This window comes from Canis lupus, chromosome 6 (genome assembly GCF_048164855.1).
Source record: "Canis lupus baileyi chromosome 6, mCanLup2.hap1, whole genome shotgun sequence".
NCBI lineage: Eukaryota > Metazoa > Chordata > Mammalia > Carnivora > Canidae > Canis > Canis lupus.
In genome coordinates this window covers 53,326,334-53,470,512 of record NC_132843.1, presented here as the reverse complement: position 1 = coordinate 53,470,512, position 144,179 = coordinate 53,326,334, and the positions used below count along the sequence as shown (strand labels likewise).

The window sequence follows — 144,179 nt, the reverse complement described above, 5'->3', positions numbered from 1 at the left end:
TTCAGCTTTATTGAGGTATAATTGACAAATAAAATTGTAAGGTACTTAAAGTATACAACATAAAGATTTGTTTTATATATACATGGTGAAAGGAATTCCACCATTAAGTCACTTAACACGTCCATTACTTCACATATTTACTTTTGTGTATGTGTGTGTGAAAACAGAAGTTCTACTCTTAGAAAATTTCAATTAAACAACATAGTATTATCGACTCTAGTCACCATATTATACATTATTAGATCCTCAGACTTGATTAATCTTAAAATTCAAAGTTTGTACCCTTTAACCAGGCTCTCCCTGTATTTCCCACCCCTAGCCCCTAGCAACAACTATTCTACTCTATTTTTATGAGTTCAAGTTTGTTTTTTTAGATTCCACATATAAATGATACCAACCAGTATTTGTCTTTACCTGTCTGGTTTATTTCACTTAGCATAGTTTCATCCATGGAACTATATCACTTAGTTTCGTCCACGCTGCTGCAAATGGCAGCACTTCCTTTTTAAAGGCTGAATATTTTTCCATGTGTACATATACATACCACATTTTCTTTATTCATTCATCTATTGACAGATACTTACGTTGTTTCTATACCTTGGCTATTATGAATAATGCTGCAATAAACATGAGAGTACAGATATCTCTTCCAGATAGTGATTTCATTTCTTTTGGACCTGTATCCTGAAGTGGGACTGCTGGATCATATGGTATTTCTATTTTTACTTTCCTGAGAAACCTCCCTACTGCTTTCCACAGTGGCTGCACCAATTTATTTATTTTTTAAAAGATTTTATTTATTTATTTATTCATGAGAGACACAGAGAGAGAGAGATAGAGAGAGGCAGAGACACAGGAGGAGGGAGAAGCAAGCTCCATGCAGGCAGCCCAACGTGGGACTCGATCCCGGGTCTCCAGAATCATGCCCTGGGCTGAAGGTGGTGCTAAACCATTGAACCACCCAGGCTTCCCTGGCTGCACCAATTTATATTCCCACCAGCAGTGCATGAGCATTTCTTTTATCTAGGTCCTCACTAGCATTTATTATCTCTTGTCCTTTGATAATAGACATCCTACCAGGTATGAGGTGATATCTCACTATAATTTTGATTTGCATTTGCAGTACCTTTTCATGTACCCGTTGGCCATTTGTATGTCTTCTATTCAGGTCCTTTGTCCATTTTTAAATTGGGCTATTTGTGGGGTTTTTTGCTATTAGATTGTAGGAATTCCATGTATGTTTTGGATATTAACCCCTTATTGGATATGAGGTTTGCAAATATTTTCTTCCATCCTATAGGTTGCCTTTTCATTTTGTTGGTAATTTCTTTTGTTGTGCAGAAATTTTGAAATTTGATGTAGTCTAACTTGTTTATTTTGCTTTTGTTGCCTTGGCTTTTGGTGTCAAATCCAAAAACTCATTTCCAAGTTGAATGATAAGGAGATTATTTCCTCTATTTATTTCTAGGAATCTTATGGTTTCAGGTCTTAATATTCAAGTCTTTAAACCATTTTGATTTTTGTGTATGGTATGATAGTGGAATACAGTTTTATTCTTTTGCATGTGGCTATTCAGTTTTCCCAACATCATTTATTGAAGAAACTATTCTTTCTCTCTTGTATATTCTTAGCTCCTTTGTCAAAAATTAGTTGATCATATATGCATGGATTTATTTCTGTTCCATTGATCTATGTGTCTGTTTCTTTTTTTAAACTTTGATTTATTTTTTAAATATGTGTCTATTTCTATGCCAATACCAAATTATGTTATCTTTCATTCTATTAATGCAATGTGTCACATTTATTGATTGCAAATGTTAAACCATCCTTGCACCCCTAGAATAAATCCCACTTGATCATGGTGTATGATCCTTTCACTGAATCCAGTTCACTAATATTTTGTTGAGGATCTTTGATCTATATTCATGAGGGGTATTGGCTTATAATTTTTTTTATCTTGAAAATGTCCTTGCCTGGTTTTGGTGTCAGGGTAGTAGTGAACTTACGAGTTTGGAAGTGTTCCTTCTATGTTTTGGGGCAGGGAGGAATTTGAGAAAGATTGATGCTGATTCTTCTTTAAATGGTAGAATTCATCATGATACCATCAGGTCCTGGACTTTTTGCTGGGAAGTTTTTCATTCCTGATTTAATCTCCTCTATAGTTAGTCCATTCAAGTTTCCTGTTTCCTCATGATTCGGGTTCCTCAAATTTCCAGGAATTTATCCATTTCTTCTTGGTTATCTAACTTGCTGGTGTATAACTGTTCATAGTAGTCTCTCATGACCCTTTGTATTTGTGTGGTATCACTTGTAATATCCCTTGTCTACTCTTTCATTTCTAATTTTATTGATTTGCATCTTCTCTCTTTTCTTAGCTTAGCTGACAGCTTGTCAATTCTGATTAGGTTTTTAAAAATTGATTCTTACTGTCATTGATCTCTTCTACTGTCTTTTTAGTCTCTATTTCATTTGTTTCCACTCTGACCTTTGTTATTTCCTTCTTTCTACTAAATTTGACCTTCTTTATAAATTTTTCACTTAAGTCTATTTTGTCTGATATAAGTATATCTGGTATAAGTATAGCTACCCCTGCTTTTTTTTAATTTTTATTTACATGGAATATCTTTTTCCATCCCTTCACTTTCAGTCTTTATGTTTCCTCAAAGCTGAAGTGACTTTTTGTAGGCAGCATAAAGTTGAGTCTTTTTTTTTTCTTTTGTTTTTTTAAATCTATTCAAGCACTCTAGGGCTTAGATTGGAATATTTGGTCCATTTACAATTAAATTAATTATTGATAAATACCGATTTACTTTTGCCACTTAATTATTTTCTGACTTTTTTTTAAAAATAATTCTTTGTTCATTTGTTTCTCTCTTGCTTTCTTCCTTTGTAATTTGATGATTTTCTGTAGTGTATGCTTTGATTCCTCTCTCTGTTTTGTATGTCTACTATATATTTTTTGATTTGTGGTTACAATGAAGCCTTACATAAAACATTTTATACAGCCTATTTAAAATTGATAATAACCTCAAATGTATACAAAAGCTCTATAGTTTTACACCACCACCAATATTTTATATTTTATGTTTTGATGTCATAGTTTACATTGTTTTACACTGTATATCCCTTATTGTAGCTATAATTATTTTTAATAACTAATACTAGAGTTTAGTAATACTAGTGTTTAATAATACTAGAGTTATAAGTTATTTATCGGTCTACAATGTTAGAGTATTTTGAGTTTAACTATATATTTATTTTTACTGTATTTATATTTATTTTTAACTATATATTTATTTTATTATTTTATGCTTTCAATGTTTTTATATTGTTAATTAATATCCTTTGTTTCAGCTTGAAAAACTCTCTTTAACACTTCTTGTAAGGCCAGTCTAGTAGCAGCAATGTTTTTCCTCAGATTTTATCTATAGAACTCTTCATCCCTCCAATTCTAAACTGCTTTGCCAAGTAGTTGACAGTTTTTTTCTTTAACCTTTTTTTCAACATTTGTTTTTATTTAAGTTCGATTTGCCGACATATAGTATAACACACAGTGCTCACCTATCAAGTGCCCTCCTCAGTGCCCGTCATCCAGTTACCACAACACCCCACCACCTCTCCTTCCACAACTCTTTGTTTGTCTCCCAGAGGTAGGAGTCTCTCATGGTTTGTCTCCCTCTTTAATTTTTCCCACTCAGTTCCCCTCCTTTCCCTTATCTTCCCTTTCACTATTTCTTATATTCCACATATGAGTGAAACTATATGATGATTGTCCTTCTCTGATTGACTTATTTCATTCAACATAATACCCTCCAGTTCCATCCACGTCGAAGCAAATGGTGCATTTTCATCCTTTCTGATGGCTGAGTAATATTCCATTATACATATAATATTCCATTATATTTATACACACACACACATATCACATTTTCTTTATCCATTCATTTATTGAAGGACATCATAGCTCCTTCCACAGTTTGGCAATTGTGGACATTGTTCCTATGAACATTGGAATGCAGGTGTCCCAGCATTTCACTATATCTTTCAGCAGTTTGAAACTTCCATCCCACTCTTCTGACCTGCAAAGCTTCTGCTGAAAAATCTGCAGAACATATTAGTGGTTCCCTCATATGTACCAAATTGCTTTTTTCTTGCTTTTTTAAAGATTTTCTCCTTGTCTTTAAGTTTTGACAATAATCACAGCATATTTTAGTGTGAGTCTCTTTGAATCAATCTTATATAATATTCTTTGTACTTCCTAGATCTGGGTGTATATTTTTTCCCCTCAAGTTAGGGAAATTTTATGCTACTCCCCAGTTTTTTTTTAAAAGATTGTATTTATTTATTCATGAGAGACACACACACAGAGAGAGAGGCAGATGGAGAAGCAGGCTCCATGCAGGGAGCCCCATGGCGGGGCCTAGATCCTGGGTTTCCAGAATCATGCCCTGGGCTGAAGGTGGCACTAAACCACTGAGCCCCACCCCCAGGGCTGCCCTACTCCCCATTTCTTGAAACTCTTTCTTATATTCTTTGACACAGAATCTCCCAGTTTTGCTTTCATCTTGTTGTCGTGAACTTCCTTTTATCTACTCTAGAGAGTTCTTTTCTAAATCTGAATCCTTGCTCATTCTGATCATGTTCTCTTCCTTTAATTGCTTCACTTTTCATCGCTATGCTAATGATTCTTAGTTTTCTAAGCCAAGATCTCTTAACCCAAATTTCAAATTATGTACCTAACTGCCTACTTGAACATTTCTATTTTATCTTCCAAAGACACCTCAAACTCATGAATCCGAACTAAATTCATTAATTCAGTACTTTCTAAGCTTTCATCTTTTGCAATCTTATTCATCCTTTGCAATCTTATTCATCCTCCTAAGCACTGCTATCAGTGATTTATTACCAACCATATAATTAGCCAAGTCCAAAACTTGGTGATCGATCATTCCTGCTTCTTTCGCCTCTCTACTCCTTGGTCTCCTGATGATTCCACTTTTTTGGTATCTGCTAATTCAGTCCACTGATTACAATTACTATTGCTATTACCTTAGTTCACGTCTTTATCATTTCTCACCTGGATTATATCACAACATTCTATCACCTACAAAAATTTTCTCCTTCCAATCTATTCATCCTGTAGTCCAAGTAAATGTTCTAAAATATAACTAAAGCTCAACCCTCACCACTTAAAATTTAATGACTCAATATGTTCTCAGGGTAAGGTCTATACTCCTTAGCATGGCTTACACAGTCAATAACTTAACCTTTCTCTAATTCAATATTTTATCTCACTACTCTTTCATGTTATATTCTACATTCTAGTCATGCCAAAATGTACGCAATTACTATAAAAATTCCAGGACTTTGTTCATGTGTCCCACCATCTTCTCACATCGTTCACTCCCTATGACCTTTTAGGATTCATCTTAGATCTTCCTTCATCCCTGAAGGCCTTTCTGATCCCCTACTGCCTTAAGAATGAATTAGGGGCACTTCCCTTTGATTCCATTGTACCTGCTTCTTATCCCTTTCATAGAGATTTTTATACTGTAATTGTAATATGATTACTGGTTTTTATCATCTATTAGGTGGTGAGTTTATTTTTATTTTTATTTTTTTGATGGTGAGGTTTTTTTTTTGAGAGAGGAGACATCTGCATCAGCTTATCACTAGCACTTGCACAGAACCTGGAATATGATAAACACTCAGTGAATAACTGCTAAACAAGTAATTACATGCAGACATATACAAATGAATGACTTATATTTAAACGTTTATTCCCAAGTTGTTAAGCTATCAACTGATATTTCCCTCCATTTATTAAAAAATACATAAACGTCATTCTCAGGTGTGTATGACCCATAAAATGCACATGTTAATAAAATTCAAAGTTAACTTTATTATTTTAGCTCAAAAGGTTTTCAAGTTCCTTGAAGTAGAAGAGACATATTCTTTCCAAAGTAAAGTGGAACTTTGTTAAGTTCTACTTTGTAGATGATAATAATAAGTAATACTTATTGAATACTAACCTGTGTCAGTGTTCTTCATAATTTACATGTAATAAATTATTGAATCCTCACAACCCAATAAAATTGTTACTATCCCATTTTATAGGTGATCTGAGCCATAGTTAGATTTAATAACTTCCACAAAGTTATACAGCTAATAAGCAGAGCCAGGTTTAGAAAGCTTTTGTATATGAATTATCTTGCCACTCTTTGATTTATCTTCCAATCATTGCTTTTCTTTTTTTTTTAAGATTTTATTTATTTATTCATAGACACAGAGAGAGAGAGGCAGAGACACAAGCAGAGGGAGAAGCAGGCTCCGCGCAGGGAGCCCTATGTGGGACTCGATCCCCGGTCTCCAGGATCACACCCCAGGCTGCAGGCGGCGCCAAACCGCTGCGCCACCGGGGCTGCCCTCTTCCAATCATTGTTATATTAACATATGTAAATGTGGATCTATTCCACCTAGACTCTTCACAATCAACTCAGAATTCATTTCAGCCTTTGAAACCAAAAGCATGAATGCTAATGTCTATTACTATTACAAAGTAGAGTAATGCCTCCACCTGTGCACATTCTTTTCCATAAATTTGAGCATGCATGTATATAGCACTGAATTTCCTTCATAAGTCTCAGGATTGGCCATATAATTTGCAGGGACCAGTGCAAAATGAAAGTGCAGGACTCCCTGTTTTAAAATTACTAAGAATTTTAAGGTGTTGACAGCAGAGCATTAAACCAAGCATAGGACTTTTCTAAGTACAAGGCCCTTTGCAACTGCATAGGAAACTCACCTATGAAGCCAGCCTTGCTAACTCTCCTTCCTAAGAGGCAATGGGCAACTGGTCTCTTATCTATACTTGACAATCACTTGACAGCAATATTGCTTAGCTTTTCTGTATGTAGGACTAAAAATTCTATCCTCAATTTTAAAACAACACCTTTAAGTTGTTTAAGATATTAGGGACACTTGGCTGGTTCGGTTGGTAGAGCATGTGACTCTTGATCTTGGGATCCAGCCCCATGTTAGGTGTAGAGATTACTAAAAAATAAATAAACTTTAAAATAATATTCCTTGTTACCATTATCACATCACAGAACTTTTATAATCAAATTGGGAATCTAGTACATATAAAGTATCACTGCATTTTACCTAGTAAAATACCTTCTTCACAACTCTGTATGATAGAAATAAGGGCTCCTATTTTATAGATAAATAAAGAGATGGAGAGAGAATAACTTCTATAAGATCACTTATGAAAAAAAATCACTTATGAATAAATTTCAGGAGCTACTAGTTAAGCCTAGAACCACCTGCATCCACAGCCTTCAGTTTTTCCATTATATCATGCTATTTTTTTTTTTTTTTGTGGTGATGGAAAAAACGCAAAGTCATGAACTAAAGAGTTGGATTGTGAGACATTTAGTTTTTGCCCTAAGCAAATAAAACCTTACTCTTATTTTTTCTGTATGTTTCCCCTGTTTATCCCAGATCCTTTAACCATAGGCATGTGTGAACAAGACAATATATGATTTTTAAAAAGAACAAGGCTATCTTCTGAGCTTTGGTGAGATCCCTACTGGGAGTGCTGTCATGGTCACTCTCAAATATCAGGGGCAGATGCAGTCTATTAGGAATTACAAGGCCAGCTGTTGTTTTATATCATTAGACTTTTGAAACCAACTGGGAAAAATCTCCTTCTGCCAAGAGGCAAGTCTCCAGGCTCTGCAACAAATATCAATTCCAATTTGGTTGAAGTTGTACAGGGTTGGTTTTGGGTTTTGGGTTTTGTTTTTGTTTTTTGTTTTTTTCCAGTTTCTCATGGTTCCAAAAGTGATTCTCTGTGCATTGGTTGGAGCTTAACCTGAAGTATGTCATATTTTCCATCTAGATTGAAGAAGATGTGCATTTATTCTTGCTTTCTAAAACAGAGTTGGGGCACACATTTTCCATCTCGATTGAAGATGTGCATTTATTTATGCCTGCTAAACCAGAGCTGAGGCGTAATGCTTGTTGGGACTTTGAGCTTAGAACTGCACATAATTTGTAGAATCAATCATCTTACCTTAGACAATGGAAAAAGGATTATAATTTGTTTTTCTCTCTTGTGAACAGTTACATTGTCCAGTCAATTATTAGCCATCCAGAAATTCACAAGTGGTTCTCCTTGGCAAAATCTGATTTTGGGTTTGACAGCAATCCTGATGATTTCATAGCATTTTAGAATCATGAAGTGTTAACATTGGAAAGGACTTTGGAGATCACATAATCCAAATACCTCATTTTACAGATGAGGACATTGATGTTCAAAGATGTTTCAAGGTGGCTAAAGTCATAAAGCTAGCATATGAGCTGGTCCTGGAAATCAGAACTTCTGATCCCAGTTTAGTTCTCTTTCCATTACTCTATGGCTGCCTCCTTTTACTTAATTGACATGTCAAATTTCATTTGCTCTTATTCTGCCAGCAGTTTCCAATTCCATAGGGAAGCATTTTGAATTAGGAACATTGAAACAAATCAAGTTTTATTGAGCATATATTTATTAATATTTAAAAAAATATTTAACACAGCATTCAGCATAGCGCCTTATACATATGAAGCCTTCATATATATTTATTCAGTCAACAAATATATATTGAGCACAAAAAAATGGATATTTATGAAGATGGAATTCATTGTTCATTTCTACTAAGATAAATAAGAGATGACTCTTGCCCTAAAGGAGCTTACAGTCCAGTGGGACATATATATGAACAATTAAGAATTGTTTAATTAATAATTATAAGCAAAAATATATTCAATGATAAAGGCACATTAAAGCACTATAGAAAGATGAGCTTTTATAAAAAGCCTTATTGAGTAGATAGCATACAGAATCAAATAATGTTATCAATAGAATCCAATGTGAGGAATAGCATTATAATAGTATTATAGGCTGAGAAAAAAGTATGGACGAAGGCACAGAAGCTTGAAAAGTGACGTGATATTCTGAAATCATAGAAAGGGATAGGTTGCATAGCTCATGAGCAGGATATGGAGGTAGAAGGACAATTACTTCAGCTCTTGGTGGCTATTGAACAATAAGCACAGGAACGCAGATGTTCTCATGTAAACAATGGGTAATACTACCACGAAGGAATTAAGATGATCCAATATGTATATTTGAGGATAGTGTATATGTTGTAGGGAAACCAAGAGAAGAGAGATAATTAGTAAATAATTACAAATTTGACTCTACTCAGTGTAAATTAGATAATCCCACTGATTGTGTTTGATTATATCACTTTCTCATTTAAGATCCTAAAATAGCTCCCATTGGTAATCTTTAAAACCTAAAATCTTCAGCTCTTCACCAGATTCCTATCCCACATCATGAACAAAAACAAATGTAATAAAATCCTGTTTGTACATTGGTGCATTGTTTTACAAGATACATTGTCCCATTTGATCCTCATAATTGTAGATAGGAAGAGGTTAATATTTTCATTTTATAGATGATAAAATAAAGGCTCGGAAAGACTAACATCAACTTTCTGAGGGCCTATTTTGCAAATTATTCTAATCCTCTACTTCTCTAAGCTTACACATCTAGTAAATGGCAATGACTTCCCCAGTCCTTGACTTCTCTTCTCCAATGATATTGTCCTCCCTGACCTCAGCCACCTCCTTCCATGGTCATTCCCCAGACTTTGTCACTACCATTACCTGCAATATCTCCATCATTTTTCATTCTTATCCTATTTTTTCCACTTACTCTCATTGTCAATCCAACCTCAGTAATCTTTCAACCTCAGTACAATTACTGACCCTACCCTTTTCTCACTGGATCTCATTCCTTTAATGTCTCTTCCCTTCCTTTACATAGCATATATTTATAGCTAAGCAATAGAATCTCTCCATTATGTACATCCTTAATAACCTTGCCTTTCTCACTGTGTCAAAGCCACAGCCCATCAGCCAAATTATTCCATCAATTCCATGCCTGCACTCATACAGCTAAACATGGCTGGAAAACACAAGCCACTTTGTCTGCTCTGACTTTAAGTCCATAACCACAAACCTCATGTGGGCCTTAACACTATCAGAAAATGATAGTATCCATACCTAGACCATCTACTGAGGTACTGTTGTAGATGCCTATCTAACACTCTCAGTTGATGAACCTGTGTCTGCTTTACTGAGAAAACTGAAGCAAACAAAAGAGAAAGTTTAGACTCCCATCATTACATCAACTTAACCTATCAGCATATGCAGGCACATACTTTGTCTTCCAGCCTGTTTCTAAACATAAACTCTCTCCTTGCTCCTACATAAGCCATGCTATCCATGAGCACAGAGTAGACTCCATCCCCTCTCATTTGCCTAAGGACATTAATCTAGAAGTTCTCCACTCTCACTCCTAAAACATCAATTTTCCCATTTGTACAGGACAATTCCAATCAGCATAAAAATACTTCATTATTTCTTCCATCTTAAAACCAAAAACAAAAATATTGCTTCATCTATCAACACTAGTACCATTCCTTTGCTTCCCTCTGCAGCACGGTGTTGTCTATATGCAGTGCTTCTGATTTCTCTCACATCTGAAATTCTTTTTAATCAAGCTATTACTTCTTCCTATTAAAAACAAGGTCACTAATGGTTTCCCCATTACTAAGCCCAGTGGCCAGTTCTCAGGCTTCATCTTCCTTGTATCATCAACAATATTTGACACTATTGATAACTTTTTCCACAACATTAACTTTTCTGTAATTTTTCCTTTCAACGTCTTTTGTTGATTTCTTCTAGTTTCTCTATCTCAATGTTGCAGAGCTCTAGAGTTCAGTCCTTTGTCTTTTTGCCTTTAACTACAGTCATTTTTTTTTTTGGTGATCTTACCCAAATGCAACTTGTATGCCAATGACTCCCACATTTATATCTTCAGCCCAGATTTCTCCCCTAGACTGCAGGTTTGTGTGTCTACTCACTCAATCTGACATCCTTACTTGAATGTCTACTAAGTTATCATGAATTCAACATGTTACAAACTAAACTCTTGATTTTCTTTGCTGCTCTCCCCAAATCTGTTTCCACTAAAGCATTATATGTCTCTATTAATGGAAATCCCATCCCGCCATTTGTACAGGCCAAAACATTTGAACCATTCTTGACTTGTCTCTTCTTCCCACATCCTATATCTAATCCATCAGTAATTCTGTTTGTCTCTATCTTCAAAAATCTATCCGGAATCAAACCACTACTTATTATGTCTCCAACTACCATTTTAGTCTGAGGCACCATGATCCCTAGGCTGGATTATTGCAGTTGCCTTTTAAAAGATCTCCCTATTTCTGTTCTTGACCCTCAATTAAATATCCAAATGGCTTTCAACTGGGTGGCAATTTTGTGCCCTCACAAGGGATATTTAGTAATATCTGCAGACCATTTCTGATAGTCACAACAGGGTAGAGATAGGGCTTCTCTAAACTCTATAAATGCACAGGACAGGTGCCCACAACAAAGAATCATCTGACTGGAAATGTCAGTGCTGAGGCTGTAAAACCCTTGTTTATCCTTATCACAGCTGTTAGAGTGATCCTTTTTAAAAATAAAATTAAATCTGGGCAATTCTCTGTTAAAAACTTCAAAATTTCTCCATGTTGCTAAAGTAAAACTATAGTTTCTACAATAGCCCGTGGGGCCCTATATGATCTGGCCCCTGATGTCATCTTCTAGCAACCTCCATCATGCTTATTCTGGTCTGGAGGCACTGCCTCCTAGCTGCTCCTCAAACATGCTGGTTATGCTGCGACTCGCCTCTGCTTCAATCATTCACTCTGGCAGGATGTACTTCCCCCAAGTATTTCACTAAGTTCTCCATCTCTTCCAAATTTCATCTACTCTTACTAGTTAGCATTACAACATGCTTCCTCCCCTGCCATTTCTGACTCTCCTTACTCTGTTTTATATTTTCCATAACAATTATTACTTTGTAACATACTATAAAAGTTACTTTCTTATGTATGTTGTGTACTATCTGTCTCTGGAACGTAAACTCCAGCAGTATATCCAACAATCTAGTAGTATGCTTGCATATAAGAAGCACTCAATATTTTTTGATTGAAGAAAGGTTGCTTGAAGGCAAAAAGCCAAACAAGAGAAAGATGGGTTATGTCAGCCTAAGTAAATAGATCCAGTCATTTTCAAAACAAATCTAAAAGGAAGACATTCTCAGCCCTATTCTTCAGGTAAGCAAGAAATCTGTGACTCACCCAAAGTCATGCAGCTAGTAAATATGGAGCAGGCTCCAAACCCTGGTCTACTTGACTCCAAACCCTTTGTTCTTTAAACAGTTAAACAGTGTTAAACTGCACCTCAATAATCAGTATGAGATTAAGATGGGTAGAGGGGGAAATCTTTTTTTTTTTAATTTTTATTTATTTATGATAGGCACACAGTGAGAGAAAGAGAGGCAGAGACACAGGCAGAGGGAGAAGCAGGCTCCATGCAACGGGAGCCCGACGTGGGATTCGATCCTGGATCTCCAGGATCGCGCCCTGGGCCAAAGGCAGGCGCCAAACCGCTGCGCCACCCAGGGATCCCAAGGGGGAAACCTTATATGACTTTTACCCCTCAAAAAACTGAGCATCATAAATGTGCAGAAAAAAAAGAACAAGTTAATAAGGTTGCCAAAATTCTTATCTGAAAGAATCAAGGCAATGAGAGTAGAAGAAAAAGAATGAGAGGGAAGGTAGTATTCTCAGAGAATCGCAGAGCTGGCAGGAACCTAGAGGTTGAACAGTCCTCATTCAATAGTGAGAATGCTAAAGTCCAAGGGGCAGGACAATTTAATCCAGTTCAAAAATAGCTCTGACATGGCAAACATCAGAATGGAAACTTGGACATCCTGCCCTTTTATCTCCTTCATGTTTCTGTAGAAAGTAGAGCTGCTCTTCAAAATTAAATTGGCCACTGTGAGAAAACACAATAAAAATTTGAATAAATTGATTTAATTTAAGGACAAAGGAAGTAACTACTCAGATTAAGAATCATAAACTATTTTTAACAGATTATTTTCAAATTCAGATGGTAACAAAAACTAAGTTTAAAGGTGTTGTTAAATATTGATACTTCAAAACCAAAAAATTATTGATCCTTCAGTGGTCTTTTTTAGTCAGCACAAAATTGCTAATGTGTATTGCTAATATATATATAAACGCAATCTATAAAAATGTATTTTTATTTTTATTTTTTATTTTTTTATAAAAACATATTTTTAATATATAACTATGCTTTCTATTGTAACCAAAAACTGTTTTCTCTCTTAAATTCCAAAACATTTCTACAAACTGTGATCTACCTCTCTAATCTAGCAGATAAACATTTATTTATGTGTGTACATGTATTAGGTATGTAGAAGTACTTATGTATCCCTTGTCTCTAGCATGCCAGGAATATGTACTCATTTCCCAGATTATGATACTGCCCCACCCATGTATATTTATAGCCATCAGAGCTGTGTGGAGGATGGGTGGGTCCCCCAAGCCACAGCATTAAGCAGCTTTCCAGAGCACCAGATACTCCTCATCTCAGCGCCTGCATATCTCTGGCATTAGGGATTCCATTCTGGCTGAGTGACAAACAGCCATGACAGCTACAAAATGGAAGTAGAAGAGGGTAAAAACTGGATTCCAGAAGGCCTTATCCTGAGGTCAAGTCTCTTGGGTTAAACTATAATAAACGACTAAAGTTTCTCTTCAATTCATTTTCTACTTAGTAAATCAGAAAATGCTGTCTTTTTCTTATATATGCTAATGTGCCATAAAAAGTCACATTTATGCTACATCCTAGGTTTTCCAAAAAGCTTTTATACTGGCTCTTTTGGTATCCATCTGCCTGCTGCTAAATTATCTTGCATAGATCTTTTGTCACCAGTAGACAATAGGATATTATAGAGCAGGATCTCTTTCTAATTAATCTTGTGTCCCTGATAATAGTAATAGGAACAATAACTACTTTTTAATTTTTATTTTAATTTCACCATAGTTAGCATACAGTGTTATATTAGTTTCAGGTACACGATATAGTGAGTGATTCAACACTTCCATACAATACCCAGTGTTCATCATGATAAGGGTTCTCTTAATCCCACCACCTATTTCATCCATCCTCCCTCCATCTCCACTCTTGACCATCAGTTTGTTCTCTATGGTTAAGTGTCTGTTTTTTGGTTTGTCTCTTTTTTTCTTTGTTCATTTGTTTTGCTTCTTAAATTCCACATATTAGTGAGATCGTATGATATTTGCCTTCCTCTGATGGACTTACTTCACTTGGCATTATACCCTCTATATCCCTTCACGTTGTTGCCAATGGCAAATTTTGTTCTTTTTTATCACTGAGTAATATTCCGTGTGTGTGTGTGTGTGTGTGTGTGTGTATACATCACATCTTCTTTATCCATTCATCTATAGATAGGTACTTCCTCCACTCAGTAGGTTGCCTTTTAGTTTTGTGGATTGTTTCCTTCGCTCTGCGGAAGCTTTTTATTTTGATGTAGTCCCAATGTTTATTTTTCCTTTTGTTTCTCTTGCCTCAGGAGACACATCTAGAAAAATATTGCTATGGCTGATATCAGAGAAATTACTGTCTCTGCTTTCCTCTAATATTTTTATGATTTCAGGTCTCACATTTAGATCTTTAATCCATTTTGAGTTTATACTTTTGTGTATGCTGTGAGAAAGTGGTCCAGTTTTATTCTTTTGCATGTAGCTGTCCAGTTTTCCCAACACCATTTGTTGAAGAGGCTGTCTTTTCCCCATTGTATATTCTTGCCAAAGATTAATTGGCTGTGTCATCATGGGTTTATTTCTGGGTTCTCTCTTCTGTTCTATTGACCAATGTTATTTTGTGCCAGTACCATACTGTTTTGATTACTACAGCTCTAAAGTATATCCTGATATCTGGGAGTGTGATACCTACAGATTTGTTCTTCTTTTTTAAAAAGATTAATTTATTTATTTTAGAGAGAAAGCCTACATGAACTGAGGAAAGTATAGAGAGAGTGGGAGAGAGACAGAGAGAAGCTGACTCCCTGAACATAAAGGGGTGGGGTTCTATCCGACATCCCTGAGATCATGACCTGAGCCAAAATAAAGAGATAGATGTTTAACTGACTGAGCCACCCAGGCACACCCCTCCAGCTTTATTCTTCTTCCAAGATTGCTTTGGCTTCTGAAGGTCTTTTGCGGTTCTATACACATGTTAACATTATTTGTTCTAGTTCTGTTCATGTTGTTGGTATTTTGATAGGGATTGCATTAAATCAGTAGATTCTTTGGGTAGTATGAACACTTTAACAATATGGGTTCTTCCAATACATGAGCATGGCATATCTTTCCATTTGTTTGTGTTGTCTTCAATTTCTTTCATCAATGCTTTATACTTTTTAAAAAAGATTTTATTTATTTATTCATGAGAGACACACACCGGGAGGCAGAGACATAGGCAGAAGGAGAAGCAGGCTTCATGCAGGGAGCCCCATGTGGGACTCTATCCCAGGACTCCAGGATCATGCCCTGAGCTGAAAGCAGGCCCTTAACCACTGAGCCACCCAGGCATCCCAAAGTTTTATACTTTTGAGGGCACAGATCTTTAACTTCCTTGGTTAAGTTTATTCCTAGGTATTTTATTATTTTTGGTGCAATTATAAGTGGGATTGTTTTTTTAATTTCTCTTTTTGCTGCTTCATTATTAGTGCATAGAAATGCAATGGATTTCTGTGTATTGATTTTGTATCCTGCAACCTTGAATTTATTTATCAGTTCTAGTTGTTTTTTGGTGGAGTCTTAAGGGTTTTCTAAATATAGTATCATGTCATCTGCAAATAGTGAAAGTTTTACTTTTTCCTTACCAATTTGGAAGACTTTTATTATTTTTGTTGTCTAATTGCCATGGCTAGGACTTCCAGTACTCTGTTGAATAAAAGTGATCAGAGTGGACATCCTAGTCTTATTCCCAACCTTTGGGGAAAAGCTCTTAATTTTTCCCTATGGAGTATGATGTTCACTGTGGGTTTTTCATAAATGGCCTTTATTATGGGGAGGTATGTTATCTCTAAACCTACTCTGCTGAGGGCTTTTATTATGAATGGATTTTGTACTTTGCAAAATGCTTTTTCTGCATCTATTGAGATGATCATATGGTTTTTATCATTTCTCTTATTGATGTGATGTATCTTGTTGATTGATTTGCAAATACTGTACCACCCTAGTATCCCTGGAATAAATACATGCTGCGTGATCATGGTGAAGGATTTTTTAATGTATTGTTGCATTTGGTTTGCTAATATTTTGTTGAGGATTTTTGCATCTCTGTTTATCAGAGATATTGACCTATAGTTTTTTGGGTTTTTTTTTTTGTTTTGTTTTTTGTTTTGTTTTTTGGTAATATCTTTATCTGGTTTTGTATCAGGGTAATGTTGGTTTCATAGATTGAATCTGGAAGCTTTCCTTCCTCTTCTATTTTTTGGAATAGTTTGAGTAGAATAGATATTAACTCTTCTTTAAATGTTTGATAGAGTGGATCCCTGGGTGGCTCAGTGGTTTAGCACCTGCCTTCAGCCCAGGGCTGATCCTGGAGCCCTGGGATCGAGTCCCGCATCAGGCTCCCTCTGTTTGTGTCTCTGCCTCTCTCTCTTTCTCTGTCTCGCTCATAAATAAATAAATAAAATATTTTAAAAAATAAAAAATAAATAAATGTTTCATAGAATTCACCTGTGAAGTTGTCTGGTCCAGGAATTTTGTTTTTTAGGACCTTTTTTGATTACTGATTCATTTTCATTGCTGGTTATCAGTGTGTTCAAATTTTCTATTTCTTCCTGATTGAGTTACGAGAGGTTATATTTTTCTAGGAATTTACTCATTTCTTGTAGGTTGTCCAATTTGTCAATATATACCTTTTCATAATATTCTTTTTACAATACTTTGTATTTCTGTGGTGTCAGTTATTATTTCTCATCTTCCATTTCTGATTTTATTTGAGTCCTCTCTCTCTTTCTCTGGCTCTTTAGGTTTAAGGTTAGGTGGTTTATTTGAGATTTTTCTTGCTTCCTGAGGTAAGCCTGTATTGCTCTAATACCCCTTTTAGAACAGCTTTTGCTACATCCCAAAGATTTTGGACCATTGTGTTTTCATTTGCACTTATCTCCATGTATGTTTTTATTTTCTCTTTGTCTTGTAGCATATTATTTAGCCTTCATGTATTTTTGTTTTTCCCAGATTTTTTCTCATGAATAATTCTTAATATGAGTACAATACTTCATAATTTTAAAAGAATGTTCACATATGCTATTTCATCTTATTTTCACAAGTTGTTAAGTATATGTATTAGAAACTTAAGTCTAAAGACCTTTAGAGGATTTACTTGATATCATAAAACTAATAAGCTGTGACTCTGGATCTAAAACATATAACTTTTATTCTTCGTAATGTTAAAAAATAATATAATAAGATTTTGAAAGTCCATGAAATCTAGTGATTACAAAGTCACTGGAGGTATTCAGGAGTGTAGTTTCTGTAGCATGGTGGATAATAAAGCAGTTTTGGAAGTTTGTATATGTCTTCAGAAACAGGTGGAAAAAGAAATTAATTTGAGAATTTTGATAGTAAAATGGAAAGATAGGAAATCAGGTTGATGGAGTTACAGGTGAAGATAATGTTTTAAGTAATAAATCTACAAGCATATTGGTATATGTAGTAAGAGGACAGCACAAAAACAAGGGTTAGAAAAATTACATAAACACAGTATAAGGAGATTCTTCCTGAAGTGCTTTAATGAGAGAAGAGCAAATGAAAGAACAAAAAGGATATAAAAAGAGAAAATTTTATCTTAATACTTCTCTTTAAATCACATTTTTGAAAAAATACTGCAGTCACAGATTTCAAAATGAAAAATATATGCAGATGTTCTGCAGATGTATCTTCTATTCATTCAACAAATGTTAAGTATCTGCTCTATACGAGGCACTTGAACTCCACTTCCTGGTAATGACTCTCTGAAGTAGTTATTTTGATCCCCACTTTTCTGATAGGGAAACTGAGTCTAATAAGTACGTGATTTTCCTAAGATAATCCAGCTAAACCTGGGACAAAGGACGTGGCTTACAGGAGCTCTTTCTAGCACATTAGCCTGCCCTTCAGAGGATTTACCACCTATTGGGCCAGCAAGACAGGTAAAGTGGGCAATTACTGAACATACTGGAGACTATGAGGCTCCCATCTACCTAGGGACTATCAGAGGAGGCTTCATAAAATATAAGTTTATATTGTTTCTTTGAAATATTTAAGAAGCTGTTTCGGATACTCAATAAGTTTTCTATTTTTAACTGCGCTTGCTTTGGGAAAATTTTCACAAGGCCTTGGAGAAAGGTGCTGCAGGAAGGAAACTGGTTTTAGACACTCTGTCCTCTTGTGCAGTTCTTTCTGGAGCCACCATGTGGTATTGTTGTGCAATTAAAATAGCTGTATCCTTCAGAAACCTGGCTGTCCATTGACCAGTTCTAATCTAAGAAGTACCTTCTTTGAATCTTACCTGTCAATTACATAATTCTGCTATCCTTCTACTGACATAGGGCTTTATAAATGTCTGTGTTCTCAAGTTTCTCTAGAAGCTGAGGAAAATGGCTGACCAAATATATTTGTTCAGAAAAAGTCACTAGGGAACATGTACCCATATTATTGCTTCAAAAAAGAACAATTCTATATTTGCTGGCTGATCACCTTTTATCACAGCATCACACAGGATAGTAGTACTTGGCCTACACTCCATCAGAGAGACCCCATGGCCAGCGTGTGGGATAGCACCACTCAGACACACTCGCTTGAGCTGGTTCTTTGATGCTCTACAGCTCTTTCATCATGAAAGCCACATAAAAGCACATGAAAAATTAGGTCTCATGTTATAAACCCCCTAAGGGAAAGCTATCACTGGGGGAGGGCAGTGCACACTGCTGGACTTTGTGGAAGGAGCACACCGAGCTTTGGAATTTGCATCAGAAATCCTGAAATCTCCTCGGAAACCTCTGGAAAAGATTGAATCTCAAACTTCCCATCTTTGCCTGAAAGATTATCCTGTTTCTACCCTCACAATCACCATCATTGCTATTTATTAAGCTCTTATTGACTTTATTTTGTTGTCACATCTGGACACCCTAAAGCACAATTGCTCAGACACCACCTAAGATTGTTTTGGAAGAGAAACAATACCTCAAATCAAGTGAAAAGGTGCACTTAAGGCAAATAACAATGCAACCCTACTACTTTTGTATTCCTGATGAGTTTTCAAAGTGTTTTCTCATGTATCATCTCATTCATTTTCACAGCTACTCTGTAAGGCAGGTATTGAGGTTTAATGATTTTCCTCAAATCGCCAAATGAGAAAGGTGAGGTAGAACTCAGGTTTCTGATTCTCAGTACATTGTGTATCCACTGTTCCTTAGCTACCCTGGCTAAGTAGCAGAATACAACAAACGTGTGCTCAGTAAATGGAGTTTGGGATAAAAGGCAAGGAAAAGGCATAACAAAGGGCAGGAAATTGAAGAAACAAAGGACTTCCATGAAGTAAGTGAGATTTCAATAATCAAAATGTAGTACATGCTTTGAATTCCCTTTTGGCAGAATTCTCATAAAATAGCTTGGTAGGCGGCAGGAAAGTTGATTCCATGGCTTAAAAAAAATCTCATCAGCTAGTGTTTGTCGTGATGTCTTTCATTTGAAAATGTGCTTTGCACATGTGAGTGCCTAAAAATGCTACTTTCTAATGACAATGAGGACTGATGGACTGGAATCACCTTTGGCACCGAACTTGTCAGCTTTCACAAGAGCAGCATGTGATGAGGAATGCTGCATCCCATTACCAGCCTGCTGAGCGTTTGAGTCTGTAATAGTAACTTTTAGAACTCACTGTGGTGGGGGTACAAGGACTGATAACACAAGGCCATATACACATAATGCCAATCATTCCGATGAAAACTGAAAAATTCAGTCAATCATCTGCGGATTTATCCACATGGCACCAAACATCTGGATGACTGAGTGTTTCCAGTTTTCACCAGGTTAGTGCCCTGTAGAGCTTACACTGACTCGCAGAGACTGGTAATGCTCCAAGATAAATGAACTCTTAGGTAGCATGGCACATTTGGGCCACAAGAGTATCTCTCATTCATTTATTCCCTGAGTAAATACATTTGTAAGAGGGAGAACTATGTGTCACTAATCAGTTTGGGTTCAAGGGACCAAGCATATACAAACCACTTATGGTCTAACAGGGAAAAAGTGTTTATAATGCAAGGTAATAAAGTCTATCTTAGAGACATAAACAGAATGCCAAGGGAATGCAAAGCAGAAATGAACCAACTCTACCTAAAAGAATTTGCCACGCTTCAAGAATGAGATGACACTTGAACAAGAATTTATCATATTTCAGCAGAGTAGGCATGGCTGCTCCAGATGAAAAAGGCAGATAATAACATATATAAAGACAAAAAGATACTTAAAAACACTTTTTAGGGAAAATGACAAATTAGGAAGGGGGTAGAACATAAGGTATATTGACTTCTTGAGGTCCTGTGCATTAGAGGTCCAGACTTCAGTCTACCTCCAACTACACACCTTTTATGAACCAAGAAGTCCATGGGTAAGACTACATGCTCACCTAGAGCCCATGTCCACCCTCTCTATGCCATCCGACCATTATCCTTTGTAGACCACAGTCTGCTTTTCCAGGGTCCAAAATCCCTTGTCTAAATGGCCCCCAAACCTACAGAAGAACTTACAAGGGTCTTTCCCCAAAAATCTATCCTTCCAAAGGCAGAACATGCTATTGATGCAACACTCCTACACTGAGATGAGGCCAAAGTGTAGCTGTTGGTGAGCATGTGGACAAGATTGGATGCACGTGCTAGAGTCCACGTGGTTTATATGAAATCCCTCACACTGTGGCTGGAGCTGGATGTAGAAAGGGAGCAGATTGCAACCTGGGGCTAGAATCTAGCTACTCCCACCCCTCCACATTTAAGAATGGGACTCACAAGAATCCAGGAAATGTAATTTAGAAGCTAGCCTGCCAGATTGTTATAAAGGTAGGATACTCAATGTAGGATAGTACAACATGTATTATTTAACAGTCTGTTACATTGCTTTATAACTTTTAAATATCTAAATGCATACAAAGTGAGCCTCCATTGATACTCTTGACCTGTGTTTTATAAATTTTAGAGGCAAGTCTGTATTTAGGGAAACTAGTCAGAGCAGAAACTGGAGAGAAACACCGGGTCTAGACTATGACAGGATCGGCATAGACATTCCTAAAAATAGATTTGTGAGATGTCAAAAAATGGTTCAAACCTTTCCCTTTCACATCTTTCCCAGCTGCTCCTGCCCTCAGAGATGCCTTTCTTTTCAAAAATACTATTGTGATTATTATCAACAACATAGAGTTTAGCTCTCATTCATAGATTATTGAATTGGTTAATGAATATCATCTTAATTCCCCTACCTGACTATAAACTCTAATGCAAGATAATAAATATCTAACATTTCTTTTTTATCTTCCATGGATGTCTGCATACTTGTAGGGTGGTGGTTTTTCTAGTAACTACTTAATGATTCATTGCAAAAAATTGTTGATGAGAAGCAAATTTCAGGGTCACAACTGAGCCATGTTCTGATGCCAAGTCTTTCATATTCCTCTATCCCTTTGGGACTGGCTATATGATTTGCAATACGCAGCGTAAAACAAAAATGTGGAGTTTCTTATTTAAAAATTAAGAATTCCGAGAAGGTGACAGCACAGCATTAAGCCCAGGGCCTTTCTGAACGTGGGGTCCTGTGTAACAGCACAGGTAGGTTACCTTCACTGATTTAAGATAAGATGCTTTTCTCCAGGATTTGTCAGTAAACTCAGTGAAAATAGTCTTTATAACTCTTTCCCAAAGTGTGGCTCAGTGGTAGACAAACTGATTTTAGATGGTACACAGATGGACATTTGTTTAATGTAATGAGTATGTACCAATGTGTTATGATATATGTAATAGTTATGCAAATATGCTTTAGGGAAATACAATTTGCACATCAATCAATAACTTCATGTTTATTATTGTTTGGGACAAGGCTACATTAAAAAATGGATCGAATTAAAGAAAAATATTAAGTAAATAAGAGTACGGATGGTATGCAGATGTTGTAGAAAGGATAAAATGGTGTTTACGTGAGGGAAGTTTGGAAGCAGTGGAAAAACTGGAGGGTCAAGGTGTCCTAAGCCCTTAACTATTTGGGTAGCATTCTTGGGCCACATATGACCTCTGATTTTCCGTTCTGACTGATCCCTTTTTTGCATTTTCCCATTCACCTGGTGCAAGATTTTCCAGTACTGAAAAAGAAAGTCCACTGAATCTAGAGCCTGGCTGGAGGCAGTCCCCAGAAATTACCAGGATCTCAGAGTCCATCAGCCATTCACCATTTCCTTTCCTGACCCTATTTTGCAGATGGAGAAGACTCTTTACTAGGGGCAGAAAATGTGGAACTAGCCACAGAATTTCCAGTCAGCTTTCCACCCATTTTTGCTCTTCCCCGTTTTATACATAAGCATGCAAAATTCTAACAAAGATCATTGGAGACAATTGCCCAAATTTATACCTTTTATTTATCTAAAATGCTTTTAAAAATACAAAGTGAAATTCCTAATTTTATTTGATCTTATCAACATTCCAGTAAAGTATTAGTATATCTGTATTGCCAAGTGGCTTGCCCTGGACTGCCTGGAGGGCAAGTCTTTGCAAGAGGGCTTATATCCAGCTCTCCCAAATTCATAACATTTTCACCATTCTTTGCTAGGGCACTGAACACCAGAGCCCTAAGATTCCTTTCTAGAATGAGATTTCTTCCTAAGTTTATCCAAGGCTAGTATTCTAAATTCCCAACAGGTATTAATCTTAGGGATTTGGGAACAAGAAATCAGAATTCCTGAGAATTCCCAATGGCATAAGTTATTCTTAAAATACTTTCAACATTCTGTAGACTCTTCACATATTGTGGATATCAAAAAAGTGTTTAATAAATATGTTTATTATTGATTATTAATTTATCAATGTTTATTGTTAACAAATAAGAGATATTAAGTTTGGTAGTACCAGAAAGAACTATAGTCTATAGCAAATATTCAAACAGTAGGAAACACCAGAAAAAATTATTAGGTACTATTTTAATGATGTAACCCTTAGCTCTTCTAACAAGGACAACAGCAGTACAAAGAATCACATGTCAGTATTATCAGTTTAAGGACTTATTTCACCATTTCACCTCTAAGACTTGTTATTTCTAGAAACACTATTCATAGAATAGTGTTGTATAAAGTATTCCACATGATTTAACTTGCTGATATTTATTTTATTTATAGGAATGAGTGTCTGTTAGCAGCACGTGGTGCCACAACCCTACTGATGCTGTGGTAGCAGCCACAAGCAAGACTGATCAGTACAAGGCTCCCATCCTGGTACTGAGGATGCTGCCTCTACACTTCCCCCTCCACACATCCCCATTTCCTGAGATTCCTTTGACTCTGCCACTCCTCTGTGTTGCTTATTAAGTTTAGTTCTCTCAGGAGATAATACTTTCCATTTTCCTGATTTCTCAGCCAATTTTCCTTGGGATGCATCTAGAAAAGACTATAAACGTAAAAGATACACCGGGAGAAATTTCCATGTGGAACAGTACCTGTGAGAATCAGGGATCCAGAATAACAAGCATTTGGGCAGAGCACTGAGTCAAATGATTTGTGCTCTAAGAGAAGGGCAACAATTAAGTAGGGTTTTTAAAAGTACTTCCTGTTTTTAAATAACAAACCCTTTAAGCCTCATATTAGATAATGAGGGTTCTACATGGGCTTAAAATCCACTGTCTTCCCAGGAAGAGCTATTATTTAGGAGTTAATTGCTAGTTGCTTGTTCAGTCTTTCTGTGGCCGTCAGATTATTGCTGAGTGGGGGCCTCATAAACAAGAAGCTTCCTAGCCTGCCCTCTCCAGACCAAATGGACATGTGTTTCCCATTTCAACATTTCATTGCCCCAACTGAAAACAAATCAGCTGTGTCTTTGGGATCTGAAGGGGAGAAGGTTGGGATTTATTCCTGGACAAGCCTGAGGAAAACATTACCCTAATGGATGAAATATGTTTGTACTAAAGACTTCTTAGAAGTGTTGAACTGATTTTTCCCAACTTGATCTCCTTTTCCTTGAAAAGAGAAAAAAATGCAAGAAAGGCCGTCAGTATTATCCTAGAGCTTTGTCCTTAAAGGAGGAGTAATGGATAAATACTTGCTTTGGTTTAGATAAGAAGCAGAAGGAGTAGTCACTGTCTTTAGAGATTATTCACACACCTTTGACAATGTGGTCTAGAGGTCCTTTTCTCTCTTGGCCATACACAGCAATAGAAACCCACTTCCTGTTTTCTAAAGCCAAATTCCTCCTTTGGTTCAGTCTTTCCCAAGGAGGCTCTCCCTGATTTCTCAATACTCAATGTGGTCAGCAAGAAAATTGGTTCTGGAAAAAATATTTGACTTTCTGTGTAGAAAATAATGGTCTTCTTAAGACTGCAAGCCCACTGTGGAGGAATTTTGGCTTATTTTGTGTTTTGTACCCTGATGGAGCACAGGAAATCGGAAAATAGGTTATTTTCCTTGGAAAACCTGGAGTATGTTTGGTTTAGCAATTGAGCAACTTTTAGAGTTCAAACTGGCCAGCACAATGTGGAGCCATTCTCAAAACGGTATGTCAGGGTCTGAAGCATAATTAGTGAAATTCATCAACACTCATGGCTTTATTCTGAGATCTGTGTGATGAGGCTGCCCAGCCAGCAAAATATGTTAGTTTCTTTTTCTTTTCTGAGTTTCATTTTGCCATAAAAGGCTTGGAAACTCAAAGAAACTTGAGAGCTGGCATGCCCTCTGGTGTACCCAAAGAACAGCTAGCTAACTAGAAGCTGGCACCTTGCTTGTTTTGGTGCCACGCCACTCAAATAGTGGAAATAGGTCAGAGTAGTGTAAAAATATATTTAAAAATTATCCTCATGTAGATATCTAATTCAAACTTAAAATGAAATGTAGAAATCACTTACAACAATAAATATCACTCAAATTGGTAAGCCTCCATCTGGAGATAGTATAAAAGCACACTTCTTGTTTGGGGCTTGCTCCTAGAACCAACCTGACTGTCTCTTAGCAGAGAAAATTTTAGCAGAATAAATAGGGATCAGTCTATGGTTTTACCTAAATTGACTTCTGGCTTTCATATTCCATTGTATGATGTCTATCTTTTTGAATTTTAATGTTTGTAAGCAAGACACTAGATTTTCTTTGTAATTGTCGTTCTGTGATACAAAATGAGACCTTATTTGACAAGATGATTTGTATTCCTGTGAAATGTAAGCATATTATCTCATACTGAAAAAAATATTATTCAGTTTGTATTTGGTACCAGCATTATTGCCTTCCAATAATAGATTATACTTAAATTTCAGGAAATTTCAATGTGTACATACAGATATTTTATTTATCAAGAGAAGTATAGAGGACAGGAGAGCCCCGTCCGGGAGAAGCAGGAGCTGCACCGACCTTCCCGGGCGGAAAGGGGCTCGCGGGGAGTTGGAGCAGGACCCAGGAGGGCGGGGATGCCCTCGGGCTCCCGGAGACACTAACAGACACCTGCGCCCCGGGAGAGTGCGCCGAGCTCCCTAAGGGCTGCAGCGCGCACGGCGGGACCCGGCGGGACCCGGAGCAGCTCGGGGGGGGGCTCGGGCGGCGGCTCCCCGGAGGGGGCTGCGGGGCGGGAGCAGCTCGGAGGGGCTCGGGCAGAGGAAGAGGCTCCATCCGGAGGGGGCCGCGCGGTTCCAGGAGCAGCTCGGGGTACTCGGGGGCGGCTCCGCGGAGGGGGTTGCGCGGCCCGGGAGCGTGAATCCAACAGCGCAGGCTCCGGAGCACAGGGCGCCGGGACATAGCCCAGGATCCGGCCTCCTCCGGGACAGGCAGAGGCCGGGAGGGCCCAGGACAGCGAGGACGCTCCTGCCCCAGCTGAGCAGATCAGCAGCCCCGCCCCGGAGCCTCCAGGCCCTGCAGACGGAGTTCCTGCCGGAGCTGAATCCAGGGCTCCAGAGCTGCCCCGCCACTGGGGCTGTTCCTCCTGCGGCCTCACGGGGTAAACAACCCCCACTGAGCCCTGCACCAGGCAGGGGCACAGCAGCTCCCACAACTGCTAACACCTGAAAACCAGCACAACAGGCCCCTCCCCCAGAAGACCAGCTAGACGGACAAGATCCAGGGGAAGTCAGGGGACTTAAAGTACACAGAATCAGAAGATACTCCCCCGTGGTTCTTTTTTTTTTTTTTTTTTTTGCTTTTTGATTTGTTTCCTTCCCCCACCCCCTTTTTTCTCCTTTCTTTTTCTTTCTCTTTTTCTTCTTTTTTTTTTTTCGTTTTTTTTCTTTTTTTCTCTTTTTTTCTTCTTCCCTTTTTTTTCTCTTTCTCTTTTCTTTCCTTCTTTCTCTCCTCTCGTTTTCTCTCTTTCCCAATACAACTTGCTTTTGGCCACTCTGCACTGAGCAAAATGACTAGAAGGAAAACCTCACCTCAAAAGAAAGAATCAGAAACAGTCCTCTCTCCCACAGAGTTACAAAATCGGGATTACAATTCACTGTCAGAAAGCCAATTCAGAAGCACTATTATACAGCTACTGGTGGCTCTAGAAAAAAGTATAAAGGACTCAAGAGACTTCATGACTGCAGAATTTAGAGCTAATCAGGCAGAAATTAAAAATCAATTGAATGAGATGCAATCCAAACTAGAAGTCCTAACGACGAGGGTTAACGAGGTGGAAGAACGAGTGAGTGACATAGAAGACAAGTTGATAGCAAAGAGGGAAACTGAGGAAAAAAGAGACAAACAATTAAAAGACCATGAAGATAGATTAAGGGAAATAAACGACAGCCTGAGGAAGAAAAACCTACGTTTAATTGGGGTTCCCGAGGGCGCCATAAGGGACAGAGGGCCAGAATATGTATTTGAACAAATTCTAGCTGAAAACTTTCCTAATCTGGGAAGGGAAACAGGCATTCAGATCCAGGAAATAGAGAGATCCCCCCCCTAAAATCAATAAAAACCGTTCAACACCTCGACATTTAATAGTTAAGCTTGCAAATTCCAAAGATAAAGAGAAGATCCTTAAAGCAGCAAGAGACAAGAAATCCCTGACTTTTATGGGGAGGAGTATTAGGGTAACAGCAGACCTCTCCACAGAGACCTGGCAGGCCACAAAGGGCTGGCAGGATATATTCAGGGTCCTAAATGAGAAGAACATGCAACCAAGAATACTTTATCCAGCAAGGCTCTCATTCAAAATGGAAGGAGAGATAAAGAGCTTCCAAGACAGGCAGCAACTAAAAGAATATGTGACCTCCAAACCAGCTCTGCAAGAAATTTTAAGGGGGACTCTTAAAATTCCCCTTTAAGAAGAAGTTTAGTGGAACAGTCCACAAAAACAAGGACTGAATAGATATCATGATGACACTAAACTCATATCTCTCAATAGTAACTCTGAATGTGAACGGGCTTAATGACCCCATCAAAAGGCGCAGGGTTTCAGACTGGATAAAAAAGCAGGACCCATCTATTTTCTGTCTACAAGAGACTCATTTTAGACAGAAGGGACACCTACAGCCTGAAAATAAAAGGTTGGAGAACCATTTACCATTCGAATGGTCCTCAAAAGAAAGCAGGGGTAGCCATCCTTATATCAGATAAACTAAAATTTACCCCAAAGACTGTAGTGAGAGATGAAGAGGGACACTATATCATACTTAAAGGATCTATTCAACAAGAGGACTTAACAATCCTCAATATATATGCCCCGAATGTGGGAGCTGCCAAATATATAAATCAATTATTAACCAAAGTGAAGAAATACTTAGATAATAATACACTTATACTTGGTGACTTCAATCTAGCTCTTTCTATACTCGATAGGTCTTCTAAGCACAACATCTCCAAAGAAACGAGAGCTTTAAATGATACACTGGACCAGATGGATTTCACAGATATCTACAGAACTTTACATCCAAACTCAACTGAATACACATTCTTCTCAAGCGCACATGGAACTTTCTCCAGAATAGACCACATATTGGGTCACAAATCGGGTCTGAACCGATACCAAAAGATTGGGATTGTCCCCTGCATATTCTCAGACCATAATGCCTTGAAATTAGAACTAAATCACAACAAGAAGTTTGGAAGGACCTCAAACACGTGGAGGTTAAGGACCATCCTGCTAAAAGATAAAAGGGTCAACCAGGAAATTAAGGAAGAATTAAAAAGGTTCATGGACACTAATGAGAATGAAGATACAACTGTTCAAAATCTTTGGGATGCAGCAAAAGCAGTCCTAAGGGGGAAATACATCGCAATACAAGCATCCATTCAAAAACTGGAAAGAACTCAAATACAAAAGCTAACCTTACACATAAAGGAGCTAGAGAAAAACCAGCAAATAGATCCTACACCCAGGAGAAGACGAGAGTTAATAAAGATTCGAGCAGAACTCAATGAAATCGAGACCAGAAGAACTGTGGAACAGATCAACAGAACCAGGAGTTGGTTCTTTGAAAGAATTAATAAGATAGATAAACCATTAGCCAGCCTTATTAAAAAGAAGAGAGAGAAGACTCAAATTAATAAAATCATGAATGAGAAAGGAGAGATCACTACCAACACCAAGGAAATACAAACGATTTTAAAAAACATATTATGAACAGCTATACGCCAATAAATTAGGCAATCTAGAAGAAATGGACGCATTCCTGGAAAGCCACAAACTACCAAAACTGGAACAGGAAGAAACAGAAAACCTGAACAGGCCAATAACCAGGGAGAAAATTGAAGCAGTCATCAAAAACCTCCCAAGACACAAGAGTCCAGGGCCAGATGGCTTCCCAGGGGAATTTTATCAAACGTTTAAAGAAGAAACCATACCTATTCTCCTAAAGCTGTTTGGAAAGATAGAAAGAGATGGAGTACTTCCAAATTCGTTCTATGAGGCCTGCATCACCTTAATTCCAAAACCAGACAAAGACCCAACCAAAAAGGAGAATTACAGACCAATATCCCTGATGAACATGGACGCAAAAATTCTCAACAGGATACTGGCCAATAGGATCCAACATTACATTAAGAAAATTATTCACCATGACCAAGTAGGATTTATCCCTGGGACACAAGGCTGGTTCAACACCCGTAAAACAATGAATGTGATTCATCATATCAGCAAGAGAAAAACCAAGAACCATATGATCCTCTCATTGGATGCAGAGAAAGCATTTGACAAAATACAGCATCCATTCCTGATCAAAACTCTTCAGAGTGAAGGGATAGAGGGAACATTCCTCGACATCTTAAAAGCCATCTATGAAAAGCCCACAGCAGATATCATTCTCAATGGGGAAGCACTGGGAGCCTTTCCCCTAAGATCAGGAACAAGACAGGGATGTCCACTCTCACCACTGCTGTTCAACATAGTACTGGAAGTCCTAGCCTCAGCAATCAGACAACAAAAAGACATTAAAGGCATTCAAATTGGCAAAGAAGAAGTCAAACTCTCCCTCTTCGCCGATGACATGATACTCTACATAGAAAACCCAAAAGTCTCCACCCCAAGATTGCTAGAACTCATACAGCAATTCGGTAGCGTGGCAGGATACAAAATCAATGCCCAGAAGTCAGTGGCATTTCTATACACTAACAATGAGACTGAAGAAAGAGAAATTAAGGAGTCAATCCCATTTACAATTGCACCCAAAAGCATAAGATACCTAGGAATAAACCTAACCAAAGATGTAAAGGATCTATACCCTCAAAACTATAGAACACTTCTGAAAGAAATTGAGGAAGACACAAAGAGATGGAAAAATATTCCATGCTCATGGATTGGCAGAATTAATATTGTGAAAATGTCAATGTTACCCAGGGCAATATACACGTTTAATGCAATCCCTATCAAAATACCATGGACTTTCTTCAGAGAGTTAGAACAAATTATTTTAAGATTTGTGTGGAATCAGAAAAGACCCCGAATAGCCAGGGGAATTTTAAAAAAGAAAACCATATCTGGGGGCATCACAATGCCAGATTTCAGGTTGTACTACAAAGCTGTGGTCATCAAGACAGTGTGGTACTGGCACAAAAACAGACACATAGATCAGTGGAACAGAATAGAGAATCCAGAAGTGGACCCTGAACTTTATGGGCAACTAATATTCGATAAAGGAGGAAAGACTATCCATTGGAAGAAAGACAGTCTCTTCAATAAATGGTGCTGGGAAAATTGGACATCCACATGCAGAAGAATGAAACTAGACCACTCTCTTGCACCATACACAAAGATAAACTCAAAATGGATGAAAGATCTAAATGTGAGACAAGATTCCATCAAAATCCTAGAGAAGAACACAGGCAACACCCTTTTTGAACTCGGCCATAGTAACTTCTTGCAAGATACATCCACGAAGGCAAAAGAAACAAAAGCAAAAATGAACTATTGGGACTTCATCAAGGTAAGAAGCTTTTGCACAGCAAAGGATACAGTCAACAAAACTCAGAGACAACCTACAGAATGGGAGAAGGTATTTGCAAATGACATATCAGATAAAGGGCTAGTTTCCAAGATCTATAAAGAACTTATTAAACTCAACACCAAAGAAACAAACAATCCAATCATGAAATGGGCAAAAGACATGAACAGAAATCTCAGAGGAAGACATAGACATGGCCAACATGCACATGAGAAAATGCTCTGCATCACTTGCCATCAGGGAAATACAAATCAAAACCACAATGAGATACCACCTCACACCAGTGAGAATGGGGAAAATTAACAAGGCAGGAAACAACAAATGTTGGAGAGGATGTGGAGAAAAGGGAACCCTCATACACTGTTGGTGGGAATGTGAACTGGTGCAGCCACTCTGGAAAACTGTGTGGAGGTTCCTCAAACAGTTAAAAATATACCTGCCCTACGACCCAGCAATTGCACTGTTGGGGATTTACCCCAAAGATACAAATGCAATGAAACGCCGGGACACCTGCACCCCGATGTTTATAGCAGCAATGGCCACGATAGCCAAACTGTGGAAGGAGCCTCGGTGTCCAACGAAAGATGAATGGATAAAGAAGATGTGGTTTATGTATACAATGGAATATTACTCAGCTATTAGAAATGACAAATACCCACCATTTGCTTCAACGTGGATGGAACTGGAGGGTATTATGCTGAGTGAAGTAAGTCAGTTGGAGAAGGACAAACATTATATGTTCTCATTCATTTGGGGAATATAAATAATAGTGAAAGGGAATAGAAGGGAAGGGAGAAGAAATGTGTGGGAAATATCAGAAAGGGAGACAGAACGTAAAGACTGCTAACTCTGGGAAATGAACTAGGGGTGGTAGAAGGGGAGGAGGGCGGGGGGTGGGAGTGAATGGGTGACGGGCACTGGGGGTTATTCTGTATGTTAGTAAATTGAACACCAATAAAAAATAAAAAAAAAGAGAAGTATAAATATAATAATAAAGATTGTAATAACAATTATCATTGCTTATTTGCAGATCCTAATTCTTTAGGTCTTGAGGGTAACCCTGAACATATAATATTTTCTGAAGTAATAGCAGGAAGTTTGTTTTGAGTATGGATGCTCAATCAATTAATCAACATGCACCAAAAGTTTGTTTGTTACTTTTCAGCTCAGGCCATTGATCAACTGTTCTTAGATCCCATTTCCTACAACTCAAACCCTTCATCACAGAATTATTCAAGAAGCTTCTGTTTCTGCTACTACATACTTTATTAGTGTCTCCAGCTTTTTCTTAGAATTCTTGTAGAATTCTACAACCATACTACTTTTTAAGTCAACTTTATTGAAGCAAGGTTTACATACAAGAAAATATGCATATTTTATGTGTGTGGCTGGATGAGCTTCAACAAATGTGTGCGATCATGTAGCCATCATCTCAGTCAACATAGAACAGTTCCATCGCCTCAGGAAAGAACCTTTATAGGGATGCCTGGATGGCTCAGTAGTTGAGTGTCTGCTTTTGGCTCAGGGCATGATCCCAGGGTCCTGGGATCAAGTCCTGCATCAGGCACCCCGCAGGGAGCCTGCTTCTCCCTCTGGCCTGTGTCTCTGCCTCTCTCTGTGTCTCTCATGAATAAATAAATAAAAAATCTTAAAAAAAAAAAAAAAGGAAAGAAACTTCATAGCCTTTATAGTCAATCCTTCCAATGCCAGCCCCAGGGAACTGAGCTTATACTCCTACAGATTGGATTTGTCTTTTCTAGAATCTCATGTAATGGAAGCAAACATATATACTCTTTTATCTATATCTTCTTATACTCAACATGTTTTTAAGGTTCATCCATGTTATTGCATGAATCAATAGTCTGTCTTTCCCCTGCCGAGTAGTATTTGATTTTATGAATATGCCACACATGTTTATTCATTCACCTATTGTGAGCTTTTGAGTTGTTTCCATCTGGGGCTATTATGAGTCAAATGGCCATAAATATTTGTGTATAGTTTTTTTTTTATACACAAATGTTTTCATTTCTCTTGGATAAATATCTAGGAATGGAATTTCTTGGTCATAGAGTACTGCATTTTCAGCTTGATAAGAAACTAACACACTGTTCTACAAAATGATTATATCATTTTTCATGTCCACAAGCAATGTATAAGATTTCCAGTTGCTCCATATCCTCAGCAACAGTTGATACTGACAATCTCTTTAATTTTAGCCATTCTAGGGAGTGTGTAGTGATAATTAGACTAGTGAAAGATATTCCTTTCCATAGATTTTGTTCCTTTGGATTTAGGAGCCCACTGACTTATTATCTAAAATATATATAAAAAGAGGACCACTGAGAAATAGATTCTGTGATTCAAATGCATTAGCTTTCTTTCAAGGTTTGTGTCATTTGAAGTTTTGACAAGGCATAAAATTTTTTACCTTTGTACAAGTAACTGACTAAAATATTAAGCAAAAGTGGACATACTACCAAGTTCTGAGGTAAGCTAATAAAGGAAGATAACCTTTGGATATGGTTATTCAGCCAGTCGAAAATCATATCCAACTGTACTATATCATGTTCTATCTCAGATTTCTCTGTTTGTTGTTGTTGTTGTTGTTGAGAAATGAGAAACTTACTCAAAAATCCTTTTGGATATCTCCAACTTTCCGGCTATCAGTTTGAGGATAAAGCCATCAATTAGAAGAGTACAGAATCCCTGCCATAATAAGTTTCTTATATTTAAAAGGTCTCCAAACAGGAAAGTGAACAAGTACTTAGAATATCCTAATCCACCAGTTTACTAATCCTACAAATTTATTTATTTTACTTTTTAAATTTTTAAAAAATTTTTTGTTTATTTTTTTATTGGAGTTTGATTTGCCAACATATAGTATAACACCCAGTGCTCATGCCATCAAGTGTCCCCCTCAGTGCCCTTCACCCAGTCACCCAATCCCCCCGCCCAGCTCCCCTTTTACTACCCCCTGTTCATTTCCCAGAGTTAGGAGTCTCTCATACTTTGTCACCCTCTCCGATTTTTCCTACTCATTTTCTCTCCTTTCCCCTCCAATCCTTTCACTATTTTTTAATATTCCCTGTATGGGTGAAACCATATAATGATTGTCCTTCTCCGATTGACTTACTTCACTCAGCATAATACCCTGCAGTTCTAACTACATGGAACCAAATGGTGGGTATTCATCGTTTCTAATGGCTGAGTGATATTGCATTGTGTATATATATATATATATATATATATATATATATATATATACACATATACCACATCTTCTTTATCCATTCATCTTTCGATGGACACTGAGGCTCCTTCCATAGTTTGGCCACTATGGACATTGCTGCTATAAACATTGGGGTGCAGGTATCTTGGCTTTTCACTGCATCTGTATCTTTGGGGTAAATCCCCAGTAGTAGAGGAATATTGAAAAAGAAAACCAGAGCCGGGGGGCATCACAATGCTGGATTTCAAGTTGTACTACAAAACTGTGATCATCAAGGCAGTGTGGTACTGGCACAAAAACAGACACATAGATTAATGGAACAGAATAGAGAACCCAGAAATGAGCCCTTAACTCTATGGCCAACTAATATTCAACAAAGCAGGAAAGACTATCGACTGGAAAAAAGACAATCTCTTCAATAAATGGTGCTGGGAAAATTGGACAGCCACATGCAGAAGAATGAAACTAGACCATTCTCTTACACCATACACAAAGATAAACTCAAAATGGATGAAAGATCTAAATGTGAGACAAGAATTCATCAAAATCCTAGAGGAGAACACAGGCAACACCCTTTTTGAACGTGGCCACAGCAACTTCTTGCAAGATAATCCTACCAATTTAAAGGAACATAAGCAATACATCCTATCCTCTTGTGGGCAAGTTCACTTTATTCTTTTTCTCAAAAAAGCATTGATTCAGTAGTTTTCTGGAACTCAAAGTAAAACAAAAGAATAAATTTTAGCTGGGGGTTTGGATTGACTGAAAGACCAAACACAGACATTACTTCAGTAAATCAAGTTAGGTTTACTTTTTGAAAGGATCCTTAAGGAGGTTAGTGCTGTCAGAATACATAGCGTGTTTTCCAGGACAGATGGATGGGCAAATTTCTACACCCTAAGATCCTGCACAGTTACAGATGATAACATCTTAATAAATGAGGGTCATATCAGCCTTCATGAAGCTCAGCTGCTCTGCTGCCTTAGTCTGCATAGGCCAGAGCAGGCCTGAGCATAGGCTAGCCCGAATACATGCCTGAGATCATCAAACTTATTATTATTTTTTTCATCAAACTTATTATTATACAATATATTATTACTAGGTACAGTTTCACATAGTCCATTTAGACATCTCCCTCAGCCTCCATTGGTCAACATGAGTTCAGTCCAGGTATGTTCCAGAACTCAATACAATGGAAAAAAAGGGTGATTTGCTGACATCTCCAAGAGCCAGACCAACAGGATCTTAGATTGCCTGTAGGGTTTTATCTCCTATACACATATAGGTATAATATCTGTTATCTCCTTTCCTTAAAACTTTGAAATATCTTCCTGAACTTACGCTTCTGTAATAACTTCTGCTGTCTATGGCTTTCATACATGGCTTGCGATGTTTCCCCACCATATTTTTTTTTTTTTTGGTTAATGATATTGTATTTAATCAATTTCTAGTAAATAAACAAAAAGGTGGTCCATATAATGAGTTCTTTGATATTTAAAAAATATATTATCAATATTCATAAAGATCAAGCTTGTTAACTATCATGTTAACTCTTTATGAGCTTTCTAGTTTTTAACTTTATCATTTACTGAGGGAAGTATGTTAAAATTGTCATTGTGGATTTTTAAATTTCTTTTTGTAGTTCTGTCATTTTATATTCCATAAATTTTAAGGCTATATCATTAAATATTGTTAAGTGTTATTTAAAACTGTTATGACTTCATGTTGAATTGTTCCTTTTATCATTGTGTAATGATCCTCCCTATTCCTAATGGAGTCTTTGCCTTAATGTCTATGTTATCTCTTATTTATACGGAAAGACCAAGTTTCTTTGGTCTAATATTCATTCAATTTATATTCTCTTCAAAACATCCTTTTGTTTTATGCATCTTCTGTCAATAGCATATATTTGTAGGATGTTCAGTCCCATCCGACCACTAGCAATTTATTTGGTGTTGAGGTGAGATGGGGAAGGAGGCACATTCTTTCCCTTGTAGGGCAGAGCCTAGTTAGGAACCCAGTGATAGAAACAGCAGGTCATGTGAGAACCAGCCCAGACTTCATATTTTTGATGTTTGGAAAAGGACATTCTGCAATCATTCTTAGCCCTCCATGGTGACTGCTTTTTCCTTCACTGATCCAAAAACAGTTAATTCCAAAAAGACTCTTTGAAGTCTTCTCACATGGAGCCAATAATGGAGAGGTTGAGAGACAGGAGAAATAAGGAAATGCCATCCAGGCTGAGAGAAGTTCTCTAGCAGACTGGCATCAAACACCTCATCCCTGATGAAAAGTAAAACTGAAGTAAAACACAGGGCTTTGTCTTCACTCAAAAATTAACTCTGTGCCCTACTGCTTTGTGTCTGAGTTCTTTTGTGTTACCAAAGAGAAAAGAACAATTCATTGAAACTCCTCAATCAGGGACGCCTGGGTGGCTCAGCAGTTGAGCGTCTGCCTTTGGCTCAGGGAGTGATCACGGAGTGCCAGAATTGAGTCCCACATTGGGCTTACTGCATGGAGCCTGCTTCTTCCTCTGCCTGGGTCTCTGCCTCTCTCTCTCTCTTAGTCTCTGTCTCAAAACAAATAAACAAATAAAATCTTAAAAAAAAAAAAAAAGGAAAGAAACTCCTCAATCATTGTTCTGTAGAATTTCCACTGAGGTAGAAGAAAGGGCTTCTAAACTTTTGGTGCCATTTTTGTATTCAAGGCAAAAAAATCCAAAAAACAAAAACAAAACACACACAAACACACCTCAATTTTTAAAAAGTCTTTAAATTTCAGTTAGTTAGCATACAGTGTAATATTAATTTCAGATGTACAATACAAAGATTCAACACTTGCTTACATCACTCTGTGCTCATCACAAGCACACTCCTTAATCTCCATCACCTATCTAGCCCATCTCAACCCTCTCACTCACCTCCCCTCTGATAACCATCAGTTTGTTCTCTATAATTAAGAGTCTGGTTTTTGTTTGTCTCTCTCTCTTTTTTACCCTTTTGTGCATTTGTTTTGTTTCTTAAATTCCAATATAAGTGAAATCATAGGGTAATTGTCTTTTTCTGACTGACTTATTTCACTTAGCATAATACTCTCCAGCTCTATCCATGTCGATGCAAATGGCAAGATTTCATTCTTTTTTATGGCTGAGTAATATTCCATTGTATATACTTATACAGTGAAATATTTTATGTGTATATATGCATATATGTGTATATGTGTGTGCATGTATACATACCATATCTTTTTTATCCATTCATCAATTGATGGATACCTGGGCTGTTTCCATAATTTGACTGTTGTAGATAATGTTTCTATAAATATCAGGGTACATGTATCCCTTTGAATTAGTATTTTGTATTCTTTGAGTGTAATTGCTGGATTGTAGGGTAGTTCTATTTTTAAATTTTTTAGGGAACCTATATACTGTTTTCAAGAGTGGCTGCACCAGTTTTCATTCCCATTAACAGTGCAAGAGTGTTTCCCACTCTCCACAGCCTTACCTGTTGTTTCATGTATTGTTGATTTTAGCCACTTTGACAGGTGTAAGGTGATATCTCATTGTAGTTTTCATTTGCGTTGCCTGATGATGAGTGATGCTGAGCATCTTTTCATGTGTCTGTTGGCTATCTATATGTCTTCTTTGGAGAAATGTCTATTCATGTCTTCTGTCCACTTTTTTTTTCTGTCCACTTTTTTAATTGGATTATTTGTTTCTTGGATGTTGAGTTCTATAAGCTCTTTATATATTTTGTATACTAATCCTTTATCAGATATGTCATTTGCAAATATCTTCACTCATTCTGTAGGTTGCCTTTTAGTTTTATTGTTTCCTTCACTGTGCAGAAGCTTTTTATTTTGATATAGTCCCGATTGTTTATTTTTTATTTTGTTTCTCTTACCTCAGGAGACATATCTAGAAAGAAGTTGCTGCAGCCAATGTCAAAGTCGTTACTGCCTGTAAAGACACGTCAATTTTAAGAGTAGCTAGGCAACAGGAAAAACAGCTTGTGTATACTTTTAGGAAGAGAGAGGCAGTCACACACATTCTACATGTTCCCTCTTTTCCTTTCTGCATTTTTCCTCCTTCTCTTGCTGCCACACTTCCCTCATCTTTCTGTTTTAATCCCATGGGCTTCCTGACCAACACCCCAGGACTTTTTTCACTATATCTGAGTTGTTCCTTGATAGTATATAAGGAAAAGGAAATCCACAACATGATTCAAGTAGGATGTTAATGCTTTATGTATGTTGTCTTATTTAATCCCCCCACCAATCTATGGGTTAGGTTATTGTTTTACAAAAGAAGAAAAAATACACATAAGGCATAAGCAACTTCCTGAGATTAGGCTGCAAATAAGTTACTAAGCAGGGACTGGAAACAAGGTCCATGCTTGTCTCATTACATCATGTTATCCCCTTAAATTCCCTTCCATATAGTTCTTGTCAGTTTGCTATTCTGCACTAGGACTCTCATACCTCACACACATACTATTCTTCCTCCATCACATGTATCAAAACTATGTCTTATTCTTTCAAGATCATGCAGAATGATAATAGCTAATAATAACTTCAAGGCATGGGTTACCTCATACAGCTCAGATAACGGAAGTCTCCTGGAAACCTGTACTCTGAAGGTACAAATTAGATATAATAGTAAACTGAGGGAGATATTTTTGGTAGAAATCTTTCAGAGACATTGATACTTCTAGGCCTAGAAGCTTGATTGAGTGAATTAAGTTATATGCAAGATTCTTTTTTTTTTTTTTGTCTTCTAAAAAATGTATTATAACATCTTTCCTCTCCACTTGGCTACAACAAAATCTAGGATTACACAAGCACACCCACCTCAGTCTTCCATCTCCCTCCCTAACCCCCACCCCCAGCTGAGGTGGTAAGATATATATGCACATTCTTTTCTTCCCACATTTAACAAATTCTGAAATATAATATGCATAGAAAAGTACAGAGATCAATATCATGAGAATACTGTACTTACCACATAGTTTTGTCAAACTTTAGTACTTGTCATATTTGCTTCTCCTATTTTTTTAAGGAATTAGATATTTTAGATGTGTTTGAAGGACCCAGGGTGCCCTTTCCAATCCTCTCCCCTATATCCTTACTCAGAAGTTACTTTTTCTGAAATTATTATTCTGAAATTTTCATTCCTATGCATCTTTTTATATTTTTACCACATACATTCATTTTTACAAACAATAAATATTTTAGAGTGCATTTTTAAGCTTCATATAAATAGTGTCATACAGCCTTCTAGAACTTATTTATTTCCCCTCAAAGTTATGTTTCTGAGAGGTATCCAAGTGGATATGTATAGCCATGGTTCATTCATTCATTTTTTATTTCTGAATATATTCTGTTATGTGAATATATCACAATTTATTTACTTGCCCATTGATGGACATTTTGTTTCCAATATTTTGTTATGATAAACTATTCTGCTATGAACATTTTTGTTCATGTCTTCCTGTGCACTTGTGTGAGTTTCTCTAGCAGTCCAGTTTTGTTAGCCTGAATTTACCTCTTCTTAACTGAATGACACTAAGCAATAAATATATGACTCTAAGAAATTGTTTTCAGATGCCTTCAATTTGTAGATGATCTGGCTATCTTCCTTTCAGGAATGCTGCCTTTTTTTTCTTTATAACTAGAATAACATCTTGAGAGATCTTTTCCAGGAAGTCCAGAGTGTTAGGCATTAATTTACTGAAAGTGTTGTTTAGTGTATTAATTTACTATAACATTCAATTACTTTATTAGGGAGAATCCAAAAGATGCAAGATCCACAATATGGATATCCATATAATATCTAGCTTGGGAGAATTAGAATATGTGGTCATTGAGAGCTATAAATCTATAATATACAACAATTAGCTTGAAATGTAGATAGTATAGAAGAAAGGAAGGATGGAAGAAAGGAAGGAAGGAAGAAAGGAAAGAAGGAAGGAGGTGCATTAGTCAGGCTGAGCTAGGTTGCACAATAAATAGACCTTGTATAGTGGTTAAACATAATAGAACTTTATTTCTCTGTCATACAATAACACTCCAAGATGATTCCTGGTCAGCAAGAGTTGTAGTTTGCTTCCTGCAGTCATTTTTCATAGTTCAAGGTTGCCTGCTGCTTTACCATTTTTTAAATATGGCCTCCAAAGTTGAAATATCCTGGGGACTGAGTGCTACATTGTGCCTAGAACTAGAGATGGAAGAAAGAGGAATTGTGTTGTTGCCCAAGTGGTGCCTGATATAGGCAGGCACCCTCCTCTGGATGCTCTGTAACCCTCTACCTGCAGGACACAGCGTCTGGGTCATGGGCATCAACAAAACAAATCAGGACAATAGAGTCCTCTCCCAGGATGTTTGTAACAGGAGCTTGTTCCTCTGATCTTTTTTTCTAAAGTGAGATAGTGGAGGTATGCATCAATCAGTAACCACTTTCCCTGCTACCTGGAGAAAACTTGCCTGCAGAGATGAGAGGCAGACAGAGAGTTCTTGTGATGTCAAGTCTCAGTTCTATAGTTCTAGTGTCTGTGATTTTCAGAACCACTCTAATTCTTCTAGAATTAGAAGAATTCGAATTCTTTTCATTCTTTGACCTACCCCCTATCCACATAAAAAATCCCCTAATTAAACCATTTCAGCCTAATTTAAGTTGAGTTTCTGCCACTTGCAACTGAAATGTACCTGACAGTGTAGAAACTAATAGGTAAACATAAAGCATTGCTTCTTATAGACCTTGAAATCTAGAACCAGATGACCTGAGGTACTTTGTAGAACAGGGAGGATCTCTACCCAACGCCAAATGTCCAAGACTCCCAAGGGTCAGACAATAACAAACTCTGGAAAATATAAGATTTCCCCCTTTTCAAGTGGTATTGGGAGTTTGAGACACAGTGCTTAAAAGAAGCTAGAGAAATGACTAGGAATCTTAGCCCCTCCTCAAACTTCTCTGCTTTCCTTTCTCCCCTCAAGCCTGATGCAAAGTTTCCAAGCCCCATCCACTGTAAAGCACCTTACTGAGATGCTGCTGAGGAGAGGCGACAGGTTAACTTTGTTCAAAACTCTTCTGTGAGCATGTCCCAAGGGAGAAGACTAACTAAAACCTTTAAACCAAGGCCTTAGGGGTGAGCAGAGCTCTCAGCCCTGTTTCTATAAGAAAAAAACAAAACAAAACAAAAACAAAGTAGGGCCAGGATGGATCCACATTCAAGAATTATGTCTCAATAAGATTTCTGGCATGGATTTCTGTCTAATGGGATCTCCAGAAAGAAAGCCAAGTCAGATCTTAAAAGAGTTATATGGTGCTCATCCACTGGGCAGTGCCTGGGCAGGAGTACAAATGAAAGTCCACATGTTTATGTCCATACATTTCTGTTATAAATCAAGCTAACTATTCAACAAATTATATTCTACACTCTTATCTTATTGAATGTACTTTCATAATGACCTAGAAATTCAAGTTTACATGTAGAACTCTCAAACTTTTGGAGTTCCTTTCCAGCATATGGCAGTGTGGGAATGGTCAGACCCTGGAACCCCAGCCTGTGGCCTGCCTACTTCCCTTTTCACATCAGCCTATCCTGGCACCAAAAGTAGGTCAACATACGCAAAGGTGGCAACTGCATTGTGTATATCCAAGATCCATCTACATACCCTGATCCCCACAAACAGTGGTCTCAGGAAGAGAGGCCCATGGGGGCTTTGAAAATGGGCTCCAGATTATTGGGACAGGGAATTCTAAATCCCAAGTGTCTGAAAGATGGCCTACAATGAGGAGTGCAGGTTCCAGGTGAACACATCCTTTGGCCCTGCAAACTTGTTATCCAGAGGAGGACATAGTCAGAAGAGTTCTAGAGGGCTCCAGGGCAGGGTGTATGGACCTTGTCAGGTCTAGGAGCCTCATGCCAGGGTCTAGCATCCTGGGAGCTGTTCTAACTCCAGCAAAGCAACTTCTTTGGGTTCAGGGGGCAATCCTAGTGGGTTTTAAATAAAAGCCCTTGTGGGATACCTGGGTGGCTCAATAGCTGAGTGTCTGCCTTCGGCTCAGGGTGTGATCCCAGGACCTGGGATTGAGTTCCGCATTGGGCTCCCTATGGGGAGCCTGCTTCTCCCTCTGCCTATGTCTCTGCCTCTCTGTGTGTGTCTCTCGTGAATAAATAAATAAATCTTAAAAAATAAAAAATAAAAGCCGTTGTAATTTGAACCAGTTGGTGGGTCTCTGTCACCTGAAGCTGAAAGAATCCTCTTTAATAAACTTTCAATGCTGAAGTGTCTCAAACAAGTGGTCTATAAGCCACTGCTTCCATTTCCATTTTTTAAAGCACTCATTCTTACCATGACTTGTCAAAGTGTACCTTCTTCCTCCAGTACTGTAGTAAACTGTACTTGAAAAAAATCACACATCCAATGGCCTTTCCTACACCCCCAATTAAGCTGTCTACTCTACAGCATTGAGTATATTAAAAATTCCCTTCTCCTTGAAAACTCCTCTTCGCTTAACTCTGGGATAATAAAGAAGCTGATCTTCCTCCCTGGGCTGAAACTACAGTTGACCCTCTAAACAACATGGAGTTAGACACACCGCCCCCGGTGCAGTCAAAAATCCATGTAAAACTTTCAAATCCCCCAAAACGTGACCAGAGCCTTATCAATGACATAAGAAGTCTATTGAGACAAATTTTGCATATGTATTATATGCTGTATCTTTACAATAAAGTAAGCTAGAAAAAGGAAAATGTTATTAAGAAAATCATAAGGGGGTGCTAGGGTGGCTTAGTTGATTAAGCATCTGCTTTCAGCTCAGGTCCTGATCTCAGGGGCCTGAGATTGAGCCCTGTGTTGGGCTCCCTGCTCAGCAGGCAGTTTGGGTCTCCTTCTGCCTCTGCCACCTCCTTCCCGCTGCTTGTGCTCTCCCTCTTTCAAATAAATAAAGTCTTTTAAAAAAAAGAAAGAATAAGGAAGAGAAAATATTTTTACAGTACAGTACTGTACTGTAAAAAAATCCACATATTAGTAAACCTGCACAGTTCAAGGGTCAACTACACATCCAATGGAAGCACAATGATGCCCTCTCCTCTTGAGGAACTCATTCATCCTTGTTCCTCAAGGTAGGAACACCTTATCACCTCCCTATAGATGAGTCCCAAAGTTCTATCTCTGATCTCAACCTTGGTTTCAAGCTGAGATTTCATATTTTGACTTACATTTCGGTTTTCAAATTCAGTAACACTAAATAACTAAACTGCAATAATTGTCTTTTGTCACTGGGTCTCCCTGTTTCTGTTTATTTCTGTCAGTTTTGTCTGTGATTCATTCTCCTAGTTCCCAGATTTCAAACCAGGATTATCTAAGACTCATTCTCTTTTTCCTGCCATAAAGTCCTATTGATTCTTTCTTTATGAGATGTTTCCTATTCAACCTTTGCTTTTTGTCCCTCTTCTAACTGTTCTGCTTGTAGTTCCCGTTCTGCTCTGGCTTACCTTCCTTCTTTTACCACAATAATCCTGCTAAAGTAGTATTTTTTGCATGACCTTTTTTTTTTTTTTTTTTTTTTCCTGCTCAATGACTTTCAATGGATTTCTCTGGCCTGAGCAAAATTCCAAACTCCTATGTCCTGACACACCATACTCTGCAAGATGAAGGCTCAATTTCAATTTCCAGTGTTTTCTTCCACATGGCTTCAAAATAAACTCTCCAACCCATCTGGGCCTATATTGCTATGGTCCCTGAACACAAATTCTGCCTTCATCCCTTCTCTGCTCTCCGACTTGAAAGGCCAGCACCTCCTCTTCTCCCAGTCCTAGCTGGACTTCTCCTAGTCCAGTTCTTCTGTGAAACCTCTCCCACTTCAGCTCCATGTTTCTTTCTTCCTCTCTGGTCTCTCATCTACCTTATTTGTTTGACACATTCATTCATTGTCTTGAGCTGTTGCATACATTGGTTCATCATAGAGTTCTCTTATAAATCAGATCTTAATCTGTATGAAAACAGAATCCATATCTCCCAGTTTGGTTTTCTATTTCCTCCCCTATTACCATACACCCAGCACTAAATACAATAGGTACGTAAATTTAACTCTCTTTTTTATTCTAAAATAAAGTTCTGTGCTTTATATTTGGTCTATTTTGCCATATATAGCTGGTATTGTGGATGTTAAAGATGTGGGTAAAAAAATAACTAAATTCTCATAAAAGTTCCACTTTATGTGTACCCATTATACCAATAAATGCCCCCTCTACCTCCTACCATTGTCTTTGCTTTTGAGGCATGGATTACTTTCCTTTTTAGAAAATACTATCCCACTCCAATAAAAGTTCTATTCACAAATCCCTCTTACTTTCACTCTTTTTTGCATGTACCCTTAGGTCCTAGCAGATCTATTTTTGAAGTTCAAAGAGAAAAGAATCAGCAGACTCAAATGTGTATAACAAAAGACCGCATAGTAGTATCCTTCTTTTTATTGAAAAGGAATCATTTCTATTCTAACGCAAACAATGTATATTTTACATCATAAAGCAAGATATAATTTACATATTACATTTCTTATGAGATCTTTATACCCTAAGTGTCATTCCCTTTTTTATTCAATTACCTCTTCTGGTTTGACTTAACCTGCAAGTATCCTACAAATCAGCATCTTATTTGGGGAGGGATTGGGGTGACAGACAGTTTGCATGTATTCATCTGCATCTGGGTATAATGAAGGTGAGGAATAGGGGATATGCCTTGGAACTTTGTTGGCCTGAGGCCCTCTGTTGAGACTTGGCATAGAAGCCAAAAGTCTATTCCTCTAAATCATATATCAAACTTCTACTTTAAAAAAATCAATAATAAATGAACAATACTGAGTGCTTGTCTCATGTGTATATTTGATCAGGTGCTTAGATAATAAATGTTTGTGGTGTTGTTTAGCAATGAAAATTCCTATGGCTGACCAGCGCTGGCTACTCTCTGATTTTCCCAGACATTGCTTCCCATGCATCTGTGACAAAATTGCCCAGTTTCATGTAGTGCTTAGGTTTTGGGTTCAGTCTTTTCTGTTCACTACTGAAAACGGATGTCAGGATGAAAGCTTCAAATGATTTTGTTTTATATGACCTTCTATCCCTTTCCTCCATCTTTGAAAATTCCTCCTTCCTAGCAACATCATGTCATGTATGATTTCTGTTCCCTGTACCATAACCCAAACTCACTTTTAGCTATTCCTGGAAGTCCAAACTCCAAAAGTTCACCAATTCCTTAGATTGCACTCATTTTATGAAGAACATTTTAATCTGTTAGACTACACTGTTCCTTTGAATCTGGATAATCCACAGCAGCTAGTAGGACAAAAGAATTAGTCAAAGGACTCCTTAGGAAGCAAGTAATATGTGGTGTTCAGCCAGCCTACATAAAACATTGGTAAGAAATATTTTAATAGTATGTTAAAAGAAGAGAGAATCAGTGGATGAAAGCAAAATGCATAAGATGGGCTTTCTTCTTGTTATTAAAAGAAGTACAGATTCAACATTTAAAATATATTTTCAGAATGGTGGCTGTTTGGCTGAAAAAATACCACCGTTAGCTCAACTTGATAGGCCAAGGGGGGGGAACACAGGTGTGCTGAAAGTGCATCTTAAACTCAACAGTCCTTGCCTGTCACTCAGAGTTGGCATATTTGGCCAAAATCAATCTAAAGCTTTTTAATTACTGATAATTAAGTTCTTAGAACCAACCTGGACAGGATAAAAATATGTCAAAAATAGTCTGTTCTGTGTATCTTAAATTATTCTTTGGTCAAGTGATGTGATTTTTGAGAAGTCTGTTAATATAAACCTATTTCTCATTTCCAAATACAAGGCTATAAGTATTTACAGCAAGGTAACATTTCCTTGCTAGAAAACAAGGCCTCCAGGTAACGTATCCTTCCATTAATGTTGTATTCTTTTATAGTCCCTTTCCTCCCATGGCTACAAAGTGCTGCACAAACAGAGAATACAGGTAAAGAATGAAGGAGCAAATGAATAGAGCCTCACAACACCCCTGTGAGGTAGGTAAGTATTGTTAAACCCATTTTACAAAAAGGTAAACTGAGGCACAGCATGGTGGTGTGGTTTGGTCTAGTCCACCTGACAAGTTACAAAAGCACAGCTGGAGACAAAAAGAAAGAAACAAAGACAGGTCAGTCCTGGCTCACAGCCCTAGGTACTAAACTTTATTTCAAAATATTAGAATAGCCCACAGTTGCCTTTTAAATTTTTGGAATTTAGACAAGACTTTAAGTATTCCCTTTAAACACGTGTCTTTCAGATTTCTGTTAAGTGGAGGAGGGGCAGATGACGACATGGTTTTCCCTCCTCTAAGTGTAATTCCTATAATGTGTCACGATATATTCCCATTCCACCAGAGCTCAGTCTCCAAACTCAAGAACATTTTTACAGCCTCAAATAGGTTCCAATTTATTTAAAGTCCAAATGTGAAAATGAGACCTGTTCTCAAATAGATGTCCTATTAATTGCTCTGTGGCCTTAATGAGAATTTTGTGTTGAGAAAGAAAGGAAACAAAATCCCTAAAAACATCTCATCACTAGAGATTAAGGGCAGTGGTGATGCTGTGAAATTTGCTTTTTGTAGTGTTTGAGAAACTGCAAACTCAAGCTTGCAAGAATATTTTATATATATATATATAAAATATATAAATATATACAGTATATATATAAGTGTGCATCTGACTATCCTTAAGGCACTAAAGAGATGTAGGCCATGCCTTTCACAACTCAGTCTTTGTTTTCCTAAAGAAATTTCTCTCCCTCTCTCAAGTGAAATATATTTCTTCTGTCAAATAGCCCGTGACAGCAAATCATTCAAAAACAACAAACATCTTTAACTTAAGATGGCAGATTGGTTGGATGGGGGTGAGGGGTGGTGGTGATGGTAATATTATCATCTACAGCTTAGAGCTTAAATCTATAGTTTATATGAAGAGCTTAGATCTACAGCTTAGAGCTTAGAATTAGCCAGACACAGCCAATCACATTGGATTAGACAACCCAGTCACCAGATGTTGTACACAATTGCTTTTTTTAACAGTAGCTGATGGAAAAACCTTACCATGACCAACAGACATGGAGACAGTGAGACAGGAAATCATGTCTGGCACAGATTCTTCAGAAAGACTTTGGCTTTTCAGAAGTTCCTAGAGCTTCTATACGGAGAATTGGGAAGAAGGATCGGGCAAGGCACTGAGGTTCAAACAGGTCACTGAGAGACATTAGACAATTATTCTGAATATATATATATATATATATATATATATATATATATATATATATGGTTTCTTTGGCTGCTGTAGGTTTTTTAAAACCCATACGATCATGGGGGTGGGTGGGCTGAACCTAACTGAAGAAGCTTGGAGTACATTAAAGCAAAGCGCATGAATAGAAGAAAAAAACAAAATTAACACACAGAAACAACTGGTGGTGGTATCCCAGAGGGAGGAGAAACATTGGTTAACTAATTTTCATTTTGCTCCTCTCCTGCTTTTCTCTGCCATGGTCCCAATATTTTTAGTTCAGGTTTTTTGTTTGTTTGTTTTTATTTATTTATTTTTTTCCAGCAGATGAAGAAATGACAGAGCAGGATAGGTGTCTTATGGTTTTTGATTTCTTCTTAGGCCTGTTTAATTTTTTTTTTTCCTCAGTTGACTGTTGGCACCTGGTTCCTCTGTAAACTATATTCCTTGGCCTTCAGTCTCAGGTTGGCAATGCTGTTGGCCATGTTGATGCCCTGTGCAGGGCTATTGTTGGCACATGTGGCAGAATAAGTAGCCATGGCGCTGTAGGGACAAAGGAGAAAGCAGGGAGAATAACAGGCATTAGTTTCACAAAGCTGCAAGTCTGTGCCCCAGATGGATGCAACTCTCAGCACGGGGCAGGTAGGGGCAGGTGGGTTGGATGGATGACCTCTGAGGTCCCTTTCAGCCCCAGATCTCCACTGGTCTAAGGCACTTGGGAAAAGATGGCAGTGCTTGGAAGGACAGGGGAAAGCACGGGAGAGTGATACAGGGCGGGCAGAGGTGTTTGCTGTGTTGGACACAGTGAATAATAATTTATTTCTAGGGTGAGAGAAGAAAGCTGCTTATGTTGAATAGCAGGATGTTTCATCAGCCGACCAACTGAAACACTATTTAATCTCTCTTCCTGCCTCCATCACCAGCCTGTGGGAGCAGTGAGCAAGAGAAGCAGGAATTTGAAAAGGAAACGGCATTTTGCCCTCTTCACACTAAATAGCTGACTTTAAGTCTAACACATTTTAGGTGATCAATGGATACCATACTAAATAGGGTACTTGAGAACCAGTTGAGCAACTCATTCTTGATTCAATGGTTGGTAGCACTAAGTACTGCCAAATCCAGAGCTTCCTATCCCGACTGGCCTTGAGTTTATAGCTTCTTCTCAAAAGTACTTGAGCAGCTCAAGATGCCTTTTGGGTTCACTTATTTGGGAAATGTTTAAATCCCTTAGATAAACTACCAAACGCTCCAGCCAGTTTCAGGATTTCAGACCTCAGAGGTAACCGTTTCTTTTTGTCCTTACTCCTGAGAAAAAATCTGAAGTTGTTTTTCATTGTCAGAGATTGTAATTAAGACCTAGAAATGCGGCCAGACAGAAATGGGCATTTGGTGGTTTTCTGTTAATCAAATCCATGAATTTCTTTTAAAGGAAAAAGTAATAGTCTCTTAGACTTGGATGCAAATTATTCATTACTGTCTACTAAACAGTTAAAAGGGAACCCATTTTAATTAAATGAAAATGTTTCTAGTTGTTTCTAAGATTAGCAAAATCCCTTTCAACTGAGGCCTGAAATGAGATAGACTTCTAAATGGAATGACATGTGCTCCGCTGTTGCCTGCATTCCAGTGCAATTTTACCAGCCACACAGGAGTTTGTGGTTCTGGGGATCAAGTGACAGACTAGAAAGAGAGAAAACTAAAGCTACTCTACAAATAGAGAGCCTGTGTCATGAATCCTTATTTGGGAGACCACAGAGTCGAGACTTATAGTCAAGACTCACAATAGCCTATTTCAGCTCAGTTACTAGCAATTAACCCAGGAAAATTAGGTTAATGAAATGTAATTAGTCCCAGATCACTAGGTCTTTCCAGAAATACACATCCTTAATTTAAAACCTTATAGCACTGGTGTGAGTGTGCCTGTGTGTGTGTCTTAAGGCAGAAGGAGGAAGAAGGGTTCCAAGAGAATCCTATGTTCTTCCATTTTATTTTTGCCCGCTTCACTCTTACCCATTTCTGGATAGATGCTCTTAACCATCTATGCAAAGTTAGGTTCTCATAGGGCACCCTGTAATTTTCCATTTAGCACTTATTTCAATTCCTCGACTGAAGGTCATAGATCAGACACCACACCTGACCCTGTTCACCACCATATCCCCAGGTAGAGCTAACATCATATCTGGCACGTATTTGACATTCAAGAAAGCATTTATTGAATAGATAACTGAGAAATATCTAGTATGATTAAATGGGTTCCTGCTCAGTGTCATTGATCTCTGTCATCCTGTTGTGAGTAATGATTTTTTTAAAAATGTTTTATCAATATGCTTTCATCCTTAGGAAGTAGTCCTTTGTATTAATTTTGGTCTCTTAACAGAATGAGCAAAATCAAAGGGCTAGGACAAAAGCAGGGGCTGATGACTACATATTCTTGACCCATCAAAATATCTTTTGGTAGTAAAAAATGAACAAATATTAGTGCAAATTAGATTTATACAACGGACTATCACTTCTACCACTGTCTACCAAAAGAGGAAGAAAAAGAGTCCCCAGTTAAGGTAAGTTTTAATTAGGAGTGAGATAAAGGATCAGAACAATCTTTTAAAATGGGACAAGGTTTTTGTCCGTTTGTTTTGTTCTGTTTTTGGTAATATATTAAAAAAAAGTCATTTATTTTCAAAACCCATATACATATCACCATTTAATTCCTATATGAATTACTTGCTTCCATTCAAGAAACTATCAGAAATATATGCAAACCTATAAATCCTACACTGAAGAAATTGCTAGGATATACTGAAATCTAAGATCTCAATAAAATCAAAGATGTAAATAGTTAAGAAAAGAGACATTTGGATTTAGGAAATGTTCCTAAGTTATAGATTATGAAATAAACCAAGTCAGCTTTTCTCAACCAGTTTTCGTGAGAGAATTAAGTTCTGAATATGGTACATAGTACCATTTAAAATGCATAAGAGAGAAGCTGAAATGGTGAGTTCTCTGTATTATTTGTTAAACACTGGGAGTAAAATTGAGTAGCTTCTGGAAACAGAAGGCTAAAACTTTATGAGAGAGCATAAAGAAAAAAAATTATCTGATGGTAAACTATAGAGTGTCATGGAGTACTCTTTTAAGTACTTGACCTAATTTTCCAAGGGGTCAAGTCTTTGAGACTTTAAACAAGCAAAATCTACTTAATAGAGATTCCTCGTTTTTTTGATAGTCCATTTTCCATAGTAGACAAAGGGGAATGTAACCTTGGGGTATTATTTTCATTTACTGAAGACGGTATCGCTGTTTTCTAGAAATGTCTACTCTAATTGTGACTTCAATATTATCTATTATACAGACTTTTTTTTTGCTATAGTTACCTCATAGTTTACTAACTTCATCTGATATTCTAGTCTGTTATTCATATGGTAACACGTCTCTTGGAGATCCTGAGATTCTCCCTTTAGTGCAGAACAGATATCTCTTCCCAAATGAGATAAATGTTGATCCATTTTCCATCTCAAACCCAAATCAATGTAAATTAGTTATATACTGCACAGAAAATTGGATTTTCACTGGGACACTCTCCCTTAAATGGTAGCCTGAGTTTCTAGAGTTGAGAAAGAATCCTTGTCCAATTGTACTGTGGTGCCATCATAAGAACACCACTGCATTAGTGACACTGTGACAATGCCTTATAGGTAGCGCTCAAGTTAATGGGACATAAAGATTAAAAAAGCAGCCGATCTTAATGAGTGAGTTTTGCAATTCTCTAGGAGCTCATTAAATGATAACATTTTCACCTGATAAATGTTTAGGAAAGTTATACATTTTCAAAAATGGATCTAACTTACTCCAGCACATTGCATAGCGATAAGAAGTAGGATAAAAGAACAGAGCCAGTCTTACTTCATAGCCTCTTAACCAATGTTTACAATATATAACCCTGCAAGTAGAGACCATAGGGATATTTTGTGCACATACTAAAGAATTATGAGTTTGTGCTCCTTCTGGTAGTTGGACATGGTTCTAGTTTCTCAGCTTGCACTAAAAGAGCCATAGAGGCATGCAGTGAGCAGTCCTTTGACATACCAGTGACAAGCAAGACTTGTGACAGGTCAGAGAAGGCAGGATTAATGAGTGGGTACTCTAGAGCAGCTTAGTCATGCTTTAAAAACAGCATGAAAAGTTGGAGAGGACCCATTTCCTAAAGTGACAACAGATGCAAGAGAGCCTTGACTGGCTGCCAATGCGAAAGATTGTTTGTGACCACCTGTTTTCCATGGCACCAAAGCTTATGAAGGTCTGTGTTAGGAAAGGAGAGAGAACCTTGAAACATTTTCTTACAAGATGAAACCAAGGAGGATTGATTAGCTGTTTTCGGCCAATTTTCTAGGGCCATTCAGAATGCAAAATGACCACTCATTCCTACACAGGATTAAGCTTACCAAGATCAGAACGTGAAACAGAAACTAAGTGATTTGTATCAATTAAGCACAGGATAACGCCAAGAGCCTGCTTACCAACACTAAGAGATCCTGCCCATTGGTCCTGCCTTCTGAGAACCACCTGCTCCTCTAACAGGAGGCAGACATGAGATGAGTTCAGGGACTGGGTTTATTGGATTTGGCAAAAGCATCATTTCTCTTGAGTTTTTAAGAATGTCTGTGTCCGAGAAACTGCACTGCCAAATAAAGTGCATTGAGGAATTGGAGATGGAAAAGAAAAGCTTGTATCCCATCTGTTGATTCAGCAGCTCTGCACGGGGACTTGTACAGAGCTGACACATTTAAGTAAGCTTGAAATTTTTCCATCTCCTTATTTGGAGATTCTTAACAGATGGAGCTTAGCCACAGACAGCAGAATGCTAACCACCGGCAGGGTTCGAGTTCCATTTGCACTGGGGACAAATCATTTTTGATCATTTCAACCTACCCGGAAGGTTGTCGGGAGGAGGAACATGTTCAGATGACTGCCAAACTCCAAGGAAGCATGGAAAATTCTATATACGGTATGAATTTAAAGCCAAGAAACTTATGGGCATCTGCCGCTCTGTTTTCGAATCACCCGTGGTGTATGTCCCACAAATCACAAAACAATCGAGGAACACTCAGGAAAAATAATGCCTGCCTCAGTTTTCAACTCTAACTTTGTTTTCTCTTTGGCCCTCTTGGACAAATGATGACAAGCTGTTGAAAATTTCCCCCCAAAGACAAATCTGTCAGCCCGAGAGTCTGTGTCATCCTGAGATCCTACGGTTTCACCAGCTTGGGATTTTTCCAAAGGCTGTTAAGGCTTTTGCGACTCTGCCTGTGATGTGCAGAGGTTGGAGACCATCTTTCTGGATTGTTCTTTTGTCCCTGTGAGAACAGAGGTATATCTGCTTCATCTAAGACAACCCCATCTCAGTTTTCCTCTGCACATTTACTTGTAAAGAGAGACTCCATAAATCCTTTTGGAAGTGATCTTTCATGAAGTAAATAAGTATTTCTGACTTCTGTTTTTCAAATGCAGAAGTCGATTTTTCAAATGCAGTTTAGCTTTTAAAGTAGATCCACTTGGACCACATTCCAGTTTACACTGTAGTTTCAGTGATCCTTCTGCTATATTTAACTTTTCTTTCTAGAAATGTTTTTATACACGGAGACTTGCATCTTTCTCTTTTCTCTAGGACTTTCCTATCTTTTTTTTTTTTTTGAAATGCACATTGACTGCCTGGAATCAAATGCCCCTGTGAGATATGTAGTGGGGAAACATTGCTAATTCAACCTTAGATGCAAGGCTACATAAGAGATTGATGCTCCAACCAGCCTGGGAAGCAGCAGGAGCCAGGACAAGAACACAGTTCTTCTGACCCCTGCCCTATGTCCTACAGTCATGTAATCCTGAGTGTCAGTAGCGTCAGCATCACAGGGAAGCAACTTAAAAATGCAGACCCCAAGTCCTGCTCCAGACTTACAGAATGAGTCTGCATTGCAACACAATCCCAAGTGATTCACATGCTCAGTAATCTCTGAGGAGTCCTGCTCTACCTTAGGGTATCATACTACCCTTAACTTTATGGGCACATATGCTTGCAGATCCGATTTCCCAGAGTATTCCCCACTTGAGGATTTCACTACTGGCATCACTAAAACTGCAAGACCCGCTTTCTTGAACACACTTAATTCCCACTTAAACCCTACCCCCAGCAGCCACCCTCTTCCCCCTCTGACAAGTTACCTTTTCAGTGTCTTCCGTTAGAATCCGTTATGAAGCCCCTCGTGTAAACAACATCTTGGGAGGGACGAGGATCTATTTTTGAAAGCGTGAAAGGGAGAAATGAGCCAAATGCGTTCAGTGGATGTCAGGCAGCACCGTGACCACGATCAAATGGGGGAGGAGGAGAAGGATGGGGAGGGGAGCTGTGGACAAGGACAGCTGGCTGCTCTTTTGCCTGTCACTAGTTTTCTTTGAAGCCCAGTCCTCCCTCTGGAATTGGCACTGCAGACCAACAGTGCAGATCCAGGCCATTTCCTAGCTCCCATAGGAACGGATGTCTCTAGGGAGAGGCTTCTTGACTACTTCATCTAGAATAACAGTTAAAAGCCTGGGATTTGGTTGATCACCACTCCCCAAGAGGCAAAGCACCACAAGATCCGTGAGTCTTAATACCTCTGGTGCTGTGCGTGTTCTCCTTTGTCTATGGAAAACAGTTGAGCTAAGCAATGGGCATATGTGCCAGAAACGAGCTTCCCTCAACTGGCTATGGGTAGATGAAGAGGGCACCTGCCAGGACAGTAGTGTCTGTGAGAGAATGTTTACTCCTCCTGGTGACTCAGTTGCCTGCCTGACGTCATCACCTACAAGATGCTCAAGGGAACAGACGAGGCCATGTCATGCTATAAACAGGATGAACCATATGTCCCCAGTTACGCCTGTTGTTCTGGTGTCATTATTAATAGCACCCCCCTTTCACTCTTAAACGTGTTCCAGCTTGAATGATAAATTATACAGCCACCACTCTGGATATAAAAGACACCCAGCAAAAAATGTGTTGGCTAATATCCCATCTCATAATTCTGACCATATGCAAACAATTGCTTTGAGTCTTGGTTTCCTCCTCTCCTCTTCCAGGGGAGAGCTGTGGAAGTCAGCAAACTGTCCTCTCTGGCAAAACTGTTTGCTCACTGTCCCTGGGTTGTATGACCAAGCCACATCAGTCATCCCAGGGGGTGAAACACCCCAGAAGGTGACTCTTAGCCACAGGCGTGCTTCACTGATCTGAGATAGACAGTGAATCCAAAGGGCATGTTTACATAGGTTCCAAGTCTTACACTTTTTACTATGTTCAATGGAATGCAAGTTTAATTCGAATGAAAATATGGTGATGTGGCCTAATTGCTGAACAGAAACAAGGATCACGAGCACTGGGTCTCATTCTGCTTGCTGAAGGCTTAGTGTTCAGTTTCTTCTTTGAAACCAGAGCAAGGACGGAGCTAGCACACAGGAGCGTTCCAAGGATTAACCAAAAGAAATGCCTTTTAATGAATGTCACATGTGAGATAACTAACTTGACATCAATGTACCAAAAGAAATAGCCAGTTATTATTTTTTTTATAACACAGAAGGTCTATCATTTCCTTTGCTTTTCATCACTTGTTTCTCTTTTATGTTTCCTAAACAAGACATGTTTCCTACCAAGCTTCAAAATGTGAAACCGTAATGTATTCTGGTTCTAAACATAGCAGAAAAATCTCCGGGTAACAGAAGAGCTTGCCACTTTTAGAAATTAACCAAAATATAAACACTTCAGTAAACATTGGGTCAAAAACATTGATATTGATTAAATTACTGCTTTAAACCATCATTCTTCTACTTCTATCTGGAGATTAATTTATTCCTCATACAGAATATGAACAATCAGATTCTATGCGACTTTTAATTATTTTTTTTACAAACTCTGTATCTAAGAGAAAAAATTATATAAAAGTATATACCATGAAATGCATAAAAAGCACTAGTTTATATGACTTTTAAATGAAAACAGCAGAATACAAAATATGTACACTAAAGCTACACTATATAAAATACTGAACTCTAATTGCAAAAATAAACAAACTAGTTATGTCAAGATGGTGGCATTATGAATTTTTTTAAAGTATCTAGTATTTCTACATAATCTTTCAAAATAAAATAGAACATTTTCAAAAAAAGGCACACATAAACTGCATGTTAATAATTACAGTTAGATTCACACATACAAAATATGTGTGATGCAGGCACCAGGGCTTCACCTTTCGCTGAGATGCAGGCAGTCTGATCCAATATTAATCAGGGAGGATTTCAGCCCTACCCACACACTGTACCGCCCTCAGGCTTCCACTGGTAAAGACTATGTGGCAGCCATCTGGATGGTTTAGAGCTGGTGTGAAAAGTTCCTAATTGGGACCCAGGCAGGAAAAGGAGCAATACTTTCTGGTCATGACCAAATTCAAACCAGAGACCTTGAAACATCAAGCTTTGAACCACATCCATTTCCCAAGCCATTTAGTGAGTCTGTGAGCTACCAATATTTATCGAGAAACAGAGCAGTCTTCTACGTATTGAAAATATTAAAGAATATGTGATTTCACAATGGTCTCCAAAATGTGTTTTTGGTAAGTCCTATGGGAAAAGAGTCTAAATTTTAAATTAGATATTTAGATAGGACTGATCTTTTGAAATCAGCGAGGCTTACTATATCTGAGAGCTATAGAAATTTCCAATTTCTCAGGCATGGGGTCTCTAAGTACCAAAACCAATGTAATTCAGGCTAATTTCACAATGGGGGATTTAAAAGAAAAAATCCAAGTACATTCATGGCATTTCTTTCAAGGAATTGATTTGGAACAGAAAGAACATTTAGGTGAGGCCTTATGTTTTGATTAAAACCATCAATTTCTGTAAAATATTTGCATTTTACAAATGTGGTATTTCACATTAGGAGTTCAGCTTTAGCTGGAAGATAATCTCCTATAATTAGTTTTAGACCTTTCCTTAAAGCATTAATTAACTTTAGCAATAAAAAAGGCAAATAAAAGCATAATAAATGAATCTGTGAATACTTCCTCCACTGTGATTGGCCAGAGAGAGCACACAGCCTTGACCTGGTTTCTAAGAGTACTCAGGTTTAGGTTCAAAGAAAGGCACTTTCGAACAATGAGGATGCTTTAGGCACTTGGGTCTCAGCTTCCCCTGGACATTAACTTGTATTATCTGAACATCATAATAAATGGAGATTAAAAGCCTCTCCAAGATATTGAAATAGTACTCTGTTATTTGCTTCTTTAAAATTCTTCACCTTTTAATATAAAAATTTTGTGTAAATTATACATTGCTTTTATATTTTAAATGCCCCGCACAGACAAACTGACCCCAAAGAACTTCAGATGCATAGGTAAGAATTTACAATAGAACAGGAAGGTATTTTTGGATCATAAGACATCCCCACCTGCTAATAATGGACTGTGGCCATGAGCGTGATCAGAATGGTCGTGGATTTCCCTTCCTTCCCTCTCTGTCTGTCTGTCTGTCTGTCTCTCTCTCCTTCCTTCTTCCCTTCCTTTATCTTTCCTTCCTTTTCTTCTTTTAATTCAAAATCAGTTTTACTGTAAAGTTTGCCTTCAAGCCTACACTTGGAGCCTTACAAGTTAAATTTCTACTTGAGCATGACGAAACACATCTATCTTAAATTTGGAAATGGAGTCAAGTTTTGTCCTGAATGGTTGCAAGAGGGACTTGGGACATAGCTTAATGATCTTTTCTTTTAGATTCTTCCCCATCTTTGAAACCTTTGCAAGAGTTCCTGAGTCCAAGAGAAGATTGCTGATGGCCTGCCCTCTATCTTCTGCCCCAAACCCTGCTCCTGGGGCAACTAGTGATCTCCCGTGAAAATCTGGGGGTGTCAGCAAGTTGAATGTCTCTGAAGAGGTTAACCCAGTAAGAAATGTCAGCCAGCCGCACCAGCAGCTTTGAATGTGACCGACCGCTGAGAAACGTGTGGAAGTGGAGCAAGGGGGTTGGGCCAGTCATTCACCTGTACGGAGAGGCCGTCCCCCAGGAGAGATAATCGGTGGGTCGTGGAGCAGGACGAGGTACGATGGGCTGCTCCACAGCAGTCACGTCCCCTGAGTAGGATTTGAGGAGGGAAGCGTTTTTATTGGCCAGCATGGCTCTCTCATTCCTGCGGAATTTGGCTCTTCGGTTCTGAAACCACACCTGGAAGAGTGTCAGGAGGGCAGCAGGGCACAAGGAGGAAGAGGAAAACAAAGATGAAGAGGTTACACAAATAAGGAACAATGCCCTGGCCAATGTTACTGTATAACCCCTCCCCAAGGAAGATGCAGGTACAGAATTCTTCCCACAACAATACAAAGATGCCACAGTCCTTCCCTGCTGGGCCACAGTAGTGAGTTATTCTATCAGCAGAGAAGACTATGAAACAGAACCTAGAGGGACTTCCATAATCATGCCTCCAGAGATGAGATCCACCACTAACCCACAGAGCAGCAAAATATGGGTTAAGATCCTGTTGTTTTGTCATCAAGGAAAAGAGAGAAACCTTATTAGACTTCTGCCATGGATACCATGACTTAAAATGTTTTTGTTTGTTTGTTTTTCAAAATTCTTCAAAAGGTGAAAATATCATCTACTTTCAAAAAACTTATCACACATTAAAAGAAAATTCCTCATCTCTCAAATGGTGCCTGCGGCAAGAATTGACAAAGCAAGTGGCTCATTTGGAAGATGCAAGGAGCACCAGGGGAAGAGCAAAGAGATAACAGGGAAGAGCAGCTAGAGACCGTGTCAGCTATAGCTCATAACACATATAGCATTTATCAAGTGCTACTAGGGCCAGGAACTCCCATAAGCACATTGCATACATTATTACTTCTACTTGTCATGGCCATTCCATACATTAGGTTTTATTTGTTCTATTTCAGAGTTGAAGAAACAAGGTTTGATGAGATTAAGTAATCTGGAAGTTCACTCAAATAATAAATGGCTGAGTTTCTGTGCTCAAGGACATCTGACTCATGGTCATACAAGTCTTCCAAAATGCCATGGAATTTTATACTATCGTTTACTCATTCAAGAAATCTTTATGGGGTCCCTGTCCTGTTCCAGACTGTGCTAATTGCCAGGAATAGAGAGATGAGACTTAGTCTTTCTTCATAAGCAGCTCACAGTCTATTAAAAGAAGACAGACATGTAAGTTTGAAAAACTACAGAACAAGTCTTTTAGGTACAATTACAGAAATGCATAACAAGGCATGGGAGAAAGGAATTGTATGGTTTGGAGTTGAGGATAGTTGCAGGACTCCTGGGAGCAACATTGGTATAAAATACCATGAGGCTGGTACCCCTTGGAGTTGAGTCCATGGAAGGGCCCAGGCAGAAAACAGGAAAGGAGAGTTTGGACCTCGATTTCAGGCTTCACACATGCCCAGCTCTTTTGTTTCTCACATGTTCCTGGCATTACTATTACATTTATCATTTTAAATTCAAAGGGATCATGTTCACACCTGCTGTATATCATCCACTGGCTCTCCATCACTCACAGGATAAAGTCAAAACTTCTTACCATAGAACACAGGCTGTTCAGGAATTAGTTCTTGGTCCACCAACCCAGCCACATTCTGCATCACTTGGACCTCATGCACTGGCCCTCCATCACTTCAGCTCCTCCCGTGGGCTCGAGACTACCAGATGTATTCAGTTATTCCCCCCTTTCGTACTCACACCGAATGTTCCCTCTGCCTGTGGTAGTCTCCCACTCCCCCCGCTCTCCACTCAGGTGTTCAAAGACTTGCTTGTCAATATTGGACTTTAATATTGCCTCCTCTGTAAAGAGTTGTAGTGGAAAGAACGTGACTTTAAAGTCTAACAGAGTTGGATTGAAATACTGGCCCCACTACTTAAAAAATTTGTCATTGAATAGTTATTTAATGCCTCTGATCCTTTGTCTCCTAACCACATGGAGAAAATAATACTCACAGGGCTGTCATGAGAGTTGGCACAGAATGGGTGCTTAATATATGTGTATTTTCTCCCCTTTTCCCTGGGCATATTCCCGCCTCTGGTCTATCGCCAATTCTCATATATTCCTTTAGTGTAGGAATCATCTTACTATATCATAACAGTATGGCAGGTGCATCCATCTTCTCTGCCTCCAGTCTACAATACCCTTAAGGAGAGGGCCAGTGTCTTACTCACCCCCAGTAAATCAGAACAGTTCCAAGAGTCTAATAGATGCTTGATAGATGTTTGGGGGTGAGAGGCAAGAAAGGAGAGGAAAAAGAAAGAGAGGAAAAAAAATGAACTTTGCAAAAATGATAAGATATGGCCTCCATCCAAGAGGATTCTAGTTGGGGAAGTTGGCTCACATACAACTCAATATAATAGGTGTCCTGTTGTGATAAATGCCATAAAGAAGGCCAGGGCCAGAAGAGAGCAATGCAGACTAGGGGAAGGTGAACTTCATGGAGGAGGAATAGAGTTGTGGAGGGAGAACTCTGTCCTGCTCACATACAAAATGTCCACAGGTCCGAGGGATTAGAACATAGTAGGGTGAGAAACGAGGAGAAAATAGTTTCCACATATAAGAAAGCATTTGTTTATCGTTGTAATGTAGGGTAAGACCAGCTCACAAACTGCTCTTTCACATTAAAAAAAAAAAAAAAAAGATTCCAGCACTGCCCAGTCCAGGTATCTGTATTTACAATTCAAATATCAGGGTAAAAGTGGTGCTTCTAGGTACTGTGGGTTATTGGTCTAAAATTACTCATTGCACTGCAGCAGGCCAGACTTGGGGCATAGAAGATATGGGGGGTTTGAAGGGAGAGGAAGGGATTTAAGAGTGGAAATCCAGAGCATGTTTGGAGAGCTGTGGTTAGCAGCATGGGAGAAGAGGATGTGGGAAGGCAAACCTCAGGGTTTTGCTTTGGATGGCGGAATCCAGACAGCAAAACTGAGTCTTGTCCCTGCAGATCCTGTGGGTCATTCTCACCTGAGCCGTGAGGGATTGCCAAACAGTGCTGAGTGCCTCACACTTTCTCCTAACCCATGTGGGTTAGGAGTCTAGGCAACTTTCCCTTTTGTTGCTGACCTCTTGTTTTCCCCTACAGAGCACTTCTAGGTGAGGTCATTGCTTCCCTATGGGCAGAACCCCCACAAACTTTCTCAACAGGCTGAAGGGATCTTCAGGCCCCTCTCCATCAACTCAACAAGTGTCCCTTATTGTATGCCCCATCTCATGGCACAGACATGGTTCCCACCCCAATGCCCACGGGGTCTAGCTTAGGTCCCTGTTGGCCAAGAGATTTGTCAGTTGCAGAAAGAAGTCCCTCAAGTCCAGACTGAGCACAAATATACAAAAAAATAATTTCATCAAGAAGACAAGACAGATTGGCCTAATCCACCCCTCCCCTATCATAATGGCAGCCTACCACCAGCTCTATAGAAGACAATGAATCTCTCTCTCTACTTTCAGCAGGGAGAGGAAGGCACTTCTTGAGGAAGTACTGAGCCAAGAGACTCTTACTTATCCAAAGTCTCTCTAGTGCTTAAAAGGGTGAACTTTGCATATCTGCAATCAAATCCCAGCTGAGCTTCTTGCTGGCTATGTGACACTGGGCAGAACACTGGAAACTCATTGGGCCTCAGTTTCCACATTTGCAAGATGAAGAATACCATCCACTTCACTGAACTGGCATGATGATTAAACAGACTACCTCATGTAGAGCTCTTGGCATATAAGGGTTCAAGTAGTGCTAGTTAATTCTATGATTATCATCATTATAACTCATCCCAGGTTGTATTGTTTCTAGATATCTGTATTGAAGTTGATGTGTCATGGCATGAATGTTGGAAAGAAAGGCTGTTCTCTTTCTACACTGTCCTATATGCCCTTGTCCTTCTTCACTTCACAGAAACACAAAACCATCTACTGGAAGGAGGTCTTCACGCAGTTCCCAAATGTGAGGTCTTTGATGTACTCATTTCCATTCCCACCCGCGTCCACGATTATATGCATTTATAATAAATTTCTTGCAGGTTTGTACACTCCCAAAGTCAGGGAAGGAAAACTGAGGTGGGAGCAGAGAATTCATCTCTGTGGCCATCCTAAAGGTCAAATCGAAAGCTGGGGTGGAAGATGCAGAGTCAAATGCTCAGAAGGACAATGTCTGCACCGGGAATGTGCAAGGGCAGGTAGCTACGAGGGGGGAGACTCGTAGCAGGGCCTATTCTGCCCACCTAAGGGCTTAGAGTTGATTTTTAAAAATACTATGCTGCCCAAAGAAACCCAGTTAGGGTCTGATTCTGTCCTCATGCTGACTCTTTGTCATCTTTCTTAGTAGGAGCACCTGCCTGAAACCAATGACTGGTGGTTGTGAGCAGTCTGCAGAGACACGCCCCTGATACGGTACTTGGGTTACCTGCACTCTGGCCTCGGTGAGGTTCACCCGGCGGGCAAGGTCCTCTCGCACGAAGGCGTCTGGGTAGTGTGTTCTCTCAAAGACGCGCTCCAGAGCCTGCAGCTGGCTGCTGTTGAAGGTTGTCCTATTCCTCCGCTGCTTTCTCTTCTTCTTCTCCTCAGAGTTCAGCTGATCGTCTGGAGCAAGAGAAATAGATGCTAAGGAGCGAAAGTCACGTCAGGGGTCCCCGTTTACACTCATTTGCTGAACATCTACAGTAAGAGGTTGTTTCTTTTGCTCACATTCTTAATAAAGTGTTAGAGCAAATGTCACTTTCAGTGTTCAGATGGGGGCATTGGTGCTTTTGACATCACAGGCCAAGGACCCCCCCCATCTCCGGCTGCTGCTTCTAAATCTGGGAGCAGGTCTGAGTTGATAGGGAGACATTTCTTGCATGACTCTTGAGGCTTGTTTTTGCAAAGATGGCTAAAGGAAATTTTTACTCCTAACCACGTTCTCTGGAAGAAGAAGGGGAAGACGAGTAAATTGCTTTGGACCTTATTTGTTTTATGTTATATAATGTTCATTTATAGTTTCATAAGCAAAGAAACCAACTATTTCCTGGTTCCTTCTCCTCAACATACCCACATAAACACAAAGGCAGAGTTAGAGAGGAAAAAATGTGTTCAAACTGATTAGAGGGACTCCTATTTTATCACGCATTTCCCTGGAAACACCAAGTCATTCCTAGCTACATTTGCTCAAGACTCCATGCTCTTGCTAAGGCATGCTTCAGAGGCCCCAGCCTAGATCAGGGATCGTGCTCCGACACCATCAGCCCAAGCCAGCACTGGCCTGGGACTTGCCCTGTGAGAACACAAGTACAGGGAACAGTACTGAAAGGTCTCTGAAACACTTTTACCCAGAACCTTTGGAGAATCATGAACCCAAGTTTTCACCTGTGAAGTTCCCCTCCTTGCTTTCCTCTCAGTTCCCCCAAAGACACCTTGGCAAGCTGCTCATCCAGCCTGCCCACAGAAGTAAGAGGGTAGCATGCTCTAGTCCTGCTGCCCGTGTCAGTGTTGGTAGGAATGATGGTGGTGTGAAGCTGAGCGGAACACCAACTGTGCTACCACCCACATCAAACCATCCCCATGAGGTCTCAGCCACTACAGAGGCCATGCAGTGCCCAGAGATTTAGAGCAGGGAAGTGCCGAGGCCCAAGACACATGCTCTACCTGATGAACTGAACTTCTACTTCCGATGGCCCTCCCTTCAGACTCTGTGCTCAAAGCAAAACAGGGAAATGAGAGTGAGGACAGGGAAAAGCAGGGCTTGGTCCCTTGCTCCACATTCAATAGAGAGTAGGTCTCAGCCATTTTTTTCAAACATGTGAGGCATTCTGATCCCCTCTAACTATAAATGCAAAACACACTCAAGAAAGCAACTGGGGGTGCCTTGGTGCTCAGTTGGTTAAGCATCCGACTCTTGATTTCAGTTTGGGTCTTGATCTTAGTTCAAGCCCCACATTGGGCTCTATGCAAGGCGTAGAGCTATCCTAAGGAAAAGTAATACCTACCTGAGCTGTAATATTATTCTTATCACAAATTGAGGGCATGTTCCAAATTTGGGTGGGGATTCAAAGTGCAGCTTAAATCCAGGAGCTCGTGGCCCAGATCTCTTAGTGCCTGACAATGAGGCCTCTAAGTGCTTTTGATCAGAGACTCCTTCTTTATGAATACTGCCTTTCCAGAATAGAAGTTTAGAATGGACGTTTCCTCTGGATATTTAAAATACCCAGATATAGTAAGTGCTTGTTGAATGTGAAATTTTTCTTGTCATTTTTGTTGAAAAATCCCATATGATTCCAATTCCATTCCTCCAGCTAAGAAAGTGCTGACACTCATTCTTTCAGTTTTAGTGTTGTGTTCACAGTTGACCATCTCAACCAGGAGCATTGCTTTGAAGAAGTTGCTATGACACTTTTAGTAAGAATGTCAGGTCTGTGGCATCCTGAGAATGGAGCCAATTTAATTATCATGATTTCTGGGATCTATCAAAGCCTGGAATATTCCAGCCGATATCCTGGTTATACCACTATTCACCTATCAGAAAAATTCATTTACAATTACATCCACACTAGAATTCAAACACCTGGGGTCAAACAACACTCAGCAGTTGCCTTACGTCTGAGTTCTCCTTCCAATTTAAATATTTGGAGGCTTTCATGTTGTTCTCACTCCCTTTCCCAAATCTTTTTGTCTAGAGTTCTACCTGCCTTGACCTGAGGTCTCTCTAGGTCATCCAGGCCTTTTTGATAGCACTACAACCTGCATTTTATGCACCTATTAAACAGAGAAGAGCTCTGGAAAAAAATCCATAGATTCCATACCTGCCCAGGACTGAGACCAATTAGACAGAACCTAGGCTATTATGTTTATTCATATAAAGGAAACACTTTATTAAACCAATCCTATGATTTGTTTTCTTCCCTCAAGAAAAGTCTTTCTCAGGTATAACCACAAATTCCAAAGCCTTTATGCTGTTTTATGAGCCTTTTCTTATTGTACGGTCAAACTGTGATCAAGAACAAGAGTGTTTTATGTTTTGTTCTCAGTACTACAACCTGCTACACAGTCTCTTGGTAGTTCTTTGAAATCTTCCACCGTTCACTCAGATCCCACCAACTGTCCACTATAAACCACCAGCTCCCCTGACGTGGGAGTAAGGGAAATGGAGAATTATAGTTTATGACACAGAATAAATAGCTATGATGACCTGAAACGAGGCCAGCAAAAGTTTCCCAGTGACTGTTCTTGTTGTTTTTAAGAAATGAAAACACCAGTCCGGATCATGTTGAAGGTGAGAAAAGACACACAAATAACAGGGGTTCAAGGAGTCTGGATCTGGCAAATGTCCTCCAAAGTGCAAGTATAATGGGAGGAGACAATGAGCGGGCAACTGAGACAGTTTGAGCAGCAGCCCTTGGGCTCGGCTGTCTTTGCTTGCTAACCACAAATTGTGCACTCTCTGTTTTCCTCCAAGAACACAGAAGACGGGACCCAACACAGTCTCCTGGGCTGCATGAGAGGAGACATAAACATTGCAGAGGTTTACAAATGTGGGGCGTATGAAGGGCCTGTGATAAGCACTTTTAGCAGATTCTAGAGTCTGGTTGAATAGAGGGGAGAGAATTCAGTGTGTTTTTATTATTGCAGGCGGGTCATCTTTTTTGTAAAATCAATTACGGAGAAGGCTGATTTTAACACATGCTGTCCAAGAATACTGATATCCAATTGGACATCAGGAAGCATCTCATACTTTGGAATTCTGAAGTGGGTAGGAGTCACCAAGCTGCAAAATAACCAGAAGATGTGGATGTATTTTTATCAAAATTGTAATATTTCTAATCCAAGGTGTTTATGGATTTTATGAATGATTATGTATTTTTATGTATGTCATGGATGATTGAGTAAATTGCAAGTATATAGTTACGGCCACGATTTCTAATAAAAACCAGCAAAATGGCCTTGTGAACACAGGTGTATTTTCACTTGGAATCATGCGTCATAAAACACTGGCATCAAATGAAGCCAGAGAAATTGTCTAATTCCACCCTCTTATTTTATAGATGAGGTAAATGAAACCTCAAAGAATGAAGTGACTTCTCCCCAAATCACAATACCAGCTATGCCTGAGCCAGAGCTAGAAGCCAGCACTCCTAATTCCACTCCAGTCTCAAGTGCAAATGACAATAGTCATGCTGTATGAAGCATCAGAGATACAAATAAAAAACAACTACCCTGGGGAAATTTTATGGGAAATACAAGTTTTTCCAAACGAGCTATATAAAGAGGGTCTAAGATGGAGGGTCTGTGTGTATCACATGCTGTCATTCCTACCAGAATAGTCTTTTAAAAAATGTAAACATTCTCATCTAGAATAGCTACTTTGATCCAGATGTTCTTGAATTTTCTTTTTCAGTGGCCTCCATAAGTCTCTGCTTCATCAATTAAATATGTGCAGGGTGATTTTTGCACAGTAGCAAACCCCATCTTCCATCTTCTTTCCACATCACCATATTAGTCCTTCACTTTCTTTCATTTTAGGACACAGTTCATAATCTCTGTTTTCTGTGACACATCCCAAATGTTACCTCCTCTAAGACTTTGCTAATAATTTCTATCCATATTGATCTTTTAGTCTCTTGATCCCTGCATATGTTTTAGTGTATAATCAAATACTTTAAAAAAGTATGGTTCAGTTCTATCTGTGCAAATGTTTGTCACCTCAGTGGACTCATCTATTCCTATAGAAAAGATTTAGTTCTTTGAAATCTTCCACCGTTCACTCATATCCCACCAACTGTCCACTACAAACCACCAGCTCCCCTGATGGGTCCCTTGATAAATTACATGACAATAAAATCTTGAAAGAGTCATGATAGTACTGTGGCATAGGAGCAGTCCTAGAAAATTAGAACTTTGGTGATTCATCTGAAGTTTTAAGGGGCTGAATAATTTCTGAATTCCAATTATGCTTTCTAACAGTCCACAGTAAATAATTAGGTTAACAGTATCTTTTTTGACTGGAAAACTTTACTTGTAGAAGAAAGAACTTTCACCATTTCTTTTTCAAATATGTTAGTACTCAGATTTACAGATGGGAGAAGCTGTGTGGTTCTGATTCCCTTGTAAATGCAGGAATTGGTCCTTCATTTTTATTCCTTAGTAGAAAAGCAGCTCCAAGATAAAGGAACAGTTTAAAGAAGCAGAAACACAGGTGAGAATGAGATGCTACAGAGAATGTGTCTGTGATGGATTGGGATATTAGGACACATGTGAGCACTGCTCCAGGAAAAGGAGCCTGAATCTTCTTTTCAGGGATGCGCAGGATGACCCTTGCGCATTCAAATACAAGTTAAGGGGAACAATAGCTCTGTCCTTGGCTCTGGGCTGGAATTCACTATGGACTCCACATCTGGCTGCCAAAACTGCACTGAAGGGTGGGTGGAGAAGACAATATGAGGAGGGCCATCCTCAAATGGCAGGACCAGGCAGCACATGAGACCCCTTACTCACTGCAGCTTTGCACTCGCCAGACAGGCTCCAGTTAACTCCCAAAGACCCCCAACCCTCTTCTGCTCTGCATATGGTGGGAGAAGCCTTGGAGATTCCAAATAGGTCAGCCAAATATAATTTAAAGGTACAGAAGAACATATTTTAGGAATAAAATCTGAAGAAAAATGTGTTTCGTATGCCTGAGTCACATCAATTTGGAAAGAAATCTGATGCAAGAAGATAAAACGCCAGCTTCAGTAGCAGAGACCAACCACCACATCAAAGCTTGCCTTCTTCCTTTTGGTTGAAAACATGGCAGGCAAGCGGATCTAAAGAGCAGCCCGCTGATCATTTTATGGGCATTGAAGAATGTTTTCAAAGGGACTTACATTGCACAACAACTACTTACTTTAATGGGATTTGTGTGGTTCGGGCCCTGCAACTTTTGGAAAATTGAAGGGAAGTATAATTGCAAAAGCCACTAAAAACTGTTTAGCTTTTATTGCAAGGCCTATGAAAAGCAGCAAGATACAACTGTGGCATGCATTTGAGTTTCTTTGGTTACACTAAGCTCCAATTGCAATTAGGACAGCATCCTTTTAATATGTGCCCTGATAAATGGCACATGGGTCATTTCACTGGCAACACTGTTGCCATGTAGACTGAGCCTAGCGCATCACAATGACAAAAGCCAAGTTTAACAGCACATCCGCACCTTCTCAACAGCATACCTGGGATCCTCCAGCACTGAATCCCAGCAACTGTCAAGACTGACCAGGTCTCTGCCAAACAGATGCCCAGCTATGCAGCTACATCCACCTCCAGGTACATCGGCACACTGCAGCTGCCAGACCTTCAACTTCACACGATGGTTCTTGATGTGCATATTTTTTCTTTACTGTTAACTTGGCAAGTAACACTACTTATTCTTAGTTGAGTATCAGTCCTAAACCTTAGAAAAAGCATGAAAATACCTCAAATGTAATTTTGGGGACATACATCTTTTGGAGAATGAAATGCTCTTATGAGGTAATATTATTTTTAATAGTTTTGACCCAAAAGCTGAGCCAGTAGTTCTGTGTAAAGCTACAGCAGCTTTCTGTAGAGGTAGCTCAATGTTGATCTCTCTCATGATAGCTGACTCTTCTTTGAAAGACAGAACACCGAAGAGTCTGAGGTTTCCTCATGGGACTTGTACTACTTTTGACTCTTCATCTGGCATAGTTCCTTGCACCTCCCCAGGACAGATACTTTCCCAGAGAGCCAAAACTCTGAATCACCTTATCTTAACTTTAACTCTCTTGAGACATATTTTTGAAAGGATTCCTAATCAGAACCCCCATGGAGACCCAATACAAAGTGAGCATCTTCATGCAGTTCCATGCTGGAACCCTCACTCTCCTTTGGAACTATATGCATAATTTTCCCCATGCTGGTATCTTCCAGGTGACTCTGGGTCTATTTTCGACTATAACCTTGGGGTACAAAGTTTATGTGTGCATTTGATGCTCAATAATACAAATTAGTGATCAGATGTAAAATATTCATATATTGGAATTATTATTATTATAGGAATTCAATTGCTGAAAAAATACCTTCTCTTTGATGAAAAATAAAATAAAATTTTGGCTTCAAATATGTAACCTACTCCCAATTTCCCTGTGGATGAATCACTTACTTACCTATTTTTCAATTCATTTCTAGATGTCAAAAAAAAAGAAAAAAAAAACAGAAAATGAGAATGTTCCCATCAGACCCAACTGAACTGCCACTGGGAAGTGGGCATAGTGGAGGAGGGAGTAGAAGATGAATTGGCTTGGAAATCACGATGACCTGTGCTCTCCCACAGGCCCTGCTACCTACTGGCTGTGTGGCCCTAGATAAGGCACCTTCCTTCTCTGAGACTCCGTTTACAAAACAGTAAAACAGAAGTAAGATTACTTACTTACTTCCTAGGGTCATTTGACAATGTAATGAACACATCGTAGGCATATAGTCTGGCACATAGTAGGCATTTGGTAAGTGTTGGGTTTCACACCCACCACTGCTTTCAGTTTCTTTTCAGAGACAGACTGCTCAAAACCACTGCTGTTATTTCTTTTTTTTTTCCTGCTGTTTCGCTGTTTGTTGGTATTTAATCAGTAAGATTTCTATCACAGTATAACTATAGAGAAAGTGAGAGAACCACTCTCATGTGTGATATGACTTCATTAGTACGATGGAGTGCAGGATTGAAACCTCAGGAGCTTGACAAATAAATAAAAGCTTTAAAAGTCAAGATCTGAGACACGGTGGTTGATCCAAAATTGTGCCATGGAAGTCAGGCACAGATGTTTGTCTGAAAAGTCCCATTTGGGACATTTTTTGCTCCTAGTCAACCCCTGGCTTTCTAACAAGACAATTTTCCTTTCTCAATTCAGATTTTGAGGAAACATTCAGAAAGCAGGCAGATTCTACACTCACAGACAGGTAAAGACGCTGGCACCTTTAACAAGTAACCTCACTAGAAATGAATTAAAAAAAAAAAAAAGACAAGAAAAAGGAAGAAGGCCAAGGGCTAAAGTCAGGCTATGAAAATTCAGTGATTTCCCAGTCTGTGTGCCTTGGGTTGACTAATTCAGTTGCCACATGTCTAAAAACACAAAACTTAGGTCATGTTACTCAATATTTATTCAGTGACTTTTTTTTCTAAATGTCTGAGCACGTTGGTAAATGCCAAAGGGATAAAAAGAAAACCAAGAAAGGCAAAGTTCTGGGAAAAGAGTGAGTTCTGACTGAGATTTTAAAAGCTTTCTAAATTTGCCATATTCCAGGTGTGTGGTCCCTGTGAAAGTACTGGTATTTGAGTAGGATTACAAACAGAGCTCTAGATGAGCCATAAGCTTCTGCCTTCTGCTGGTGGCATTTTTCCTTTGTAGTGGGACTGTTGTCATTTTGTAAGAGACACAACATCAATCTTGACATTAGCAGCAGAAATTGGTGTCTTCATGGGAGGTATGCACTCTAAATTGTCTTTTTTTAATTTTTTTTTTGTAATAAACTTTAATGTTCTAAAGAAAAATCTGGGGGAAAAAAGGTTTTAAAAAAAGCACAACTGAAAGCAGAGAGCAATGAAAGAGATGTACATCATTAATGAGGAAGCTCAGCTCCTGGAAGGACAGCAATGAAGAACATGACTCTTAGTTGGGTAAAAGACAATTAAGAGGCTATCTTGAGGCATTTAAGTACTCAAGAAGAGAGGTATGACCTCACTCCTTACCTTTTTCATCTCAAGTTATTTTTTCTCTTTTTTTTTCATCTCAAGTTTTAGCTGTAGGACAGGAAGCTTACAACACAGAAAGCCACAAGGAACAGAATTTTCATTGCAATAAGAGGCAGAGTCAAGATAATTCTGTAACAACACCATATAGAGTAAAAGAGGGGGCCTGAAGAGAAAGGTAAAGCCCCTCTGAGATGTTGCTCTAGTCATTGACAACAGACCTATACAAAGACTCAAATATGTTAAAATGGTCAACATAAGAAGCTTGATATTTTTAAATGATGTTTAAGTGAAAGGAAATTAAAATTCTCTCTTTTTTAAGGTTTATATATTTATTTCAGAGACGGCACACACATGAATGGGAGGAGAGGCAGAGGGAGAGAGGGAGGGAGAGAGAAAGAGAAAGAGAGAGAGAGAGAGAGAGAGAGAGAGAGAGAGAGAATCTCAAGCAGACTCCCCACTGAGTGTGGATTCCAATGCTGGGTTCAATCCCAGGACCATAAGATCAAGACTTGAGCTAAAACCAAGAGTTGGACACTTACCCGACTGTGCTATCCAGGCACCCATAAAATTCTTCTTTAGGAGTAAGAAAAGCCAAATGTAAACAGTGATCTAAAGCTTAATATGTTTTGGAGGAATATGCCACACTATAACATCTTTTCATTTCAATCCTGTCTGTAAAATGGGTAGTAAGATGTAAGATATAAACAATACATGCTTTAAAAATCGCAACAATTATGCATACACATTTCCTTCTATTGTGTTTTAAATTCTATTATAGAACAATTATATTAAGGGCTTTGGATCAACAATCAGGAGGCCTAGATTCTAACTCAGCATGATTGCTGGTCACATCTATGATGTTAAGGCCTCAGTGTCCTCACTGGCAAAATTACAGGTTGGACTAGATGACTAAGATCTCTTTCAAATCCAGCATTGTGGACTTTTAGGATTGTTTTATTTATTTATTTATTTTTTGTATCTAGCCGAATAGAAAACTTTCAATAATTGCTTAAGGCAATAATCTGAGTCTTGTCCTTTTGTTATTATTGTTGTGTTTTTTGTTTTGTTTTGTTTTGTCTTTGTTTTAGAACACCTTTGGCTAGATGATATATTGGATGAGAACTATACTGTAATTACCCATGACTGGAGAAAACCCAGACTGACTGACCCAGTCAGAAGACTGACTTCTTCCACCATACTCAGAGCACTCTACAGAGATCAGTCTCAAACTGGAATGTGACTCTTTAGTTTAAAGAAATTAGTTCACCTGTCAGCACAGATGAAAGAGGAAACCTGAATGTTTCTAAGAGACTTTAAATTTAGCAAACAGAAATGAGATTGCTATTTCTTTTCTTTCTTCTAATAGTTTTGACCCCCTAACCACGGGTTAGCTGACAGTAGCCATACTGAAAATAGTGTTTTTATCAACCAGCTTAGGCTACTCCCCAAAGGGTCATCACTAACAATGGTCACACTCCTGACCTATCACCTTATTCATTCATTTGAATAAATATTTATTGAGCATGTGCTACATACATGCCGGGCAAACACTCTGAGATATACAAGGAAATATTATGTGTAGTCTGACTTCAAGAACTCTATAACCAGTTTGAGGAAAGAAGTCACACAAAGTAAAGTTACAGCAATAAAAAGATATTCCAGTAGGGGGGCAGACATCAGAGCCTGTAACAGGCAAGGGGGGAGGGCAGAGATCACAGAATGGGTGGTAGGTCAAAACACAGTCTGCAGAGGCTTTCTCTGTCCTATTGAAGTCCAGCATCCCTCTCTCAGCCACACTGTGACATGTCACTCCATTCACCCAACTCTGGTTGCATTACAGATGGTGGTGACAGTTTCCTTGTCCTTTGTTTTTGTTCTTTGGCTTTGATTTTTTGTAAAAATGTCTAGGCCTTTACTGTTTCCATGGACTCTTTTTTTTTTTTTAATTTTTTTTAAATTTTTATTTATTTACTTATGATAGTCACAGAGAGAGAGAGAGGCAGAGACACAGGCAGAGGGAGAAGCAGGCTCCATGCACCGGGAGCCTGATATGGGATTCGATCCCGGGTCTCCAGGATCGTGCCCTGGGCCAAAGGCAGGCGCCAAACCGCTGCGCCACCCAGGGATCCCTCTTTTTTTTTTTTAAAGGTGTTTATTTTTATTTATTTTTAAGATTTTATTTATTTATTCATGAGACACACACACACACACACACAGAGAGAGAGAGGCAGAGAGAGAATCAGGCTCCATTCAGGGAGCCTGATATGGGACTTGATCCTGGAACTCTGGGATCACACCCTGAGCTGAAGGCAGATGCTCAACTGCTGAGTCACCCAGGTGTCCCTCCACTGACTCTTTATATCAATGGCGGCTTGTCCTCCTCCAAGCCTCAGTTTACTTGTCAGCAGTTTACAGGACCTTCTCTGATCACCAACCGGAAGCAGCCTTGCCCTCATTATTCTCTTCCAGCATCTGAACCATTTGCCTTCTAACAGCATTTCTGACCAAATATAATTATTCCTGCTGTTTGCCTCACTAGAATATGAGCTCCATAAGGAATCTTATCTGACTTGTTAACTATATGTCTCAGCACCCAGCATTAGTGCCTAGTACATTTTAGGTACTTTTCTTGGAATGACAGAAAATTTGTTAATGGTGCTTGGTGAAAATGCCTATTTAAGGGGCACCTGGGCGGCTCAGTTGGTTAAGAATCTGCTTTCAACTCAGGTCATGATCCTGAGATCCTGTGATTGAGCCCCACACCAAGCTCCTTGCTTGATAGGAAGCCTGTTTTTCCCACTCTCTGCCCTTCCCCCTGTTCATGCTTGCTTTCTCTCAAATAAATAAATAAAATCTAAAGCAAAAGAAAAAAGAAAATGCCTATTTGGCATATCCTGGTCAACTCACATTCAGCCACCAAACCTGACAGCCTTTTCCAGGATGAGTTTCTGGAAAATCTTGGCACACAAATTTTCCTGAAATGAAGGTTTACTGCATTGTTTACAATGCATGTAAATTCCAGGAGATGTGTTATCAGGCTTTTCACTCACTTTCTCTGTAGAGGACTTTTCATCAGTAATTATCTCCCCAAATAAGAAGGCAAGCCTCGAAGGCAGTTGAGCCAATCCTGTAAGGCAGAGTCCCTACCTCTCAGCAGCACCAATAAATGTTGGGCTTTGATAATGATGACACATATGGAATTACTGACCACTTTAGACATGCCCTGGCGTGGTCATTTCTTTGTGCCAAAAATTATGTTTAGCTTCAGGTTATATTTTCTTCTAATTCGTCATTTCTAGTCACTGTGTTTTCTGTTCCCTTTCATTGGCAAAAGAGCTGGGGCAAAAACCTAGCTGCTTCATTCTCCACCGTACAGCAACATGACCACTTGCCAACCACACCTAAACCTTAATTATATGGTGATTTCCTCTTCAAGGATGTGTGACTGTTTTAACGAGTAAGGAAGCCGATGCACTAAGGTCACATGAGCAGAAAAAAAAAAAAGGTTTTGGGCAAAATACTCAAAGACCCAAGTGGAATAATCTTATTCCACTGAATCATGTCCCTTGTTGTTGAACAGCCCTAAAGAACCCCTTGTCAATAGGTGATTCTGTCCGCCTGGAGTGGAAACCTATGAGTAATCTATGTGTCACTATGACTCATGTCATGGCCACCACTTCCAATTCCCCATCATCTGAAAGTTGGCAGGAAGAGTTCATACTGCTCAACAGGCAGAAGCCAGGATGGAGGAAAGACCTAATAACAAATTTTATTGATTAAAAGGAAAGATAACCAGGGGTGCCTTGGTGGCTCAGTCCCTTGAGCTTCTGACTCTTGATCTCAGCTCAGGTCTAATCTCAAAGATGTTGTTCAACCCCCTAGTTGGGCTCCACACTAGACTTGGAACCTACTTAAAAAAAAAAAACAAAAAAAAACAGAAAAGGAGGATAACCAAGGTTAAGGACAATGGTTTCCTAGTCACTACCCAAATTATTCTCGTCCTTGGCATCTGTTTCTAATGTACTTTCAGAGCCAGTGCAGACATTCTTCCTTCTACCTCCTGGAGTCTTTTTATTTATTTATTAATTTTCAGATTTCCCTCATTTTTAAATTTTTTCCAAATTTGTAAATTATTTTCTTTAAAGGACTTTGATAGCAATATGCTGAAGCAAGAGGAAGGACACACAGGAGCAGGCTGGTGTGTCATTCCAGGACAGAGCCACTCCCCAAACACTGATAGAAATTCCGTTTGCCAGCTTTCTTCTTAGTCTCTATTCCTTTGCAATTCCAATTCAAATGGTATAGAGTTCAGTGACCTGATTAACTTACTGGGAAGCCAACACTTTTAAAATAAAGTATCTTGGGCAGCCCAGATAGCTCAGGAGTTTAGCGCCGCCTTCAGCCCAGGGTGTGATCCTGGAGACCCGGGATTGAGTCCCACATCGGGCTCCCTGCATGGAGCCTGCTTCTTGCTCTGCCTGTGTCTCTGCCTCTCTCTCTGTGTCTCTGCCTCTCTCTCTGTGTCTCTCATGAATAAATAAATAAAATCTTTAAAAAAATAAATAAAATAAAGTATCTTAGGAATAAACCGTAAGATTTTATGAACTCAGGGGACCCCTATAAAAACATAAACTGATCAGGTGGGAGAAGAGATTTTGGAAAATCAGATTTTATAAATAAAATGTTTGCCATAAATTGGTTAAAGGAAATTAAATGTGTGATAGTGGATTTAGGCAGAAGTGGGGAGGGACATCCTAAACTACAGATTACAATTTTTTTATCTAATCAAATAAGTTATTTACAAGGAAATCTGCCCCTTTTTGGCTACTCAGCATGTTTTGCAGACTCTTGTTGGGTTCCTCCTTCACTTTATCCATTTGGTTATTTCTAAAATCTTCCAGGGATAGTGATCACACCTCCTTTGATAGTAATTTTCTTCCTCTATTACAGATCTGTTAGTTGGTGGGTGATTTATTAGGATTATGATTTTCCTTCCTGGAGACTTCAGCTTTAGAATTAGTCCCAGCTCTTCCCAAGGCCCAGGGACCCTAGCTTTGTCAGTCACTGCAGATGGGTGGTCAAATAATATTAGATAGTTAACTTCTTGATTGGAGACAGCCCCCCCCCTTTTTTAAATAGCAAATCTTTTCTCTAATTAGTCATAGCCCCAGACCAGATTTATACAATAGTGACTTTATACTTTCTCCACATGTTCCACAATTCAATATTTTAAGAAGTTTTTTCATAGAATTGTATCATTAAGACAACTTTATATAATGGGGGGTAGCTCCAGTGGATTAGAAATCAGACAATGTGGTTTTTCATCCTTTCTGTCCCTAAAAAGTCACATGATCTGCCCCCCTCCAGTCATGTAATCTTAAGAATGTAACTTTGCCTGGGGTGCCTGGGTATGCATTCTGTTAAACATGAGACTCTTGGTTTCAGCTCAGGTCATGATCTCAGGGTTGGGAGATTGAGCCCTGAGTTGAACCCTGAATCAGGCTCTACACTCAGCATGGAGTCTGCCTGAAATTCTCTCTCGCTCTCCCATTCTTGCTCATGTGCTCTCTCTCTCTATCTCTCTCTCTCAAATAAATAAATAAACCTTAAAAAAAGGTAACTTTGCCAAACGGGTTTCCATTTCTATTGCTGTCAAATAGGGCATTGCATTAGACTTAAATATCTCTTCTTACAAAGTCCTCTTCAAATACTTGATGAATGGATAAATCTGTACTCTTGTAGAGTAAATAACAATATATTTATTTATGAATTATCTCCATTTTTATAATCTATTAATTTAACAATGGATTGACTAGAGTTTATATAACTCCATGGATACAGATTTCTATAGTCAAATGTGTAATGTTCTTAGTGTTTTAAGTTACATTACTGATTATTTTTGTGGATATCAGAGTTATTTGAACATCATATGGATGCTTATTTTTATTTTCAGTAATTTTTAAAGAAAATGATCAGATTTGGCAGTTATATAAACAATTGAGAAGACAGCAAGATTGAAAAACAGTTTTGACAAGTTGTAGAATTTTAAAATAATTTTATACCTAAAGATGGAGGACATATTTCTCATAAAATGTATGTGTGCGTGTGTGTGTACATGGTATGTGTGGGTGTCTGCATGGGTGTATGTGTGACTCAGCTCAGAGAATCCTGGGTTGAACTATAACAGTGCTATAAACATGAGAACTAGAAGCAGATCCAATTGCTCACAGTGTAAAGGACAAACCTGTGGCATTGTGAAAGATCTTACTCGTTTGGGCTTTCTGTAGAGCCCACTAAAACTGCTGAGAGCTATCACCATTACCTAGTCTCATGCCAACTATATCTGGTAACTCACTTTGACATATCAGTTTCTAGGTAGAAGCTCCAAGACAATGGCTCATGTGATATCAATGCCAGTTGGAGTTAGCTGCAAGCAAAAATCTCCACAGTATTTTAAATAGATATTTCAGATGTTTAAAATTTAAATAAAACAAGGCAGAGTGTGTAACGTTCCAAGTGAAGTCAATTGCCAAGTTGTGTTGGTTGGTACAACCACGTACTGTATCAATGGAGTCATAAATTGCTGCATAATGCAGACATGTAGGAGGAGGGAAAGGTGACAAAAAAATAAAAAGAGTGAGAGTGCATTAAAGGTGAATCCCTAAGGATACTCTTCCATTAAACTCTGAGAGCTTACAAAGTGACACCATCCCACTCCAACCCAAGTAGTTGGAGCCATATGCAATATATGTTTCAAAGTCCAGACCAAAGCTACTAGGTAAGTTTTATTGGTCCCTCTAGAAAGCAGTTTTTTTGACAGGGCTGGAAAAATAATGTTACAAAGGATCCAGTAACAACAGAATCTAGGCCTGTTAGTTAGATTCCAAGTTGATGCCTCTTCCAAAAGGAAAGCATCCAGAAAAACAATATATTCCCTAGACTAGGTGAGCAAGTCCAATGTTTAGAATTAGGAAAAGTTTGGTATATAACTCAATTATATCAGGGTTAAGATCTGTTGATGCAAATCTGTTTACCATTTTATTTCCTTCAACAAATACAATCATAAAGGTAAGTTTCTCCAAGATCATCCCTTGTGGGAGCTTAAAACAAAAAATAGGAAGATATATGTCCCTGGCTTTCCAAAGCCTATGCTGCCTTTAAAGGTTCATTTAAGAATACAGTACAGCTGAAAAGGCAAGTTTGCATACATACAGTCCCTGTACAATGACCGTGGTGACCGATGACCAATGAATCAATTACATCTTGTGCACCCTACATAACCTTTGGAGATGATGAATATTTGGAGTGTGTTTTTGTGGTCTCAAGCCAAAAGTTAACCGCAGCCTAGAGATCATTGAACCTCAGGAAAATAACAAGAAATCTATGTTCCCAACTCTATTTTCAATGTATTTGGAGAGAACAGAATTCCATTAGAGAGAGACAATGTAATTGTGTTCATAACTTCTGAGTTGAAAGGTTGCATTTATATGATTCCTTTCTTCCAAAGATCATAAAATACCTCACATATGCTATTTCATTTATATTTCAAATCTCTTTATGGTATAAGAAAAGAATGCAATACAGTTTTAACAAAAAAAAAAAAAACTAACAATTTAATAGTGGTTAGCAAAACTAAGCAAAGTAACCTTTATCTAATTTCATATATAGGGGAAACTAACATCTAATAACATTTAAAATAAGTGTGTCTTAAAGGATTGTGAGGTTCAGATAAGATGACTTTTCTAAAAATACTAGACATATATGAAAGGCATTATCGTAAACTTTGTGAAGGCAGAGACAATATTTTGTACCTCTTTCGCATACTTTCTAGGATCTAACACTGGATGAATATTAAGTGCTTAATAAACATTCCTTGATAACAATTAGAGTACTTATTGCTTGCCAGGAACCATTGTTAGGTGCATTACATGGAATATTTCATATTTCATTCCCCTAAGAGGTCATGTTATAGCTATCCTCATGCTACAGATGAAGAGGCTGAGGTTGAGAGAGGATGAGCAACCTGACCAAAGACATGTAGCAAAGGCTCCCTGACTCCTGGCATTTTGGCTACAAAGCCCAACTTCTGAAACTCTTTACTCCTCTTGCTTTTCATAGAATCAGAGATCCCGAAAGGATGTAGAGGTTATTAAATCTGCTTCTTAAACTATTAAAAAGGGGAAGAACTTTTAAGGAGTGGATAGGAATTTGAGAGTGTGTGTTGGGTATCATTTTAATCCAGAAATTGAAATAGATAAAGAGACCAATTTCTTGACATGATTGGGTTGCAATTGTATGATTTTTATAAGAGGTGTTTCATTCAGAGAAATGCTTCTAAGCATTTGATTTGGCAACAAATTGAGAATTGAAGTTACAGTCTGCAAACTATTTCTATTCTTCTCCTGATCATCTAGTTACAGATCCCTACCCTAATCGTGGGAGCATAAATCCGATTATGCACAAGGCCAATGGGAACAAGATAATTGCATAGATCTAGTACCCATCCATTACATGCGGCATCATAAATCACTGAACTGCCACAACCTCAGCTTTCTGGAATCCCCAAGTTGTTTGAATCACTCTACGACTGCCATTTATGGAAGAACCATATTATACTGTCTTTGCCTTAGGGCTATCGAAATAAAATGTAAAATTTGAGTGTTTACCCTTCAGAGGGTGCTCATGTGATAGAACACTGGCAACATGAGAAAACAAATCAAAATTTGGTATCTTTTGATGTGAATTTGAGCAAGCACCTCAATCTAAGGATCTGGTTAAGAAATTAGGAAACTAAGTGGGTAATTCTCTTTTTAGTCCTTTTGTGATGAACATTACATTTGTTAGCAGAAATGTGGGTCTGCTTTTCCCTCACACACACCTCACACACATGCCAACTCCGTAGGGGGGAGTCTGACAAATGTGTAATTCTTGAACAAAGTAAGCAAAGCATTTGGCCTGAGTAGAGACAGAATGATCAGATGGCCACAGATTAAAATGAGTTCATGCCCAAGGCTTATTTGAGCCTTTAAGCCCTGGAATTGAAATTAAATTGCATTGATGAATCCATTCAGATTCCTTATCTAGTGTTTTCTTTCTATTCAACACAATGTATGTTTACTGCTCCCCTACTGGCTGGTGGGTATGAAAGGTCAGTGGCCTCCACCTCCACAAGGAGCTCGCAGTTTAGTGAGAAAAACAGATATATAAACAAGTAAGTTCTTTAAATGGACTAACTAAAATAATGGAGGCATATATTGTCAAGTTGTGGCACAATGGATGGCTCAACTGTATCTTACTTTGTGAGAAAAGAGTCACAGAAAAAGAAGAAGTAATTGCACTGAGTTTTGAAGGAAAAATACACATTTTGACCAAGGGGGAAAGTCTGGAATGGATGGAGCAGAGCGATAAAAGCAGTATGACTCATTCCTAATAGTGGATTGTCACCTCATTCATTCCTCACTACAGCACCATGTAGAAGGATGTCATTGTCCTAATTTTAGAGGTTCACAGAAGTTGATGTCTCAAGAATGTAGGGCTGGTAAGTGATACGATCTTGACTGTCCCGTGTTGCCACAGCTGAGCATTTGGGAGCTCTGGGGAGAGAAGAGACAGCCGAAGCTGCTGGGGAAGCAGGGCCAGATGGTGACGGGCCTCTTACATTGTGCCTTTGGACTTCATTTTTTAGTGCAAGGGAGTCAGTAATGGATTTTTCAGCAGGGGAGTGGGTGACAGGAATCTTTTTGCCTTTCAGAGAGCATCCTGGTAATTGCATGAAGCTTGGTTTTGACTGGGTATGAGACAAATTTCAGCATTGTACAGATTCAGAAGGTCAGCACAAATAATGTGGACCATCCTGTTATTTTTTGTGGTCAGGATGCTTGATCCTTCTCTGATTCTTAAGCTTCCACCATCATATCTGTCCATGATCTTCCACTATCTCCCCGACCTAGGCCTGTTTTTAACTCTTCTGCTCAACTTTCTTTCTACCTATGAAGTACCTATGTATGTAATTACTAAGGATACAAAGTACAAATTCAAGACATGAAGAAGTATAACTTTTTAGCACATGGGAGTGCTCTAAAGGTCTTTCCAAATAGTCCAAATATATATCTGAAAATTCCATGCACCTCTATGTCAGAAACTTGCAGAACACAACCCACTAAAGACTCTATCCCTGGTGGAAGTGCCTCCTACCTTCCAACCTTCCACCTGAGACCTGATGAACTTTCCAGGATCCTGAGGAGCCTCACTTGAAGCCACTTGATTCATCAAAAAGGAGTATTTCCAAAACCACAGTATCAGATACTACAAAAATTGGCCTTAGGATATTTTTAAATTGCTAACTCCACTGGTGCATTTAAAATATAATTACATATATATGAAAGCCCTAGAAACACATCCATTTGTACTTTGAGGCAAACTGGTATTTTTCATTGTATTTTTGTGTTGCTTTGCTTCATTTTTAAACATAGTAATCCCCATTCAAATCTAGGCAAGGCTGTCTCCTTTAGAGCCCACAGGAACCTTCTTTCTCTCTTCTTTGCCACTCTGAAGCCCCTTTTACTATAATTTTCCTTCCGGTCTTGTGATGAACAGACTCCCTGAGATTCCCTTCCCCATGGCCATGCTCATAATAACAGTTTTCTGCAAACTGACCATGGTCTCCTCCTTGCCATTTATCTGGAGGAGCTGTGTGCAAGCCAGAGCTCCAGAAACGGAACAGAGAAAGAAGCAGGATACACTGAAGAACTCAAAGAATCTTTCTCATTTCAAGGAACCAAACATTTACCTCTCTGTAAGAGTTTTGTGGAAGAATAAAAATTAAAAGTGAAAAAAAAAAAACACAAAACCTTATTAATGTTTGCCTGGGGAACAGAAAAGCTTTCTCCACAAGAAAAGTCCTTTCTGTACTGAAATTGGCAGCCAGACGGCCTGAACATTTATCTCCTGCACAGAAAGTGCTCTGTCAGGCAAGCTGTGACTAACAATACGCTGAAAAACACGCCACAGACTTCCACTGTATTTTATTTGGCAGAGAGGAATTATTCCTCGGCACAAAGTATTTGCAACTGGCATTGGTTAAACAAGAAATTACAACCTTTAAAAGCCCTATTTATCATTAGCTGCAAAAGTGCAGACTTCACCGTCAATTACTCTGACAAAAGATTACAGACCATCAACACCGCACACAGGAGAACAACAGTCTTGGGGGCCAGTGGGCCTCTCAGAAGGGACGATTAGAAAGTTAACGGCCAGGAGCCCCTTCTCCAGGGACCCCCGCCCCCAACCCTTCCTTGCCCACCCTGCTCCCCTCTGCAGGCTAACTCTCCTGCCTCTAGCACTCACTCTCCCTTCACATCTGCCAGCAGAGGCTGGTAGACCAGCAAGCTTTCCCCAGAAAGATGCCATAGTTACAGAAGTTGGTGCTTAAGAATCATTGGCCAAGTCAGGTCAGTAGCGACTTTGCTCCAATTCTGTTCTGAATGTGTTCTGTTGATAAAAATGGAAATTACAAGTTTGATTTTTGAAAGCTAAAGAAATAATATGGTGTTATTCCTCTCAGCTGCTTCATTTGGAGGCTCAATGGTCAGAAAAATAGTGGATTTTAATAAGCCAAAGGCCTCCAATGTGACGCTAAAAAACCCTCCTAAACACTGAATGGTGCTATGTATTCTTGGAAGAAGGTTTTTTGCATTTCACTGAGGCATCAGCCCATCTTTAAATGATTTCATCCCCTAGGAACAGAAAAACAAAGAGATGCTTTGTTCTCCAGACCTTAAAATTAAAGAAAAAATTATTCTCAAGTACTTATATAAGTGGCAAGAGATCTTTCCTTTTTAAAAAGATTTTATTTATTTATTTTAGCGGTGGGGGGGGAGTGGGGCAGAAGGGGAGAGAGAGACTCTCACACAGATTCTGTGCTGAGCACAGAGCCCAATGGCTCAATGGAGGACTCAATCCCAGGATCCTGACATGACTTGAGCCGTAATCAAGAGTCGGTCGCTTAATCAACTGAATCATCCAGGTGCCCCTAAGTGGCAAGAAATACATGTTTATATCCTTACTTGGCTTTAACTTTCCAAAGTGTGAGGGCATTACCAGCGTTACTATCCTCTTGCTGCCAGTTGAATTAGTTTAAAGCATCCTGGAGTTTTTCTCAGAGGCTTACAGCTTAATATTATTATTCTCTTCCATATTTTGTCTTTATTGGCTATATCAATATTTCATGAGTATGAAATAAAATAAGAATATATGTAAACGACTTACAGTTTGGTACAGAATGCTCAATAAATGATATTGGAGATGTTTATAGAGATGAGGAGGGGAGAATATGCTGTATGAAAAGTTGTTTATAAAGGCTTTTAATGATATTAAAGAACACTTGTGAATATATGTATAATGTATACATGTATCCATATACATGAATACAAGTTACAGATATGTCATATTCTTAACTATATAAAACCAGATTAGGAAAAAAAAAAAAAAAACAGAAGGAAATAAAACCAAAGGTGAAGAGTATTCACTTCTGAGCAATGCAATCATGGAAAGTAACTGAGAGTCTAAGAGAGTAAATGATTTGCCCAGTGCCACAGCCAAACCTGAGACCTAGCTTAGCTTATTTTACTTCTGGGCCTGTGTGCTTTTTTTCTCCTTGCTGCTTGCTGCCTCCTGGACTGATGAGTGTGTGTGTGTGTGTGTGTGTGTGTGTGTGTGTATGTGCGCATGCACTAACACGTGTGCACTCACACACACTTGCCTGTTCACATTCCATATCTTTTCCAGGTGATGTGTGTTTAAGGAGTGGGTCTATTCATATATGAAGCTCCTCATCTCTCCAATAAGAGCATGTTCCTCCACATTTCGTGTGCTCTGTGCATAAAAACTATCACAAGGCTATTGCTTGTGGGTGACCTCCTTTAAAAATCACAGGAGTTTGGATAGCTTTATTTAGTTCTATTAGGTTCAAAGAATGTGCCAGGCAGATTCTCAGTCCAAAAATAATCTCCTTTTATTGGTGCTCTAAATTAACTCATGGAGGAGTGGGCTGAGCTAAATTAAAGCTTTCATACGGGGGAAACCCAGGGATTTTTACTGAGTGGTAAAAGTTTTCTCTCTCTGTGAGAACTTTACTGTTTCCTTCCTCTAAGAGAGGCTGTGCTTAGATGCAAAGAAAGTAGCTCAAAGCAGATCTTGGAGAATTCATTTTATTTGACAAAGACTCTTAGTTTAAGCCCCTGGTGTGGAACATTTAAAATTTTATAGGTTTTCCTAGCTTTTAAAGTAATTTGCATGTAAATAAAGATAGTAATCTCTCGCACAAATGGCAAAATGTGTTCTTTGCCCTTTTTAAACTGGAAAATTGGATTCGTAAGAGTCATTAGGGGCAGTATTTTTACTTATAAAGAATTTCAAATGGCTTGACAAATCTTAACCACATCCCTTCTGGACTGCCAGCTGCACCTCGTGTTATCTTTTCATAACTAGGAATACCGTGGTTCATTCCTCTCTGGGAACTGCACACTAGGGGACGGGCAACCAAAGGCTTAAAATATGATATTGAGATTCAAGGTCGCCTCTTTTTCTCTAATATGGACATGTCACTGCTGGTCATGGCTAATGATGCATTTACCCCCACTTCTCCATTGTGGAACTAACACCCACTGAGTTTCTAAATAGCCACAGACAGGCATGCCAGGCTTGTCTTACTGCCATATGGCCCTGGGACTTTTCATGTGTCACTCTCTCCTCTGCTTCTGCCTACCTTGTACTGTGAATGAGTGACCAGTCCAGGTGTGAGGTGTTGATCTTCTGTCTTTCTTTTGCACTGGATTTTGGACATGCACACCACTGCCAACGAAGCAAACTAAAATGCCAAAGTCTTCTATGCTAAAGTCTAGAGGACAGTATATCTACATTTTGTCCTCCATGCTGCACATCTAGAAGGTCCCAGAAAAATTATCCTAAGCGAGTCTAAGCCTGTGCTGGGTTCAACTGAGGTTTGTGACAGTCCTAGAGAATAGAGAGTAAAAGAGTATACCCAGAGAAAGAAGTGAGAAGGGAAGATGGGGTCAGGATAGTTGAGGGGAAAGATGCAAGTTCATACCTCTGATGGATGTCTTGGGCTTTTTGTTTGGTTGGATTTTTTATGGATTTCTTGTTGACCAGAGAAACGAGTTTGAGGTGATGTGAACTAACAGAAACTACCATTGGTTGGGAGCTGATATGTCCAAGTGAAAAGAACTCAAGCACAACGGGCAGCTTCTGGTCCTGACTCAGAAACACTCTCCTCTACCTAACTGTGGCTGTGACTCTCATGCATTTACACATTCCCAGTATGAAAGAGTGACCTTTCCACTCAAGAACACTATATGTCCATATATGGCCAGACAGATGAGACTAGCATCAAATGAGACAGACAGATGAGACTAGCCTATAAAGGCTTTGCCAAAAGAAGGGAGAGGATGGGGGCATGAAAGCATAGGTATGTAATATTGATATAGCATCTCATTCCGAGTGGTTACAACCATTGCTATGGGAAGCCATCAGTGGAACACAGCAGGCATTGAACAGGAGCTCACTTTCCAGTTCCAGTTCTGCAACTAGCTAGCTGATCTTGTGTAAATAACCTCAGTTTCCTTGTTCTGCAAATAAAAGGTTTGGAAGGACAGCCTCTCTGGCCCCTTCTCAGCTCTGCCAGTCCATCAGGTGCAATTAATGCAGTTAGCCGTTCTAAAATCAGAAATCTTATAAATCAGGCCTCCAAAGACATCCCAGTGGGTGAACTAGACCCTTCTATTGCAGGTTCTTATAACCGCATGCCAGTTCAGAGCACTTCAGCCTCTTTCCCAATGCAACGGATTCTCAGGCCCTGCCAGTTTCTTCATTTATTGCATGAAGAGCCTGAAGGACAAATTAGAAGAGCTGATGCCTTTAGCTACCCTTTAATTCCTATACCTGTTGTTACTCCAACCACAAAAAAAATCTTAGATGTTACTCTACTTTAATTTTTATCTATAGAAACACTTGAACCATAGCCATTATTCATTAGACCCCAGTCGCTGAGCATTTGGTTACTACAGGAAAAGGAAAAAAGAAAATCAGTTAAGTTTTATTTATAGTCTGCTTTCATTGTGAAATAGTAGAAGTCCCTGAGTCAATAAAAAGATGTGCTTGTTTCTAAAAGTATAAATATGCTTTCTTAAAACACTGGTAAATATTATGGGCACATTTCCCAGATTTGAAGTACTATTACAATCCTCTTATTTTCCCCATAAATATGCTCACACTTCTTAGCTCATGTGACTGGCTTTTGAAAGAGAAAATGAGTTACATTAAAAATATATCTCTTAGAGGGCATATGCATTATACAAGCACACAAGCATATATACACACACAACCTTCATATAAACTTCAAAAAAATAATTTGTACCCTACAAAGAGAACAGCTGTTCTGTGAGATGATATACTCCCTATCTGTGAAGATCTTTAAGCAAGCCTGGATTGTTTGCCAGTAGGACAGAGAAGGAATTTCCAGATCCCAGAACAGATTTGATTTGACAACTTATAAATTCTCTCAGTTCTGAATTCAGAGACTCTCTGAAGTTACTATTTTTTCCCTAACTTCGTTTAAAATCTGATCTAACCTTTCTCCTGTGTTTCATGCATTGGCCTCCACTATAATAAATCCAAGTGAGAAACTGAAACTCTGTGGTACTGAAATTTGGATTTTAGACACTTGCACATGAAAACCATAGTGTGTGGAATACAGTCCTTCATGGTAGTAGCCTTCCTCCAAGAAAACTGCTAAGTGCTTTAGAAAACTAAAATTGTATTTGCCTCATGGAATCTCTGTGTGCTGGATGATACTATTCCCACTTTTCTCAAGCAGAAAACATAAAAATTAAGAATCAAATAAGATTGAATTATAACTCCCAATCATTTTACTTCATGGGCAAAAACGCACCTGAGTTCTACACTATATAGAAGCATTGCTTTGCCATTACATCTTGCCTTCAGTATGGTCAGATTTCTGAGAGAAAACATTTTCCTTGATCGCTCATCTCACCTTGAAATTTAATCCAATTCGAGATTTGAGTTTCTAAACAGTTTAATTCAGTCTCTAAGAAATTGCAAGTAATAAATTGACCCACCAACCTTATTACCCATCTTCCATCATACTATCCATTCTATTGAACTTCGTATTTCAAAAAGTTTTCCTTTTAAGAGTCTGGCTGAGCAAGTTTTACCCAGCAACAAACATTTTCAGATTATTTATGATGGAGATTGTTGAGTTTAGTGGGTGTGGGGGATGGGAGATGTAGGGGATCGCAGCCCAGCAAGAAAGTCAACTGTTATTCTTTCCTGGTCCCTTCATAAGTAAGGCAGCACTGCCATATCAAATATCCTGTTTCCTGAAAGCCTGCCTCTGAGATTGGTATGTGCAGGAAATTACATCATTGCAGAATTCGGTCACACTGACCCTAAGTGCACCCATATTCCAGCATTTGCCCTCTGACCCCACATCCTTAATCACATTTGCATGCTGTCTCCACTCTTTATAGTAATATTTAGAACCTTTCTACAGCATATTCTATTTTGCAAGTCATTTATCAATGCTAATTCATCTCTTCTCACCTTCATTCCTCTGAGGCAGAGCCCTGTGATTAGTAATAATAACAAAACCATGGTATTTGGCTTTTCTGTAGCTTCTGTCTCCTGAGAACTCTACATATATTAACAACACGCACATCGGTCTCCCAGAATGGCTCAGGTCACAGGAGGAGTAGGGAAGAATGCTGTGACTAGCCAAAGTGGAATAAATTGAAGGTTGGGTTGGAACTGAATCAAGATGCCGGTGTTAATATGCCCAACTATTTAGGAAAAGTTCCAGGATCAGTTAATGATGAAAAGCAATAAGGCTGTCAAAATTTGCCTGGAATATATATAGGATTAGGCCAGCTCCTAAAATTTCCCAAGGTACCTCAGGGTCAAGGGCTTTGTGCAGAAGGTAAGCCTTCTTGATGATATAAAGATTTCAAAAGCCCCAGATGCAGAAAAATGTAAGAGAGGTAAGTGTGTGTGGGGTGTGTGTGTGTGTGTGTGTGTGTGTGTGTGAGAGAGAGAGAGAGAGAGAGAGAGGGAGAGAAACAGGGAGAGAGGGAAGGAGGGAATGGGAATTAAGGGTTTTTTTCACTTATTTCCACAAAAATTCTTTTTTGGACCCATATCAATCCTCATTACTTGATGTAGATTATCATTTCTTATCTTGAAAAAAATGATTCTACATCTAGAATCATTAATAGACAAATCTATTAAGTAATAAGAGAATGCTAGTGGTCTGAAATAAAAAGTTTTAGTTTTTCATTAAATACATGTAATACAGCAACTTCATAATAAGGTAGGGTTACAATGCTTATTATAATACAAGGTTATACTCAATAATAATGCAAGGTTTTCCTTTAATTACCTTCTAAAGAGTTAGCTATATCCCAAGATACAGTTCAACAGTGACTCCAGGAAGGATATGCCAACGCATTTACTAACCCTCACTTATTAAGATTGTTAAGGCTCATCTCTGGAGTTAAATGCTTCAAAATAGTAATTTAATCAAAAGTGTTAAAACTATGGAAAAATAAGAAACTAATTCTTAACCCATAAGGATTAATTTTAGCTATTGGAAGGATTTTCTGATTATGGACAATTATTACTATAAACACATATTCTTTCCTGGAAATACATAGAAATATTTTTTCTAGAGATGTGCTTCCTGAATAGTTCCTACTCCAATTTTTAACTGCCAAGATAAAGATAACTACTGTATCATATAATCTATTCCTCTCTGCAGTATCTCTTTCCATTTGATACTGCATTTATTTGATTATATAGCTAATCTAGAGTCCAGATTCTAGACCCATCAACCAACTCTTAAATTTCCTGGAGAACAAAGGATTTTAAACCCCTCGAAGTGCTTAACATAGTACCACGTAAACACAGATGTACAATAAATATTTCTTGAATAAATGTTGCAATAAGGTAGGCTCAAGTGTTGTACTGAGGCACTGTGCCCCCCATTGCAACAGAAGGTCCCACAGTCCCTTGAAACCTACTGCTAGAACACTGTGAGCCACCGAGGGCACAAGGGTTAAAGTTTTCCCACTTTATGTTAAACCCTTGGGACTATGCTCCTTTACTTTATTTATTTTCAATACTATACTTGTCACTCACAGGAGAACAGGGGAGGGACAAGAGGGGGAAGGGGGAAGGAGGGAGGGGAAAGTAGGGAGTTGGATGCAGGATGCAGAAGGGGGAGAAATAGAAGAAAGGAGAGGGAAAAGGAAAGGGAGAGAAGGAGGAAAGAGGAAAGCTGAGGAAAATATAATTCAATATACCTGAAATAAAAACAAAAACATGAAAAAGAAAAAAAGAGAGAGGAAGGACAAGAGGAAGAAAGGAAGGAAAGGAGGGAGGAAATTTCTTCTCAGTGATGTCAGAATCCATTTGAGTGGCAACTCAATAAAAACAAGTTGGTTCTCACTATTTATGTTTGACCTGATTAAATCCATCAGCAATCTCTAAGAGACGGTACTTTATATTTCACTCCTTGATTGATAAACATTTTAACCCAATCTTTGCTTGCTGGCTGACACTCAACCCATCTGCTTAATTTCACTATTCATTCAACAAACACTTTTTGAGCAACAATTTTCCAGGTGTGGATTAGCCCTGAAGAAACAATGGTGAATAAAATATGTCTCTCACTTGAAAGGCTTACCTGCTTTCTCCACAGCCACCCGAAACCCAGATTAGTGCTATCATCCATTCCCAAATTTTGTCAAGCAAACACCTTTTCATCACATTATCTTCACTAGACTCATTTTGTCTACCTAGACAAAAACTTCTCCCTGCAATCAAGCCTTTTCTAAAGGATTTCCTCTGAGCATTTTATGCAGCCCTTTGTTCTGCTGCCAAAGGCACTACTCTACTCACATCAAATCAACTTACTCTTCTCTCTCCAGCCTCTTATATTTTCTGAAATTTCCATCTGTTTGAATAGTTTCTAAATTTTTTATTCGTACTCTTCCTGGAAGCATAATTCTAAGACCTCTCTGGAACATAATCTAGCTAGCTCATGTATATCTATCCTGACTCATAAAAATATTTGAATAGTTAAAGCTCAATTTATATTATAACTACTCTTATCGAACAAATTCTCATATCTGAGGGGTAGTGGGGAAGTCAAGTTTTGCCAAACATGTACTCTCTCCCATTTTCAAAACCAAAAACTAGTCTACTAATAGTAACTACTGATTGTGCTTTCAAATACAATTGTTTTTTTAAAAGATTTTATGTATGTATTTGAGAGAGAGAGAGCATGAGAGAGAGACAGAGAATGCACATGAGTAGGGGGAGCAACAGAGGGAGAGGGAAAAGGAAACTCCTCCCTGAGCAAAGAGTCCTAAATGGGGCTCGATCCCAGGACCCTGGGATCATGACCTAAGCCAAAGGCAGATGCTTAACCGACTGAGCCACCCAGGCATCCCTCTAATATAATTATGAATAAATACTAAGAACCAATTAACTTTTCTCATACATACCACACACACTTGAACTGTTCATGGTGGCAAAATTGACTATTATAATAATCTCCCTCCCCTGATCTATTCTAAGTGATGGACATCTATTCATCTCTCACTTTCAAGCTCAAAGTTTATATCTTCCATGAAGGTTTTCCTTGGCCACTGGATGACAACTCCATCCTTTGCAATCCTTTTTGATCATGCCCTGATTGTGACTCCACTCTAGAACTCAAAACATACTGCTGACTTAGGATTCACAGGTCTGCTTCTTTTAAACTATGAGCTTATAGGGGTCAGGGACCAGACCTTACATGACCCAGTATTTCTAGCGTTGTGAATGGAAAAATTATAGATGCTCTGCAATTGAATGAATGGAAGGGAAGAGAGGAGGGAACATCTTATATATAATGAAACATTTAAAAAAGATGGCTATCAGGAGCTAGAGACTTTTTGGTAGCTCCTGAATTTTCCAAGTGGAATATCGTCTGGAATCTCATGAGAAAAGTGTTTCATAACAGATGATGAATGCCAACCTCATCTTTCTCAGTCAAAAGATAACCAAATCCTTAAAAAGTTTTCCTTTTTTGATATAGTTGTCTGTCAAACACACGCTCAATCTGCTCTCCAAATCTCCATCCACATGCTTCCCCTTTCATATGACATGATCCAATCTCAGTGCCCCAAGCTCCCCACACTTCACCCCATATCACCACCTGGTGTCCTAAAGCAAGAAAAATACCTAAGAAATTTTTTTTTTTTAAATTTAAGCTGATAAATATCAGGACCCTGGAACTATATACTGAATGTTAAAAAAAACAAAAACAAAAACAAAACAAAACAAAAAAAACCTCCCATGTCCCTCTTGACATAGACTTCTGGTCACAAACATAAAGATTAAGTGCACAAACCTCCCTCAAAGTACAGCCTTGTTTCCACTCTTATCTTCATAAAAAAAATATAAATGCTGTTCATCTTTTCAGCTCCATGGACTTCCTTCTCCCCATAGATTCCACGTTTTACAACTTCTACCAAGTACACTATATTTTGTCATTTGGATTAAGTAAATTCAAAATTGTCTGGCTATGGTACAACTTAGCCTGTGACAGCCAAGAATTATCATCATTCATTCTTGCATTCATTCAGCTCTTTAATGAGTCCCTACTATATTCTAAGAACTGTACAAGGCTCCACAAAGTCACTTTAAATTCAAATTGATGGAATAAACAATCTTAAAGTTTTTATTGTTGTTGTTTGTAGAGTACAAACATATTTTATTATTAGGTGCCTTGAAATACTGAAAATTAGTAAAGACTTCCTTTATTGCCCCCAAGGAATTTGGAAATATGAAATTGGATACAAGTTGATTAGGAAAAAATATGTCCTGATGGATTCAGTACAACTCCAAATTAATAATTCATGTCTCAAATGTCTACTTTTAGCTCAGATTATCTTTCATCTCGTTTTAACTGTGCAGTTGGTCATTAATGTACATTAATGATAATTTTACTGTCATGGAACTAGGAACCAAAAGATGTATAGCTAAAGAATAATACAATTTACTTGAACTTGTGTCACCACTAAATCATCAAATGTGTTTCATTAGTGAAATCAGCAATGAAAGTAAAGTATAGGAAGCAAAAAAATGCCTCAATCAGAGATTCCCAGTCAACAATTTTCAGGATGAAGACAAAGTTTTCAAGACTCCAAAATAAAATGGGCAGGAGGAATAAGAACAACATAATGAGTTTCTTCTTGAGTTAAATGCACCCATTTTTTAAAGATTACAGTCATTTTGTTATTTGGGGGCCATAATGTCCTTTCTTTTCTAAAACAATATACACAGAAAATGGTAGGAAGTTTATTTAATATCCTTACTTGGCTAAACAAATAAGGATACCTAGATTTAAAAAAAAAAATTTACTGGGTAAAAAAATATTTTTAAAGATTGGATAACTCTGAGCATAAATTTGAAATTAATTTTGAAGAGCTAAAAGTTGGAACCCTTGTAACATACCTGACTTTATGTTATTGTTAGATCAAATTTAAAAATCTAATTGCTTTTTCAAATGGATTGTCAAATAAAAACAATTTTTAAGAAAAATACAAAAAAAATCAGATATCTTAATTTTGCCACAAGTATAGGCCAATTCCAGAGATACTTACTAACGCTATGTAACATCACATTTTCCTGATCCACACTGTAGCTTGAGTGCTAGTGTTTTCTCAAGTTATTTTCTATGGCTTTCTGGGTTCAAAGTTAGTAGGGGGTTCGAGGTTTTACTTTCCAAGATTTCCTGGTTAATAGGTAAAATAATAATAACTACACAAACTTTTAGAGAAGTGTGACAACAGACTTAAAAGTCACTCCGCAAATACATGAAGGTATAGCATAGATACTCTGACTTCTGCATGACAGTGAACGCCACATTGCTTCTCAACATGTTGCTTAGCTTTAAGCAAAATCTATTTCTCTCCCACCTCTTCTCTTTCACCCTCTTTCTCTCCCCCTTTCTCTCACCACAAAACTTTCTGGGTTGAGTAAAAGTATTTGGTCACTTGCTCTTTGACCCCAGAGTCTCCTGAGACTATATATTCATTTTAAGAATGAGTCCCTTTAGTTACCTAAAGTGTCCTCAGACTAAATTGTTTCCAGATGTTTGCGAATATTTCAAGGAAATATCCACACAGTTTTTATGGCTGAGTGATAAAGGACTCCACAGTGTCTGCTCAATTGTAAAATAAGAATCAAGTACTTATTATAAAATAACTTCCATTCGGTAAGTATTTGCTACATGCCAGGCACAATGATAACCATGTTCAATACAATATCCCACTGAATGCTCACAGCAACCCCATATAGGAGGCAGTGTGATCCTCATTTCAGAGAAAAGAAAGGTGAGGCTTAAGAGAAACTGCACAGAACAAGCAAGTGAAAGAGATGACTTGCTCCAGAGTCCAGCCCTGGGGGTCTCACTGCTCCCTCAGAGCAAAACTCCAGTAGCTTAGAACAGAAAAGGACAGAAAGAATTCATGAAAGTCATAGGGTATTGCTGAGCATCCAAAGAAATTTCCTGGTACACCTGGGTGGCTCAGTAGGTTAAGCATCTGCCTTTGGCTTAGGTCAGAATCCCAGGGTTCTAGAACCAAGTCTGTCCTGGGGTCCTGGGATTGAGCCCTGCATTGAGGTGCCTGCTCAGCTCTCCCTCTGCCTCTCCCCCCTCATACTCTCTCACCCTCGCTCACTCTCTCTCTCAAATAAATAAATAAAATCTTTTTTTTTTTTTTAAAAGAAATTCCCTGTAAGACACTGCAGAAGAAAGTTTGTAGGCCAAGAGTTCTTGTTCAGTTGTCAGTACCTCCAACAGAATTGTTCACCAAATAGAACTTCAGTAGATGGCAAATGTATGATGCCAAAAGCTTCTCATTATTTAAGAACCAGCTTTCACATATGGGGTTTAAAAGTTGCCTGTTTAGTGTTTATATTGTTCTTCACTCAATATTTTGAGTTGTAAAAACCAAAGCACAATTCTAAACGGTCAAGGTGACCCTTTTTTAAAAAAGCCCTTAATAGCATAGAAATCTTGCTTTCTGTTTAATCTTGTGCTACTCTTAAAACAGGCTGTCATTAGTAGGAAAACTTAAATGACTTGGATTTGGGATGGAGACGGGGGAAGTGGCCAATCAATTCTTGATTATTCTAATTAATGGAAAGAAGCAAAGTACAACCATTTACAAGGTACCTGATGAATGTTAGCTCTATTTCCCAAAACAAAAGGTGGTGCAAAAGCCTATATTTATGCTTAGAAAATTATATGGTCTCCTTGCTTTCATTTACCTAGGAGTTATACACTTCCAACAAGTTTTACCTAAGTTGAATTTCCAGATGACCTTGGATTCTCCAAGTGTAGCCTCTCTCTCTCTCTCTCTCTCTCTCTCTGATAATGAAGTAACTCTGGAGCGAGCATGAGTCTTAGAAACATCAACTGCAGATTTTAAAGAGAATCCACCAAGTGGGAAATCCATATGCAGGCAATTAAGAGGTGACTCTGTTTGTTCTGGAAATGCCTCCCAAGGCATTGAGTGCACAAGCTGCTGCAGCAGCCTGTCTCCTACCGATGTTAAATGTCATCTATTCATGCCACCTCTTCCTCTGCTCTCATCAAACAGCTACCCCCCTAAGGCTAGAATTTGAATGAGTGTCAGAAATTGCTGACCTTGGCAAATCACATTTTCCTTAGTCCTACTCCCCGAGGCACCACAGAACTCTAAGACTTTTGACCTTGCTGAAAATCATGGGATTATTTGAATGAGGAATTCTTTTCTCCACCTCTGTTCCTTCCCCTTCTGCTTCCCCCACTCCAAGGCCACCATATATCCTTTTAAAGAAAAACTGGAGTATGAAAAGCCTTAGACTTTTGCTCCCCTAAGCTAGCCTGTTTTCCAAACTGCCATCTTCCACTAGGCAGATGATGTTTTAAAAAAAAAAAATCTCTGGAACTCAAACAGCAACTTGTTTTTGGTACTCTTGACTATAAAAATCTATCAGGCTTTTTTTTTCTTTTTCTTTTTTTTTGTAATGTTTCAGATCATTTTTAAATGAGTTTTAAAAAAAATAAATGAGTTTAATGCTGGTGAAAGGTAACAGATTGACAGCCTGGAGGCGGAGTTTTTAACTATCAGGGAGAGGAGTGTCAACTACTGGCAAGGCAACTCCCCGGCCTCGCCCTTCTGCTGGGAGGGGTTCTTGTGAGATTGAACAGGTATACACACATCCATTTGAAATGTCCTTGCTTAGTGTTTATATTGTTCTTAACTCACAATACTCTGACTGGCAAAAAAAAAAAAAAAATCTAATAAACTTAAGTCCTGTTCAATGTCACATCTTCCATGAAATCTTTCCTCACGTGTCCCTGCCAGGTGTGAAAAATCTGCCCTCTGAATTCCTAGCAGAGTATCACCCAGTTGATATACTAGAGCGTTAGAGTAGTACTGCTTGGATCCGGGACCATATGCATTCTTTCTTCCACGCTATACCCCCAAGATTCCATGATAATAAAAATAAGCAGACATTTTATAGACAGGTGATAGAGTCCAAAAGTGTTGCATGTAGGCAGAAATAAAAGCAGACTTGAAGGGATCCCTGCGTGGCGCAGCGGTTTGGCGCCTGCCTTTGGCCCAGGGCGCGATCCTGGAGACCTGGGATCGAATCCCACGTCGGGCTTCCTGTGCATGGAGCCTGCTTCTCCCTCTGCCTTTGTTGTGTCTCTGCCTCTCTCTCTCTCTCTCTCTCTGTGACTATCATAAATAAATTAAAAAAAAAAAAAAAAGCAGACTTGAAATCTAGATTTTTCTGATTCCAAATTCTTTATTCTTCATTGATTGAAACAAATATTTCTGTAAACTTCCTAGTCTGAGTGAAAGTACAGTAATTCTCAAATCATCTTCCCTCTAAATGTGTCTTGCAGATTGCCTTCATAAACCCCCTGGCGGGGAGTCAGGCTTTTGAGGGCTGCTGAGTTGTTCTTAGTCAGCTGCTCATCCAGACTTGAATCATCCTTTGACAGCACTTCCCACGCCTGAGCTGACTCTGACCAGCCTCCCCAGACCACAGGCCTTCCTCACCTCGCACTGTCTTGTGTGTCCCTTGGTATCAGGAGGTGTGCAAGGCTGCTGGTTTCAGCCACATCCGGTGTAAACTGGTCTATCCTGACTCGATTTTCTCTGCTTTAATTTTTTTTTCCAGAACATTGATGAAGATAATAGTGGAAGCTCAGAAGAGATAAGCCTAATAAAACCTCAAATAAACCCAATTATAAAGCCAATATTTCAGCCTCAGGAAAAATATTGATTCCATACCCTGTGAGAAGAAATTAAGAAACTGATTGCCTCTGAGTTCTAGTGTGGAAGTCGGGGGGCCTGCTGTCTTATTCCAAGGTCCAGTTTCTATGAAGACCAGTTTTTCTGCTCAAATACCGAGCTTTCCTGCATGGTCTGCTTAATCAATTGCATAATTATAAGTTTATGCTGACTATAACTTGTCATTTGCCAAATTACTTGAAACCGCATGAGAAGTGTTGGCAGACAGAACACTCTGGAAGATAAGCCAGAAGACATTTCTCAACTCTCAGGGTGCTACAAGCTGCAGAATGCTTAAACTATTTGGGATTCAAAATCTTCTTTAAAAGCAAGATGGATCTATTCAAAATTTCTCCTGATAGTTTTCCAACTAGTGGTGTCTTACAGGTTTGAAATTCCTCCTCTAGGTCAGAGAAACTTCCATCTGTGAGGAACGACCAGGAAAAGATCTCATTCAGGCCCCATGACACAAAATGTCTGCCCTGAGAAACAGGCATGAAGAATGAAAGATAAGAAGGGGGTGGCACTGCTGTTGAGATTTTGAGCTGGTTCCCCCCACCCCCTTTCCAGCCAGGCTTGAGGTCTATTGAATAATAGGGAAAAGAGGAGGAGCTGTTTGCAAGATTGATGATTTCAGGATTGGACAGGTTAAAATTACATGGAGGTGAGCCATGTGAGAGCCAGTATTAGACTCATCTCACCAATTAGATGACTGGCTCTGTTTCTTTAGTATCCTCAGTGCTTGGCACAGTGTTGAACACCATAAAAATTTGTTAGATGAATGACTGGTGGTAGGTAAAATGCTCTGACTGCAGCTCATTGGAACTGTGATTACTATTCCATTGTTTGGAGAAAAGACCTGACTGATTTCTGACCTTTGGCGGCATTAACACAGACACGCTAAAGGGGAGGAACTCTGACCTAGGAAATACAAATCACTTCTTGAGGCATTTCAGCTACACAAGCCTTCACATCTCTGAATTGTAGTTGTTAGCAATGTTGCCTTCTGATGTTTTGCTAAATTACAAAGAGGTTGCTTTTGCAGAACTTAAAACAGAACCCTTCCTTTCTGGGAAAATTATAGACAGTACCTGAATTACAGGCTCTAACTTTTCAAATAACAAACTCAAGAAAAAATTGCTCCCATTTCACACCCCGCTGCACCCAACCACTCCTTCTCCTGTCAACTGCTTCCAGGGATCCCTCACGGAAAGGCTTGCAAGTTTGAGAGAAAACCTGGGTATGGAAATGCAGAAAAGACAAAGCTAAGAAAAGTAAGTGCCCTGGGTGAATCTTCTAGGCAAGGCATCTACAAAGCCAGCTGGCTCATCAGCCTACTTAGCCCCTATAGCAAGCCCAGTCTGGGTGCCCACCACCACTGCTCAGCGCCTCACCCATAAGGTTATTCAAAATAACATAACCCCTCACCTGGCCCATCGCAAGAACCTTTTAACCACATCTCCTTTCTCTTCCAATTTATATATATTCTCAATATAGCAAATCATCCTTTTAACTACATAAGTCAGATCCCCAGTTTAAATCTCTCCCATGGCTACCCACGGCCATCATTCTAGGCTGTAAGCCCAACTCCTCACTATGATCTACAAAGTCCCTATTATCTGACCCCTTCATAGTCTCTGACCTCATCCACCAACTTCCATCACTTGCTATCTTCCAGCCACACTGTACTTCATTCTGTTCCTTGGAATTCCCAAGTTTGTTATTGCCTAGTGGCCCTCACACTAGTTCACTTCAGCTGCCTGATTTTGCTTGGTAGGTAAAATACTCCAATAGCCGTTACTCTGATGTCCACATCATTAGCACCTCCTTTTCATTCCTATCTCTGCTCAAATAAGCCTGGTTAATTTCCTTTATCAGACTTATCATTATTTATAATTAAATTATTTATGTAGTTGTTTATTTACTTGTTTATTGCCTCTCTTTCTCTGGAAAAAGTAAGTTTAATGAGAAGGAGCAAGTTGTGTTTTTCACTGCTGAATCCCCAGCACCTAGAATAGTGACTGGGGCACAGCCAGTACTCCATACAGATTTGCTGGATGTATGAGAAACTGAGTGAGAGAAAGAGTAGAGTGGGAGTATGTTTTGCAATCATAATGGACTTAAACAAAGCCTCCAACTTCGTTTTATCAGCAAATCCCAGAGGATGGGGCCTTGGAGTGCCCAAGGCTTATTGTGTGTTTGCCCAGATGATGACAATTCAGCACCTTATTTCCCATTCAACTATTGCTCTATGTGTTTATTTTCCTCACTGGGAACTCCAAAGAAGAGGGGTGAATGGGATCACAGAGACACCAAGACCTCAGTGGCATTCTTAAAGAAGCCATGTAATGTGTCTATGCCATGAAGGATGACATGAAAGCACACAGGAGGAGTACCAAATTCAGACACTGGTGGCCAGGAGTGGGTGTTGCAGAAGGCTGCCCAGAGATTAAATTCATTTGGTTCTAAATTTTGCCCAGCACTGGTCCTACACCAATAAAGAGGGCAAGACATCCCACTAAGCCACTTCCTTCCAGAAACAACACACTGGCTGCCTCCATTGTAACTATATTTCAATCTGTCTCATACATTTACCAGTCTTTTGGAGGCTTCCAGGGAACCTTTATAACATTGCATCTGGAAAATGAATTTCCAGCCCCAAACAACCAAATCAGACTGTCTGAATATTTCAAATAAAATCCTATTCTTAACGTAAAAAACAACCAAACACAACTCATTCTCATAGAAGGAGGAAATTTAACCAGAAATTTTAGATTTGGGGTTTTTTCCCCCTCAATATTCTAATCCAGTATTAGAACTGACACAATTTAGAAGCTTTGTACCACCTGTGAGGTAAGGTAAGGAATATGCGCATATACCTGATTTAATCTTCAACAGACTTGTCAAAAATACATTGCTATTCTTCCAGTTTCTCAGAGAGGCTTGGTGGCATGTTCAAGGTCAAAACCATGATCAAAGATAATTCTTCACCTTCAGAAAAGCTCTCTGGCTCACCTAGTTTCTTCTTTAGTACTATCTTCCAATTCATTCTTTCATTCAAGTTCACTGAGCCCCATAATTAATCTCAATTTTGCAGTTCAACTGGTATTAAAGTATCCGGTGCCATCAGGGGATTTTCTTTACAAAGATATAATTTCCTGATGGATTATTTGCATTTTTCCATTTGCAATCCCAATACCCAGTCCAGGACTATAGTTACTGGAGTTCTGTGTTCCACTAAATAAATGTGGCAGAAAAGCCATTCAGCATTCCAATTTTCTAGCCACTGGAAGGTAAATGAGAGGATAATGGAATACAGAGTTCCAGAGGGGTCAAGACTAGTTCTGGTTTCATCAAGACCAACTTTGAGGCTTCAGGCAAGTCGATAAGCCTCCTTGGAGTCTCAAAGCCCTATTTGTAAATTGAGGGTGACAATATCTACCACTCAACATTATTGCGAGAATTTAAACAACATAAGTAGTATAAATCATCCAGCACATTACCTGGTCATGTTGGGTGCTCAATAAATCTTAATTTTTTTCCTCTAGGTAAGATTGAGGAAAATTTAATTTCCTTCCCTTTCTCCCTTCTCCCATTGAAAGACCCAAAGGCACTAGATAAAGTAGGGTCATTTCTGAGCAGCAGGGGCCAAACACAAAGAAATATGGAGACTAATCCCCATTCCCTTTGGTAACCCAGAAACCTTCTTTGTTAATTTGATTGATTCATTTTATATCCTTATGGGATAATAGAAATAAAACCACATTTTACAGTTACATTATAGAAGTCAATATCACATCCGGGATTATCTTTCTATGGAAGCATTATGCCTGCTACTCAGAAAATTGTATTTACACCCGGAAACCCAGCTGTCTGGTAACTGCTCCTCCAAAAGGAAAACTCATTGAGAAGGTAAGTCAGCCAGGATAACTTTCAGGACAATCACAACCAAGGCCAGCATCTGCAAGTCTGAAATATGGGATGTTATGACACTTGGTGAATTACTTCTGACGTACTTAATTATGCAACAACAAGATTTGCAGGAGCATAACCACATAGTTCCCCTGGGTATGCTGCCAGTGTGCTCCACAAATGATTAAATATAAAATAAACAACAGCTAACTGTGAATTATGAAGTTGTAATTCCACCAAGGGGGTTCCAGTGATGTCATAAACCACTAGAGCAAAGTTCATGTCACCAAAGGATCCCAGATGGGCTTAGAGGCCTGTTACTCAGCAGTGGTCTCTGCTGCAGATACGGTTCCAGAAAAGCCTTCCCCTCTTAGTTTGTGGCCCTTCTCATCTCTGTAAGGGCCTTCCATTTCTATTCTTTGTCTTTGAGCTTTCTAAAGTCACAATAACCCTGCTTTACCAAATGATGTTTAATGAGTTAAATCGTCTGTCATTTAAGATGCTATTTCTATCCCCACCCCAGACACACACTCTTTGGACAACAATCTATGAATTTCATATACATCATTACGGGAAAAAAGAAACATGATATTTAATAGAAAATCCATTTAGGACAAAAGCCTTTTAGTATACCATAAAAGGAGATATTTCAGATATACCTTGAGTATGTGCCAAGCTTAGTACCCCACTAAAGGAATAAATTTGTCTTTAAACATGGCAAAATTGGAAAAGTTATGTTGAAATTTCAAATACAACTTTCTGACAGCCAGTATCTGAAAAAGTATATTAAAACTTGGTGTCCCCACCCAAAAGCTCCTGAATTAAAGTTCTGGGAGTGGAGTCCAGCAACTTGTGCTTTTACAACCCTCTAGGTGATTCTGATGCATGTTAATGTTTGAGAACCACTGGTCTATAATTAATGCAACCCAAGGTTGAGTCTGAACTTTGCTTTCATTTGGTAATGCAGGACCTTATCCATCTACCCCTTATCCGTTCTACCCCATGAGTTTCTGCAGGCCCTGGGGGCGGGGGGTGGCCTTCCCACATGACAATGAATAGTCTATGTGTCACCATGTGACATCCAACAACGTTTTTCCTCTGTAGTATGAGTTTATGAAGTTATGCAGAACCTTATAAACATGTTTCAGTCAGGGTTTTGTTTAGAAAACACTGAGATGCATCCTACTCATTGAATGGTTTTGAATAAAATTCTATATGCTGGCAAAAAAACCCAAACAACTTTGCCTTTTCAAACATGTAGAAAATAAGTAGGCAAAATTGCATAAGTAAAAAAAAAAAACTGTGCTTTACCAACCATTAGACAGTAAGGAAGGACTTAGTAAAAAAAAAAGAAATGCAAAATACTGAACTATAACTTCTACATGTGGTATACCTTCATCTGAAAACATACTTAAAACTAAAAAGTTAAATTGCAAATATTAGCATCTGTGTGATAGATTGCCCTCTCTTTGGCACATGTTTTTTCTTCCAGAATAAGAGCTGAGATAACAGTCACTGAAAATTAGTCATAGTTAGGATTTTTGCAACCTTCAATAATTGTCTTACATTGTTTTTTTTTCCTTTAAAAAAAATACAAAGCACTTAAAACAGTGCCAGGCACCTAGTGAGCGCTCCATGCATTCTTTACTCAGTAACTGCTTATTAAATCATTTACAATATGAAAAGCATCATCAGTGCTCTGAAGCATAAAATATCTGCCTCTCTGCCCTTGTCTTCAAAACTGTATTTACCTGGTTGCAGAGATCAGACTAATGCTTATTTGGGGGAGAGGTTTTTTTTTTTTTTAAGATTTTATTTATTTATTCATGAGAGACACAGAAAGAGAGAGGCAGAGACATAGGCAGAGGGAGAAGAGGCTCTTGGTGGAGAGCCTAATGTGGACTTGATCCCAGGACCCTCAGGATCAAGATGTGAGCCAAAGGCAGATGCTCAACCGCTGAGCCATTCAAGTGCCCCATCAGGGGAGAGTTTAACAACAATGGACCACAAAGGACACAGTGGATGGCACACAAAAATACATCATTCGATGCCAATCACTCTAAAAGAACATGGTCTGCATCTATGTTTGCAAACGACGGTATATGAAAATCGTGTGCAATAAAAATGCACATGTTTGGGAGATTCTGATTCACTAGGTATAAGTGGGGTCCTGGAATCTGTATTTCAAGACATTTCAGTTCATTCTGATGAAGACGAACGAGGCATCACACTTTAAGATATACAGGATTCGACTGTAAGCCCGGTAGAGAAAGAATCAGATGAGTCATTATTTCTCTTTATCGCTTTCCCCTCAGTTGTTAGAAATGAACTGCACATGGGAGACCCGTAGAAGGAGGAAAGGAACAAAGTAAGTAAACAAGAACTAAAGGAACGTTTTCCTACATGAGGAAGGATTCCATAGTCTCTAACGGAGAACAGTAATCCAGCCACCTACACCCCCAGAGATTATACAATCCTGTAAAGTACACACAGCATTTTTATCAAACACACAAACACTTTTCCATATGTCAGAACTGATGTTGCTGACAGATCTGTGTTCCTAATCTCCAACAGCCCCTGAGCATGCTTAGGAGATGTTTTGATTCTCTTTTGCATAAGGCGCATGGTAAACTGCTTCTTTAGACCAGCACAGAATCATGCAACAAATTTGTCCAATTGCCTCACCCACGGTGACCTATTTTCTCCACATGTACCACAGGTGATGCTCATCTGCTATCAAAGAATGCCAAGGAGATTTAATCGTCAATTGCTTAGCAACAAAATAAAGAGTCTCGGATGCTTTATGATATAGAAATGCAGTCTGTATGTCTTCTAGGTTTATCAGATTTCAAAGCAATACATATGAAAGCAGGTCACATATCAAACTGGGAGACAGAATGTTTATCTTACTCAACTGGTTAGGAGACCCAAGTTCACACAAGAATGGCAACTTTATGTATGACCACAGTTAGCATGGTAAGTATTATTCATGTATAAAAAATTAAATAGACCTCAAAGAAATCTCAGAGAAGCGGTAAGGCAGTGCTATGTCAGAGCCACTATACTACGTAGAAAATTCAACATGGTTGGTGTCCAGGAAACTTAGTGGCTGTGTGAGGTCTGGGATAAGAAATCTTGACACCTAAAAAAAACAAAAAAAACAACAAAAAAAAATCTTGACACCTGATGTCCTAAACATATGTCATCTATTCGCCATTAAATTCAGTGTCCAAATTGAAGAAGGGCATTTGTCTTCTTCAGTCATTGCACAGTCCGTAGTAATGGATGGAGCAAGTGGAAATATGAAAGGTTGATGCCATCTCAAAGTTTAAGAAGATTCAGATTACTGGTTCATGCTAACAAGGAGAAGGGTGGCCTGAAGGAGATGACCACAGTCAGGAACTTCTGAGCCAGATTCCCAGCTCTGCCAGGCACTCATGGGGTGACTTATGCACGTCACTAAAAATCATAAGGCATCAGTTCCTGACTGTAGATCAAAAACATGTGTCTACTTAGTCACTTGGTAAATGACATGCTGTAAGAGCGTGACTTTTGGAGTATGGGAATATTCCTAGTTTTAGTGACATTAAATGGCCTCCAACATTGACTGGGAAACCACATTGGATACATAGCCAAGGCTGGCATAAGTGACATTTGTCAGAGATGTTATGGAAGTGGTAGCAGGAAAAGAACAAACATTTCATTTGAGTGTCTTCAATGGGGGCAAGTAGGGTATTAGAGCCTTTGTTCACATTATCTCTTATTCCAAGCTAAAGATATTAATGTGCCAGTTTTTTTAGGTGAGAAAATGGAGACCTAGAGATTTATCTAAAGTTAACTAGTAAGTTGTAGAATCATAACTTAGCATAGAATTGTCTAAATACAAAGCAAATGCTTTGAATCCCCTGATACTCTTAAATCTAAATTAAAGATTTTTGCTTTTTGCAGGCTGGCATAAATTTATTGAAACACATTCTTAGCTTTAAATTTTTGCTTGATAACATAATTTAGAAAAGTTTCCACTTGATTCCTATGGAATAATAATAAATTTTGCCCCAAATTCCTTAAGTATTTTAAATAAGGCAGTATCTTTTTTGGCCTGCTGTGTTCCCACAAGGAAGACAGGTACAGCAGGTACATGTCCACTTTACAACAAAGACAAAGAGCCAAAGGAAATAAAAAAGATTTGGGCAGCATGGTAATGTGTTGTGAAGTGGCATGCTGGTCTCCCTATTCTTAATTCAGCATTGTTTCATTAGACTATAATGTACTCATAAGAATTTGGTTAACATCAAAGATGATGGGATAGAATGAAAAATAGATAAATAAAATGGGATCAGGAGAGAAATATTCAAGTCACTTAACAGTAGCTCCCTAAAAATCTCTAAGCCTGTTTTCTTCTCTGTAAGATGAAAATATTTATGCTATCCCCACCTATTTCTTAGAACTGGTTTTATAAACTATAATAGCACTGGTATATGTTCTTACAGTTTGTGAAGCAGTTTCATATTTTATGTCACTTTATTATTCATATTATTAATTCTTTAAGACAAATAAGACATTAATTTATATAAGTAATCAGGGGAAAGAGTTAAATCCACCAGGAGTTTGAGTATATATAGTAATTCAGTTAAAATGATTGACTTTAAGGCCTACCCAGATACAGCTGGAATTTCCTGGCTGTTCAAGGTAGCTCTGATTCTCCAAACCAAAAAAAAAAAAAATCCAACACAGGGCAGAAAAAAAGATATCCTTACCACCTGAGGAAGGAGACTGTTGGGGTAAAAGAGAGGTAAAAAGGCATAAATTTAAACAGTGTTTCATATATTCTGAGTCAAAATGATCACACTCAGAAAAATCTCTTCTTCCCTGAGGGCAGCTAAGAACAGACTCCTAACAGTCAAGTGTGCAGTGATATTATGTTCTGTTCCTCTTGTCAGAAGGGATTCAGCCTTTGAAATATGTGTAGCAAAACTGCAGATTTCAGTTTCATGATTAATGAACTAAATTACGTTTTATTTCTTAAATGTGTTGAGGATTCATCCTGTGGTCTTCCCTCAAACTTGAGTAGAGCTGCTGAACAGCACATCTGGTTATAGGCAAAGAGCTCTCTGGGTGGTTCTTCTTTCTTCCCTCAGAAATCGACAATGTGGGGAACTGCAGAAACTTTTATTGGGCAAGTGTGGTTTTTTAATCCTTGAAAATTATGATTATTCTCTCTGTTCCCCCTTTCCCATGAGAGGAAGATTAGTTATTTAGATATATCTAATTCATAAGTCAAAAATTTTGTTCTACATGATTTTACATCATTTGATAATACTTTCCTTAAAGAAAATATTTACATTCATCAGGCAAATATTTTAACATCAGTTTGCCGGGGAATAATTTTTAAATACACTTCATAATAACAATTTATATTTTCTCTGCAATTATCACTTTATTTTATTTTTTTTTTCAATTATCACTTTAAATAGGGCTGTGGTACCATAGATTTTCACATATAGATAAATGCATTACTTTTTTTTTTTATAAGTGCTTTTCTTATCAAAATATACTACTGTGTCCCAGAATATGTCATTATCATACCTGATCATTGTTCTACAAGGTACAGAGCAGTACATGTCGCTTTCATCCTCCTTTTTTTACAAAAGCATTGTATGAGTTTTAAAGCGTTTTTTATAAAGAAAGAAAAAACACTTAAAAAACAAAAAGTCAAGGTTGAGAGATCTGTAATAACAGAAAACGTACAGTCCCTTAAGATATTTTCTCCCCAACAGTTTTGTGGAGCTCTTCCCTGCTCAACCATGTAAAAACTAATTTTTTGAGCAGTAGTAGTTCTCCAACTGTGGTCTTGGAATGTCCTTTAAGTATTATGCAGGCTTTTCCAATTTCAAAAAGAGACATGTGCTCATGTCTAGGGAAGGTTACCAGCTAGAACAAGCAGAAAAGAAAAAGAAACTGTTTACTCTGAAGGAGTAGGACCCACTGGAACCTGAGAACTCTGGGAAACGGCTGTGACGTCAAAGCTCCCACAATCCTTGGGGAGCTGTTATTTATTGTTTGTGTGTGTTTCATTTTTCTGATGAAAGCAAATGGGCTACATGTTCGCATATTTTCTTAATTTGGGGTGAAACGCAATCTTTGAAAATATGATTAAAAATTCCTCCATTGACTTAAAAATCAGTAACGAAGAATGTTAATATAAAAACTGTGTAAAAAATAAATAAAAAGGAAATATTTTAACAACAAATCATGAACTGTGTCTAGTTCAGGGTGGTGAAATATAGGTGACTTTACCTTCTCATTTAAACTTTTTAATGTAAAATAATATGTTTTTTAAAATAAGCATGTATTGTACTTTGGCATTATGCTATTATTTTTTTAAAAAAATTACTCGCAGCTAGAAATTGCAAAAACAGCAGAACCACACTATGCAAAAAGAAAAAAAAATCTATATAAGTTGTTTACTGCAGCTTTACTATATGCTGTGGAATATGCCTCTCCCCTGCTCACCTCCCCCTGCCAAATCTCTAATATTAAGAAAATATTTAAGGTAAATTAACAACCATAATACATTTAAAAAATAATTAAGCAATACTTGTAAAAAGTGCTGATTATTTCATTGTAAGCATCTATTGAAAGGGGTTTGCTTGGTCTAAAATGAAGCTGTCAAGAAAGGTGTCATAAGGAGGTGAGATAGGAGCAGAACCATGAAAGGTAGCATAAGTGGGTTTGCAAAAAGAGTTACAGAGCAAGGACATTTCCTATCAGAAGTCAGAAAAGAAGACTAGAGGACATGGGGAAATGTCCCAGCCTAACTAGCATGCTAGGGAGACGTAGAACAGTTCTGATTTGTGTGTGAATGGGCAGGTGGCTGGGACATGAATGGAAATATAGACTATAAAAGGTGGTTAAAAAAACAAACAAATAAAAAAAAAAAACAACCAAACAGGACAAATAATTTGGTCCTGATGTATAATAAAATAAGACAAAAACAGAGAGAGAGAGAGAGAGAGAGAGGCAAATCATGAAAGACTCTTAATGGAACAAACTGAGGATTGCTGGAGGGGAGGTGGGTGGGGGACGGGGTAACTGGGTGATGGGCATTAAGGAGGGCATTTGAAGTAATGAGCACTGGGAATTGCAACTGAGGAATCATTAAATTCTACCTCCAAAACTAATAATACTGTATATATTAACTGAATTTAAATTAAAAAAGTTTTTAAAAGAATAAAAAGCTATTGTGAGTTCTAATGGGAGAGAGCCATGATGTTTTTAAAAATATGTTTGTCAGGCAGCCCTGGTGGTGCAGTGGTTTAGCGCCGCCTGCAGCCCAGGGTGTGATCCTGGAGTACCCGGATCGAGTCCCACGTCGGGGTCCCTGCATGGAGCCTGCTTTTTCCTCTGCCTGTGTCTCTGCCTCTCTCTCTGTATCTCTCATGAATAAGTAAATTAAAAAAAATCTTAAAAAAATGTGTTTGTCAAAGAATGCATTAGCATGCTTTTTATTCATTCAGCAAAAATTTCTTTAGGATCTATCATTCATATCCCCCTGTGCACCACCTACAGATAGGAAGACAAGTGTGGATTCAGGGAGACTCAGTTAGTTAGGAGGCTGGTACAGCACTGCAGGTGAGATATCATAGATTTTTAAGGGAAGATGGATTCAGGTGATTGTAGAAGGTAAACTTGTTGAGATTTGAATGTGGACTGGACAGAGGAGGAAAGGAAGGAGTCCGGGTGAGTCTGAAATTTCTGAGTTTTGCATCCCCATGTTGTGATACAGAAAAACAGGAAAAGCTGTAAGAGGATCAGATTGGGGAAAGAGAGCTCATTAGTGCCCTGTTTCACTATTTCTGAGTTTGAAGCATTTAACTGTGACGTTCACATGGGAATGCTGAATAGGTCGCTGCATATATGGACCTGCAGTTCCAAGGGGGGGCCTTGAAGCTGTAACCTGGGAGTCTTCACTATGCAGATGGTTGCTGAAATGGTGAGCCTGGAGGACATCTCCTAGGCAAATAGTAAAAAGTAGGAAGGGAGTGGAGAGAGAGCCTAGTTGGATTAGAAAGGGGATCCACTAAAGATGGGGAGGTTGTTCTATCACTTAAGCATTCACTGAGCCCAGGCAACAGGCTAGCAGCTATCCGCAGCTAGCTAGCGGCTAGCTAGCAGGCTAACAGGTAGGTACTGGACTACCGTGATCCAGACAGGTGCTTAGGGAAGTCACCCCAGTGGAAAATGAAGTCACAATGTACACAATTATGGAGCATCACCTCCCAGGCTGGATTAATGACAATATGTCAATGCCCAGGTATAAAGAATTAGATCCAATGTCTACTTCCACTGGAACTTTCAACTTATAGGTATTTATGAGTTACCTGAAAGAGAAATAGAACAGTTACCAGTTCCCCCAAACCTCTACTCCCAAGGAGTGGGCTAAAATGAATTATCAGAGAGGAAAAAAATACATGAAAATGGTTGGTTATGCTATACACCATTGAGCTCAACAGCTTTCTCCTTTTCTAGATTCTAGAAAATAGCATTTAGGAGGCTTCCGTGGCATCTAAGTACCAGTTTTCTCTGTAGACACATATCTTGGACAGCCAGTTGAGGCAAAGAAGACAAGCAAGGCTGACAAGAGCAGGAGGCTGGACACTGATTCCCTGACCACCCACCAGGCCCAGGCCAATTCCTCCAAGCCCCTTGCACACTAGCATGGACGCATGTGGATACATACAATGGAAACTTGAGAAAATGGGGTTGTCTATATATAACTGAAGTGCTGGCTAGGCCTTTCACTTTGCCCCTGAGTCAAGCTGATTAAACTTAGCATATCCTGGCTCCAATTTTGATTGAGTTGGGCCCCTTGGCCTTTATGTTGTATATCTGAATCCTCTTTGAAAAGATTTGGCCTCCCCATATATATTTAGAGTACTGGGAGAGTGCCCATCTGTTTTTATGCTTATTTATAACTACACCACCTTCCAGCACTGTGAGGTCCTTTAAAATATAATGACATGACTGATGATGAGAAATTAAGTGAATGGGGTGAATGTTCTTACGCTCAGACAAACGTTTGTGGGAATGCAATTTCCCTTGCAGCGCTGGCCTGGCACTTCTGTTTCTCATGAACACCCCGAGCTCAGATTATCTTGGAAGGTGTGTATTAACCACCATTTCTACTGAGAAGACAGAGTATTCATTCTGCCAGTTTGTTGTTCCCACTGTTGCCTTGCCTTGTGGACCTCGAAATTCAGGGTGTGGGTAGGGAGAGAAGAAGAAAATCCTAAGATTTACAGAAGGGGGTTAAGAATCTGCCTCATATAAATCTTCCTCATGTAAATCACTTGAAACTCTTGCCCAAAAAGCAGGAGTCGAGTGGGAGCCAGGAGTTAGATCTGGGGACACACACAAGACTTGGGGCAGTTCTTGTCCTGCTTTGAGGGAAAGAGGGGGTTCCCCTAGCCCCGGGGCCTAACTCTGGGACGGCCAGTGCCTGCCCTCTCTGAAGACTGGGAGAGTGGGGGGTCTGTGGCAGCTTTGCAGCAGCTCCCTAACACGCCAGCGACCCAGGGTCATCTAGCTCCACTTGGGAGCCCTGGGAGAGCGCCCCTCTCCCCTCCTGCTCACCTTGGAATCCTGACCACCTTCATTTCAAAGGCAAGAGGGGCGGGACGCCTACCAGCTCTCTCCGTGTTTCTGCGAAAATGCATGTCTATAGCATGTATTTCTGCAGTCCCTGGCGTGTCTTCATGACATTGATAGGTCCTATCTTTTGCTACTTGTGTAGAAGGGTCTTCCAGCGTGTCGCTCTCCTGCTGAGTCCAAGGTTTTCGGAAGCCAGAGCAGGTCCCGCCCCGGCTTAGAAAGAACGCGCCCCCTTTCGGCAGGAGAAGGCAAGGCTCGAGGGTACATTGCACCCCGCGAAGAGCTGCGCCTCACGGGCCTGGGACCTGGGAGCACGCGAGCCGAGGTGCGCTGGGGCTGTTTGCACCTCTGCTCCAGCCGGGATGGAGGACGCTAAAATCTAAGATACTGTCGAGCTCTGTTTTAAAAGTTAACGTTGTATTTTTCACTCAACTTCTGTATTAACACTCCCTTGCTCCATCTCCTCCCTCCCTCCTCTATCCCCCCAAAGTGGTGAGATTCCACAAAGCCAGCTCCCCAGGCCGGGTGAGATCTCCATTTCTGCATAGAAGCTTCGGTAGTCTCTTCTCTCCCGTCCGCCCGCCCGTTAAGAAAACTTCCAATCGCTTGCAAAAAGGTCCAAGCAGACAAAATAGGAACCAGAGGACCTGTCCTTGTTCTTTCTAATAACTCGAATCTTGGGGATCCGAATTAATACACATTTTTCAAATTCATTCCTCACTTATAATGGCAAAAATAAGCCTCAAAGTGCTTGGGAATTAGAGCTCTGTCATTACTGGGGCAGCAAAGGGACTGGCACATCCATTACCCGAGGACTGAATTCTGGTCATGACTTTGTTCCTATATTTGAGAACTGCAGGAGCAGCAGAATCGTTAAGATTCTGATTGTCCTTAGACTCTTCTGAGACATCACTTGTGTGTGCGATTGATTTGTTCTGACGACTTTTCTTTATTTTCTTTCATAAAATTTTCTCCACCAACCGCTGTTTGTGCCTTTCGTCCTCATCCAGCCCTTAAATTGACTACTACCCCTGTATTCAGCTTCACAGATATTTTTTCAAGCAAAGTGGTTCCAGGACAAGTAAAATGTGATTTTTTTCAGTCGAAACCTAAAATCCATAGTTCATAATTTTCTGTACAACTACTTCCTTAAGGCTGCCTCACTAAATTAGACAAAATACCACACCAAGAATCTACTAATATTCGGACCAAGGTGAAGACATCTTACTCAAAAACTTCTCCAGGTAGAAAACAAACGCTCTGACCCCAAACACCAATGACTGTCTCTCCTCAGAATTCTTGACAATGTATCTCCGCATTTATTGATTTAATTAAAAAAAAAAAAAACAGCACTTAGAGAAAAAGAGGTGGTGGCAGTTTGTCAATATTGTTATTACTGTTTGAAATTAGTTTTAACTGAGTGTTGTTAGCCTGTTCATCAAACTATTTGAATTTATAAGAATCAAAATTCTTGTGGATGAATATTAATACTGTTGACACACAAATCCTCTTTGTATTGTTGCAAAGGGAGTTAAAGGACACCAACCTATGGGGGTGGGGTGGTACTGGGCCCTGCATCAAATTAAAACAGAAGTCCAAGCAGAGCACCTAATCAGATTACAATGGGGTGGACTTACAGGTAGTTCTGTAAACGTTTGGACACGAAGTGGACACAGGAAGTTAGCCTCTTATCCAAGTATTTCCTGTAAATGTCTAATCTGTAGCTCAGAGAAATACTCAAAGCATCCTCTTGATTGACCTTACAAATTGACTTAAATAGAGGTTGCTGAGCCCCCAAGTTTACTCTCTCTTCGGGGTGAAGTTCTTCCCCACAAAACTCTTCCACCTTCTGCAAAAAGAAAGAAAGAAAGAAAGGAAGGAAGGAAGGAAGGAAGGAAGGAAGGAAGGAAGGAAGGAAAGAAAGAAAGAAAGAAAGAAAGAAAGAAAGAAAGAAAGAAAGAAAGAAAGAAAGAAAGAAAAAGAAAGAAAAGCAAAATGCAAGCCTTATCTCCTTCTCTATAAATACTACTTCCCCTCTCCCCATTAAAAAAAAAAAAAGAAAAGAAAAAGAAAACTTCCTTTGGCTTCTACTAACTCCATCTCTCAAAGAATAAAAAGCAAATACCTATTCTCAGAACTATTGAAAGCTGGCACCACCAGGAACAGGAGGCACGCAGGAATCGCCCGCACACACAGGCGCGCACAGACTTGCAACATCCCTGTACTGGAGTCCTCTGGGCGCCCCTATGGAGGAGCAGAGTTCTCCTTGAGCGAGTGGCCTGCGTGGGTGCTGAAGGAGGGAGCAGGCAAACAGGGTATTATAGGAGAGGAATTGTAAAAGCAACACATCTTCCAAAAAAAATCAAATGGACCTCTAATTGAAAATCCACAGATACCATTTAAAAGTGAAAAAGGGTCTGGGAGGTGGCTGCTGGATGGAAGCGGGGTTCAAAACTCCGATCAGAGTGGATCAGAGCCAGTGGGGTAGGAAGGTATCCTTGGTTCTGAAGTCGCTGGGGTTTTTTCGCAGGGGAGGGGTGTGGGTGACATCTTGTTGGTTTGGAGATGACTTACGCACTCCTGCTGTAAAATCTAAAATGACGCCCCTGGGAAGATGAAGGAAGTGCAGCGTCCCGGGTGATCCACGGCTGTCCGCTTGGCGCTCCTACGTTCTGACCTAAGCAAGTGGGGGGACCGCCAAAGTCACTGTGCCAAAATGCACGGCTGCATGACACCTAAGGTGCCGCAGAGGTACCAGAATCTTGGAAAGAGCTCCATCAGAGAAATGAACGGTGGAGGCAGGGGCTCACCGTTTAACGGAGTTGGGGGATCTGGAGCCCCAGCGAGGATTGGATGCCTGGGGCCTCGGACTATACAGGCCCAGATCCCTGACCTTCACACTCCAAGCTGCCCTCCTCTCTCAGGCGGTGGGGGGAGTTACCAGACTGTCAGTTTTTCCAAAATATTAAGAGGAGGCCATCCAGTGCCCTGCTCCTGCTTGTAGGATAAACAAGATTTACCACCTCTTCTCTGAACTTGACTTGCGACCGTGGGGACTCAGTGACCTACCTTGATCCTGGATTTCACTGCCTTCCATAAAGAGAAAAAATTTCCAGGCTACCCTTAAAATGATATATTTCATTGACTCCCCTTTGAATCAAGATAATTGAGGCCCAAATTCAGAGTACCGGCTCCAGGGCCCCCAGGGTGGTGCCGGCAAAAGTTTCTGGAGCCCTAGATGTTACAAATGCTGAAACTCCAGGGAACTTTATATTCTGAGGCATGTTCCAACTAGGAGCACCCTAGAGAATGCTCCCGCTCCCCCTGGGCTTACCACTGGTTGGGGGGGCGGGGGGGTTGGGGGAGGTGGGGGATTTGGTGGAGTTGGGCTGGGGGAGTGTGGCAGGAGGATTGGGCAGGCGTTTCTATCCCGCCGCGTTTACACCTCTCCCTTTGTGACAAATCGATTTCCCGCGCCGCTGTTCTGCATTTGCATCCCGCCGAGGCCCGGGGCCCAGCTGCGCCAAGCGCACACTTACCACCGGCTTCGGAGTGTGTGCGTGTGTGCACGCGTGTCTAATTGACTTTCCGTCTACCTTTTTATGACTACATGTGTTTCCAACAAAAGGTCTTATTAGGACAATCTGGTTTCACTAATTTAGAGGTTGGGAACGTGGAAGGCAGGCGCTTTTTTTTTTTTTTTAAGAGTTTGCAGAAGTTCGGATTAAGAAATGACAGCGGGATGCACCGTCCTCCTAAGAGTAGGTCTGCCTATTTTTATGACCTGTTCCTCTTTCCTCTCCCTGGCTTCCCCTGTTCTACCCCCCTTTGCACTCCACACTCCTCCATTAGCCACCGGATTCCTAACTGTTAAAGAACCGTTTCTTTAAACACTTAAGACATCTGAACCCACAAGTCTGAGACATTTACTGGGCTGGGAAAATCAGAAAAAGGGAAAAGAAATCATTCTACAGAGAGGAAAGTGCAATGAACATCAACCAAGGGGGAATAGTATTGTGGCGAGGAGTGAGGGAGATAAGAGAGAAGCTCTCACTTTGGACTCAACTTAGTTCCTCCATGCTAAGGTCAGCCCAGATGGTAAGTGAAAATTTGCAATATTAGTGTAAACGGAACCTGTTTTACTAATTTCAGCTGAAAAGAAAATTTAGGAAGGACATGTTTCTATAGAGCTGGAAGAGTAAACCCTGTCTTTTACGTTTCCATGCCTCTGAAGGAGATTATGCTTTCCCACTCTGGGGTAGACTCCCCGAAGGCTGCGAGGGGCATTTTATTCTCAGTGTGGTTTTCTGTCTTTTAGGCTCAGAGCCTTGCTTTGACTCCTCTCTTCCCTGATTCAGTCTGAGCCTCACTATCCACTGCACACTGGAAGCCCAGCAGGGCCCACCGGTCCTGACTCAATGAGTTCACAACAGCGTCCTCGGCAACTCCTGATGGGGGACCCGAGGACTAAGGACACGAGTCCTCCTAGACAGTATCGCCCCACTTACCAGACCTTCCTATTCTTATCTCAGAGATGAGTGAGGGGGTTGAGGAAACTTTGCTTCTAAAAGCAACAACTATTTGTTAGAAGAATAGGCCCCAGCCATCTCAAGAAAGCAAGGCCTTATCCTGTTTCTCTGCTACTTTCAGAAACCCCAGTGTCAGTCACTTTGTCCCCATCACCTGGGTCTGCATTTCTGCTACCTCCCTCTGACCTGTCTGTGGACCATCCTTCCTTAAGCATCCATTTCCTGGCTGGCATCCTAACCTCAATTTCCTTCCGGGGCCCACTCCCCATTAGGCCTCCTTGCTCCTGGAAACTCGGAGGTGTGTGTCCTCAAGAATATAGTGGCAGGTTCCTGGAGGTTTCACCCCCTTCCCTCAGGATGCACAGTTCCCAACATCGCTGCTGCCCTTTTTATGTCCTCGGCAGACCCCAGGCGGGGTGCGCAGCGCGATCTTGGCTACGCCAGGCCTGGGTCTCACAGGAGCCAACCTGGACAGCTTCCCCACCACCGCAGACCACCTCCGCCTCAGCTTCGAGGGGCTTCCCAGCTGGCCTCCAAGCCCAGTCTCCTTGTTCACACTAGAAACCCACCAAGAACCCGAGCTCCCTTCTCAGAGGCATCTCCTCAGAGCCAAAGGGCAGGAACGGTGGGCATCCCTCCAGCCCTGGACTATCCCGCGCCCGGCGCGGCCAGCACAGCCCCGGGCTTGCTGAGGCCACTGGCCCTGGGCCTGCTTTTCATCTCCCTCTGCTTGTTTTAGGGGTAAAGCACCAGTGGCTGGTCTCTCTTGCCCCACCCTCATCTTTTACGTGATCCTGTTTTCTGTTGTGAGTTCATCCTCCCGCTCCAAATAGTGATAAATGTTGGGGTGAATAATTAACCGTGGCGAAAGAAGACCAGCAGAAGGTGCAGAATCAGTGAAGCTGGGTGATAGGCACTTGGAGATTCGGGATACTATACTCCCTATGCTTTGCATATTTACATTGTCCCTAGTTGAACGTTGAAAAATAATCGTTATTTCACCGTGCAGTTTCTCGAAGTTCATAGTATCTACACAAGCAATTAACTCACACTGGGGACAGTACAGCAAGAGCAACCCTCCTCTCTCCCTCCCTCTCCAGGCACCGATATCTTCAACAAGGAAGCCTCTGCATACTTGCCCACCCGTTACCCAGGACTTGGGGACATCGGGTCTTCATTCCTCAGAGCTGGCCACCTCTCTCTAGAGACAGACCAGGCCAGATTATGTTCAGTCTAAATTCCCTATAGCCTTCCGCCTCTGAGAATACTAGAGGGGATCGAGCCCAGTTCGATTTTATCTAAAAAACACTGAGGAGATTCTAGGCTTGGACTAAGGAAGCTGGGCAAGGGGCAGGCAGCCTGCCAAAGAGAGGGGGGCTGTCCTTGCCCCCTGCTTCACTGTGGCATGCGGGACTCCTACCACTTTGCCAGGCCTTGCTTCCAGCTGTTTTGGGTCCTGTTTGCTTTGTCTATCTATTTCCTGAGAGTCTGATACTGGCATGGTTTATTTATTTATTTCAATGATGGCATGGCAGTGGGTCTCTTGTTTTCACAGATTCCAAATTCGGAGACAAAATAAGTCAACAAATAATGAAATGTGAAAGAATTTGCCTCGTTTAAAAAACTTCCAGCCAAGTTCAGGCTCTTGAAATCTCTGGGAGGAAATATCACGCCCCAGTGTCACCTGTGGTGATTCAGGTGACAGGTCTGTTCCAGACTCCAGAACGGACAGATACACTTGGAGTCACATTTTAAGGCACGGTTAATAACACCAGGCCAGATTTCCATGGGGGCGCGATTGGCCGCCGGGAAGGACGGCAAAGGGAGACTGCGTGGACTTTTCTGGAGGTGTTAGGGCCAATCGGGAGAGCTCCTTGAATGGGACACCAGGCTCGGCTGGCTCTGGGGCCCGCGCTGCTCCTGCGCATCTCTCCTGTGCGGGATCGAGCGGGGCGGGAGCTCGGGTTTCACCCCAAAGGACACTCCCTTTGCTTCGCCCCCGAGTCTCCCCGAAGCACAGGCCTTTGATTCTGCCGGGGGGGTCTCAAAGCCTTGCGCAGGTGAAGGGCGGCAAGAGCAGAGAACAGAGCGCAGCGCGGCCCTGGGAACCCACGCGGGGTACAGAGCCCAAGCCGCGCGGGTCTCGAGGCTGCGCGCTGCGCCCTCCGCCGCTCCGCCCCGCCTACCCCCGAACCCACGCTCGAGGCCCGGGAGAAGCCCTCCCGGCCCACCTCGGCATCTAATCCGCCGCCTTCCCCAACAGGGCAGGCTCCCCGGCTTGCACCCCTCCGGGACCCCGTCCCAGCCAGCCCGCTTGCCCCGCGTGCTGGAGGACCTAGCAGCCGTGCTCGCTCGGGACCGAAGGGCAGCCCGGTCGGCTTCAGCGAGGTTCCGCGACCTCCGGGCCTCCGGGCCTCCCTGCAGCGCCCGCCCCGGCTGCCCCCTCGGCAGATCCCCCCTTGCATCATCCAGCCTCCCTGCCTGTGACTGGCCCTTCCTCGGGCTACCGCCACCACCTCTCCTCGCCCCCGACTTTCTCCCCCTGGACTGGGTGGGACCCCGGTCCCGGACACACACTCCCGCGGGGATGAGTCCCTCACTCACTGTCTTGCTGGGGGGTGTCGCTGCCGCTGGTGAGTCCCGGCGACTCCAGGAGGCTTCGGCCGGCCTCGCCCACGCTCTCGTCCGCCTGCGCCGCCACCATGTCCCCGGCTTCCTCCAGGTCTAGCAGGTGACTGACGGAGAAGTTCTTTTTCGCCTGCAGGGTGTCGAGGTTGCCGGGGCTGTCCAAGCGGCCGCCCAGCGCCGGTTGCCGCTCCAGAACGTGCCCGTAGCTGGAGGTCATGGTCTCCCCCTCCGATCCCACCCACCCCCCTCTTCCCGCTCGAATCAACACCAAACGCTGTGGGCGCGAGGGGGGAGAGGAGCCGAGTGGGGAAGAGAGAGGGGGGAGTGGAGAGAGAGAGGGAGAGAGAGAGAGAGAGGGAGAGAGAGAGAGAGAGAGAGAGAAGGAGGGGAAGGACAAAAAATTGGAAAGGGGGGGGACCCCCTTCTGCAGAGCAGAGCGTTCTACACCAACAGCCTTCGACAGCCTCGGCTGCTTTCCTGAGGCCAAGTCCGGCGCGATCCAAGGAGATAATCCACACCAAAAAATAAAATTAAAAAGTCACCCTATGTTCAAGTCAGGAGAAAAAAATTCCTTCCAGCTATCCAAAAGCGTCCACACGCACACACTAAAAATAATAATAAGGGGGAGAAAGGAAAGGGGAGGCCAGCAGGGCGGGGGAGTTAGACACACAGAAGAAGAGAGAAGAAGGGGTGGGAGAGAAGAATCAAAGTGTTTTTTTTTTTTTTCAAGGTTAAAAAAGTTATTCCCAGGCAAGAGTTCAAGCACCAACAGAAGAAGGCTTGTTCCAGCTTTAAAACATCTTCAAGAAAACGTGTTCCCCCTCTCTGCACTCCTGTGGATTCTCAGGAGTGACTAAAGTTTCAGGAGGAGAGGGTGATGTCTTGCAGATGTATTGGAGAGCAGGATTCTCACTTTACTTTTCGTAAGAAGAAGAAGAAGAAGAAGAAAAAAAAAAGGGCTTCAAGAGTCCGAAAGAGGGTGGTGGTGGGTTTCCCCCCTTTCCCTTCTCTCTCTCCCCCTCTTCTTGCTGAGCTCCTTTTTCCTTCTCAGTTGGATCAAGAAGCTCTCTGGCACTTCAAAAGGCACAAACTGGCATGCAGAGGAGGCTTTGTAGGGAATACAAGAAAATTGGAGACCCCTGGGAGGGCAGATCTCGACTTAATAGGAGCCTGTAATTACGTGGCAAAGCCTTTGTGCGGTGCCTGACGTTTTACAGACCCCCTTTCTCCATCACAATCTCCTTCTTCCTCCTTTCCCTCGGACCAAAAAACAGTCTGATTAAGAAAACCCCCTTTGCCAACATCTGAGCCAAAGAGAAAGAGAGAGGGAGGGAGCGAGTGAGGGAGGAGGGAGCAAAAAGGGAGGGAAGAGAAAGGGAGAGAGCCCCTTTGGATTTTTTAAGTAAAGGTCTAATTATCATTCCCCTGCAATAGTATCACGGGGAGAAAAGACAAACTGAAACCCACAGTCACTTCAAACGGGCGATTATTTTGCTTGGGCATTAACTCCTCCAGATTTGTTTAAGATCCTGTTGGAAAATCTCATTTGCATGTTTTGGTAACAGCTGTGGGGAAACTTGTTGGAAAAAATCCACAACTATCTCAATCAAATTTTCTTCTCTTTCGGCTTTTTTTTTTTTTTTTTTTTTTTTCTCCCAAGCGTTTCCTGCAATTCTAACAGTTTTGGGGGGTGGGGGTGGGGGAGTGTCTGAGAGAGAACGAAGGAGAGAGCAAGCAAATTAAGGCTACATTTGGCTCCGTAGAGACAGCCTATTAAATAATGTAATAAAATAACAGGAGCGATAATAATGAGAGGCTCTCCCACGCTTCTTCCGCGAACCAAAGGCAGGTTAGGGGAGATCTAGAAGGCGCAGAATCGATTCGAGTCTCTCGCGCCGCTAGGAATCCCGGGGCCAGGGCAGTGGGAAATTTACATATTTATTTAGCTGGAGGAAAGGACTCTAGGAGTGTAGCATAATTGCTCCCTCCTCCCCCCCACCCTGGCCAATTTCGTAACCTCTTTGGAGCGGCCAAGGTCGCTTCCCCAGGCGACAACGCTAAGCCAGAGGGTCGCGTTGCCCAGATGCGCAGGAGGCAGGGGCATTCCTGGGGCGAGTGGCCGGGCTAGGGTCCTGCGCAGTTCAGGGTCCTACCCGGGTGCCTGGGCGGGAGGGGGAGGGCGCGTAGGAGGAAAGACAGGAAGGAATAGAGGAACCCCTAAGTCTACGGATAATGCTCTGCCATCCGTCTGCTGAGCCCTAACTTGACAAGGAACAGAGAGGTGCTGAGGGATTTTTTCATGACCTGTTGGAATTTGGTAACAGCTTTAATAGTCTCATTAGAAATGAGTTACTATATGACGAGTAAGTAAAATATTAAGTGCTTATTTGTGGCATTTTATGGTCTCCAAACATAAATACACACACATATACATACTTTCCCACTGGCTTGATTACTAGACCTTTTTTTTCCCTTTTTATTTATTTATTTATTTATTTTTTTCCCGTCCTGTAGCCGAGAGGCTCGACTGGAGAGAAAGAAGGGTCCGAATGTGTGTAAATGGTTTCTGGGCTCCAAACGGCCATAGTTAGCCCAGAACTCCCAGCCCTGATCTGGGAAAAGAACATTTGATGCCATCAAAGGGCTGCAGATTGAAACCAGATGTGCTCGCCTCGGTTCTTTCCATGCATTTAATTAAGGAGCCGGGATGGAGGAGACTTTTTCATCATTAGTCCACCCACTCCCCCCTTCCTATTTCCATCCCCTCGCCCTCCACCCCCCACCCCCCGCAGCCCCCCTCCCGTCCTCTCGCACCCCTGACCGGGAGCCCAAAGCCCCGCCAGCGCCGCGCGGTGCGCCGCGCCCGTAGCTCCGTCTCCGCAGCGGTCGGGGCTCTAAGCAGCTAACATCTGTCCGCGTCTGGGCCGGTGCAAGCCGCGCTGCAGGGCTAGCGGGACGCTGGTGGGAGGCGGACGCGCACCCGGGTGGGCCCGCACCGCGTGCGAGCGCCAGGGCCGATGCCTTCCGCCGGGATTGCCAACGCCGCAGCCTCCGCTAGCCTCCGCTGGGTGCCACGCGTGGCAGTGCCACCAGCTCGCTCGAATGGACGCGACTGACAGAGAGGTCTTCCCCCAGACGTCCTGCTGGATGAGCCTGGGTGAGAGGGCCGCGGGGCCCTCCCGTCCCTGCTCACCTAGCGAGGCACTGCTGGGTTTGTCCCCGCAGCCCCGGTCAGCCTCCTCCAGCCTCCCGGAGCCGCTCAGACCTGGAACAGGCCCTAGCCTCTCTCTTCTTCTCCATCCCCATCTACAGTTGAATTTAACGTTTCTTCTCGACACTGACCGAACTGCCCTTTGTGACAAAGGTCTGGTGGGTAAGAGGCCGGGGTCTGACACGCCCGGGGGCATGGAGACCCAGCGATCTCCGTCAGTGGAGGAAGATCGTCCTTGGGAGAGAAAGTTGCCTTGCCCCTGATGTGCCGTCAGTCTGGTTAGTGACCCAGAGGGAGCGACAGGGAAGAGAGATCAGAGATGGGCCCTTGGAAACATAGTCGGACGTCTCCACTTATATTCCGCCGTGTTCTCGGGAGGAATCAGGCACTCCCTTAACATCACCCACTTGTCATTCGTGTAATAATATCGACCAATCCTACCAATACCAACAAGGATGCTAACGGTTTCAACAAAAACATCAGACACATTTGCTTAACATTTGTCGACCAAATATGTATATGTGTGTATACATATTATATAAAATTTTCTACGCACGCTTCCCCAAAATATCTCCGGGACCGAGAGCTCAGATACCGCCAACTGTGTGGGGCTAGTTCAGCCCCCGGCAGCGCAGCTCCCGCGGCTGCTCCAGAGGCCCGAGCCTGGGAGTCCTGCTCCAGCAGTTGGGGTGGCTGTTGAGGACCTTGGGGAGGGAGAGGCGGGCAGATGCCTTGCAAGCCCAGCAGCTGGAACTTAGGGTCAGCTAACAGAGTGTCCAGGGAAAGAGAGAGGCCCCTGGTGGGACAATCTTGAGGCAGGAGGCAGGGCCCCCCTCTGCGGACCCGGAGCGCTTTTTCTGGAATCCTACGGATGCTGCGGGAGAGCCAGAGGCTCGCCGGGTCCTTCAGCACTCCGCAAGGCGTCCCGTAAGCCTCCGCTGCTGCGGCCAAGGCCCAGAGCACCCCCAGCCTCAGCCCCAAAGCACCGCATGGGGGTGGGGGTGGGGGCGGCGGGGTGGACTGGAGGAACCCGCTGGGAGGGTCCTCGAGCAAATCCCAAAGACATAGGCCCTGCAGGTTTTTTTTTTTTCTTGCTTAGACCTTTTTAGATTTTTTTCTTATCCTTTTTTTCTTCCCTCCATTAACAATTAGTAGTGGATTGGATCTATACTTGATTATGTTTACACAACATTTGTAATTTTCTGAGATTCTGGATTTGCTGGATTGTAATTAAAAGCCATCGGGATAACCCTACAGGGAGACTCAAGACCGATTGGAGAGCGGGGTTCATCCAGTAAATGGTGAAAAGGATAGTTTCTTGCTGCCAGCTGGCCAGGCGAAAAAAGCTCTCTGCGGCCCTCTGAGCCAGCGCGGTGCTCTACTTGGGGCGCACAGAGGCGGGCGGGAGAGGCCTTCTCAGAGCACCCTACGTCTTCACGGCCTGGCCTCTCCTTGCTGTCCCAGGCGCCAGGTCTCTCTTGCTAGAAGGGTGGAGGGGGGGGGATCAAAGTTCTCTCGGCTCAGGTTGCAGGAACCAGGAGGGCCAAGCACCTCTAGAATTCAAGAAGGACCATCTGGCAGAAAGATGTCAAGAGAAGGGAAGCTGTGGCTGGGAGCATATGCTCATCTCCGCAAGCAGGCAGCAGGCCTGGCCTGGGAACTTAGAAGGCCCCAGAGAACGCTGTGGCCTGTTTAGTTCCTTAATCACTACTTTGCTTTCCCCATGTGATTTCCTTTTGGGAAGAGTTGGAAGGAGAGCATTTCTAACTCAAAATCTCTGAACATGTGTAGATCTTTCCTTGGCTTTCACTTTGACTTCCATCCATCAATCAATATTTATTAAAAATCTGAAGCTCTGGGTGATGTAACACAACCAGAACTCTCTTCCTCATGATCCTTCCAGCATCTGAGAGTGCCTTTCCAACCCTTCTTTCTGCCCTACCCTTTTTAAAAATAACTCCTGTTTTTGGATTCCTCCAGGAGTAAGTGGGAGCAAAGCTGGGACTCGAAAGGAAACTTGCCAAGAGATCAGACCAAGGTAGGAAGGAGGTTTGGTTTCCAGCCATGTGCCCTTGGGTGGTCCTATTCATAGTTAGGTTTGGTATTGATTACTGTCCAGGGTTTCCCTGGCACTGGAAGCTGGCAAAACTCTGCCTCATCTGGCTAGCAGAATGTCCCCCACCCTAAGCAGCTTCCCCTCTGAGGTGGAAACCAGGAGTTGTACTCCCTGACATGTTAGTAAGCTGACATGATAATCACATGTGACAGGTCACAGGTTCCATGACACATAAACAAGACAATACCACCCTCAGGCAAATAATATGCGTTGGGGGTAGAAATGCTTTTCTGCTCATGGTTGACAATCTAATATATATTCACTAATGATGAAACAGGGGAAAAGAGAGAGGAATGCAAGATAGTTTCTGCAGGGTTGCCACATTTTAATGTTTCTGAGGAGACTCTATGCCAGACCTGAAAGAAACCCTCCTTTGCTCTTCCAATTCTAGTTCTTGTAATCATAAGTGACATTTTAGGAACATTCCTCCCATGCATGGGTGAATGTTCTCCATTGACCGCCACCTCCATCCAATAGCCCTATTGAGTTATTTTGAAATTTTGCAACAATGAAAGAGAGTAGGACTATAAAAACACATTTCCAAGTAGTACGCTGGTAATGTGCCCATCCTATGATAGGCTGGGAGGCCCAACGTACTCGGTTGGGAACTAGTGCAGTTTCACAGGGGCTATCTGCTCCTCAAACCACTGGACACTAACTTTGCATACACCACTGCGCCAGCTTTAGCAAAAGACATCTGTAATCCGCACATTGGCAAATGCAATGAATACTCTTAGACCTTATTTTGCTAAATGCTTTAGCTGTTATTGAAAGTATCGAACATTCTCTTTTTGAAATTTCTTCTCCTGATCCTCTATTGCTCTGAGCACTTCTTCTTGGTCTTCATAGAATATTCTTTTTCTTCACTTTTTTATATATTGGTATTCTCCAGAGTTCTTTCATTCTCCCTATCCTTTCCAATAAACAGGTATTACTCTAAGATCGCATAGATTTTCATGGGTTAACCACCACTTGTTTGGCAATGAGTCTAGTATCTAAATCTTAAGCTTTGTCACCTACGGACAAAGCGAGCAAGGCAGTTACCTCTCTAAGCCTCAGTTTGCTCATCTTTCCAATGGGGCTCATCATGGCCCCTGACAACATATATTTGTGAGAATTAAATGAGAATGTATGTAAGCTGTTTAACACAGGGCTCAGCATATAGTAAGCTGTGAAAGAGAAAATAGCTTTCTTTTTGCTGACATTCATTCACTCATCAAAGAACCTTAAACTCAACATGTCCAAAGCTGAACTCATCTAATCTCTCCATGCTTCTCTTCTTTCCCCAGTAGGAAACCTATGAGTCACTCCAAATTCCTCCCTCTCTGACACCGACCAACTGTAGCATATCCACATTATCACTAAGGTCTGCCTATTTTATCTCGCTGGCATCAAATCTGTCACTACATAGTCAGTAAGGGACTGTTGCATTAGAATTGAAGGCTAAGTAATACCAGAGTGAGTGAACAGGTGACATGATTTGTGAATGCATAGCTATGATGTTACCGTATGTTCACATTATATAAAACATAACAATTAGTCAAGATGTCTTGCCAAATGCCCTCGGAGGAAATATGAATGTGCAGGACTACACCTTCTTTCTCTTGAGGCACTTAAGCCTTTTGCATCAGGAAAATTCAGATGCAGCACAAATGGCTGTTGGAAGGATTAAGAAAACAAAAGAAAGACGCCTTACCATAGTCGTTACTCAACAAATGTTCATTTCCTTCTTCTGCTCTTTCCCTTAGGATCGATGGCCCAGGCTCAGGTTCCTCTGGGCACCACAGAGACACAGGAGGCTAAATTCTTGCTATCTTTCTATTTTAGAAAAATCCTTCAAGGGTAGGCATATGCATGTTACTAAGAAGCTTAAAACTGGGAATGGTTCTAAGCAAGCGGCAGCACACGGAGCTGCCAGGGAAACCATTGCTGACCCTTCACTCCTGAGCCAGAACAATTAAAATCTGGTGGTTTTTTGTATCACACTCTGAGAATTGGAGAACCTGCATGCTCACTGGATTCTTGGCCCCGCACAGGACATTTGAGCTGAGGTTACAGGCTGGCTTTCTGCCTCTGCAAGCCCCCCAACTTTTGGGCTCTGGAACTTTGTTTCTAAGCCAAGCAAAAGTGGGTGGAATCTTCCAGGATAGGTACAAAATGCTTTGGGCCTGTGTACCTTTGGCTGATTTGAAACCCATAAGGTCCTTCAGCTGACTTTAGTGCTTATTTATAGCATACCCAGTGGGTGTGTCACTTTGGATAACCTTCTTTGGCTTGCTGCTTTCATAAATCTGGAGCCAAGCATAGTCCATTCTCCACCTGCTTTTTTCTCTGAAGTCCCTACACAAATCTCTAATTCCAAACAGGGCTCACTCTTCTCCCAGTTCTCCTCTTTTCCTTTAAAACCAGCACACAGGTAAACAAACAGGCTGACTACATCTTCTTATAGGCCAGTTATAATTGTAGGTTGGGTATATAGATACTATTCCCCCTTTTTCCTATTTTTATAATGTTAAACCCATCCAGATCTGCCTTATTTTAAGTTTTGCTCCACAAGAAATAGTAGTAACAAATTTCAGCAACATTTTTTTCTTGCTCACCTCAAAAGGATGCTGTGAGATAATATGTATAAGGAACTTAGTATAAAAGGCATGACTGCATATAAGACCAGTTCTTTTCTTGCTTTTCACCACTACAGAAGAAAGAAGAATTGATATAATGGGATCTATGCATTTTTACATTTTTAAAGTCTGAAATTATTATTTCAACACTTTGCAGCTCATGAACTACTAACTTCAACACTCTAAGTCACCATTGACCTCTTTTATATGATATATACCTTTGCTTTTCATTAACCTGGTATCCAGCTTCACATTTCAAACACCAGAACCATCTCTTGCAACATGCATGTTTGTGTTTTTTAAACTTCCTTTTGCCACTCACCTTTTGATTCTTTCCTCTTTCTGGAATTTTTCTTTTGAGTATCTTCTGTTCCTTTAAGCCAGAAGTCTGAATTATTTCCTTCAGAATTTGAAGGATGTGATTTATTGATCTCTCTAATTTGTCTGGTGTCTCAGTTTATCCATTAAAAATTATTATACAGGATCTCAGATATCCAGTTTTATGTTATTTTGGACCAAATTACCATTAATCTTTAACTATTACCAGACAAACTATTATGTATATTCCTTGGTTCTCTCTTAAAAATTTCAATCGTTACTTATACTGCTGAAAAAATGTAAGATAACATAGGTAAGGATCCATCAGAGTGCCTGCCAAATAGTAAATACTTAATAACGGTTCAGAATTTCCTCTTTGGGCTATGATGCAGAGGCTTGTAGCAGACCAACAATATTCCTTCTGAGAGCAACTGGAAAAATCTGAAATATTTATATCCTCCTCACCCCAGATATCAGTGGGCTTCTAAGGCAACCAGGATTCAAATAATCATGTTTCAGAGAAGAATGCTTTTTGAGTAAACCAAATTGTGTTCATTATCCCTTTATCCTTGGGTTATCTGCCACATTTTGGCATAGAGCAACAACAAGAATAAAGTACCTGCTATGAAGTAGAAAATCCAGCAGACTCTTATCAATGGTACAGCCTTGAAGGAAGATAAATTTGAGTTTGAGACTGCTGAGATTTCATAAAGGAGGGAGGCTGAGACAAATAAAGCCAATATTCACAAGCTTTTCCCCTCAAGGTATTTACCAATTAAGCTGAACAAGGCAAAAGGCTAAAAGGCACAGCAAAATGTAAATAAAAAGCAGATTGGAGATTTTGGTAACCTGACAAGGGGCAGGAAGATCAAAATTGTAGTTCATGCCATCCTGAGGAGGAGAATCCACAAGAAACACTTTGGGGTCTCTGTTAGGAGATCTAGCAAACTATACCCTAAGAATGAAAACAAATTAGATGTAGACTGAATCTTACCAAGATTGAGTTCAGTGCCAGGTTGAATTGAGCTGATTTGCTTCTGTTGCCTTCAAAGACGGATTGAATCCTCTACAAAGGAATATAACATCCAGAGTCACTATAATTTTCATACAAAATGTCCAGCGTTTTATTCGTCCAAAAAGAAAAGACATATTAAGGAACAAGACCAAGAGAAACAATACACAACACAGGTAGGTAGCCCAGATATTAGGGAAAGCAGACATGGAATTAAAAAATTAATAATTAATATAACCAAAGTAATGTATCATAAGATGAGAATTTCACCATTAGAATTTTAAAAATCAAATTGAATTTCTAGAACTGAAAAATACAACTGAACTTGACAATCCAATAGATAGATTTAAATGGATATTTGACACAATTAGAAAGAGAATTAGTGAGTCAAAAAATAGACCAGAAGAAAATATCCAGACTGAAGCACAGAGGGAAATAAATAGTGGGAAGCAGAGAGGATTCTGGGAAGCTGGAGGAGTAGGAAGCACCAGAAATGGTCTTCCCACTAGGCAACAATTACGCAGGTAGAATCTGTTTAACATAATTAATGTAAAACCCCGGACACTATTGAAAGCTTGCAACTTCCAGGGGGAAGGCTTGCATGGTAAATTGAGGTGAATTTCAGTTACTCAGCCCCCTGGCAGGCAGCTATGCACATGTTTCTGGAGCAGCTATGAGCAGCTTATTAGACCCAGGGTGGGCAAAAAGGACCCTATTCAGGCAGCCCCTTTGGCTCAGCGGTTTAGTGCTGCCTTCGGCCTGGGGTGTGATCCTGGAGACCTAGGGATCGAGTCTCACGAGTCTCACGTCGGGCCCCCTGCATGGAGCCTGCTTCTGCCTCTGCCTGTGTCTCTGCCTCTCTCTCTCTGTGTCTCTCATGAATAAATGAATAAAATCTTTTTTTTTTTTTAAAAAAGGACCCTATTCTCCAACATTGGGGATCTGTGCTCTAATTATTGGTTGCTGCTTCTGAGCACAGTGGTGCAAACAGGAGGGGGACAATTATTTATACTTTTCCTTTTGCTGCAAGCTCCTCTCTTCAAGCTAAAGTGATTTCTAGGAGTTTCAAGTGGCCAGTGCCTTTCCTTCTCCTTCATTTTTCTCTTTTTCCCCATTTGGGAGATAGACATTAAAGATTATGACATTCAGGGAGCCTGAGTGGCTCATCTGGTTAAGTATCTAGCTCTTGATTTCAGCTGAGGTCATGATCTCAGGGTCATGAGATCAAGCTCCACAGCAGGTTCCATGCTGGGTGTGGAGGCTGCTTAAGATTCTCTCTTTCCCTTTCCCCCTGCCCTCTTTCCTACCTACCCCCTGACCCACTCATGCCCTCTTTCTCTCTCAAAAACAACAACAATAAAATAAAGATAAAAAGATTAGAACATCCAAAAGCAACTGCATATGTGAGGAAAATTAGAAAGTGCCTATGCATGCCCAAGTAAAGGTGCAGGCTCAGGAAATAGCTGAGAAGATCTTAAATTTGCACCTCAGGCTGATCTTTGGAACAGAGATAGTCTGCAACAATAATAAACAACCAACCAAACAAACAAATAAATAAATACAATAATTGAAACTTTGAGGAAGGGAAAAATATCTGATTTCCAGGTTACCACATTATTATTAGATTCAAATGTCTGGCTTTCAACAACAAATCCTAAGGCATACAAAGAAACAAGAAAGTAAAGCCTATTCAAAGTAAAAAATAAATAAACAAAATATTCCTGAAAAAGATCTGATAGAAGATCTATTAGAAAAGGCATTAAAACTGTCATTGTCTTATAGATGTTCAAAGAACTACAGGAAGATGTGGAGAAAAAAAATGATGTATGAATACAGTGGAAATATCAGCAAAGAGTTAGAAAATACAAAAAGGAACCAAAAATAAATTCTGGAGATGAAAAGTACAGTAACTAAAATGACAAATTCACTAGACAAATTCCAAGGGAGGCTTGTGCAGGCAGAGGAAAGAAACCACACACTTGAAGGTAGGATGGTAGAAATTATCCAATGTAAAGAAGACACACAAAAAAAAAGATCAAAGGAAACCGAACACAGCCTAAGTAACCTGTGGGTTACTATCAAGTGTACCATTTACATGTTGTGAGAGTTCTAGGAGAAGAGAGTTCCAGAGAGAATATCTGAAGAAATAATGGCTGGAAACCTCACTCTAATTTGAGGAAAGACATGAATATATATATATCTAAGAAGTTCAACATTCTCCAAATAGGATGAACTCAAAGAGACTTACACTGGGACATATTATAATCAAACTTTCAAAAGCCAAAGCTAAAACGATAATCTTGAAGCAGCACAAGAGAAGCAACTAATCACATACAAAGGATCCTCAATACAAGGATCAGTAAATTTTTTCATCAGAAATTTTGGAGGTCAGAAGGCAGTGGGTCAGCATATTCAAAGTGCTCAAAGGGGAAAGCAAAAACACTGTCAACCATGGATCCTACACCTAGCAAAACTATCCTTCAAAAGTGAGGGAGAAATTAAGACATTTCCAAATAAGTTAAAGCTGAAGGAGTTCACTAGAACTGCCTTATAAGAAATGCTCACAGGAATCCTGCAGGGTGAAATGAAAAGAAACTGGACAGTAAATTGAAGCCATTTGCAGAAATAAATATCTTTATGAAGTTAAATACAAAGGCAGTTATAAAACTAGTATTATTGTAATGGTGGTTTGCAATTTCACTTTTCCTGTTCCACATTATTTAAAAGACTAATGTATTTTTAAAGATTATTGTCTAAAAGCTAGTATCACTGTAACTTTAGTTTGTAACTCCACATGCTGTTTTATATATAATTTATGAGACTAATGCATTTAAAATAATTATCAGTTTAACTTTTGGGGCACACAATGTAAATGATCTAATTTTGTGACATCCACCACCAGGAGAGGTAGTGACAGAATTGTAAAGGAACAATGTTTGTCTATGTTACTGAAGTTAAGCTGGTATAAATTCAGATTAAAGTGTGATAACTTTAGGATGTCAGATGTGATCCCTATGGTCACCACAAAGAAAATAGCTACAGAATATATACAAAAAGAAATGAGAAGTAAACTTAAATGTTTCACTACAAAAAAAAAATCAATTAAACACAAAAGAAGATAGTAATGGAAGAAATGAGAGATGAAAAGCTGTAGAGTCTATAGAAAAAACAATATTAAAATGACAGAAGTAAGTCCCTCCCTATCAGTAAACAGATTACACTCTCCAATCAAAAAGATGGAATTTGGAGCAAAGGATGTAAACATGTTCAAACCATATGCTGTCTACAAGAGACTCACTTTAAATCCAAAGACATAGGGCATCCCTGGGTGGCTCAGTGGTTTGGCGCCTGCCTTTGGCCCAGGGTATGATCCTGGAGTCCCAGGATTGAGTCCCACATTGGGCTTCCTGCGTGAAGCCTGCTTCTCCCTCTGCCTGTGTCTCTGCCTCTCTGTGTGTGTGTCTCTCTCATGAATAAATAAATACAATATTTAAAAAAAATAAATCCAAAGACACAGACTGAAAGCAAAAGGACCGAAGAAGATATTCCAGCAATTAGTAAAAAGAGAGCAAAGTGGCTATAGGAATATTAGACTAAATAGGCTTTATATCAATATAGGTTAAAAGAGATGAAGAAAGACACTGTATATTAAGAGTTTCAACACAGCAAGAATATATAACAATTATAAATATTTATATACCTACTGACAGACCAGCAAAATACAGGAAGCAACAATTGACAGTTACAGAAAGACATAGACAGCCCTTCAATAGTAGGAGACTTTAATACTTAACTCTCAATAACAGATAGAAAAAGGAGACAGAGATAACAGAGGTCTTAAACAATATCATAGAGCAGCTAGATCTAACAAACATCACAGAACACTCTACTTGACCACAACAGCACTCACATGCTTCTCAAGTGCACATAGGGCATTTTCCAGGTTAGACCATGTGTTAACCACAAATTCAGTCTCAGTAGATTGAAAAGACAGATATCATACAAATAAATTTCTCTGACCACAACAGGATGAAATTAGCAATCAATAACAGAAGTAAAACAAAAATACACAAATTAAACAGACTCTTTATAGATCTTGGAAACTAGCTCTTTATCTGATATGTCATTTGCAAATATCTTCTCCCATTCTGCAGGTTGTCTTAGTTTTGCTGACTGTATCCTTTGCTGTGCAAAAGCCTCTCATCTTGATGACGTCCCAATAGTTCATTTTTGCTTTTGTTTCTTTTGCCTTCATGGATGTATCTTGCAAGAAGTTACTGTGGCCGAGTTCAAAAAGGGTGTTGCCTGTGTTCTCCTCTAGGATTTTGATGGAATCTTGTCTCACATTTAGAGGGGCGGTGGAAGGGGAGGAGGGTGGGGGGTGGGGGTGAATGGGTGACGGGCACAGAGGGGGGCACTTGACGGGATGAGCACTGGGTGTTATTCTGTATCTTGGCAAATTGAACACCAATAAAAAAATAAATTTATTATTAAAAAATAAACAGACTCTTAAATAAGCAATACTATTTGTAACAAAATTATAGTGCAAACAACTCAACTATTCAACAATATTCTGAATAAATGGTGTTATGTTGATATAATTGAATATTACTTGCTGATACTTGCAATAATATAATTGAGTCTCACAGAGATACTCTTGATATAAAAATGTCAGACACAAAGAACACATTTTCTTTCTTTGATTTAAAAAAAAATGGTTCCCTTCATATTCCACTTCCCACACTGAAGACATCTCATAATATGATTCTTTTTTTTTAGATTTTTATTTATTTATTGATGACACACACACACACACACACACACACACACAGAGGCAGAGACATAGGCAGAGGGAGAAACAGGCTCCATGCAGGTAGCCTGATGTGGGACTTGATCCTGGAACTCCGGGATCATGCCATGAGCTAAAGGCAGATGTTCAATTGCTGAGCCACCCAGGCGTCCCCTCATAATATATTTCTTATAGAAACTATAATTGAAGCAAGATATTGGAGGCTCAGTTCTTGCCATTTATCTGCCATTTGCCTTCCACAGAGAATTTATGTGAGGATGAATAGCAGCATGTTAAAAAAATATTTAGAATGTTACTTGCTTTAACAATATCAAATATTTTTACAAATTGCCTTCTGCTATGTAGCAGGATCTTAACTATACTTTTGTGTGTTCAGTTAAGTGTTATACTAAGTATATAGCACTGAACACAGATGTCTGAAATATACAGGCCATGAAATTTTCTCCTAGCTATATAGCTATTCACATCAACCTCAATGTCGTAACTTTGGAACTGCAATAATAGTAATAATTGCTATCATTTGATGAGTATATGTGTCAAATACTTTTAAGGGTTTTGTATCCATTGCCTCATTTAATCTTCACAATAATCCCAGAAAGTAGGTTTTATTATCCCCTTTTGTTAATAAGGTTAAGTGATTTCCCCAGGGTAGGAGAGGGCACTCGGCCATGATTAGAATCTGATTCTCTTTGACCACAATTAGGCATGTGCTGTCAATGACCTTGATAGATAGTGTATCATGCTGGTGTGCATCAGTGACAGAAGTGCCAATTCAATAGTCTGAAGCTGTAAATGTAAGTTTTAGTACAAATTTAGCCCCAAGAGCCCCTGTTTACCTTCCCTTGGCCTCTACTTTACTCTCACTTGACCCTTTTGCGTATTCTATAGCAGCAATTAAAAAACTAGGAACATCGTAAGGAAGAAGAGAACATTAATCCCTTTGCTTATCTCCATATCCCAAAATAGAGTTGCTATTAAGTATTTTGAACTCTGTCTTTCCTTTCTTTCCCTGGGAATGGAGTAAAGAGAAGAATCGTACAGTAGCATTCAGACTTACTATTTGTCTTGGTGGAACAATGGAAAAGAATTATAAAGCATATGCTTAGATATCCTTTAAACCAAGGCACACCTGTACTTAGATTTTTTCTTTTTATTTTTTTACCCAGACCTTGTTTGAAAGGCTCCATTTTTTTTTTGTATGTAATGAAAGATTCCTTTGCCATGTCACATTGGCATAAATGTTATCAGAAGCATGATCCCCGGTCATGACTACGAGTCAGACTCCTCTTCTTAGACCATAGGAAACACTTGTTATCATGACCTTGGACTATGACGGTGAAATATGTTCTTCCTGAAGATAACAGTTTCATTGAAAAATGAATCTATACTTCCACAGGTTGAAGAAGAATTTCAGCTACTGCACCCTGCTGTAGCAAGAGGACTAATAAAAACCTTGAACCCATTACTCATGTATGAGAACAAAGAGAGCTTTATTGAAGATCAAATAAAAAGCATGAATAGTGAGTCAGACAGCACATTAAGTGAAGATTCCAGCATTCTTTTTTGCTCATATTGCTTTTAATGGTATTTGAGATTAAAGGTTCAATAGAATTCAACACAGTGACCTTGCAAGGCTTGATTTTCTGTATTTGCGGATTCTATTTTCCTCTCCATTCAGAACTTCACCTCTCAACAAGGCGTCTGTCTTCATTGTACTTTTCATGCCTGTCTTTCTCAGTCTTAACTAGCAAAATATGGACTTTTTATCTCTCAGGGCTTTCTGCATCAGATACTCATTCATTCACTTACTCACTCAATATGTATTGAGTGCCTACTGACCATGATTAAAACAAACAAGCAAGCAAGCATGCAGGCAAACAATAAACCAGGTCTTTCCATGGTGTGCTCACTGTCTAAGAGAGGAGATAAACAAACTGAAATTTAGAAAATGATTTTGCAGAGTCAATGATTGAAACATATTTTTCAAATAAAAAAAGTAATTTCTTTAATTTCTAAAATCAATCTGTTCCCCAGCCCTTCACCCAGCAGGGCAAAGAAAAACTCAGATTAATATTTAATGGTATCCCAGACTCCTGCTGAACAAATAGTCTCTCCAAGATAACTCAGTCTCTTTGGGGATGCTGGTGCTCCTCTTTCCACTTGTTTTCCATCTCCCTGGCTTCCCTCTAGGATAGCATCTGAGCACATCAGGGAGGGGTTTCAAGTCTCAAAGAGACTGGGGAGAGAGATTCTAAGACCCACAAATAAGATCCACAATCCATAAATAGGTCCTGTTTTGATTTCTAGGTCCTCTGTGATAAGGCTTCTGGTTGGGACCAATTTCTGGTCTCCCTTTGGCAAGTATTACTGGTGAAGGTATGCTTTCTTTCTATTAGATGGTTAGGCCAATGTTCACCCTGGTTCCCCAAGCCCCACTTTGACTCTATCCAGTATACCCCTCTCAGTTTCAGCCCCCTGGGTTCAGCTCTCCAGTACTGGGATCCTTTATACAAGTCTCCTCATCCCTTGCCATAGCAATACCATACAGGTCCAATGGTTCAACTCAACTACTTTCTTTACTTCCTACTCCCCACATAATGGAGCATGTGAATTTCTGGAGCTCTTCTACACACTAAAGGAGAGGAAGGAGTCTTCAGAGGGCTCACTCAGGCCTCATAAGCAAACCAAGCCTTTCCATCTTGTGGCTATTTGTTTTTTCTTTTTATTAAGATTTATTTATTTATTTATTTATTTATTTATTTATTTGAGAGAGAGAGAGAGAGAGAGAGAGAGGAGTGTGTGTGTGTATGGGAGCAGAAAGAGAGGAGAGAGAGAATTTCAAACAGATTCCTCACTGAGTGTGGAGCCTGACCCAGGGCTCAATCCCACAACCATGAGATTATGACTTGAGCCTAAATCAAGAGTTGGACTCCCAACTGACCAAGCCACCCAAATGCCCTTGTTTTCTTCTTGATATAGGATAAAACTCTGTGAGGTCAACTCCTTCTGGAGTTCTAGGGCGCTCAATGGGAGAATGCCTGAGAAACTGATTCTGACCATTTACCTTTCCCAGTCTCTTTTGTTTTCCTTTTCTTTCCACAGTCGCTTACTTCAAAAGGTTGGCTTTTTCACTTCCCTATATGGAAAGGACATATGTCTTCTGAATTTTCTCTGTCCATAGGAATTTGATGCCCAGATCAGCCTGCCCTGACTCTTGATCTTTTTAAAAGAGTAGAAAAAGTTAGAGATTTATTTTGCTCTCTCCACAATGGCTGGCTTCTAAGAATATTAGCATAAAAGTCACTCAAAAATCCCATTTTTGGTGACCAGTGGTTGAATGTCATCTACTTTCTTTTCCATTCCCATTTGCCATCTCTGTCAGATGGATATTTCTAAATAACTAGAAAGTCACATTTATAGAAGTGTATAAGAAAGGTTTACATTTTTATAATTATTATATATTATGTGTATTTATTATATATCCTGACATCTGAAATAGATTACATATTTGTAGTTTTATAATATATTACATGCTATTATATAACATTTTAAATATATTATCTCCATTTTAAATCCATAAGCAACAATGGAAATACCAGGAAGGAACACATAACTGTATAGATGATTAGGGTGAAAGAAGCAGAAAGAGCATTAATTAAATTGTTAGAATTGATTTTCTTTTGGGAAACTAGAACAAGAGATACAATTAAGTTTCTTGCTATTATTATTTCTCAGGATTTTCACTGACAGAACACAGGTTTTCCACAGAAAATGTCTAGAGTCTATTCTAATAAACCATTCAAACTGAAGGAAAACCAGATGGGGATGTAAATGCAAATTTAATTAAATTAATGAAGACCCTTTAGTGGCTATGGGACAAAGTTTTTATCACCCATAAAGTCAACACAAATCAAATAGTATTATTAACATTGAATATTTTGGAATATATTTAGAAGCACATTTGTGTTTGCATGTGCATGCACACATGTAGGCACACACATTCATAAAGGGCCTAGGGAAGGATTACAGACTGGTATTCCAGGTAGGGCCTAGTGGCCCATTCAGTCTTTGATTCCCTGTACACCTCATCCTATGCCCAGCTGACAATGTTCTCCCTTTTGGTGCAAGAAGCAATTCGACCATACTGCCCTGAAAGAAGTTTGACTAATAAAGTTAGATGGTTAAACATTGTTGCATGAATAGATTTTCAATTTTCAATTCTCTTTGATGCTATCTCTTTGATAAAACAAGTTGAGTATCCAAAAGGTAGACAATATTTCTGAAACTTATGGATACTGTAGACAGACACAATGTTGCCTATTTTTCTTTTAGTTTAGCTGCCTCTGTATTTCAGGCAGGAGTGAACTAGTTAATAAGCCTATATTATTCTGTTAACAAAAGACAGATGAGTCTTAGATGGTCAAAGACTATTCCATTGGCTTCTGTCATTGGTTGAACAAACAAAAGTTTGGACTAGTTGTGGTTATTACAATCAGGAATTATTTATTACATAGTTTATGCAAAACAGAAAGTCACAGAAAAGCAGAAGAAAACAAATCTTTTCTGACAATAAGACAGCACAGGTAAAAATTACCTTTTTTAAAAGTATGAAAATAAACTACAACTATTAGAAAATTAATATTTTAAATTTATAAGGATATATGACCCTAATTACAAAATATTTAGAAATTTATAGAGACTTGTGGCAAACGTGGCAGTCTGAGCAGGGAAACCCCACACCAAGTAAAAGGAATGCCTGAGCCAGAAAGGAGGTCCTAAGGAGTCCCATGAAAAATAACTTGCACTGAGTTTTCCTCTGGAGCTTTGATCCTCTCTGCTGTAAATTTTCTAAATTTCATTATGGGTTGAGTAAGTGTGCCCTTATTTTTTGCACCTGCTAAGAATTTGATACGTTCCTTTTCATATCTTTGTCAGTTCTGAAAAGTTTTAGTTATTATCTCTACCATTGTCTTTCTCCCATTCTTTATGTGATCTCTGTCTAGAATTTTTTTAAACAACATATATTGGAATTGGTGATTCTATCCTTCATGTTTCTAACTTCTATATCCTATATTGTATCTATCTCCATGTATTGTGTTTTTGGGTGACTTGACTTCCTCAGATCTATTTTCCACTTTGTGAGTTCTTTCTTCAGCAAGATCTGATCTGTTGTCCAACCTATCTACTGAGTGATTTCATTTCAATGACTACCTATGCTAACTGATTCTTTCTCACTGTCTCTTGTCCTTGTCTAATGATTTCTATCACCTCTTTTATTTTTTTTAAATACTCTGAACATATTTATTTAATCTCCCTTAGATTGCTTTATTATCTTTATGGTAAAAAAAAATTTCCCATTGTGCACCCAATGACTTCTGTAAAGTTAGTTTGCTCATTTTTGATGTTTGCGATGTTATTATGAATAAATACAAAAATAATCACTAAATTGTAATTAAAAATCAAGCCTTGACCAAAAATCTAGACAAAAATTACCTGGAAAATCAGAGTCTGGAGTTCAATCATCCAATGTTTTTGCACTGTTTGGTAGGATGATATAGTTAATGATTAATTTTAAACTGCTAAATTGAGTTTACATGTTATAAATTTGAGGTTAACCATTAAAAGAATACAAATAGATGTATAATTCCAAAACCGCTAGAGGAAAATAAAGAATTAAGAAAATTCAATAACATAATAGAAAGCAAAAACAAAAACAAAACCCAAGAAAATGTAGAGAAGCATGGTAAATAAAAACACAAAACCAAGTATATAGTACTCCAAATATTACAAACAGATTTAAATTAATTATTAAAAGTCAGAATTGGTCAGACAATATTTAAAGGAAAACTCCAGAAATACAATAACAACAAAAGATACACTTTTTAATTTTTGGTTTAGGTTTATTTTAATTTATTTTTTATTTTTTAATATTTATTTATTTATTTATTTTTGTAATAATAAATTTATTTTTTATTGGTGTTCAATTTGCCAACATACAGAATAACACCCAGTGCTCATCCCGTCAAGTGCCCTCCTCAGTGCCTGCCACCCACTTAAAGCAAACTATACCAACAAGATAAATAAGTCCTGAGGACAGAATGTAGCAAGATGACTATAGCTAATTATATTATATGTTGTATTTGAAAGTTGCTGAAAGAGTAAATTTCAAAAGTTCCCATCAGAAGAAAAAAATTGTAACTGAAGTATGGTAATGAATGTTAATTAAATTTAGTTTGATCATTCACAGTATATACCTATATCAAATCATTATGTTTTATTTCTAAAATGAATACAGTGTTATGTGTCAATTGTATCTCAGTTTAACAAAGAGTAAATTATAACTAAAGACTAAAAATCAAGAGGATGGAAATATTACTATAGGAAGGGATTTAATAAAATCTGGCTAGTCACATGACAAAATACCACACAGCTGCTAAAAACAAATGCATATCAAGATGCATAAGTATATCCATCTAGCTATAGGTCCATTAGCATAGTTTTTGAAAATTGAGTATAAAAACTTTTCAAACAGTTTTTGTAAGAGACTTGTGGCAAACGTGGCAGTCTGAGCAGGGTATCAGTAAGTGCTTCAATAAGTGCTTTAAAAACATAAAATAATACTGTATATTGTTCATTAGCTTGTAGATTTGTAAGATTTAAAAATGTAGAATTGACAGAGTCACATCAGATTCACAATAATGGTTGCCCCAGTGAAAGGAAGGAGATACAGTATCATGAAACAAGAAACAAAGATAACTTCAACTTTGTGTTTTATTTTTTGTCAAAAAATAAGAAAATGTAAAAAATATAATTAGAAAAACACCATTTAATAAATAGTAATAATAATAGGTATGTTATTATTAAATAGTACATTCTATGTGCCAGACATATATAATATCAATTATATAATTTATTTAAAAAAAAGAACAATAAAAGGAACTTATAGTAATTGATAAGAAAAATGTAAAAGGTAAGATAAGATAATTCATCCTATAATTCTACACAAATAACTAGAAGTAAACAATGTTTCAGGAAAATAAAAATAAAATATATCAATCCTAAAAGAGGTAGAAATATTTACTAGATCAAAATTCATGCAATAAACAAAAAATTTATTAAATAGTTGTCCCAAACATGCAGAACGTAAAAAAAGAGAGAATATTTCCAATTTCTTTTATTATATTGATAGCTAACTGTGTCACCAAAGTTTTACAAAGAGAGCACAAAAACCAAAGGACTAATCAATTTCCTAAATAAATATTAACTAAACAACCTAAAATATTTCTTAAAAGACTAAGCTATAATGACTAAGCAAGATTTGTTCTAAGAAAGGAGGGGTTTGATATCAGGATATGCATTACTATTAGTCTTCAAAATAAAAGCATCAGAAGAGATAATGAAGAGATATTTAATAAAATTTGGCATCTATTCTCAATAAAGCTTTAAAAATAGGATTAAAGAGTAACTTTTTCACATGATAAAATGCACAGCTTAAAATATTTGAACAATATTATTTCATGCCTCATGATGTAACACCACAGAAATCCCCATCAAAGTCAGGAATAATGAAAAGAGCCTATCATCACAAAGATTGTGTAAGACTGTCCAGGAAATGCCAGCTAACACAACTAAATAAGAAAACTATGTAATGATTTAATCATATTGGAAAGAGGAAGCAAATTTATCAAATGTTATAAAATGATATGATTGTCCACCTGAATAGCCTGTGAAAATCAACAGAAAAAAACCCCTTAGAATTAATGAGTTCAATAATATAGCCAGTTAGAAATTAAATATTAAAAGTTCCATAGTTTTCCTACATTTCATATATAGTCAAGGGTGCTTGGCTGGTATCAGGGTGATACTGGCCTCCTAGAATGAATTTGGAACTTTTCCTTCTTCTGTTTTTTGGAATAGTTTGAGTAGAATAGGTATCATCTTTTTTACAAATATTTGGTAGAATTTGCCAGTGAAGCCATCTGGTCTTGGATTTTTGTTTTTTTGGGGAGTCTTTTGATTACTGATTGAATTTCACTGCTGAAAACTGGTCTGTTCAAATTCTTTCTGCTTCAGTTTTGGTAGATTATATAGATTTCTAGGAATTTATAGTCATTTCTTCTAGGTTGTCCAATTTGTTGATATATAATTTTTTAAAAAGATTTTATTTATTTATGCATGAGAGACACACACACAGAGAGGCAGAGATATAGGCAGAGGGAGAAGCAGGCTCCATGCAGGGAGCCTGACGTGGGACTCAATCCCAGGTCTCCAGGATCAGGCCCTGGACTAAAGGTGGTGCTAAACTGCTGAGCCACCTGGGCTGCCCCATTGGTATATAATTTTTAATAATATTCTCTAGCAATACTTTGTATTACTGTGGTGTTGGTTATTTCTCCTCTTTCATTAGTGATTTTGTTTGAGTCATCTCTCTCTCTCTCTTTATGAGTCTGGCTAGAGGTTTATCAATTTTGTGATCTTTTCAAACAACCAGCTCCTGGTTTCATTAATCTGTTCTATTGGTTTTTTTACTTTCTGTATCATTTATTTCTGCTCTACTCTTCCTTCTGTTTGTTTGGGGTTTGTTTATTGTTCCTTTTTAGCTCTTACATGTGTAAAGTTAGGTTGTTTGAGATTTTTCTTGCTTCCTGAGTTAGGCCTGTATTGCTATAAACTTCCCTCCTAGAACTGCTTTTGCTATGTTCCAAAGGTTTTGGACCATTGAATTTTCATTTTCATTTGTTTCCATGTACTTTTTTGATTTCTTTGATTTCCTGGCTCATCCATTCATTGTTTAGTAGCATGTTATTTAATCTCCATGTATATGTGGCTTTTCCAGATTTTTTCTTGTGGGTGATTACTAATTTCATAATGTGGTCAGAAAAGATGCATGGTATGACTTTAATCTTTTTGAATTTGTTAAAGCTTGCTTTGTGGCCTAACATGTGATCTATTCTGGAGAATGTTCCATGTGCACCTGAAAATAATGTGTATTCTGCTGTTTTAGGATGGAATGTTCTGAATATATCTGTTAAATCCATATGGTCCAACATGTCATTCAAAGACACCATTTCCTTGTTGATTTTCTGTTTGGATTAACTGTCCCTTGATGTAAGTGGGGTATAATGTCCTCTACTACTATTGTATTATTATTGATTAGTTCTGTTATGTTTGTTAGTAACTATTTTATGTATTTAGGTGCTCCCATGTTGGGTGCATATATATTTACCATTATTAACTTCTTGTTGGATTGTCCCCTTTATTATTATGTAGTGTCCTTCTTTGTCTCTTTTTATGACCTTTGTCTTAAAGTCTGTTTTGTTCAATATAAGTACTGCTACTCCAGCTTTCTTCTGACACCCATTTGCATGATAGATGTTTCTTCATCCCCTCCCTTTCAATCTGCAGATGTCTTTAGGTATGAAATTAGTCTCTTGTAGGCATCATGTAGGTCTATCTTGTTTTTTAATCCACTATCACCCCATGTTTTTTGATTGGAGCATTTAGTCCATTTATATTCAAAGTAATTATTGATAGATATATATTATTGCCACTTTGTTATTTGTTTTGTGGCTGTTTTCAGATAATAAATTATCTGTCTTGTGGCTGTTACTTGTTTTGTGGCTGTTTTCTCTGATCCTTTCATCTCTTTTTCTCTTTCATGGTTTGCTAGTTTTCTTTAATGATATGCTTGGATTCCTTACTCTTTTTTTGTGCATATCTGTTATTGATTTTTGATTTGTGGTTATCATTTAGTTTGTATATAACATCAAAAGTATATGATGCATATAACTGCATTTAGCAGTCTATAGTAAGCTGATGGTGGCTTAATTTTGAACTCATTCTTTACTCTTCTACCCTCCACATTTCAGATATTCAGGTATCATATTTTATATTCTTTTATTTTATGCTTCTCTTGATATGTTTTTACAGATATACTTATTGTATTGTTACTTTTGAAAATATTTTATTTTTCATTCATTTGAGATTGAGATTCAGAGAGAAAGATAATGGGGTGGGGGGAGGGACAAGCAGACTCTGCTGAGCAGGAAGCCACAGGCAGGGCTTATCTCAGGACCCGGGTGTCATAACCTGAGCCAAAGGCAGATGCTTACTTAGCTGACTGATCCATCCAGGCACCCCTATTATTACTTTTGTGCTTCCTATTTTTCTCTTACTTATGGTTTGTTTTCTACTCACAAACTCCCCCTTAACATTTCTTGTAGGGTTGGTTTAGTTGTCATTAATTCTTTTGTTTTGTCTGGAAAACTCTTTATCTTTCCTTATAGTCTGAATGATAGCCTTGCTGGATAAAATATTCTTGGTTGCTGATATTTTCCTTTCTGTACTTAGAATACATCATACCACTCTCCTCTGGTCTACAAAGTTTCTGCTGAAAAATCAGCTGATAGCCTTATGGAGTTTCCCTTTTATGTAACTATCTTCTTTTCTCTTATAACCTTCCAAATCCTTTATCACTAATTTTTTCCCATTTAATTACTCTATGTCTTGGTGTGGACCTTCTTGGGTTGTATTTGTTTGTAGATCGTTGTGCCTCCTGAATCTAGATCTGTTTCTCTCCCTAGATTTGGCAAGTTTTCAGCTAGTATTCCTTCAAATACATTTTTCCTCCCTTTCTCTTTCTTCATCTTTCAGGATCTATATAACACAAATGTTATTACCATTCATAGAGTCACTGAGTTCTCTGTGTCTATCATCATTATGCAATATTTCTTTGTCTCTCATCTGTTCAGCTTGCTTTCCACTACTCCAACTTCCAGGTCACTGATATGTTCCTTTGCTTCTTGTAGCTCACAATGTATTCCACCTATTGTACCTTTAATTTCATTTATTGAGTTCTTCATCTCTTATATGATTTTTTTATCACTTTGTCAAGGATATCAGTGAAGTCCTCCACCCTTTTATGAAGTCCAGTGAGTATCTTTATGATCATTACTTTAAATTCTGTGTCAGACATATTACTTATTTCTGTTTTGCTTAGATCTCCTGGTTTGATTTTGTCCTGTTCTTTCATTTGGAACATATTTGTCCATCTCCTCATTTTGTCTACTTCTCTGTATCTATTTCTCTGTGTTAGGAAATTCAGCTATGTCTTTTGCTCTTGAAAGTAGTGGTTTCATAAAGAAGAGTCCCTGTAGTGCCCTGCAGTGCAGTGTTCCCTGTTCATCAGAACCTGGCACGTCAGGGGTGTCTCATATGTGTGTTACTCATGTCCACTCTGAGTCACTTTTCCTTTCAGTCCAGACATCTGCCTATTGTGGGATGTGCTTGCTTTCTGTGTTGTGAAGCCCAGGCAGACTGGCTCGGGGAGGGGGGGTTGGGAGGTGTGGAGTGACACCAGAAGGGCCCAGGGGCAGGGTAGCAGTGTAACAAAAACTGTACTGAGCCCCTAGTCCTAGGTCAGATACCTCACAGGCTGGTGGTTTCCAGGGGCTCAGTATGCAGCAGCAATGTTGGCAGTCAGGGCCACTGGTGCTGGGATATGTGCAGTATCTGTCTGTACACCCAGTGGCTGAGCAAAGTGCATGTAGTGAGCTAGCAAAATTTGCACTTAGCCACTAGTTCTAGGCTGGATTCCCTGAAGGAAGGTGGCCACCACAGGCATGATGTAGAGGCAGCAGCTTGGCAGGGCATATACAACATTAACAAAATTTGTGTTGAGCCCAGGGCCAAGGCAAATAAGCTTGAAGTGGGCAAGTCCTCGGGAGAACTCACAAATGGGGTGCACTGTTAGCAGGTTACTAGTGTTTATGTAACATGACCTCCCACAGACAGCTCTGTGTTTATGTTGGGAGTGGGGGGAGAAACTGACACGTGCCAGCTCCTTTGTTCCTGGAGAAGTTCCCTAAGTCAGTCCAAAATCAGTATAAACAGATCTTTCTCATATTATGCAAACTGTGGCTTCCATGTTGCTTCTCCTCAAACTGTTGCCTCTTTATGGGCAGGACCCAGTTATCACCCTCCTGGCTCACCCAGGGCTAGGTCAGCTGACTTATAGAAGCTCCGGGCTCCAAGTCCCACTGGATATACAAACTCACAAAATTCAACCCCTCTGGTTTCCAAGGCGAAATGTTATAGGGATTCATTCTCTGCATTTGGGCTCCCTGGTGCTTCCCTCCCTCCACACTTGTGGCTCCCTTCCTCTTGCAGGTAACTCCCAACTACCACTTCTGTCTTTCTTAAACTCTTTGATGCAACTTCTTCTCTACATTTAGTTGTGGCATTTGTTCTTCCAGTCTTCAGATCACTCTCTGGTTTATCTATTCAGATGTGAGTGGTATCTAATTCACATCATGGGAAGAAATGAGGTTAGGGCCCTCCCACTCTGCTATCTTCCCAAGCCTCTCTCCATCATGTAGTAGTTTTAGAAAAAAATTAGGCAAAAATATTTATAAACTATATATTTTCTTGCATAAAAATGAGACCAGAAGAAAGCACACAAAATATTGAATCACCATCTTTATATTTTGGTATCTTTTAGCAATTTTAATTGTCTTATTTTTTTGTTTGGTTGTTGTTTATTTCTTCAAAATTACATATATTTCTTGTATTATAAACTATAAATAAAAGTCAAATAAAGTAAATAAAAAGAAATAATTCTATAGCAATAGGAAACTAAGTAGTGTCAGTTTTCCTTTCTTGCCTTAATATCACTTGCCTCCATTTTTCTCTACTCCCTGGACCCCTGCAGCAATTTCCAAACTGGTTATTTTGTGACCAATACCTCTCTATTCTGCCAAGAAAGTGGATTTCCTAAATTGCAAATATGATCATATTTGCCCTTTTTAATATTATCAGTGGTTCTTTATTGCCTACGAGAGAGGATAAACACCTTAGTAAAGTGATAGCATGCACTTCGTTTCATGAACTAGATTAACCTTACCTTCCACCTTCTGCTTCACATATCAGGACCTATGCCATTTACTTGCCTAAAATGGTGATAGCATCTACTTTGCTTAAGATTAGCTTTTGCTCATTCTTCAGGTATCAGTTTCAAAGTCACCTCTCACAAGAGCACTTCCTGAAATTTAAAAATATTTCTGTTCTTCATCTCCTTTTCTCTACTCTCCATCTAGCCCTCACTCTTTTTCTTTATAAGCACTTATAATTAGTAATTATTTTATATATTGGTTTACCCAGTACTTTGAAAATCTGTCTCCATCACTATAAAGTAGTCTTTGGGCAGGTATGCACTGAGCATACCTCATTCACTATTCTAAGGAGTTTGTTTAATAAATTAATATATGAATGAACCCTTATTCCAAATGGTACTAGCTTGAGCTTTCTGAATGTACCAAGCTATTTCACTCTCTACCTTCACATGTTTGGCTTCCTCTCTCTGAAGCATTCATGTTCTTCTCTGGAAATGTGGTGAATATGCTATTTCATGACTCAGTTCAAGTTTACTTATTTTAGAAAGCCTGGTAGAGTTGACTGCACATATCTTTGTGCCCTGCTGAGTCAGAGTTCACACTCTTATCAGAATCTGTTATTTGATTGCTTTTAGTAGCTCACATGTCAATTGCCCTACTAGAATGTACATTTCTATTGAGTGGGGGTTGGCTCTTACTCACTTCTATTTTCCCAGTGTTTAGCACAACATGTAGTTGGCCCTTGGAAATTGATTGGAACTGAATGGATGAATGCATAAATTAGTTTCTCTGAAATGCTTTGTAGAACTTGTGATTCACACTTTCATTTTATGTGAAATGATTCTTATTAAAAATGACTGCAAGATTATTTAGTTTATAGTAGGAAAAAAACACAAGAGCTTTCCAAAGGAATCTTTAGAGGACATTTCATCTCTCCAAATCAATGGGATTTGTTAAAATAACATCCATGGTCTTTGGCCAATATCACCAAAAATGACAATTAGAAAGAACAGTCAAAATAAAGGTTAATTTATTGACATCACCAACCTCAGGCAAGTACCATACCATATCGTAGTTGTATGATCCTTTGAAAGTTTTTAAATTGGGCATAGTCTGGAATT

General features: G+C 39.5%; 1 protein-coding gene and 1 long non-coding RNA gene across 4 annotated transcripts; one reads left to right on the top strand and one right to left on the bottom strand.

The window, feature by feature from the left end:
• Positions 1-47,457: 47,457 nt before the first annotated feature.
• Positions 47,458-117,373, bottom strand: PRRX1 (paired related homeobox 1). Of its 2 annotated transcripts, XM_072830559.1 has the most exons (5): positions 116,057-117,373; positions 61,624-61,799; positions 57,222-57,403; positions 53,387-53,458; positions 47,458-47,716 (listed from the first exon to the last, which is right to left on the bottom strand). In XM_072830559.1, exons 1-4 carry the CDS (start codon positions 116,295-116,297, stop codon positions 53,404-53,406), a joined length of 654 nt encoding a protein of 217 aa, XP_072686660.1. In that variant the 5' UTR covers positions 116,298-117,373; the 3' UTR covers positions 47,458-47,716; positions 53,387-53,403. The 2 variants fall into 2 exon arrangements, with proteins under 2 accessions (XP_072686660.1, XP_072686659.1); XM_072830558.1 differs by lacking the exon at positions 53,387-53,458 and having other exon boundaries at positions 116,057-117,031.
• LOC140635644 (uncharacterized) lies at positions 67,359-95,495 on the top strand. Of its 2 annotated transcripts, XR_012033004.1 has the most exons (4): positions 67,359-67,487; positions 68,367-68,593; positions 69,083-69,131; positions 95,248-95,495. It is a non-coding gene; the product is annotated as an uncharacterized lncRNA (long non-coding RNA). The 2 variants fall into 2 exon arrangements; XR_012033005.1 differs by lacking the exon at positions 69,083-69,131 and having other exon boundaries at positions 95,248-95,492.
• Positions 117,374-144,179: the final 26,806 nt, after the last annotated feature.

Excerpts from the sequence above, each read along its gene's own strand:
- PRRX1 (XM_072830558.1), bottom strand. The coding sequence starts at position 116,297 with ATGACCTCCAGCTACGGGCACGTTCTGGAGCGGCAACCGGCGCTGGGC. Across the intron at positions 61,800-116,056 it reads CGACACCCCCCAGCAAGACA|ACGATCAGCTGAACTCTGAG; the intron begins GTGAGTGAGGGA and ends CTCTTGCTCCAG. Across the intron at positions 57,404-61,623 it reads TCACCGAGGCCAGAGTGCAG|GTGTGGTTTCAGAACCGAAG; the intron begins GTAACCCAAGTA and ends ACACTCTTCCAG.